General features: G+C 32.0%; 9 protein-coding genes, 1 long non-coding RNA gene and 1 other non-coding gene across 16 annotated transcripts; 3 read left to right on the forward strand and 8 right to left on the reverse strand.

The window, feature by feature from the left end:
• The first annotated feature begins 12384 nt into the window (after positions 1 to 12384).
• Positions 12385 to 17778, forward strand: LOC146949538 (late embryogenesis abundant protein D-34-like). Its single transcript, XM_085745531.1, has 4 exons — positions 12385 to 12758; positions 13788 to 13789; positions 17224 to 17442; positions 17548 to 17778. Exons 1-4 carry the CDS (start codon positions 12443 to 12445, stop codon positions 17644 to 17646), a joined length of 636 nt encoding a protein of 211 aa, XP_085601657.1. The 5' UTR covers positions 12385 to 12442; the 3' UTR covers positions 17647 to 17778.
• A 3871-nt stretch (positions 17779 to 21649) lies between these two features.
• On the reverse strand, positions 21650 to 25422 carry LOC146949539 (uncharacterized). 3 transcript variants are annotated; one of them, XR_015027311.1, is made up of 4 exons: positions 24894 to 25422; positions 23812 to 24142; positions 22493 to 22572; positions 21650 to 21897 (listed from the first exon to the last, which is right to left on the reverse strand). It is a non-coding gene; the product is annotated as an uncharacterized LOC146949539 (long non-coding RNA). The 3 variants fall into 3 exon arrangements; XR_015027309.1 differs by lacking the exon at positions 22493 to 22572 and having other exon boundaries at positions 24894 to 25418; XR_015027310.1 differs by lacking the exon at positions 22493 to 22572 and having other exon boundaries at positions 24034 to 24142; positions 24894 to 25413.
• A 6560-nt stretch (positions 25423 to 31982) lies between these two features.
• LOC146949540 (uncharacterized) lies at positions 31983 to 34739 on the reverse strand. Its single transcript, XM_085741523.1, has 5 exons — positions 34481 to 34739; positions 34012 to 34266; positions 32681 to 32839; positions 32255 to 32421; positions 31983 to 32146 (listed from the first exon to the last, which is right to left on the reverse strand). Exons 1-5 carry the CDS (start codon positions 34737 to 34739, stop codon positions 32000 to 32002), a joined length of 987 nt encoding a protein of 328 aa, XP_085597649.1. The 3' UTR covers positions 31983 to 31999.
• A 6047-nt stretch (positions 34740 to 40786) lies between these two features.
• LOC146949541 (uncharacterized) lies at positions 40787 to 42953 on the reverse strand. The gene is made up of 5 exons (XM_085741522.1): positions 42683 to 42953; positions 41929 to 42188; positions 41468 to 41632; positions 41169 to 41336; positions 40787 to 41051 (listed from the first exon to the last, which is right to left on the reverse strand). Exons 1-5 carry the CDS (start codon positions 42951 to 42953, stop codon positions 40905 to 40907), a joined length of 1011 nt encoding a protein of 336 aa, XP_085597648.1. The 3' UTR covers positions 40787 to 40904.
• A 3319-nt stretch (positions 42954 to 46272) lies between these two features.
• On the reverse strand, positions 46273 to 48254 carry LOC146949542 (uncharacterized). Its single transcript, XM_085741524.1, has 5 exons — positions 47984 to 48254; positions 47391 to 47650; positions 46923 to 47090; positions 46605 to 46772; positions 46273 to 46489 (listed from the first exon to the last, which is right to left on the reverse strand). The coding sequence occupies exons 1-5, from the start codon at positions 48252 to 48254 to the stop codon at positions 46343 to 46345; spliced, it is 1014 nt and encodes a 337-aa protein (XP_085597650.1). The 3' UTR covers positions 46273 to 46342.
• Positions 48255 to 54409: 6155 nt separating this feature from the next.
• On the forward strand, positions 54410 to 60397 carry LOC146949543 (cytochrome C oxidase assembly factor). The gene is made up of 3 exons (XM_085745532.1): positions 54410 to 54617; positions 54711 to 54815; positions 60083 to 60397. The coding sequence occupies exons 1-3, from the start codon at positions 54549 to 54551 to the stop codon at positions 60122 to 60124; spliced, it is 216 nt and encodes a 71-aa protein (XP_085601658.1). The 5' UTR covers positions 54410 to 54548; the 3' UTR covers positions 60125 to 60397.
• A 3117-nt stretch (positions 60398 to 63514) lies between these two features.
• TRNAN-GUU (transfer RNA asparagine (anticodon GUU)) lies at positions 63515 to 63588 on the reverse strand. Its single transcript has one exon. It is a non-coding gene; the product is annotated as a tRNA-Asn (tRNA).
• A 2318-nt stretch (positions 63589 to 65906) lies between these two features.
• On the reverse strand, positions 65907 to 70802 carry LOC146949545 (uncharacterized). Of its 4 annotated transcripts, XM_085745533.1 has the most exons (9): positions 70711 to 70802; positions 70493 to 70600; positions 69830 to 69895; positions 68100 to 68705; positions 67962 to 68009; positions 67706 to 67783; positions 66383 to 66997; positions 66245 to 66292; positions 65907 to 66154 (listed from the first exon to the last, which is right to left on the reverse strand). In XM_085745533.1, the coding sequence occupies exons 1-9, from the start codon at positions 70735 to 70737 to the stop codon at positions 66122 to 66124; spliced, it is 1629 nt and encodes a 542-aa protein (XP_085601659.1). In that variant the 5' UTR covers positions 70738 to 70802; the 3' UTR covers positions 65907 to 66121. The 4 variants fall into 4 exon arrangements, with proteins under 4 accessions (XP_085601659.1, XP_085601660.1, XP_085601661.1 ...); XM_085745534.1 differs by lacking the exon at positions 69830 to 69895; XM_085745535.1 differs by lacking the exon at positions 67706 to 67783.
• A 250-nt stretch (positions 70803 to 71052) lies between these two features.
• On the forward strand, positions 71053 to 77608 carry HEME1 (Uroporphyrinogen decarboxylase). The gene is made up of 6 exons (XM_085745537.1): positions 71053 to 71186; positions 71274 to 71410; positions 74048 to 74430; positions 74518 to 74802; positions 76186 to 76421; positions 77161 to 77608. Exons 1-6 carry the CDS (start codon positions 71158 to 71160, stop codon positions 77315 to 77317), a joined length of 1227 nt encoding a protein of 408 aa, XP_085601663.1. The 5' UTR covers positions 71053 to 71157; the 3' UTR covers positions 77318 to 77608.
• Positions 77609 to 78191: 583 nt separating this feature from the next.
• On the reverse strand, positions 78192 to 80848 carry LOC146949547 (GEM-like protein 2). Its single transcript, XM_085745538.1, has 4 exons — positions 80527 to 80848; positions 80327 to 80434; positions 79532 to 79809; positions 78192 to 78748 (listed from the first exon to the last, which is right to left on the reverse strand). The coding sequence occupies exons 1-4, from the start codon at positions 80813 to 80815 to the stop codon at positions 78515 to 78517; spliced, it is 909 nt and encodes a 302-aa protein (XP_085601664.1). The 5' UTR covers positions 80816 to 80848; the 3' UTR covers positions 78192 to 78514.
• Positions 80849 to 89781: 8933 nt separating this feature from the next.
• LOC146949548 (protein LIGHT-DEPENDENT SHORT HYPOCOTYLS 7-like) lies at positions 89782 to 92485 on the reverse strand. Its single transcript, XM_085745539.1, has 2 exons — positions 91832 to 92485; positions 89782 to 90069 (listed from the first exon to the last, which is right to left on the reverse strand). Exon 1 carries the CDS (start codon positions 92390 to 92392, stop codon positions 91853 to 91855), a length of 540 nt encoding a protein of 179 aa, XP_085601665.1. The 5' UTR covers positions 92393 to 92485; the 3' UTR covers positions 89782 to 90069; positions 91832 to 91852.
• Between the last annotated feature and the right edge of the window lie 29061 nt (positions 92486 to 121546).

Below are 121546 nucleotides of genomic sequence, written 5' to 3' on the forward strand. Positions count from 1 at the left end.
AGAAACTTAAAGCTTCAAAGGTTGTTCAAAGGATTAAATCTCGTCTAAGCATTGCAGAAGACCAAAAGAGTGAAGCAACAACTATTTTGAAAGGATTTAAAGGCATTGGATGCTTGTTCTTTGGAAAACGTTGACAAAGGACAATTGTACGAAGTGTACAACCACTACCTCCTACTCTATTTTTGTCTCTGCTACAGAACAAGAATAACAGCTATGCCTGCAACGATGTTCCTTCATACTTGGAATGGATTTGAAATTGATCCTTCATAGGACAATAACCATATCAGGCAAAAGATCATTGATGATTGATCAAAGCTTCAAACGACTCTTTTTTGATGTGCTGGCTATTCACGTCTCTTTCACACCTCTATATAAAGGAGTGAAGACTTAGAGAATGGTAAGGACTCAACGACAATTTACTAGTGCCAAAACTCTGCTGAAATTGTTCTGGATTCAAAGTTCACTTAGAATTTCTTTTTCAAAGTTCATATCTTAGAAATTCTAGAGTCTTAAGAGTCTGTATCTGATTTGTATTGTGAACACCACTGATTGTATATCAAGTGTTCAACCTCAAACATTTTTCTTTGTAATTCTGTTTGATTAGAAGTCTCTGGCAGTTGTGCTTGAGCATTAGAAGTCTCTTGATCGTGTTCAGGAGCATAGGAAGTTTGTTGCAGTTGTGCTTGAGCAATTTGAAGTCTCTTGCTAAGTTTAGCAGTGAGCAGTTGTAATCAGATATTACATTTTAGTGAACTCTCCTTGGAAGTGCAAGGGGGACAGGACTACTTCTAGTTTGTGGAAGAAACCTGTATAATTGCTTTGTGTCTTTCTTCTTTCTCTCTCTATTTTTATCCGCTGCAAGTTAGTCCTGAACATCACTTCAGAAGTAGAGCTCTATCTGCTTATGATCAGTGTTTTCAGCTTAGGAGAAAACGAAGAAAAAGCTAACACAATTCAACCCCCCTTCTTGTGTTTTTCTCACCTTCATAATAGAGACTCATTGCTTCACCCACATTAATAGCACATATAATTGGAATAAGAATAATTTTAGCAGATACACATCCCTATTTACATCCTATTTAGTTGTTCCCAAAAAGAAGCATCAACATTGCATTTTAGCCAACCACGTTGTGGACGCTTCCACCAAACTGTGCACATACCTAGATGCGTTCGTTTCCCATGAATATTAGCAGAACTCGAGCAAGTAGTATCAGACGAAAGTGTGGCATTTGAAGTCGTGGCATCTGTGTTGTGACTCACTGAACAATTGATATTTATTGTCACCGGGGAAACATTCACTAAATTCCAGAAAGAACAATATGAAATTTTAAGTATCAATTCAACTTTATCCTTATCTATGGGAATTTATATGTATATCAATTCAATTTTGGTTTGTACTGAATATTCTGAGTAATGAGTAGGTCCGTCGGAGAACTTTAGCAGCTCATGATGCAAGCTCTCACGTGATGCAATATGGAGATATAAAAATGAATAAAGATTGTCTCCTTACATACTTTGATGCACATCACGCTAATTGCATCAATGTCAATAATACTTATTCTATATCAATTAAATTTGCTCATTTAATCTCCATTGTACTTCTTGTTATAACACTGGAATATAATTTGAGGATTTTATAAAACTTATTTAGAATTATATGAGAGATGATGTAACTATAGAAAACTTTTTGGTGTTCTTAGAGTCAATAAAACTGACGTGACAAAAGGTAGTGATAAGGTGGTGCTTAAGAGTGGATCAAATGTTATTGTTTTCATTTACTACATAAACCATGGTTTTAAAGACACTATTGATTAGTAACACATTAAATTATTGTTTTTTCGAGATTTATTGTTCATTAGATTTACATACTTTTTAATTTTAAACACAATACACTTATTAATATATATATATGCACAGACAAGTGTGAGCAAACAAGCACTCTCGCACCTTACTTTAATAATACACTGCCACACTTTTTTTTCTCGAAGGAATACATGAATTATATATATATATATATATATATATATATATATATATATATATATATATATATATATATATATATATTTAAAGAGTTGCTTCCAAATGATTTAAACATCTTCATAACCACAACTTCAAATGAAAGTGAGAGTAGTTTTGCATATTATTGTGTACATGAGTATCATACTTATTTGAGAGATATGTACATCATTTCATGGATGAAAGATAGGTATGATTTAATGATTTGTTAAATAATCATCAATAGGGTATTCAAAATCATCGACTTTCATATTTTGTGGTTGTTTATGGAACAGTGAGAAACATAATTTGACTCAAGAAACCTTAAAATAGCAATATGAAACTGTAAGTATCAATTCAAATGTTTCCTTATTTATGTGTACTTATTTGTATATCAATTCAATTTTGATTTGTACTAAATATTTTGAGCAATGTACAGGTCCGCCGGATAACTTTAGCAGCTGATAATGCAAACTCTCATGTGATGCAATATGGAGATCTAAGTATGGATAAAGATTGTATCCATATCTACTTTAGTGCACATCACGCTACTTGCAGCAATGACAACAATACTTATTGTATATCAATAAAATTTCCTTATTTAATATCCGTTGTACTTTTTGTTATAGCATTGTATATAATTTGAACCAAGTGTTCGAATTGGTGTTCTACACTTATTCAGATATGTTTGGATAGTTGACAATTTTGAATTTTCTTTAATTTGCTGTCTTATTACAAACACTTGTTGAAGGTTATTTTGAAAAGGGATTGATGTTTAGTCTTGATCAAATGATATTATTTTAATTTACTACACAAACCATGGTTTTTAAAGACACTATTGATTAGTAACACATTAAATTGTTCTTTTTACAAGATTTTTTGTTCATTAGATTTACATACTCTTTAATTCTAAACACATTAGACTTATTAATATATATGCACCGACCAGTGCGAGCGAGCGCTCACACACCTTATTTTAATAATACACCGCCTCACTTTTTTTACGGAATAAATGAACTATATATATAAAAGGCTAGTTCCAAATGATATAAACATCTTAATAACCACAACTTCAAGTGCAAGTGAGATTAATTTTTCATATTATTATGTACATGAGTATCATACTTGTTTGGGAGATATGTACAACATTTTATGGATGAAAGATATAGGTATGGTTTAATGATTTTTTAAATAATCACCAATAGGGTATTCAAAATCATTGGCTTTCTTATATTGTAGTTGTTTATGGAACAAAAGAAACATAAATTGACTCAAGAAACTTTAAAAGGACAATATGAAACTGTAAGTATCAATTCAACTTTTTCCTTATTTATGGGTACTTAAATGTATATCAATTCAATTTTGATTTGTAAGAAATATTTTGAGCAATGTACAGGTCCGTCGGAGAACTTTAACAGCTGATAATGCAAGCTCTCACGTGGTGCAATATGGATATTTAAGTATGGATAAAGATTGTCTCCATACCTACTTTAGTGCACATCACGCTACTTGCAGCAATGACAACAATACTTATTGTATATCAATAAAATTTGCTTATTTAATATCCCTTATACTTTTTGTTATAGCATTGTATATAATTGAAACCAAGTGTTCGATTTAGTGTTCTAGACTTGTTCAGATATGTTTGGTTAGTTGACAATTTCAATTTTCTTTAATCTATTGTTTTGTTACAAAAACTAGTTGAAGGTTATTTTGAAAAGGGATTTATATTGAGTCTTGATTAAATGATATTGTTTTTAATTACTACACAAACCATGGTTTCAAAGACATTATTGATCAGTAACACATTAAGTTGTTATATTTTCAAGATTTATTGTTTATTAGATTTACATACTTTTTAATTCTAAACACAATAGACTTATTAATATACATGCACAGAAAAGTGCGAGCCAGCGCTCACGCACCATATTTTAATAATACACTGCCTCACTTTTTTTGACGGAATAAACGAACTATATATATATATATATATATATATATATATATATATATATATAGAGGATGTATACTATGAGAATGACATGTTTATATGAGAATGGTGGGAATAATTATGAACCTTTAGATCAAAAATAAATGGATCAGATTAAAAACATCATTTTAAACAACACATGTGTGTCTCCTTAGCATATCAATTTTCATAAACCAGTCACTGCTTTTCTTCTCCAACCTACCTGTTTCCACCGCCATTAATTTCACTTCCGCCTTCACCACGTTAACATAGGCAGTGAGATCCCATGGATTCTATTGACAGCAAACAAGAAACAGAGCTTATCTTTCTTAAGTAGTAGTTGGTTGTGGGTTCCTTTTTCAATACAAAATTGAACAATTTTGTCAAAATCATCTAAATCTAGAATTTCGATTTCATAAAATACATACAACTCAGAAGTTTAAGGTCACAAAACAATAACCTTAATGGTGGATTTGCTCAAACCAGTCGTGAATTAGTCGTGGTTAATTTCAAAAAAGATTGTCAAGTTTTAATAATTTCTAGATCTAGATTCAAAAATGAATAAACTGAGTGGAATTTTGTTTTCTTTAATTTGGATTGAGTTTTGGGTTTGATTTTATTTCCTGGTAGAAAAAGTTGCAGAAAATTGAGAGTTAAATTTTGGAGAAGATGAAGCGCTTGCTTAATGGGTATGGTGGATAGAATAGGTGAAGGCCCATGGTTGTTTAAATAAGATCTTTTAATCTCAATCATTTAATTTTGATATAAAGGTTCATAGTTATTCTCACCATTCTCATATAAACATGTCATTCTCATAGTATACATCCTCTATATATATATATATATATATATATATATATATATATATATATATATATATGGGGGCTGCTAGCTTACATCCACCTAAAAACACTAGGGTGCAAGTTCGCAAGATGCATCCACTTATAATTTACTAAAACACCCTTTTGTATATATTCTAATTAATTTTAAATAGAAGGGCAATTTTGTAACTAGCTTAAAAAAGATCCTTAAAAAAGAAACAAAAAAGACAATGACATGCTCAAGGTACAAAACATGTAAAAAGTTTTTAATGGGAATATTGAATGGAAAATCCAAACATATCACATCAAGTTTTCAAAAGCACCGTACAACATTTCTCGGATGGTTTTGGGCGCTTGACTCATTCTTTGCGCAATGACATGAAGATGTGGAAATATTGAATCCTGAATTTATTAAAAGCACGAAATAGATGGGCCCATCGTACTAATTGATAAAAAAAATTAAACGGAAATGATGGAAATTCCAACAGAAATAATAAAAATAGATTAAAAAAATTAAACAATTAAAAATTCCAACAACTTTTTGTTTGGGAAGGTGTTGTGTATTTATCTACTAAGTGGAATCTCTCTCAAGTTCTATGGAATGGAAAACCATTCATGGGCCATCAGCATCAACATATTTCCTTTATATTCATCGATTTTGAATTCTTTGGTATCAATTGCTCAACAAAAGACATCGCCAAACAACCTTGATCCTTTCCTATATTCTTCCTCTATATATCTCTATATTCTTCAGCCCAAAATTCATCTAACTTCTCTCTTCAACATTTTCATTTTGTAACAAAAAAAGATATCACCGCCATGACTACCCATAATATATTATTTGTCTTCATATCCCCATATAATTTGAGGATTTTATAAAACTTATTTAGAATTATATAAGAGATGATGTAACTATAGAAAACTTTTTGGTGTTCTTAGAGTCAATAAAACTGACGTGACAAAAGGTAGTGATAAGGTGGTGCTTAAGAGTGGATTAATTGTTATTGTTTTCATTTACCACATAAACCATGATTTTAAAGACACTATTGATTAGTTACACATTAAGTTATTCTTTTTTCGAGATTTATTGTTCATTAGATTTACATACCTTTTAATTCTAAACAAAATACGCTTATTAATATATATATGCACAGACAAGTGCGAGCGAGCGAGCACTCATGCACCATAAATTATTTTAATAATACACTGCCTCATTTATTTTTTACGGAATAAATGAACCATATATATATATTTAAAAGGGCTACTTCCAAATGATATAAAAATCTTAATAACTACAACTACAAGTGCAAGTGAGAGTAGTTTTGCATATTATTGTGTACATGAGTATCATACTTGTTTGGATGATATGTACAATATTTCGTGGATGAAAGATAAGTATGGTTTAATGATTTGTTAAATAATCATCAACAGGGTATTCAAAATCATTGGCTTTCTTATTTTGTGGTTGTTTATGAAACAGTGAGAAACATAATTTGACTCAAGAAACTTTAAAAGAGCAATATGAAACTGGAAGTATCAATTCAACCTTTTCCTTATTTATGAGTACTTAAATGGATATCAATTCAATTTTGATTTGTACTAAATATTTTTAGCAATGTACAAGTCCGCCGGAGAACTTTAGCAGCTGATAATGCAAGCTCTCACGTGATGCAATATGGAGATCTTAGTATGGATAAAGATTGTCTCCATACCTACTTTAGTGCACATCACGCTACTTGCAGCAATGACAACAATACATATTGTATATAAATAAAATTTGCTTATTTAATATCCCTTGTACTTTTTATTATAGCATTGTATATAATTTGAACAAAGTGTTCGAATTGGTGTACTACACTTGTTCAGATATGTTTGGTTAGTTGACAATTTCAATTTTCTTTAATCTACTGTTTTGTTACAAACACTTGTTGAAGGTTATTTTGAAAAAGGATTGATACTGAGTCTTGATCAAATGATATTGTTTTTAATTACTACACAAACCATGGTTTCAAAGACACTGTTGATCAGTAACACATTAAGTTGTTCTATTTTCAAGATTTATTGTTTATTAGATTTACATACTTTTTAATTCTAAACATAATAGACTTTTTAATATATATGCACAGAAAAGTGTGAGCGAGCCAGCGAGCGCTCACACACCTTATTTTAACAATACACTACCTCACTTTTTTTTGACGGAATAAACGAACTATATATATATATATATATATATATATATATATATATATGTATGTATATATTTAACGGGCTACTTCCGAAAGATATAAACATATTCATAACCACAACTTCAAGTGCTAGTGAGAAACATAATTTGACTCAAGAAACTTTAAAAAGGCAATATGAAACTGTAAGTATCAATTCAACTTTTTCCTTATTTATGGGTACTTATATGTATATCAATTCAATTTTGATTTGTACGAAATGTTTTGAGCAATGTACAAGTCCGCCGAAGAACTTTAAAAGCTGATAATGCAAGCTCTCACGTGATGCAATATGGAGATATGAGTATGGATTAAGATTGTCTCCATACCTACTTTAGTGCACATCACATTACTTGTAGCAATGACAACAATACTTGTTGTATATGAATAAAATTTGCTTATTTAATATCTGTTGTACTTCTTGTTATAACATTGTATATAATCTGAACCAATTGTTGGAATTGTTGTTCTACACTTGTTCAGATATGTTTGGATAGTTGACAATTTCAATTTTCTTTAATCTATTGTTTTGTTACATACACTTGTTGAAGGTTATTTTAAAAAGGGATTGGTGTTGAGTCTTGATCTTCTATTTGATTCTACACTTGTTTGATATCTAACTGTTTTTATTTTCGCTCATATATTTTGATAAGGGTTTTGAGTTTAGTGCACATTGTTGAATTGTGAGAATGGGAATAAAGATCATCCAAGTACATGTTTGAATGATTTTAGTTTAAATGTATTTTGGGATCTTTAGATTTTACAGTTGATTAGTGGATTCAGGGTATGTGTATTTGCAATTGATTTATAATGCCTATGGTTACTAGTACATTGATTTACATGAGAAAAAAATGTGAGTCTATATTTTTTAGGAATGTTTGAATTTGTTGTCTCCTTGGTTCTCAGTTGATACTTTTAGATAAGAAAATAGGAGATATGAAATGGATTTCAAGGTGGATCTTAGATATGGTTTAGTAGTACTAGTACTAGTATTTGGTTGCTGGGATTCAAGATTTGATTTATTGGATTTCAATTTATTTCAGTTGTTAAAAGAGCACAGACAAGTGCGAGCGAGCGCTCTCGCTCCTTATTTTAATAATACATTGTCAGATTTTTTTTGACGGAATACGCGGACTATAGATATATTTAAAGGGCTGCTTCCAAATGATATAAACATATTCATAACCACAACTTCAAATGCAAGTGAGAGTAGTTTTGCATATTATTGTGTACATGAGTAACATAGTTGTTTGGGAGATATATACAACATTTCATGGATGGAAGAGATGTATGATTTAATGATTTGTTAAATAATCATCAATAGGGTACTAAAAATCATTGGCTTTCTTATTTTGTGGTTGTTTATGGAACAGTGATAAACAAGATATGATTCAAGAAACTTTGATAGAATAATATGAAATTGTAACTATCATTTCAACTTTATCCTTATTTATGGGTACTTATGTGTATATCAATTCAACTTTAGTTTGTACTAAATATTAGGAGTAATGTACAGGTCTGCCAAAGAATTTTAGCAGCTCATGATGCAATATGGAGAGATAAATATGAATAAAGATTATCTTTTTACATACTTTGGTGCACATCACGCTAATTACACCAATGACAACAATTCAACAAGACTTGTTAGAAAAAAAAAGGCTCATTTAATCTCCCTTATACTGCTTGTTATGGAGATTTTCTATATTTGTTGATTCAAGAAAACATATAATGTGTTTGGTCATTGATTATTATAAAAAAAAAAAACTTCAAATGAATGCACAATTTGCTAGTTAATTTGATTTTTGAATTTGTCTTTCACTACTTAGATTCGTCTTCAAACCTTTATAGCAACATTGTATCACATATTTAAAGACTAAACTAATTACTGTTTTTTTTTTATTTTATATTTCACACTTTAAACACAAATATATTCCACAATTAACAACCGAATTGTAACAGTCCAAGTTTAAATTAACTAATGATGCAGTAAGAGTTAATTAATGGTAAGGTGATTTACTAAAAAGTCCTTGTATAATATGTTCTAGCGCACTTGTTTTAATATGTTCTGTCAGATGTTTTAACGTTTGCAATTTTCCGTTTAATGTTCCAACATCGCGTAATAAACAAAAATATAAACAAGAAAATAAATGACAGGAAAGTAAAGAACACAAAGAGTTTGTTGACCTAGTTCGATGACAAACACACCTACTCTGAGGGCTACCAAGCCAGGAAGGAAATCCACTAGTATAGTCCTTATTCAAAAGCTCTCAGCAAACTCCTCGTTTACACTTTATGACCTATGACCTACCCGTATAGACTTCAACCTAGGAACTCCTAGATCTGAGATCCCATCTCACTATCCTAATGGTCAGTCACAGCCCTGTGACCTGTCAGACCTAAACCAAATACAAAGATGAAGTTACCTTCAAACACAAACAACTAACATCTTGTTTCACAACTTCGGTGTAGTACACAAGAGTATTAAACTCACACAAACAGTCCTAAACAAGTATCACAGACGATACAAGAAAGGCACACAATAAAGATTCTAAACTTGCATCAACATGATACAAGAGTAGAATACATGTAGACTCAAAACCCTAAAAATCTAAACCTTTTAGTATGACGGCTTGAATGAGAAATTAGGTCTTGAAGTCTTGTTTATATACTAAAGCAGATTGGGCTAAATACTTAGTTGGGCTTCAGAACAAAGCAGATCGGTTCAGCTAATCTGCAAAACAGAAATCAGAAACAAATATGGAAAGTTCTAAAATGTCGGAACATTTATAGGATCATTCCAACCAATAACTAATATTTCCTAAAATATAAAATCTACTTTAGAAATATTCCACAACTGATTTTGTATAGATATGCGCGTTGCTTGGACAATAAGTTAAGGAAATATTGTTTCCTTAAACAATAAAGGGCGCATGTACAAATAGGCATGAACCTAGGCACACTGAACCGTGCCAGGATGTTGGAACATTGTATCCAACATCTTACAGAGATGCCTAAACACATGTTGGAACATTGGTTCCAACTTACATAGACAAGGATATTTGTTTTAGCAACAATGCAGCCAACACAAATACCCAACATATCTTTTCCAAAGGAAAATCAAATGCAAAGTGCATTCAATTTGTTCTCTTTTTCATTTTTTCCTACAATCCACTACCAATGAAAATTATTTTTACATCTTCCTATAAAACTTATTTCAAAGATAACACAAAATACTATGTTACAAACTACTATGTTTTAGTTTTCTTAATAAGTGTGATTTTTTTTTTGCTTATAATATGGGACGGAGGGAGTATGTATATTTTACAAATTGTCCCATAAAATGCTGAATTTATGATCTACATTTGAAATGTATTCACAGATGGTAATATGATTTTAATGGACTTAGTTTTACTTTGGATATTATCAATGACAATAATTCATATTTAGGATTTTTTTCATGTTATAATAATTAAAAATTTAATATTAGAATCCACAGTGGTCGGTGACGCAGGATATCGAGACATCGTGTTCAATCAAGTCTCTCCTTCCCCTCCTTCTAAAATGTGTTTATCTCTCTGTCTCTTGATATTCTTTCTCTCTCTTGATCATCTTTCCTTAATTTTTTCTTTAAAATATATCAAGATAGACACAAATTGAGGAAGAAGAGAGAAAAATAGAGTGAATAAAAGGAGAGGATCCGGATCAAAAATTTCACCATTAAACACCACTGCGGAGAACATGGTACCCTAGATATGAGAGGTAGGGGGATGGTAAGATTGTACCTATATAAGGTACCTAGATATGAGAAGTAGGGGAATGGAAAGATTGACCTATATAAGGTGTAAATATTCTCATTTTTATTTTTAATGAATATTGACAATGACAATTGATTAAATATAACAATTTTTTTTTTAGTTCCACCTGAATTGAGTCTTCAACCTTGAATCCATCGGACTTGTAAACTGATTTTTGTTTTTTTTTTTCGTATTCTCTAACTTAGTCTTCGAAAAAACTTATTTTAGAGTTTGGTCAATCAAATTTCACATTTTTTTATAAGAGAAAATTTAGATTTGAGAAGGTACATTTTGTATTGTCAGAAGTTTTAATTCATGGTGTGAAGTTAGTTATTAAAGTTTGTTAGAAATTTAGTTATAAGAGATAACTTGTTTCTCAAGTTACTCTCATAATAAGTAGGCTTAATTACACTTTTGGTCCTTGCATTTTGACCAACTTACAAAAATAGTCCTGCCTCTTTCAAACCGAACAAAATCGTCCCTAAACTAACATGTTTTTTGCAGTTTTAGTCCTACCTCCTATTTTCAACTCCAGAAACGTAGATAAATGACAATTTTAGATCTACCCCCTATGTTCAACCATGAAATAAACAAGGAATAAAGCATGTGGGTACAAGGAATCCACTTTACATATAGTTTAGCTCTCATATGCGGTTGTATTAGATATTTTTTCAAAATAATATATAAGTTTAATTTCTCCATTAAGCTATCTCTAATCTCTTCTCTCTTCTGCTCTATATTCTCTCTCAAAATTCATAAATCAATTCTTTTGTTTCAACATGTATAAGATCAGGAAAAACTTCCAATTTCACAATTTGATGCAGAATTTACATATAATCTAACAATTATACAATTCCGTACTAAACCAAACGTCACAACTGATATAAGTAGAAGGTCTAACCATATATACCAATCACAATTGATAAATATCACTCTTTTTGCTTGCATTCAATGTTGAAGGAAAATATTTGATAAATAATATTTTTCACATCCATAAAAGTTGAGTATATTATTTTTAAAAAACAGTTATAGTGTAGATTTACGTGACAATATGATGAGTTTTTATTGAATTACGATACAAAATTATTTTACCAGGCGTCTCAACTGAACTCATTTTTAAATTTATGTCTTATAGGACAATGCATTATTATATGCAGGGGCTAGGGTTCGAACCCCGGACACCCCACTTATTCACCTTATAAGGTGAATTCTAACCAATAGACAACCTGACAAAAAAAAAAAAAATACGCCTAGGTCCTATTTTTTTTGTTCTTTTTGATACTATGCTATACTATATTGTATCAACGAATCACTCTTTTTCTCAATGCATATGCCATATCAAGAAACATCTTGATACTTGATTGAGAACTTGCCATGTATTCTCCACCTGTCGCTATTTAAACATGCGGTTGTTGTCCAACAAATTCAGCTACATGAGTGTCCTTAACTCTTGCAATGCAATGAATATAACTTTCACCGTATCAATGTCACGAACCTTCTTAATTTATTCTCCACTTGTACTTCACTACTATATATAAATAATAATCACTTCACTCCTAACAAAGCAAATTCACAAAACCAAAAAACAAACAGAAAATCACTTATTTTTTTAAGAGCAGTTTTAGTAAGAATATCATCATGAGTCAGGAACAACCAAGGAGACCCGACCAAGAACCAATAAAATATGGTGATGTATTCAATGTGTCTGGTGATTTATCATCACAACCCATTGCACCAAGAGATGCTGCTACCATGCAATCTGCAGAATATAGAACATTTGGCCAGACTAGAAAAGATGGACCTGCTTCTCTCATGACTTCTGCTGCCCAAAAAAATGAAGATGCTGGTTTCATCAAACATAACACTTCTACAAACATTGCAAGAAATGAAGGTGTTAATGTTTCAGAAACTTATGATGCTGGCAAACGTGTCATCACTAAGAGCATCCACAATGGTAGTTCCCTAACAAGGACTCCTTAAATGGACCCCACGTGACACATCACTTATTTATAATTTTTTAATAAAAGTACCTATTAAAGACTCAATGACTCCAATGGCAATACACTAATAAGGACTCCAATGAAAAGTATTTAAATATGTCCCACTATCTTTACATATTAGACAAAAATAATTTATCTATTACTCATTTTTACAAGTGGGACCAAGTAGTACACATTTTATTACTTCTTTATGCAAGTGGGACCAAGTAGTACATATTTTATTACTTCTTTATGCAAGTGGGACCAAGTAGTACACATTTTATTACTTTTTTAAACGTGGGACCCGTTAGTTACCCAGGAGAGAGAGAGTCCTTATATAGTTGCCCGTTCCTTAACGGGGACTCAATTTTTCTTCCTCCAATGGAGGGTCCTTAACGGGGAGTGGTCCTTGTTAAGTAAGGACCCCCCATTGGAGATGCTCTAAGACTCTTGGTGGACAGGCAATTTTTTTTGACTTTCTTATATACAAAATGTTTGTTTTATATAATTAATATAAATAGTTAATAATGGTTATGTGAAGATGACTCGGTTGATAGAGACATTACGGTATGTCGAAGATAAATTAGATTTTGGACTCTCATTTATTCATTTTAAGAGCACTTATTCTTTTTTTTTGAAAGAGCAGTTATTCATTTTAAGAGGTGAAATTTCAGTTATAAGAGTATTTTTTTAGTTAATTAGTATTTTTTTAGTTAATTATGACTTGGGTTTGAGAGTCTAATACTTTTTTTTTTTGACAAAGAGAGTCTAATACTCTCAAGGTCTTAGATTAGAATCATTCTGATAGCAATTTATGTGAATAATTTCGTATTAATGCTTTAATGGTCTTCAGATCTAAAAAATAATCCCTCCGATTTTATATATAAGAAAAGATTTTTTTTTAGGTACATTGAATAATTAATGTATCTCGTTCACAATGAAGACTTAACTTAATACATTAATTATTAAACGTATCTAAAAAAAGAATCTTTTCTTATATATAGGAGTATATAACTATAGTTAATTTTTTTTTTGGTACAAAACTATAGTTAATACTATAGTTAATTATTCTTTTGAAAAAAATAATTATTATTGTCACTATATTTTGAAACAATTATTATTATTATCACATAAGAAAGTACAAATATATAAGCACAAAGACAAATTCTAAAAAATTTGGGATATATATACTTGTAAGAAGCGAAATGAAGGTTCGTGGAATTAAGCAAATTATGTGTTGGAAGCTTTTTATCCATTAGATTTTATAAAATTGTTTGACTAACTGCCTTATAAAAAATATATAGGAATGGCAACACCGTTTTTTCCGGCCAAATACTATTTTAATTGGTTATACTGTGTTTCACGAGCCATTCGTAATAATTGGTTATACTGTGTTTCACGAGCCATTCGTAATAAAGTTCTCGCTTGATGCTTATCGAAAAATACATTTAAGCTTATTGAAAAGGAAAAAAAAAGTCTCTCTTATTTTATTTTATTTAAATCAGTTAAAAGAATTTATTGCATGTATATTGGTGAGAACTACGTTACCCTCTCTTGTTTAAGGGGTAATTTACCCTCTCATGATATCAACCAATCAAAATGTAATATGCATAGACAACATTAAATGTCAAATAAATAAATCAATTTTTTCTAAAAATAAAAAAGTTAATCTTAATCATAAGGTAACTTTTAATACTTTTAATTTTTATTTAGAGTAAATTACACTCCCCTCCACTCTTATGTTAAAATATACACTTCCCTCCCTTTAAAAATAAAATCTACACTCCTCTCCCTATAAGATGCTTGAATTACAACCATCTCCCTTAATAATTAAATATGTACTACACTTTAATCTATTTTAACATAAATAAATATTTTTATGATATATACTAATTTTGAACCACCATTTAAGAAAAATAAATTCATTTCTTTATAATTTAAATATCAATGGTAATTAAACTTAAATATTTTGCTATTAAGTTTATAATTTATAGTATAAAACTAATTTTTAAATAACCATATTTTACTGTATTTAGTAATTATTGTAATTTTATTTTTTGGTTGTTTCATATTTTATAATAGGGTTTAAAACTATATGTTAATGTAATTGTGAATAAAAAATAGCAAAAAATATGTATTCAAATTTTGATTATGTTAAAATAGACCCCCAGTACTTTTTTATTTTATTTAAGTGTGTTAGATTATTATTTTTTTTTGCTAGATTATTAAAAAAATATATTGAGGAAGTAAAGTGTAGATTTTAACATAAGAAGAGAGAGAAATGTAATTCAAGCTTCTCTTAAGGGAGGGGAATGAAATGTTTTCTAATATGTTTGGAATAAGGGGAGAGAGGAATGTATATTTTAACATAAGAGGGGAGGGGAGTGTAATTCAAGAATCTTTGAGGGGAGAAGAGTGTAATTTACTCTTTTATTAATTATATTAAGGTGTTCAATCTTAATTAATTTACACTACAAGACTTATAACAAATAAAATTTTTACATCAAATTTCTTTCATCTGGATGTCCTTAAATTCATCACTTACATTCATAAAATTTCTTCCATTCCACAACCCCGAACGTGAGAACAAAAACATCTCCTTCATTCAAATTTCTTCTTTATTCTTCCCCTATTGATCAATTCTTGTTTCTTTTCCATTATCTTCCTATTTTGATTGTTCAATTTTGTCATTCCAAACTGCTGCAGTTTCAAATTATAGTGAGAATTGTCGTTGTTTCTAGAACCGTGTCAGGTATCGTGACTTTTTTATTTAAGCAGCCAACCTAATAAAATCTGCTAACACGCATAGACCTGCCTATCAGCCAAAGCCTTTAAGCCCAAACAAAAGAACAAAAGCCTCATGACATAACCATTTCAGCAGCAACCGAAAAAGATGCTAGCAAACTCCCAAAACATCACAGCGGCAACACCTGCTAGCAATCCTTAAAGTATAACAGATGACTTACTCAATTGTTATAATTAACTACCTCACAACCAAGAAAAATCAAATCAAAAAGAAAAATCAACTCACCATACCTGACATGGTTCTGGAAATAACGGTAATTCTCACGATATTTGGAATCAAACGAACGACGACGATTCTCACGAAAATTGAAAAATGCGGCAGTTTAGAACAAAATTGAACAATCAAAATGGGAAGAAGAAATTTTATGAATGTAATCGATAAATTTAAGGAAATTCAGATGAAAGAAATTTGATGTGAAATTTTAATTGTTCTAAGCCAGTCTTGTAGTGTAAATTAATTAAGATTGAACACCTAAATATAATTAAGGCAAGATTACATTAGGGGTCCTTTATCTTATTTTTTTGTAACAATTTGGTCATTTATCTTTATTTTTCCCGTTTAGGTCCTTTATCTCTCTTAAAAGCACATATACATCTTTTTTTCTCATTTTTTATTAAAAAATACATAATTTTATTTTTAAAAATATATTCATTAAAAATGAAAAAAAAACCAGAAATATGATGAAGATGTTCGTCATCTTCATCTTCTTCCTTTGAATCTTCATCATCTTCTTTAAATAAAAAAAATTCTACTAAAATATATCTCCAAATATCGTGAATTAATGTTATATTCACCTCAAATCTTCTTTTAAACACAAAAATCAAAACCTTAATTTCACAAATGTTGCAAGGAGGATAGTGGAGGCTTAGTCACTGACGGAAGGGTTAGGCTTTACAAAAGTTAAGATTGTTCTGGAAACAACAAAATTGATGTGCAAAGCTGCTCTCAATTTTGAGGTTATTTTTATGCCGGGTTTGAATATTGAGTTAGAAAATAATAATAATATACGGTGTGACAATTTATATAACTAATTTTTTTTTTGTGATGAAACTAAATCTCTTTTCTATAGGGTTTTGATTTTTGTGTTTAAAAGAAGATTTGAGGTGAACATAACATTAATTCATGATATTTGGAGATATATTTGTGTATAATTTTTTCTGATTCAATGAAGATGATGAAGATTCAAAGAAAGAAGATGGAGATGATGTACATCTTCATCATATTTCTGGATTTTTTTTTCATTTTTCATAAAAATATATTTTAAAAAATAAAATTATGTATTTTTTTTAATAAAAAAATGAGAAAAAGGATGTATATGTGCTTTTATGAGAGATAAAAGACCTAAACGGAAAAAAATAAAGATAAAAGACCAAAGTGTTACAAATAAATAAGATAAAGGACCTATAATGTAATCTTGTCTATAATTAAATAAAAATTAAAAGTATTAAAAGTTGCCTAAAATTGATTTTTTTTATAGAAAAAAAAAATTACTCATTTATTGACATTTAATGTTGCCAATGTATATTACATTTTGATTGGTTGATATCATGAGAGAGTAAATACCCTCTAAACAAGAGAGGGTAATCTAGAAAAAACCATGTATATTATATGTGTACTTTAATTTACTAATGGAGCAGGTCCTAGGGAAGTTTGTGGAAGATGCAGATAGGGCAAAAGGGAATATGGCGGGCGATGAATTGGAAGATGAAGGTGATCCTAAACCTGCCTCAGCTCAAGCTCCTAAAGTGGGAGTAACAGAAGACATTGATTTTATCAGTAACCAACGTGGTGGTGCTATGAATCCTCGGTTTGCTGGGAACCAAAATGAGAATGCTTGGTCCAATGATTCAATGGTACGTAACATAGCATATACTATGTTGTACATGTTTATTGTTAGCATGCATGTTTGAAACGTCACGTTGGATATTTTTTAAAGTGCAACTTTTGTGAAATCATAGGTGTATAGTGAAAACCCTGAAGTTATAAATAGTATACCTGGTGGCATGGGAGCATCCATGGCAACTGCGACTGCAGATCGAGTTAAGAAAAACAAGTGAATGAAGTGCACTTTGAAGTTTGAGTTCCAATGTTACATTTTGTTTTTCAGCAGTTTTTTATTTTACCTTTTTTTGGCTGTGTATTATGACTTAAAGTTGATCGTATAATTCTAGCCTTAGATATTTCAATAATTTTTTTCGGTGGCTGCAAATATTTTGAACTAATTTTAAGTATTTCTCCAAATTTTCAATAACAACATGTTTTATCTTGGTTTTCGGGTGTCAAACATTGATTACGTTTGAACCTTTTTAACCGGTGATATCTCATTTTTTCTTGGGAAGGGAAAAAATAAGCAAAACCCTTGAGAATCGAGGTCCGGGAGTTGTTTTCGCTACGGGAAGGTGTTAGACACCCATAACGACTATAGTATCCTATAGGAACCGCCTTTACTTTCTACGCGTGCGCTTTATTTTTAAATGCTATTTTGAAAGATGATATTTGCACCTAAGGGTTTACTAAGTCAAGAATTGGAGGGAGAAGAAAGTGTTTGAATTTTTATTTTATTTGAATTGAAGGAATATTGTCCTTGCCTACGTACCCTTTTAAGGGATCAAATCCACCGTAGTTCTCTTCCAAAAATGTTTTTGTTTTTGTTGGTTGATTTTAAGTTTGAAAATGGGGTTTTGAAGAATGAGAGAGAGAGGCCTCAAGGGCATAAGATTGTGAAAAGAAGTGAGGTGGAATTAGTTATATTGTAAAAGAAAGTCAAAGTGTGATTAAAATTCATTAAAGTTTTTTTTTAAGAAAATAAAAGGGAAATCAATGGGATTTTGATCCCAAGGTTTATTTAGAAAATGATTTGAGTGATATTGTTCATATTTGTTTGAAAAATGATTTTTTTCTAAGTGTAAATCCTAGGCATTATTCATCTAAACATTCAATCCTAAACATACATCTAAACATGCATAACCTAAGCATACATCTAAAGATATCTATGTGATGTGTGTGCATGTGTCGGTGCTTGTGTCGGTGTACATCATTAGAGTCCATTGTCCATATTACATCCTTGGCCTAGATACATTCTATGGTCTTGCAAGAATTTAAAAGCATAAGGAAGAAAAATACAAAATTCCTAAGTCTTTACATTCTAAGCCTTGGTAAAAATTAATGTGCAAGAAATTAAAGTGCAAGAAATAAGAGATGAAAATATGATGTGAGATGCTTATGAAACAATGAACAAAGGGTTAGTAATAATAGGCATTGAATAGTAGAAAAAAGTGGCAAGAAAATAAAGCATATCAACATGGTAAAAAACAACAAAAAGTAGCAAAAATGCACTTAATAAAACACCAAAATTCCAAGGCAAATGCAAGACCTATAACTCTCACATTTTGACACTTTTCAAGGATTTTTTTAGGTTCAGCCCCAATGTGAGTGTTACAAGGAAATTATGTGCCAAGGAATCATAGTATACTACTAAGCCAATTTTGCACTAAATCACACATTAACATAACAAGTAACTTGCTAACTAAGCAACCAATTATCACATATCCAAAAACAGCACCACATACTTCAATTTAAACACTAAACAAGGTCTCCAAAATACTCAACAATTAACCACTATTATAAGCAAAAGAATTGGAAACAAACCCTACACCAAAAGTCCTTCAAAATTGCACCAAAACAACACAAATCACAAGCTACTATTCATGCATTTTTCTATCCATTTTCAGCATACAAAATTCACATAAAACAAATCTAAATCATCAACACAATTGCAATAAGGACTCACTAAAATTTTACAAGTTTTTAACAAGGTTTTTCAACAAAAATTAAAAAGAAGAGAAGTAAGTAAGGCAACATAATCTTCTAACATTTCTCTGATCAAAATTTACATGCAATATGTCAAGATTGATCAAAGAAATACAAGAAAGTTAATAGCAATTTTTTCAGAATTTTTGATAAAGCTTTGAAGCATGCAGGGGTGTAAAAAGTGAAAGCAGTGTGTAAAATAGCAATGAAACTGCAAGAAAACGAAAAAAGCAACCAGAGGCCCAAGCCCAGAGTCTGAGTTGGATCTAGATAATCCAACTGCTTTACAGCCGTCAGATTGATCCAGTTCCTCTCAAACCCCAGATCCAAGGGTTAAGGGCGCATAGGGAACATGGGAAGCAGTGCACGCGCGTGCATGTGATCAAGAACAGATATATAAAGGAAAACATGAAAGAGGAAGTTCATAGCACACACACACGCCTCTCTCTACAAACCTAAAGAGAGAGAGTCTGCAATTAACTTCATCTTCTCCGATGATCCTTAAGAACGCCGGCGTGGTGGCTGCCGGCCCAACAGGGCGGCGCCGCCGCGTCGGAGATCCTAAACACCACCTTTTTCGAAAACGACCACACCTTTGAACGTCTTTTTTCACGTAGATTGTAGATCTGGCCTCGAAATTTCGAAATGAAATGCACAAGCAAAACAAATATTCACGCAGAGCTTTTGGAAATACACAACGAAGTAAGAATCGGAAGGAAAAACTACCTCTTGCCGTTCAAACCTTGTACTGTGAGCTTGCGATTAGGAAGATTACGACAACACTTTGTTCTATGCTCGAATCAGTTGTCTTCTCCCTTTTGTTCGATCTGGTACGAACTTGAGGATGTTGTTCGTCACGATTCCTGATCTGGATTGTTGCGATCCTTCTTGATGTTGTTCGTTACGATTCTTGATCTGTGTGATTGAAATGGATTCGTGATAGTTAAAACAGTTGTGATGATGTTGTGATTGATGATGATGATTCAGTCACGGAAGTTGAATGAATATTCAAGTGTGTTCTTGAATATTCTTGAGACTTTTGTGATTTTGGTGGTGTTTGATCGAAAAAGTGTAGAGAGAGAGAGAGAGTAGTGAAATCTGTTTCTGGTGATGTGTAACAGAATGAATGGTGTTTTGACTTTGACTGATGACTGGGCTTTTATAGGTGATGTGTATGATGACTGGACCAATGAGAAAATGCCATGTGGACTGGACTTGTAACTAATTTTGACCAGCTTTGACCTGCAAAAAAATAACAAACTAAAAGAACCAAAATGCAAATAACAAAACTTTAAGGGCTAAAATGCAATTAGTAACAATTTTTAGGACTAAAATGAAAATAAAAAATAAAATTGAATTAAAATTGGTAATATGGAAAATAACGTAAAGTGAAATGATTAAAAATGACAAAACAGACTAAAACGAACCAATTACTTAAATGAGGTACTTTAAAGTAACCTCTCTCTGCCAAAATTTCGTGTGAAATGACCAAAATGCCCTTGGGGACCAAAACGACTCAAAATGACTCAGATGCAATTTTAAAATGGATTTTATCATGAAATTAAAGCAAGATTTTATTTAAACCAATTGAAAAGACTCAGAGACAATTTTTAGAATTTAAACAGAGTTTTAACACATGAAAAGACTAAAATGCCCCTAGGGGCTAAACTGACTCAAAATGACTTCAAATGCAATTTTTGAAATGGATTTTGACATGGAATTGAAATAAGGATTTATTCAAACCAGTTGAAAAGACTCAAACAATTTTTCAAAGATTGAAAGAAATTTTAACATAGGAAATGACTAAAATACCCTTTTTCATGAATTTTGCAAATAACATTGAAATAAGATGCAGAGGAAGGTGCAATTGATCAGAGACATATCAAATGACTTGAAATGCAAGAAAAGAAGGATTGAGCTAGTATTTTTAGGTCCAAAATTAGGGTATAACACAACATAGTTTATGACAAGTACAATTTATAAGTTATATGAAAATAATTTAGGTAAAATTTTTTAAATAACAACATAGTTTATGACAAGTACAATTTATAAGTTATATGAAAATAATTTAGGTTTAGTTTATTGTATTTTATTTTTTTTTTCTTATTGAAATATATAACTTCTATGTAATTGTTTAACTAGATCGTCTACCCGTGCTGCCGCACGGGTCATATATAGTAGAAAAGGTAACTTGAAGAAGTATAAAATACCGTAGATTTTATTTGAGAAAACAACACAAATGCGAGTTTGAAAAAGTACGTCGACTACGCCACGATATTGGATACACAGCTTTTACATAATATATACATTAAGGAAATACAATAACTCAATACTGCCTTTCACAATGAAGCATAATATAATGCATTAACAATGTCAATACTGTCACTATATAGTGTCATTTGCAGAGCTATATTTGGTAGGATGTTTTAAACCATGTCTTGCCATGTCTTGGTCTTGGAGCAATTGTTTGAAAATATTCAGGAGCGAAAGAGGCAAACCTGGAAAAAATAGATGTTATGAGTGGAAGAAGAAAACAGCAACCGCCCTAGGTGAAAACAAATTAAAGAAAACGAAAACACTACCAACAATGAATTGAATTGAAGAAAATGAAAGGTGGAAAAAATTTATCACTAAATGCCTCCTAAGTTAAATAGTCTTTGGGATAGATATCAACATTAGCATAAACACCCTCCTGACGGTGCACCGGTAGCTGGCGCACACTACGCTAAGCCGATATGCTCCAGAAATTCTGCATTATGCAGAAAAATCTGCTAAAAAAACTATCCAATGCCTCAATAGTATATGTCTTTTGCTACACCAATACCCAATATGCTGGAGAAAAAAAAACTTAAAATACCTTAAACATTTCGCACACACAACTTAGCAAAACAGCTGCGTACGAATTTACATTAGGCCGCAATTCGGACAGTAGTAAAACAGAACAGCAATAACATTATACTTAATAAAAACAGAACAACAATTAATCACCCAGAACAACAATTAATCACCCTAAAGATATAAGCAATTAAAATGGATGGTTGTTACAAAGAACTATCAACTTACTTTCATCCGTTACTATTAGTGCTAACTTACATTAATTTCATTGACAACAACCACTACATAGTCCTCCAAACTATCCACCATGGGGATAAATTAATCCTCCAAAGCATGTACTATAAAAATAAAATCTATCATGGGAATAAGTTACTCAAGAATTGAGAAAAAATTAAAATTTTAAATACATTGTGAACTTTGAAGATTATTATGACCTCTACCATTGTTAGACATCTTTAAACACAAAATTAACTAACACAAAGATTTCGTTTATGATGAAGAGTTAGCAAGAATTGTGATCAAGAGAGTGGCAGTAGGATGCTCTATATAGAGCCTATTTTAGAAACTTAAGACATGATGGGGTTGATATTCTAGGTGAGTAGCCAATCATTATACAATCTAACTAAGAAGCACCATTTCAATAATTTGAGAAAATCAAGTAACAAACATTCAGATCAATCAATGGACCAAACAATCATGCATGATACAAAACTTCATATAATCATATCAATTTGTAGAATTTAAAGAAAGTGTGAGGGAAAATGAACAAAAACGGACAGATCTATGAATATAATTTTTAGTGTGTGATCTACTATCTGGTGTCAGTGCTTCCATTCCATACCATCAACCAATTAAAAGTATAATTCAAAATAAGGTCATTTCAATCACATGGAGGAATTTCGTAGTTATAAACAACATGTTTTTAGTTTTCCCCGTAATTGTGGCAATATATTGCATTTCTTGAAAAATACTTCTCTACAATAGATAATCCAACCGGACTGGAAGTTGATTCCGAGAATGCTACAAAATAAATAGTTTGTAATTGTAAATTGAAGTAGAAATTTAAATTCCATACAAATCAAACACAATGACAACAACAAAAATCTACCTAAATTTGATCAAAAGAAACAAATCTTTCCATTGGATATTAAATACCAAAACAAAACCAGAGAATTAGTGAACCAAAACAGATAAGGCAACATTAGTCACTTGTGGATTCATCAATTATCTTCAGTTACATATAGAGAAAGCAAGTTTCATATAACAAACTGCATTACTATAGTTGGTTGTGTGTGTATATATGAAAATTCAAGGCTTCAAGCAATTTACAAAAACTGCATTTGGTTGTGGTGCACCTTCAGTCTTCTCATCTAAAACTACATTTATATTAAATCCTTAAAAATATAATACAACTATTAAATCTAATTAAACGTAATAAGTTGCTTGATTGTTTAAATCACTAATTTCAGATGATCTTGAACCCGTGTTAGCAGCAAATGAAAACTATAGCACAATTTTCCTAAACCTATTGAAGTTCATGCCTTTAAATGATCAGAAAATGGTCTCTATTTGCTTACTGAGTTTGTGGAAATCAATGAATGAATGTTGCTGGAATAATATTCTAGAGGATGTTTCACATGTCATCTATTCGGCCACATCGGTTTTGCAAGATTGTATTTGGGCAAACTTTAGGAATGCACAACATAATTCTACATACCAGAATTCTGCACAACAAAATTATGCAAACCAGAATTTAGTAAATCGCATGAACAATGCAGAAGAGTCTCAATGGCACATACCTGGTCTAGGCTATTTAAAATTTTACATAGACTGTTCTTTTTTCCAGCGGCAGCAGATGATTGGTTGTGCATCAGTGTTACGCGACCATCACAACAGTTTTAGTATGTCCTAAACAACATGGATTTCTAGTTACTGAACATACTAATTCTTTCAATGCTAGCATTATTAAAAAAGAACAAAAATATAATGAAAGATCAAATAGAAAGAAAGCACGCACACATCATTAACATGAAAACCAATGGCATGTGTTTGATATTTCACCCTGAGTTCATTTACATATTTGTCGAGATCAGTGAACAGATTTGGATCCAATGGAGTTGCGTATTAAAAAAATCGCATGATATGAATTGAATTAAATTAAAAATAAATACTTTTCAACAATCATTATATATGAATTGAATTAAAAATTAATTAACTAATCTTAATCACAACATTCTGAGATACATACAGTTAAGAGATTGTATAGTTATAATAAAAAAAAACAATAGACTATGATATGAACATCAAATAAGATTGGACAGCATTGCTTTTCAACTACATACCCAAACCAAATCAATCAACATTGCACTGAAACTGTGTTGGAAACTAAACAATACATATAATTGACTACAGCAAGGTTTGAAAAATCAGAACCTTCAATTTGAAAATCCTTAAAATCAAATTAAACAAATCTCTTGTTTCAACCCCAATTCTGTTACGATTCAGAATTGAATCTATGAACCCGCAAAAGATTAATCATAAATGAATCAAGCAACACAATGGTGAAAGAAGATCGTGGATGGCATAAATGATTCCAAAAACAGAACCCAATAAGAGAATTAGAGAGAAATGAAACCCCAAATGCTTGAAACATGCTTACCTGTTACCTCCAGGAGAGAGAGAGAGAGAGAGAGCGAGACCCTAAACGGCGGTGACCATCGCCGAAGTGTTGACGGCCAATGAAAACCCAAAAGGGTTTCAATCCCTGGTTTTCACATGAATTCTCTTTTGGATATGTTCACCATCAACTTATGATCCTTGTGGTGGATTGCGGTAAGGTGGCCAGAAGTGGAGGCTATGAGGATGAAGAAGAGATGAGCGGTGGCTGAGAGAGGAGAAGAGCGGCGGCTGAGAGAGATTGAGAGAGGAGCAACCATGAAGAGGAAATGAGAAAACATGAAGTAGAAGAAGTTTTAGATAAATGAAGAAGTTTTAGAGAAAACGTGGGAGAGAGATAACGTGTGAGGATTTTTTGGGGAATGGATTTCCTCCTGTGGAAATTTCTCCAGTCTTCTGCAGTGACACAATCTGCACCATTAATTGTCTTCTCTCTCTTATTTTCAACATTGAAAATTCCCACATACATTAATTTTTAGTGGACAGGATTTCACTGGACTCTCATGTGACTGGAGAGGATCCAAACCCGATTTTTTGAGTGTAGTATATGCATCTACTTGACCCTGATTGGTTATTGATATGTTAGATATAGAAAACAGGCTAAAATTTAATGTGGCTGGGAAGTTCAATAGTTAGAGTAAACCAATGTGAAGGCTACCGAGGTTAATTTGAATCCGAGAATTTTCAAATGTTGGAGCCAAAAGTGCAGAATTAGGGTTTTCAAATTAGGTTAACATTGTTTGCTAGGATTAGATATAAAGGATTATTTGTTTTGTTCCTGCATTCTATAACAGAAGAGTGTGTGAATTGAAAATTTCTTAGAATATCCACGTATCAGAGATTTCCTACAATACTAGTGTTTATGTAGTGGATCATGTAAGACTCTTGGGTGTTCTCCAAGGGGTATCTAGTAATGTCAACAAGAGAAGATGCAATCATGACCACCACACACGTGTGAGCACCACTGGCCGCGACTCGACTCGGGCTTAGGTTATATGGTGTATTAATTTGTAGGATAGTGTTAACTTGTGCTCTTAAGGCACATGTTTAGAAATCTACAAGAAGAAATTTTTTCTAAAATTTTGTATTCATTTTATTAAAAAGCTAAAGATTATAAAATGTACTGCACAAATTTCAATAAACTATTTCAATATTTGACTCATTAACTTATGCCTTAAGGGCACAAGTTATATCCCTAATTTGTAGCACAAATTTCAATAAACTATTTCAATATTTGACTCATTAACTTGTGCCTTAAGGGCACAAGTTATATCCCTAATTTGTATCGGAACTTGATTTTAGTACATGCTATCAACATGTCAACTTTTTGCATGCGTCACATGCATTTTGCAATCACACCACTCTTTAATAAGACTAGATCGGAGTCATCCATTTTGTAACTGATCTTGGATCATCGCCTATAAAAAGAGTGTCTAAACTCACTTTCTAGACACACAAAAACTCAACAATTGTTTCGGAGTCTTCTCTTTTATCTCTCTTCTGATAGACGCATTTAAGAGCCATTTATTCCTTTTTATTTTGTCCTTTGGAAAAAGGTTAGTCAGCTAACTTGTCCATTCGGAAGTTAGTGGCCTCTTGCTATATTTGAGTGGTCATAGTGCCATATAGAGGGTGTATTTTTAGAACGAATTCTAAAGTGCAATAGAACTTCGATGTTGTTGTAGTTGAATTGATTTATATTTGGGACATCGTGGTTGATAGTCTGCTTGCACAAATTTTGGCAGTTCCACAAAGTATCTTAAAGTAGTTTTCTTCCACTTTTTAAATTAAAGTAAGGTTTAGTAAGGTTGTTTTTACCAGGGATACATATGTTTTTAGCCACTATAAATAAAAAAAAGTTTTATTTTGTACCAAAAAAAAAAAAAAAGTTTTATTTTTAGACCCTCTAAATTCTTCATTCGAACGTTGTTCCATCTATATTTAATGTTACAGATCTTACTTTTTTGTTTTCTTTTTACAAAAGTTCTCATATTTCTCATATTTCAAATGATTTTTTATGACATATCATTGATAAGATTTTAAAAGATCACTGGTTTAATAATTTTACTATTTAATCTTTAATCTATATTAATTTATCTATAACTTTAAATTAAAGATTAAAATTAATTTGGTAAAAAAAAAAGATTAAAATTATAAGTTGGTGTTTTTTTTTTTTTTTGGATAAAAAGTTGGTGTATTTAGATAACTAGAAAGTTGATTTTCTCGGCAACAATTCGAAGAGTGATTAAGAAAGTGTGGTTGATGTGATTCTAATATGCTCTCCTTTTGACAAGAAACATTAAGTTATTATAGAATAAGAGAACCATACTATTTTTGGTTCAAAGTTTTTATTTTCATAGGTCATTATATATCTGTCTTGTTTTGGCCATATGTAGAGTTGCCGATGTCCGATTGAAGCAATCTTTAATTTGTTGGAAAGCTTAGAAATTTTTGTGCATTTCATATTTTGGACTCAAGATCAAAATTGGCATCTTTTGCTGTGAAAAACGGGATTGAAGTTTCAGACGTGATTCAAATAAAGAGCTGAAAAAAAAGGAAGGACAAGCATTCAATCCAACACTTAATGATGACTATAAGAAGGCGAAATTGAGGGGTTTGACCGAAGCCTATAACTAAAATAAAATCATCCAATTAAAAGTCCATTTAAAGTGTAGTCTTCCTTGCCTTAATCAGCCACCAAAACATTACTGCAATTATGAGGTGCATTTCCTTTCATTTTCTAAAGAGTTTTAGAATCAAGAAAGAAACTACGTTTCTTGTGGCGATCCTCTACCAAGCTAAACATCTTCTTGGATAGGGAATTTGTTTGGTTACCATTTTATGCCTATTTCCATCACTCTTTAACCTTTTCTGTTCTAAGAGCTTTGTCTACTTTTTGGTTCTGGATTGAACCATGCTTTGATCTTATCAACAAACCACGTTTATTATGGCGATCCTCTACCAAGCTGATCAACTTCCTTGGATTGAGAAATTGTATTAGCTACCATGTATGTCTATTTCCACCGTTCTTCACTTTTTTAATATCATATTTTATCCAACATTCATAAAAATACAAAATTAAATCTCCCTTTGATCCTTATCAAGTGGTATCAGCAGTGGCGGATCTTGAAATTTTTGGTTGGGGGTGCCAAATATTTGTGAAATATATATCAAACAGTTTTAAAAACTTTGAAAAATTATCAACAGGTGCAGTGGTTCATTTGTTTGATGAATAGAACTTAGGGTATGGTGGTTCAAGTCCAGACCAGAAGAGAACAAATTTTTTTTATTAATAAAACATTATTAATGCACTAGAAATATAAAAAAAAAGTGGGTAAGGGGGATCGAACTCACGTCCACAAAAAAAAGTGGGTAAGGGGGATGGAACTCACGTCCACAATCTGAAAGGCATGTTGTCTATCCACCGCGCCAAGCACACATTGTGTTAAATTACATGCCTAATATAGTACTTATAGGAAAATTGGGGGGTGCAGTGGGTATGGTGGTTCAAGTACAGATGAGAACAAATTTTTTTTTTAATAAAACATTATTAATACACTAGAAATATAAAAAAAAAAAAAAAGTGGGTAAGGGGGATCTAGAAATATAAAAAGGTAAGGGGGATCTAGAAATATAAAAAAAAAGTGGGTAGGGGGATCGAACTCACGTCCACAATCTGAAAGGCATGTTGTCTATCCACCGCAAAACATTATTAATACACTAGAACATTATTAATACACTAGAAATATAAAAAAAAAGTGGGTAAGGGGGATCGAACTCACGTCCACAATCTGAAAGGCATGTTGTCTATCCACCGCGCCAAGCACACATTATGTGAAATTACATGCCTAATATAGTACTTATAGGAAAATTGGGGGGTGCAGTGACATCTGTGGGTCTCTGAAGAGATCCGTTACTGGGTATCAGAGCACGGTTTCGTTTGAGACAATTTTTTGTTTCAATTTTGAAATCTTGTTTATTTTTCATGTTATCTTCGCAATTCCTTCGAATCATTTTCTTTTTGAAGTATTAGAAAAAAAATTGAAAAAAAAAGAAAGAAGAGTGTCTCAAGAAATACAAAGTGGAGAGCTTCTCATGGTAAGGAAATGTTGGAAAATCAAGTCATGGAGGAAGATACAAGTCAAAGAGAAAACCTTTTCCAAACAAGATGTCTAGTACAAGGAAAGGTATGTGCTTTAATTATTGATGGAGGGAGTTGTGATGGAGGGAGTTGTACTAATTTTTCTAGCACACGTTTAGTTTCTAAACTTCACTTGAAGACTAAACCACATCCTAAACCTTACAATTTTCAATGGTTTAGCGAAAGTGTAGAAATGCTTGTTGACAAACAAGTAGAGGTTTGTTTTTCAAGGAAAATATGAGGATGTTGTTTTATGTGATGCAATACCAATTAAGGTTAGTCACTTGTTGTTAGGGAGACCTTGACAATTTGATAGAAAGACTAGTCATGATGGATATTCAAATAAATATTCTTTTGTTCATCGTGGCAAAAAGATTATTATTGCATCATTGAGTCCTAGTGAGGTGAGAGAAGATCAAAAGAAAATGAGAGAAAAATATGAGCAAGAAAGAAAAGAAATAGAAAAAACAGAAAGAAATAGAAAGAAAAGAAGCGGAAGAAGAAAAGAAAAATGAAAAGCAAGGGAAAAATAGTTTGAAGTCATGGCATACTACAACACTAGTACCTTCTTCTAAGTTGGTTTGTGTTTTCAAATGTTGAGATTCTTCTAATATTGTTCTATTGTCTAACATTCTTTTAAGAGAACAAAGTGAATGAAGAAATTTTTTCTCAACAAGTGGATGAAATTTATGAACTTTGAAATGATGATTATGTCCATGAATCACAAAGGGACGAAATTCCAACTAATTCTTCCAATAAAAATGAAGGGCGATTTAAAGTTGAATTCTCTAATTTGGAAGTTACTTGGTATGGATTCTATAGATTTATTTTTGACCCTGAAGGTATTCAAACTATAAATTCGAGGTCGAATTCTCTTGAAGAGGGAGAGAATGATGAGATCCTAAGGTTCTCTCCTTTGACAAGAATAATAAATTCAATATGGAATAAAAGAATGGAATTGATTTTGGTTAAAAGTGTTATTTTCGCATGTCATGATATGTCTGTCTTGTTTTCGCTATATCTTGAGTAATGGATGTCATATTGAGGTGATCCTTGAGTCGTTGGAAAGCTTACAAAATTATCTTCATTTCATATGTCTGACTCAAAAGCAAATGCTGCCTGATTCTTAGCGTAAAACAGGCTGGAATGGAGGACATGATTAAAATAAAGAGTTGAAGCAACAGAGGTGCAAAGCAAGTTACATAAGGAAATTATGGGAATGGTTCTCCACACATCAAATAGCATTGAAGTGATATTATTCAGATTTGTAAAGGATGAATTTAAAGTTTAATCAACAAGAAAGTCAACTACAATTGTCCCTCATTCAAGCCTAGCATCCTACAATTATTTTTATTCATTTTCTTACCTTTCTTTTTAGCCTAGGCATTATTGTAGAATTATAGGATGAATTATTATGATCCTTCTATTTCCATTTCTTGTAAATTCAGTGTGACATTCACCTTTATAAGGAAGTCACAATCCATGAATGAAGAGATGTAGAATTTTGATAAAAAAAAATACACTTTATGTGTTGTGAGTGCTTTGATCTTATCAAGAAACCACGTTTCTTGTGGCGATCCTCTACCAAGTTGATCATCTTCCTTAGATTGGGAAATTGTATTAGCTACCATTTCTGTCTATTTCCACCGTTCTTCACTTTTTTAATATCATATTTTATCCAACATTCACAAAAATACAAAATTAAAAGTTATATCTCCTTTTGATCCTTATCAGTGGTGGAGATTGTCAATTTGCATTCGTTGTAATGTTATATAGTATAAATCTAGGGTCATTTGCAAAAAACTCCTACTAGATCGAGTTGCAGGTCAAAAAGTGCTACTCGGGGGGCTTTGTTGGAATAGCAAATTAGGGCAGTAGAGCTTGGATGGGTACACTATCCCTAGCCAAATTCGTTTTGAAGATTGTAATGATCTCTATTTCATCTATTGAATTCACCTATATCACTATATAAAAAAATATTTTTATTCTTTTTTATGGTAAAGAGGACTATAGTCACTCAAAAAATGAAGGTTAAAATAACTAATTTTGAAGTATATGAAACACTGAATTAAATAGACATAATTCTTTTTAGAACTAGGTCAAACAAAAATTGCACAGTTTTCAAACAAGAAAAGCATAGGACTTAACATTTTTGTTTACTCTATTTGATTTAGACACTAAACATAGGACTAGACAAAACATGTAGCAAGAGATCAATCAAAAATAAGATTGTTTTATCTCTCACTAAACCATGAGACAACTTATTATCCGAGGTATAAACTATCAAAAACTACTAGAATACCTTTTTTTTGGATACAAAAATACCCCTTTTATTGTTAACATGATTTCTTTTTTACGGTTCTATCTCTCTCAAATACAGTTATGTCTTGTTATAGTGCTTCATCATGTCCCGTGCTGTTTTGTAAATCAAACACATCCTATATCACTAAGCTAGTATTACTATGAGAATGAATCATCTCATATCACTTGAGAGTTCATTCTCCATCATTCATTGAAAAGAAGAGAGAAATTGAATTTATAAAAAAAGTTTAAAGATAGAGATCATAAAACATAAAAATTAAGAGAATCCATTCTTCAAATATAACATGATAAATACTTGTGCTTAAACAGAACCACGCATTCAATACTTCATAAAAATAAGATTCAATCATGTAAAACTCAATGACAACAATGAGATAAGCTTCAAGTTAACCCATCGATATCAAAATAATTAATGAAAAAAAGTACTGGTATAATTATCTGAAGTAAATACATCCAACGTAACAAAATAAATTCAAGCTGATAGATACTAGTTCCAGTGAGATACCAACAAGTGCATTATACAAATATCATAGCTAAGTATGAATTATGTGTCCAAAATCAAATTATTCAAGAAGTACTATGCAGAACGAAAAAGATCTTCATATCCATTGAGAATTCATAGATTTCTATGCATCATTCTTCGTAGAAGTCAAAGCTTCTAATTTACAAATAGGACATTTATTTTTTATTACCAACCAATTTTTGACGCACTCCGCATGATATTCATGCTTACATCGAAGGATTCCAATCTTTTCCTGGTCTTCAAATTCAGTCTATCCAATTAATAAGAAACAAATAATAAGTATATTGAATTAAGATCGAAAAAAAGCCTTTGAAATATATGTACGAAATTAGAGAAAATAGTGAGTGAAATGACATACTTGACATATTGTGCAAACAATAATTTCTTGGTCGTTATAAGGTAACTCCTCCAAATTAGTACCATTAGGGCATGGGGTGTAGACTCTTGTCTCTAGTTGATCCATAATTCTTTCCTCAGGTAAACCAGTACTTACTCTACCGATCCTCTCACCCAATGCAATAAATTAACTCCTGTAATCAATGATTTCAAGTGTAAATATTTTTCAATTTTTTGTGTAACCTTCAAACTCCATGGTCCTATATTTCACACATGTATATCTACATTGATAGGAAAAAATATAATTTGATATATATATATATATATATATATATATATATATATATATATATGTGTGTGTGTGTGTGTGTGTGTGTGTGCGTGTGTGCGCGCGCGCGCGCGCGCGCTCGCGCGCACGTATATATGTGTATGTATGTATGTATGTTGACCTCATAAGACATGTTGTTCGTGTCCAGGCGCATTTCTTGATGTTGATCGAGCAGAATTTTCACTTCATCATAATCTAAATCAATAATGTTAAGAAGATTTTGCATTTGATCATTTAAAGCAACACCGTCAAGACGATTTTGCACTTCCTCATTTAGGGTGTGTTTGGTTTAGAAGAGAAGTTGTGAAGAGAGAAATAGGTAAGAGAGAAGTTGTGAAGAGAGAAAAAGGTGAGAAATAGAGTAGATTTAATGAGTTGTTTGGTATAAGAGAAAGAAGAGAGAAATTGAAGAGAAAGAGATGCTACTTTTTTTTAAAAGACAAAAATAACCTTGAATTAAAACTAAAATATAATTTATTGGTTCTATATAATTAATTTTTTTAAGGATATAATCAAATTATTATTAACTGATGTAATTATTATTAACTGATGTAAAAATATACTTTAATTCAATCTTTGACAAAATTAGTTTATTTAATTTAACAATCTAATTTAAAGTGTATTATATATTTTCGAAACACAAATTTGAGCACCGCTATTCCCTCAAAAAAAAAAATTGAGCACCGCTATGGCTTGTTGTTGGTCCAGCCTCATTTATTTTATTTTTTTTATAATACACACGCCAAGTTTTCTTTTTCCTGTATTTGTTGGAAAAAAAAATGGGTTTGGCATTTTCATCCAAAAATTCATTAAAAAGAATTAAAATTGCATAAGTATGATGAATTTGTAGTGGCATAGGTGTAAACTTACCATCTCCACGTCACTCCTCTCCATTTCTTCCCTTAATTGAAGAGAAGCAAAAAGGTGGTAGGGCCCACCTATTTTTATTCCCTCTTCACAAACTCTTTCCTATCCAAACAAGAGAAGTTTGTTACTTCTCTTCTATTTCTCTCTTCAGTAACTCTCTCTTCTTTAACTCTCTCCAACCAAACAGAGTGTTAAAGCAACAACGTCCTATACAAATGAAGTTCAATTGATTAGGAAATCTATGTGTTATCTTAATATATACTCCTAATCAATAAGCACATGCAGATACATTTATTGATTTTTCTTTATCCTTAAAAAACAAAATAAATATATGTTTATAAAAAAAAATTAGAAATGAACGCAATTTAATTGAATCATTTTTTTTAATAAATTTAATTGAATCATTTGAACTATCTAGAATTCTAAATTCTTGAAAATTTCTCAATTACCTCATCCAAACACACTCTTAAAGAAAAAAAAAAAATGTAAAGAGACGTTATAATTTGTGAGAGGTAATTGGTAAAAAGAAGTAGTTTTTCTATCTCTAATTTTAAATATTAATTTTATTATTTTCAAGTAGTGAGAAAATACTACATCGATTTGTGCAGATTCAAAGGGATGAACACTTTGATGTCTGAGAGTCCTCTCTGGCATCACTCCACGAGATTGCAAAATATGAAGGCCTGGTTGTAGAGGAATTGCACCACCACGTGGAGGATTTGGTTGAACTCCATGCATAGGAAGTGTTGGACGCTGATTATCATGGTGTTGTTGATTAACAGGAGGATGAGGAAACCTTAAGCCATTCCTATTTGCAGTTGTATCATTTGTATTGGATGCTGGAGAATTATAGTGAGACAATCAAACAAACTTTACTAAAATAATAGATTCAAAGAAATATTTCTAATCTTAGGCACACAAATCTTTTCATAACTTTATTTACTTTGAGAAAGTTTTTTTTTTCATGTTGTCATAAATATGTATATTTGTCAAATAAATGAGAAGATATATATCAAAGAGAAGAACATCAAAATAAAAAAATAAAATAATTACCTTGTATATGAGGCGTTGGCCAAAAGTGTTGCACCAAATTATTTTCAGGAACTAAATGGTTATTACCGTTATTCACCATAATTGATTGGCCGGACCTGCTCCATGAATTACCAAGTTGTCCTACTTGATCCAGCAAATGAATTTGAGATAACAATGTTGCATTATCCCTTATAGCAATCCCATTAGAAGAACTTGCCAATGTATTAGGAGATTGGCGATTTCCTCTAATCCTTTTGGGTGGACCTCTACCATCATCCATGGAGTCTATGCTTCTTCTGAATTGAGATAATTATGCTCAGTTAATAATTTGAATATTATCATATTTGCATTTTTTTTTTTGCAGCAAAAACACTAATAATTTACTCATAACTAATAAAAAATTTAAAAAATAGTTTCTAAGGAAATAAAATCAAATTGTTAATCTACTTGGTGATTTAGTTCATAACAAATAATATTTTTATAAATCGAATTTAGAAAAACTTCTCTAATAGATGCAATTGAAACATAAATAGTTAATATCATTCAATAAATTTTGCATATATTAAAAAACACTTAAAAAACTAAATATCATAAAGTTTATTTTGATTCAACCGTTCAAATCTTGGTAATAACTTTTAGTTCCTAAAATGATACTCCCTTCTATCTTTATTCTAAAAAATAATATACATCAATTGATTAATTGATACATCTATGGTCTATAATATATCAATTGTTCAATGAATCTAAAAAGTAAATTATTTCTCATAAAAAAAGACTGGAGGAAAGTATTTCATTACCAAGATCATAAGACTAATTAGGCTTGATATGCATTTCAAGATTTTGCAACATAATACTAAGTTTTTATCGAATAAATGACTCAAATCTGACAATACTTAAGAAAAATTCAAAATTCTACACATGCATAAAAATAATAATTGACCCCCAAAGGACTTAGAAGTCCTATCTCAAGATTTTGTTGTATGGATTTTAAAGGGATTTTTATCATGGTGTTTTTTCTGTTGAATTTAACGTTTTTAAACAACCATATTCAATTTTTTTTAAAGTAAATGAGGCACAAATGGATCTACAACACCCTAAGTAGATTAAAATAAATATAAAAAAGAGTACAAAAGACTAACTATTATTTTTTTCTTTGACTAACTATTATAGTCAAAGAAAAAAATTGAGTCTTTTGAGGACTGAAACAAAATAAAAAGTGAATAGTTGATATAATAGATCTGGATGAGACAACCACAAATAAAATAAAATAATACAAAAAAGCAAGAAGGGTAAAGAAAACCACAAATCTCAATTCACAATTATGTCAACACTAACTATAAAATTGTCAAATCTAGTAGAAAGGGGGAAGGGGATATACTCGTATACTAATATTCGAAGTGAGAGACAAAACTACATGATACTCACAATGGTGGTAGTGACACGATGATGAATCTTTTGATGACTGAGACAAAATAAAAAGTGAATAGTTGATATAACAGATCTGGGGATGAGATGATTTCAAATCAGTTCTCTGATCATCCAAAAGATACTTGCGGGAATCGAAAATCTACTAAAAATATGGTGGTTGCGGCTGTCTTAAGGAGAGCAATGAGACATCTTAATTTTATTTTTCATATAAAATAGGGTTTTGCCAAAATGGTTGTGCATATCACATGATAAGAAATAGGTCTATAGTTAATTTATTATTTATTTTAATTATTTTTAATATATTAAATACATAGGTCTAATTGTCAAATAAAAATACAATGTACCATCTTATTAAAAAACTAAAATAAATCGATGCTCTACAAAATTTATGCCATATATTTTCATATGTATTAGTCTTGGTCAAATCTATTCTTTTTATTAATGATATATGATATAAAAATAAATAAATAAGGGTGCACATCACATTTCTATTTATTATAAAATATTTTAAAATTAATTATTTACTTTTTCCATTTCTATTTAATTTTAAATTTTGTAAAAAACAATTATTCTTATTTACTTGTTATTTTAAAGTCCAATGCAACATGAACTATTATTTTGTCAATAATCTCATCCATTTATTTCAAAGAGTCAAAAGTATAGAATAAAAGAATAAATAATTAGAGTAATACATAAAAAGATAATTAAAAAAGAGAGATTACATTTTTTAATGAAAAAGTTAATATGTTCATAAGTGCATACATGAGTGAGATATGAAAACAAAAGCGATTCCAAAGTATGGCTCTACTAGGTTTTTTATGGAGTTCACTGCGAAATCTCATAAACCTCCGGATTATGAACCTAATCAACAAAAAATATCCTTCCGTGACAAACTCATGGGAGCCCAAGCGCCTCTCCCGAGGTTAGAAAAAACTAACTTAATGGAGAAGGATCTATTCAAGATAGAACTACAAGACGGTGATCATTTGAAGCCGAGATGTTTCTTGGATGAAAAATATTGTAGAGGAGCTGCAAAAACCTCTTCAAGATGTTGTTATCATAAAGTTACTTGATAAGAAAATTGGTTACAACACAATGATGAATAGACTATATGTTATGTGGAAGCCTACTGGAGGAATTAAAATTGTGGATGTCGGGCAATGACTTCTTCATTGGAAAGTTCGATATAAGACAAGACCGTGAGAAAGTGATTGGTGAAGGTCCTTGAATGATCTTTGATCATTATTTGGTAGTTCCTGCATGGACACCTGACTTCGATCCAAAAAAGGTCAGTATTGATCGCACTTTGATTTGGGTTCGTATTCTCAGATTAGGCATGGAGTATTATGATGAAAGTGTGTTTCTTGCATTATGAGCAACTATAAAATCCTATGACGGTATACTTTCTTACGATTGATGCATCTCGAGGAAGATTTGCTCGCATATGCATAGAGATTGATCTCAATCTGCATGTTATGGGTCAAATTTTGTTTTGTTTCGAGTACGAAAGATTACACCTCCTGTGTAAAAAGTGTGGGCATTATAGTCATGTTGAGAGAAACTGTACGATGAAGGCACAAGAAAATCCAACCCCGGGGACACATGGTGATGTGGTCGCGCCTACAGGTTCTAATAAGAATAATCAGCTTTCCATGTACGATATCTCAACTACGTTGGCCCCAGTAACAAACAAAAATTATATGCAAACCATATATGCGTGTGTGTGTGTGTGTGTGTGTGTGTGTGTGTACTACGCACCACCCCTTGTCCTACTGGGGTTGTCTAAACACTAGTATCATTGGCGGCTCTACTTTGGGGCTATGTTTTTTGGTCAGTGGTCTAGTGTGCTGGTTCCACAACACATTGGTGTTGCTCGACCACCATTCATGTCAGTTTATGAGAACGGAGTTATGTGATCGGAGGTGCTCCAAGTCTTTGGTTTTCTAAACCCGCAAGGGTAGTCTCACTCCAGATCCGGTGGCACAAGTGAGTTTATGTGAACGGAGTTATTTATGTTCTCAATTCGCTTCTTTGTGTCTTCGCCGTCTTGATTTTTGGTGGATGCTTCTCTGGGCTTTGGTTTCCTGATTCTTCTTCACATCTGTTGAGATCTACAAGTCTCAAAGTTTCAAATTTTGTGTCTGACGCTCTGGAGGTTTAGATTGTTTATGGTTGTGTTAGGCACGAAAGGGTTGTAATGTTGTTGTGTTTTGTCACATGGGATATTGGTTCTTGACCCGAAACCTCGTTGTCATACACCATTTCTCATAAGATAAGATGGGTTGATTTTATCTTGCTTGTCTCTGGTTTGTGTTAGTTTGTTCAATGCTTGTAGACTCTTACACATCAATTTCTTTTGCAATCCGATTTCGGGTCCCGGATTGCGCTTGCTCGATTGCGCTTATGATGTTTATTTCTCTGAGTTGCATTTGGGTTCATCATTGGATTTACGTCCAGTTTTTCTTTTTATATACCACTCTTTGTTAATCTTTGTTGTATCGCCATGTTAAGGTTTTTGTGGTTGTTGTTTCAGGTTTATCTCCCCCTAGCTTTTTATACTTTCTCTTTTATTTAATATATTTTCCTTGCTTAAGAATTATATATATATATATATATATATATATATATATATATATGGGGGCTGTTAACTTGCACCCACCTAAAAACACTAAGGTGCAAGTTAACAAGCTGCATCTACTAGTTATTTACCAAAACACCCATGTTTTTCTATTATAAACAAATATTATTTATGCTATTTACAAAAATGTCATTTTAATTAAAATAAAGTTTAATAGAGACAAAAGGGTGTTTTAGTAAAGTACAAGTAGGTGCAAGTTAACAAGCTGCACCTACTAGTTATTTACCAAAACACCCATGTTTTTCTATTATAAACAAATATTATTTATGCTATTTACAAAAATGTCCTTTTAATTAAAATAAAGTTTAATAGAGACAAAAGGGTGTTTTAGTAAAGTACAAGTAGGTGCAAGTTAACAAGCTGCACCTACTAGTTATTTACCAAAACACCCATGTTTTTCTATTATAAACAAATATTATTTATGCTATTTACAAAAATGTCCTTTTAATTAAAATAAAGTTTAATAGAGACAAACGGGTGTTTTAGTAAAGTACAAGTAGGTGCAGCTTGTTAACTTGCACCTTAGTGTTTTTAGGTGGGTGCAAGTTAACAGCCCCCTATATGTGTGTGTGTGTGTGTGAAGAAAATACAATAGAAGATGGGACCGAACCGAACCCACGTCAATTGCAAAAAAAGGGAAAGGAAAAACAAAAATGAAAAAAATAGAATAAAATCGGCTTATGCGTAATACATAAGTTATACAAGTTAATTATATTAATTTGGAATGAGAAGAAGGAGCACCCTTTGAACAGGTTTTATAGGTTGAATTTGCTCCTTTCGCCATTTTCTTCTTCAAATTATAAGACACAAATGGTGTAAATGATACCTCCTTTTCACTATCACTACATGTTGCCTTAAGTTGTGAAACCTGTCAAATTACCGCAATATCATCTAACACCACTTTGCTTAAAATTGGATGGGGTTTCACTTCAATGTGTGTTTCTAGAACCTCGCCATTATGAATAATCTATTTGCATTGCCAACCAAAGGTTGGGAATTCTCTAACCCAGCAGGAGTAGGAATGCTATCATGACATGGTGTATTAGTTGGAATGTGATATGCACATTCTTCCTCTATAGTAACCTAGCATTTTGTTCCTCCTCTACATGGGGAACAACCAACAAAGGAGTACCGTTGGGCATGGCATCGGTTTTGGAATCATCTTCACGGGGGAGTATGAAATTGATCATCAACCGTGTGCAAATCTTCATCGGCGTCTTCTGCATGAGCTTCGTTGTCATGCACATCAACAAAAGCTATATTGGTCGTATCTTCCATTTCCATATCATTATTGTATTCTGGACTTGCATCATTTTAATTTTAATTGGAAGGTATAATCTTATCCATCTTATCAATAGAAGTTGATTTTCCACCTGACGAGACTTGTTGATAGAGTCTAAAATCCCTAATTGATGTTTAAATGACAATAAACCTTATGAAATAAAGTCTTAAGTTTTATGAACGACGATCTACTAATCTTACATTTTTATTTAAAGGATATGAGTCAAAGAAGTAAACAAGCTAGAAGCCATTTACATCAACAAGCATGTTGATTAAGTTTTTTTCTTTTACAATATAAAACAAGCATGAAGATTAAGTTATTAAAGTTATTAGAAGAACATGTTGGTTCATTTTATATTTGTTTGACTATATTAACTTAAGATATATATCTTATAATTTCTAAATTTTTCTTATAAGTTGTGCACTTAAAACTTTATTTTTTCTCTTGCTTAATCATACTTTTAAGTTTGGTCTCCGCCAAACTTAATTACTTCCTTTGTCTTTGTTTGTACTGTTTTGTAAATTAAACACACCCTATATCACTAAGCTAGTATTACTGCGAGAATATATCCTCTAATGTGATCACATGACAGTTCTTTGAAATCATCATCATTCACATAAAAGAAGAGAAAGGGAGACTTTATAAAAAACCGAGTTTTAAAGATGGAGATCATAAAACATAAGGAGGAAAATTGAGAGAATTCATTCCCATATTCCTACACGAAACAAATATAAATCATAAATTCACAATATAGCATGATAAATTCTCGTGCTTAAACAGATCCACGCATTTAATACTTCATGAAGATAAAATTCAATCACGTAAAACACAATGACAACATTGAGATAAGCTTCAAGCTAATCCATGGATATCAAAATAATAAATGAAAAAAAGTATTGGTATAATTATTTGAAGTAAATATATTGAACATAACAAAATAAATTCAAGTCGATAGATACTAAATCTAGTGAGATACCAACAAGTGCATTATACAAATATCATAGTTAAATATGAATTATGTGTCCAAAATCAAATTATTGAAGAAGTACTATGCAGAATGAAAACGGTCTTCATATCCATAGAGAATTCATAGATTTCTATGCATCATTCTTCGCAGAAGTCAAAGCTTCTGATTTACAAATAGGACATTCATTTTTTATTACCAACCAATTTTGTATGCACTCGGCATGATATTCATGCTTGCATTGAAGGATTCCAATCTTCTCCTCAGCTTCAAATTCAGTCTATCCAATTAATAACAAAAAAAAAAAATAAGTATATCGAATGAAGAACTGCCAAAAAAAAAAAAACTTTGAAATATATGTACAAAATTAGAGAAAATAGTGAATGAAATGACATACTTGACATATTGTGCAAGAATCACTTTCTTGGTCGTTAGAAGGTAACTCCTCCAAATTAATACCATTTGGGTATGGTGTGTAAATTTTTGTCTCCAACTGTGTTGTAATTGCTTCCTTTGACAAACCAATTCTTACAGTACCGATCCTCTCACCCAATGCGATGAACTCCTGTAATTAACAATTTCAACTGTTAATATTTTTAACTTTGTGTGTAACCTTCAAAATTCATTGTCCTATATTTTGCACATGTACATCTATGTTGATAGAAAAAAAAATATACTTTGAATATATATATTAACCTCATAGGACATGTCGTCGATTTCCAACCGCATTCCTAGATGTGGATCAATCAAATTTTCTTCTTCTTGATCTAAATAAATCCCATCAAGTAAATTTTGCACTTCATCGTTGAAAGCAATATCATCAAGCAAATTTTCCATTTCCTCATTTAAAGAAATATCTTCCTATACAAATGAAGTTCAATTGATTAAGAAATCTTTGTGTTCTTCTAAAATAATTAATTAGCACACGCAAATACAGTTATTTTATTTTCTGTCCTTTTAAAAAAACAAAATAATTACTCTCCTCGATTCTATTTATAAGAGATATTTTGGTCAATAAAATTTTATGTATCTGATCGAAATTTCGTATTAGGTACATCAATTTTTGTTGATTCAAACATCTCTTATAAATAGGACTGGATGTAGTGTATGTTAGTGAAAACTTTTAGGAGAAAAAAGATGTAGTGAGGAAATATTACATCATCTTGTGCGGATCCAAATGGATGAACGCTTTGATGTCTGAGAGTGTTCTCAGACATCACACCATGAGATTGCAAAATATGAAGGCCTGGTTGTAGAGGGATAATAGCACCGCGTGGAGGATTTGGTTGAACTCCGTGCATAGGAAGTGTTGGACGATGATTAACATTGTGTTGTTGATTAACAAGGGGACGATGATGATGAAACCTTAAGACATTCTCATTGCCACTCTCTAATGAACTTTCATTTGTATTGGATGCTGGAGAAATATGATAGTTAAACAATCAAACAAACTTAACTCAATCAATACAATATATTCAAATAAATATTTCTAACCTTAAGCACATCAGACACGGAAAAAACATGTATGCATTAATGCAATCTTAGATGTTCAAATCCAATGATATTTAAACAAATAGATATTTTCATAAATTAATTTACTTCGAGAAAGATTTTTTTTTCTTCATGTTGTCACAAATATGTATATTTGTATTTTCTAGAACTTTTTACATGTTATCAATTCATTGACTTATATTTGTATTTTCTAGAACTTTTTACATGTTATCAATTCATTGACTTATAAGTCCTCGTGAACTTAGCTCAGTTGGTATGGACAATGCATAAAATATGCAAGGTCTGGGTTCAAACCCCGGCCACCACAAAAAAAAAAAAATCATTGACTTATAAAATATCAAATTAGTGAGAATATATATCAAAGAGAAAAGCATCAAAATAAGAAAATAATATTGTTACCTTCTATATGAAGCGTTGGCTGAATGTGTTGCACCGAATTGTTTCCATATATTAAATGGTTATTATCGTTATTCACCATAATAGACTGACCTGACCTACTCCATGAATTACCAAGTTGTCCTACTTGATTGAGCAAATGAATTTGAGATGGCAATGTTGCATTACCCCTCATAGCAACCTCGTTAGGGGGAGAAATAGAAGAACTTGCCAATCTATTAGGAGATTGGGGGTATCCTCTAATCCTTTTGGGTGGACCTCTACCATCATCCATTGAGTATATGCTTCTTCTGAAATGAGATAAACTTTGCAAACACTTAAAAAAACTAAATATCATAAACTTTATTTTGATTCAACTGTTCAAATCTCGCTAATAACTTTTAGTTCTTAAAATGATACTCGCTTTAGTCTTTATTATAAAACATAATTCAATTTTTAGGTCCGTTGACTAAGTAATATATATGGTCTACAATATACATCACATGTTCAATGAATCTAAAAAGTAAATTGTTTCTTATAAAAAGGACTCGAGGAAGTATTACATTGCCAAGATCATAAGACTTGTTAGGCTTGATATACATTTCAAGCTTTTGCAACATAATACTAAGTTTTATCGAATAAATGACCCAAATCTGACATTACTTGAGAAAATTCAAAATTTTCTTCCTCTGTTATAATGAGCAATTATTTGATCTACACATGCATAATAATAATAATAATCGACCACCAAAAGACTTGGCAGTCATGGCTCAAGGTTTGGTTGTGTGGATTTTAAAGGGATTTTTATCATGGTGTTTTTTTCCGTTGAATTTGACGTTTTTAAACAAAAATATTCAAAATTCAATTTATTCACAATTTTTTTAAGCAAATGTGACGCAGATGGATCTACAAAATCATAAGTAGATTGAAATAAAAATAAAAAATAAAAAAAGTACAAAAGACTAGGGGGGACATAAAGTCTGACCCAGTCAAAGCAAAAAAAAAAAAAAAAAATCCCAAAAGGGTGATACAAAACAGCAAGAAGGGTAAAGAAAACCACAAATCTCAATTCACAAATGTCAACCCTAACTATAAAATTGTCAAATCTAGTAGAAAGGGAGAAGGGGATATACTCATATACTGATATTCGAAGTGAGAGACAGTACTACATGATACTCACAGTGGTGTTGGCAACACGATGATGAGTCTTTTGGTGACTGGAGAAAATAAAAAGTGAATAATTGATATAGCAGATTTGGATGAGATGATTTCAAATCTATTCTCCGATCAGCCAAAAGATTCTTGTGGGGAACGAAAAACCAATAAAAATATGGTGGCCGCGGCTGTCTTAAGGAGATCAATGAGATAGCTTCATTTTGTTTTTGTTTTTGTTTTTGTTTTTGTTTTTATATAAAATAGGGTTTTGCCAAAATGTTTGTGCAAATCACATGATAAAGAAGTGGTCTATAATTAATTATGATTTATTTTTGAAATATTAAATACAAAGGTCTAATTATTAAATAAAAATACAATGTACAATAACATTAAAAAAGAAAAATAAATTGATGCTCTACAAAATTTATGACATATATTTTCATATTATCAGTCTTGGTCAACTCTAATTTTTATTAATGATATATGATATAAATATAAATAAATAAATAAATTAGGGTGCACATCACATTTTAATTTATTATAAAATATTTAAAATTATTTATTTAATTTCTCCATTCCTTTTTAATTTTCACTTTTCTAAAAAACAATTGTTCTTATTTACTTGTTATTTTAAAGTCCAGTGCAACATGAACTATTATTTTGTCAATAATTTCATCCATTTATTTGAAAGATTCAAACGTGTAAAATAAAAGAATAAATAGTTTCGGTAATATAGAAAAAAGATAATTAAAATAGAGAGATTACATTTTTCTAGGAATAAGTTAACATGTTCTTAACATAAGTGAGATAGGGTCATTTACTTATTCTTAAGAATACTTGATTTTCATACTTCATATACTTTTTAATTTAAAATATATACTTTATCATTATAAGACAAATCACTAATATTGATTTTCATGCATTTCATTATTATCAATTCACTACTAATCAAAAAAAAAAAATCTAGCTTTTGCGTATAATACATAAGTTCTACAAGTTAATAATATTCATTTGGAATGTGAAAAAGGAGCACCCTTAGAGCGGGTGTTATAGGTTGAATTTGCATCTTTCACCATTTTCTTCTTCTGATTACGAGACACAAATAGTGTGAATGGTACCTCTTTTCACTTTCACCACATGCTGCCTTAAGTTGTGAAACCTGTCAAATTACTGCAATATTATCTAGGAAAATGCTATTTTGTACGGATGTATTGGGTAAGAATTTTCACGGACGCGTGAAAACATCATATTTACATGCGTTGTAGTTCTTTTCAGAAAAACAAAACTAAATTAAATATAGAGTAAAGCTACAGACAACTTCAATCACTCACTCGTGAACTTGTTTTGTGTTTTTTTTTCCTACTTCCTTCTTATGATCGATTGTTCAACATCAGAATTACACAACTCATCCAACAAGTCCAGCATCTCCATCAATCTTATTCCAGATTTTTTTTTCTCAAATTGACATTTTTGTTCTCTTACTTACATCAACCATGGTTGGTGAGATTCACCTTTCTCTCACTAGAAATTGTCACTTCTCTCCAACTTCCCGACCGCCGCAAGCACCGGTTATGCGATCAATTTGGGTTTCAATAAATTTTCTCAGTTCTGCAACAAATATGCAGAGACATGAGTTCGGTTTCTGGGATTGTGTTTTCTTCTTCAATAAAGCTGTCTTAGCTTCATTGTTTTTGTATGCAAACTTTTCTTCTTCCTACATACCCATTTCTTGCTTTTCAACCACATGCACGACCTCTTCAACCATGTGTTTCTTGTTGGTTGTTGGTGTTGCCGTGTTGGAGAACTGGTCAAGAAGGAGAAGAATGACCTCATTTGTAGATTTTGATATACCTGTTTAAAATTTTATTTTTTTCTCGCGTAATCATACTTTTAAGTTTGCCCCCGAAAATTAATTACTTCCTTTGTCTTTGTTTGTACTGTTTTGCAAATTAAACACACCCTATATCACTAAGCTAGTAATACTACAAGAATAGATCCTCTCATGTGATCATATGACAATTCTTTGAAATCACCATCATTCACTTAAAAGAAGAGAAAAGGAGACTTTATAAAAAACCGAGTTTTAAAGATGGAGATCATAAAGCATAAGGAGGAAAATTGAGAGAATTCATTCCCATATTCCTACACGAAACAAATATTATATAAATCATAAATTCACAATATAGCATGATAAATTCTTGTGCTTAAACAGAACCACGCATTTAATACTTCATGAAGATAAAATTCAATCACGTAAAACACAATGAGAACATTGAGATAAGCTTCAAGTTAACCCATGGATATCAAAATAATAAATGAAAAAAAGTACTAGTATAATTATTTGAAGTAAATACATCGAACATAACAAAATAAATTCAAGTCGATAGATACTAGTTCTAGTGAGATACCAACAAGTACATTATACAAATATCATAGCTAAATATGAATTATGTGTCCAAAATCAAATTATTAAAGAAGTACTATGCATAATGAAAAAGGTCTTCATATCCATACCGAATTCATAGATTTCTATGCATCATTCTTCGAAGAAGTTAAAGCTTCTGATTTACAAATAGGACATTCATTTTTTATTACCAACCAATTTTGTATGCACTCAACATGATATTCATGCTTGCATTGAAGGATTCCAATCTTCTCCTCAGCTTCAAATTCAGTCTATCCAATTAATAACAAAAAAAAAATTAAGTATATCGAATGAAGAACTGCCAAAAAAAAAAAACTTTGAAATATATGTACAAAATTATAGAAAATAGTGAATGAAACGACATACTTGACATATTGTGCAAGAATCACTTTCTTGGTCGTTAGAAGGCAACTCCTCCAAATTAATACCATTTGGGTATGGTGTGTAAATTTTTGTCTCCAACTGTGTTGTAATTGCTTCCTTTGACAAACCAATTCTTACAGTACCGATCCTCTCACCCAATGCGATGAACTCCTGTAATTAACAATTTCAACTGTTAATATTTCTAACTTTGTGTTCCCTCAAAAAAAAAATATTTTTAACTTTGTGTGTAACCTTCAAAATTCATTGTCCTATATTTTGCACATGTACATCTACAAATATACTTGGAATATATATACTAACCTCATAGGACATGTCATCAATTTCCAAGCGCATTCCTAGATGTGGATCAATCAGATTTTCTTCTTCTTCTTCATCTAAATAAATCCCATCAAGTAAATTTTGCACTTCATCGTTGAAAGCAATATCATCAAGCAAATTTTCCATTTCCTCATTTAAAGAAATATCTTCCTATACAAATGAAGTTCAATTGATTAAGAAATCTTTGTGTTCTTCTAAAATAATTAATTAGCACGCAAATACAGTTATTTTATTTTCTTTGTCCTTTGAAAAAACAAAATAAATACTCTCCTCAATTCTATTTATAAGAGATATTTTGGTCAATAAAATAAAATTTTATGCATCTGATCGAAATTTTGTATTCGGTACATCAATTTTTGTTGATTCAAACATCTCTTATAAATAGGACTGAATGTAGTATAAGTTAATGAAAACTTTTAGGAGAAAAAAGAAGTAGTGAGGAAATATTACATCATCTTGTGAGGATCCAAAGGGATGAACACTTTGATGTCCGAGAGTGTTCTCAGACATCACACCACGAGATTCCAAAATATGAAGGCCTGGTTGTAGAGGGATTGTATCACCGCGTGGAGGATTTGGTTGAACTCCATGCATAGGAAGTGTTGGACGATGATTAACATTGTGTTGTTGATTAACAAGGGGACGTTGATGATGAAACCTTAAGACATTCCCATTGCCACTCTCTAATGAACTTTCATTTGTATTGGATGCTGGAGAATGATAGTTAAACAATCAAACAAACTTAACTCAATCAACACAATATATTCAAATAAATATTTCTAACCTTAAGCACATCAGACATGGAAAAAACATGTATGCATTAATGCAATCTTAGATGTTCAAATCCAATGATATTTAAACAAATAGATCTTTTCATAAATTAATTTACTTCGAGAAAGATTTTTTTTTCATGTTGTCACAAATATGTATATTTGTATTTCCTAAAACTTTTTACATGTTATCGATTCATGGACTTATAAAATATCAAATTAATTTGAAGATATATCAATGAGAAAAGCATCAAAATAAGAAAATAATGTTACCTTCTATATGAAGCAATGGCTGAATGTGTTGCACCGAATTGTTTCCATATATCAAATGGTTATTATTGTTATTCACCATAATAGACTGACCTGACCTACTCCATGAATTACCAAGTTGTCCTACTTGATTGAGCAAATGAATTTGAGATGGCAATGTTGCATTACCCCTCATAGCAACCTCGTTAGGGGGAGAAATAGAAGAACTTGCCAATCTATTAGGAGATTGGGGGTTTCCTCTAATCCTTTTGGGTGGACCTCTACCATCATCCATTGAGTATATGCTTCTTCTGAAGTGAGATAAATTTTGCAAACACTTAAAAAAACTAAATATCATAAACTTTATTTTGATTCAACTGTTCAAATCTCGCTAATAACTTTTAGTTCTTAAAATGATACTCCCTCCAGTCTTTATTATAAAACATAATTCAATTTTTAGGTTCGTTGACTAAGTAATATATATGGTCTACAATATACATCACATGTTCAATGAATCTAAAAAGTAAATCATTTCTTATAAAAAGGACACGAGGAAGTATTTCATTGCCAAGATCATAAGACTTGTTAGGCTTGATATACATTTCAAGATTTTGCAACATAATACTAAGTTTTATCGAATAAATGACCCAAATCTGACATTACTTGAGAAAATTCAAAAAAAATTTCCTCTGTTATAATGAGCAATTATTTGATCTACACATGCATAATAATAATAATAATAATCGACCCCCGAAAGACTTGGCAGTCGTGGCTCAAGGTTTGGTTGTGTGGATTTTAAAGGTACCGTTGAATTTGACGTTTTTAAACAAACATATTCAATATTCAATTTATTCACAATTTTTTTAAGCAAATGTGACGCAAATAGATCTACAAAATCATAAGTAGATTGAAATAAAAAACAAAAAGTACAAAAGACTAGGGGGACATAAAGTCTGACCCAGTCAAAGCAAAAAAAAAAAAAAAATCCCAAAAGGGTGATACAAAACAGCAAGAAGGGTAAAGAAAACCACAAATCTCAATTCACAAATGTCAACCCTAGCTATAAAATTATCAAATCTAGTAGAAAGGGAGAAGGGGATATACTCATATACTGATATTCGAAGTGAGAGACAATACTACATGATACTCACAGTGGTGTTGGCAACACGATGATGAGTTTTTTGGTGACTGGAGAAAATAAAAAGTGAATAATTGATATAGCAGATTTGGATGAGATGATTTCAAATCTGTTCTCCGATCATCCAAAAGATTCTTGTGGGGAACGAAAAACCAATAAAAATATGGTGGCCGCGGCTGTCTTAAGGAGAGCAATGAGATAGCTTCATTTTGGTTTTGTTTTTGTTTTTATATAAAATAAAATAGGGTTTTGCCAAAATGTTTGTGCAAATCACATGATAAAGAAGTGGTCTATAATTAATTATAATTTATTTTTGAAATATTAAATACAAAGGTCTAATTATTAAATAAAAATACAATGTACAATAACATTAAAAAAGGAAAATAAATTGATGCTCTACAAAATTTATGACATATATTTTCATATATATCAATCTTGGTCAACTCTATTTTTTATTAATGATATATGCTATAAAAATAAATAAATAAATAAATTAGGGTGCACATCACATTTTAATTTATTATAAAATATTTAAAATTATTTATTTAATTTCTCCATTCCTTTTTAATGTTCACTTTTATGAAAAACAATTGTTCTTATTTACTTGTTATTTTAAAGTCCAATGCAACATGAACTATTATTTTGTCAATAATCTCATCCATTTATTTGAAAGATTCAAACATGTAAAATAAAAGAATAAATAGTTACGGTAATATAGAAAAAAGATAATTAAAATAGAGAGATTCCATTTTTCTAGGAATAAGTTAACATGTTCTTAACATAAGTGAGATAGGGTCATTTACTTATTCTTAAAATATAATTTAATAATTAAAAATTTACGAATACCTATTTTTAACGAATATTTTTAAGAATAGTTGATTTTCATACTTCAATTATACTTTTTAATTTAAAATATATACTTTATCATTATAAGACAAATCACTAATATTGATTTTCATGCATTTCATTATTATCAATTCACTACTAATCAAAAAAAAAAAATCTAGCTTTTGCGTATAATACATAAGTTCTACAAGTTAATAATATTCATTTGGAATGTGAAAAAGGAGCACCCTTAGAGCGGGTGTTATAGGTTGAATTTGCATCTTTCACCATTTTCTTCTTCTGATTACGAGACACAAATAGTGTGAATGGTACCTCTTTTCACTTTCACCACATGCTGCCTTAACTTGTGAAACCTATCAAATTACTGCAATATTATCTAACCCCAGTTTTCATAAAATTGGATAGGGTTTCACTTAAATGGGTGTTTCTAGAACCTCACCATCATGAGTACTCTATCTGCATTTCCAACCAAAGGTTGGAAATTCTCTAGCCCGGCAGGAGTCGGAATGCTATCATCGCATGGTGTATTAGTTGGAATGTCATTTGCACATTCTTCTTCCAGTAACCTCGCATTTTGTTCCTCATCCACATGAAGAACAACCAACAAAGGAGTACCATTAGGCATGGCGTTAGTCTCGGAATCATCTTCACGAGGAGTATGAACTTGATCATCAACTGTGTTCAAATCTTCATCAACAATGTCATCAGCACGAGGAGTATCTTCCATTCACATATCATTATCGTGCTCCGACCTTTGATCATTTGAATTTTGATTGGAAGGTATAACCTTGTCCATTATATCAATATAAACTGATTTTCCACGTGATGAGATTTGTTGAGATAAAGTCTAAAATCACTAATTGATGTTTTAATGACAACAAACCTTTTGAAGTAAAATCTTAAGTTTTATGAATGGTGATCTTCTAATGTTTGCACTTGATTTTTTACTTAAAGGATAAGAATCAAAGAAGTGGACAAGCTAGAAGCAACTTACATCAACAAGGGCATTATACCTACTCAACAATGAAAGAATCAAAGTAGCATCAACGAGTGCATTCTATCTACTCATCAAGTGCATTATATCTACATTAGTATCACAAGCTTCATGAAGATACTAAAACACTATTGTTTTAATCAATAGAGAATTAATTGAAGGTTCAAGCAAGAAGATAAATTTCATGATTAATGGAGTCTTCCTCATTATCACAAGGTCATTAACAAGTATTTAAAGTTCATCAAAGAAGATGCGGTTCATATTTGCAGATTCATGAAAGAATAACTTGCATAACAAGCTATACAAGACAATGCTTTAAGTTTATGTGACAACTCACATTGAGTTTCTGCGACACATGATTTGAGGATTTACTGCCATAATTAATTCTAAAAGGAATGATGCATAAATCTTATGAGGATATTCAAAACCTACTCAAAATGTCATCCTACTAAATCTTCTCAAAGTTATTCAATGAACATGATACATTGTATGAATACACCAAGAGAAATTTTAGAAAATAGTGCAACAACAAAGGATTTTGAGGTCGTTTTACTAACAAAGGAACTAGGGCAAATACCATTATGAACAAGTTCATTGCACTCAAAAGTATTCATATCAATTCAATAAAATTACAAAAATCAACTATGAAGAATAAATCACTTCATGATTTATTTACTAAGTAATTTATTGATGAAAATGTTTGGATAACGATCAAGAACATTTTCATGATCCCAAGCACAAAAAAAAGTTATAACATGATCAAAGAAGTTGCAACACTTTTAACGATTTGTTTTGGATTAAAGGGAATTAAACAAATTACTTTTGAAGCTAAGAAGAGTAGCAGACCTTCTTTTCTTGATCTCACATCACTATACAACTTAACAATGGCTTTTTCTTCACGGGAAGGGGCAGAAGAGGACGAGTAGTAGACTTCGTTCTCTTCTTCAAAACATGGGACATCTTGGTCCTATCATATATCTTGAAGGCAAACAAATTGATGTTAGATCAAAATTGGTTAAAAGAAAAAGCCCTTAAAGTTTTGATGATAACAAAGCAATATACAACGCATGATTAAGAACAATTAGGATTTTCTAAATGTGTGTTTAAGTGTGCAAAAAATTCAAAGTACATGTGAAGTATTGTCCCCGTAACAAGTCAAAGCTCTTGAGATGAAGTCAAAGCCCTGGACTAAGTTAAAGCTCTGGACATGAAGTCAAATCTCTGAGTTTATGCTTCACACTCTACGCTAAGTGTTTGAAAGCTCTGGACCTTGATAAGCTATGTGTCATAGATAAAGGCAAAACTCTGCACTAAGATTAAAGTCAATGTTGTTGTGTAATCCTTTGTGGTGAGATCCTTTGTACCAAGCATTTTACTCAAGTAATCATCATTGATGTATGCAACAACTATTATCTCAAAGAAGGAAAGTTTATTTTGCCTTAGGTAAGGGAATAAAACTCCTTAATTATCATCATTGATGAAATTGAATGACTGAAGCGCTCACCTCAAATTTTCAAGATATCTCAACATTCATTCAAAGATAAAGATTTTTTCAACGACAATCATCTAATTCATCTCTATATAAAGGACAAAGTTTGATTGAAGAAGGTTACGACACTGAAGCCTATTCATGTACATACATACAAAGTCTAACATGTTCATATATACTATTGTAATTATATACATACTAGTTTATAGTATATATCTTGTCTATAAAATGCCAAAAGAAGCATTTGTAAGGAATACAATTTAAGTGCATTGTACTTCATATCTGTTTACTACTCCTAGAGTTTGTGTAAACACTAGCTTTTTGTAAATAACTTGTTATATATCTCTGGATTAATGTTAGGAAGTCCTCTAAGTTAAGGCAAGGAAATTTAGGACAAGGTTATCTATAGTGTTGTTGTTGTTGTTGTAATCAAGATTTGATTATAGTGAAAAAAATAATTTGGAAATGCAAAGGGACCGGAAGTAATCTTAAGTTGTGGGGTGAACTAGGATAAACTTTTTGTTTCGTTTCTTTCCCTTATCTCTTTACTTTCCGCTGCTATCTGTGTTTTTAAAGAGTTACAAAAATCGACAATCACAATTAAAACCCCCATTTCTTGTGTTTTTCTCACCTTTATTTGATATAATGACAAATCTATACAAAAATTAGCACCTTTAAACTAAGTTATGATTTTAGAAATCGAAACGATGATGAATACATTTCATATTCTATATGGTGAAGGGCACCAGAAAACCATAAAAAATTTCAATCAAACCACAAAGATTTAAGAAAATGTGTACTAACTTCTTGTGCAATTGTACAAATGGTCTCTAGTTCGAAAAATTCTATCAAATTTTGTTGAAAATTGACACAATAAGGAGAGATTTATATCTGGTGGCGGGATTGCGAGGTTTTAGGTTAATTTTTGAGAAATTGAAGGGGGATAAGAAATTGACTAGTTTATTGGCTAAATTATCATGGTTTATTTTATTTTATTTTATTTTATTTTGCATCATCACCTTCATATTCTCGTAGAATTTTATTTTTTGGTATAAATGTTCTCTTAAAGCTTGTCCAATAAAATTACATTCTTTGTATATTCTTACAAAATTAGATTTCATGCCTTCATCATCGACAATTTTATTTTGTATTTTAAGATATTATGTTATTTTTTAATGTATTATTTTATTGTTTGAGGAATTTGATAAATACACACAAATTTGGCCATATCATCATATTTAATGCTACATCATATTTAAAAATGCTACATCAAATATATACTTAAAGCACCAAAACATTTAATTTTTCAATAGAGATTAGAGACACTACTATCATGGGTGTTATACAGTAAAGGAATTCTGTTTGTATATTGGGTTAAATTGCTTCAATGAAAAAATAAACCTTAGTATGATAGTTTATGTAATATCTCTATCAACTGAGTTATATTCACGTGACGAATCTAAAACTATTGTCATCAATTAAAATTTTATTTGGATTTGCCACATCAACAACAACAACATATTCACATAACACAAACAAAAAAAAATTCAGAAACTGGATAACGATGAACATGTTTTATGACTTCAAGAATCAATTAGAAATAAAAATAATTAAAGAACTAGTTTTATACAATTAAATAACTTTTACTTATAATTAGATATTTATAAATTTTTGTTTCTCTTGATGGAGACCTTTACAACACATTGCAAACCTAACATGTTTAAAAGATTAGTTTATGTAGTTACACATAAATGATATCCGATTCTCAACAAACAAAAAATCTTCAAAAATTTTTGTTTCTCTAAATCAATCTGGAGCTTAATTATAAATTATTTAAAATTTAGAGACTTACCTAAAAACCTTTTGGTGCAAGAACTTAATACAAAAACTATGGGAATTGTAATTAATTTTTTTTAGTTTAAACAACTATTTAATTGTCTTTGTAATTAGAAAGATTTTTAGACCGGGTTCAAAAACCGGGTCGGAAACGCCATTGAATAAACTGCTTTATTAAAACCATCTGGGTTTTTCCAGAAACCCTTCAAAGTGCAACCTTTTCTTAACATTAACATTCAAAAAATTTGATTTTCACGTTTAAGAGAGGTGAAGGTGAAGAAGAACAATGTCCAAGTCTTGCAAAGGATTAGCCATGGAATTAGTTAAGTGTCTCAGTGAATCTGATTGTGTTAAGGTTCGTTTTTTTATTAGTGTGAATTTATGTAATTTTTAATTTTGATTTTTGTGATGTTAATTGAGTGATGTTTATGTTTATGATTATGAATAGGTTGATAATAGATCATACAAGGAGTGTGCTGGAGAGAAGACTCCTTCAATTTCAGCTGAGTGTGTTGGTCTTAGGGAAACCTATTTCAATTGCAAAAGAGGACAGGCAAGTTTTTATTATTTCTTGGATTTATCATGTTACATTTGTTAGTTATTGTATTTCAGTTAGGTTAGTTAGCTGTGTTAATTATGAAGCACAGAGCCCTAAACCTTAAACACCGGACACGATACTGATACCGACACTGACACGTTGATATTGATGATAGTTTGAAAGATTATATAATTGAATGTAATAAGATGTGTGTTGGATGGTGACATGTGTCGGACACTGAGCTTGCCTTCAATCGGAAGTGTTGGTGATAGATAGGTTGTTAACCTCTTAAGTGGGTTAGTTAGTTTGTTAGTTTGAGTAGGTTAGTTAGTTTTTTATTGTTTGTTGAAGATGTTAAGAAACACAAAATTCATGTCATAAGTAAAATAAGCTTGAGAGCTTGATAGAGAGGAAAATTTCTTCGGATTCATATTGATCAAGGAAAGATGGTAAACGAGTACGTGTGATGCTCTATATAGAGAGCTGATAGAGAACAACAAACTAACTACCAATCAACAAATTAATTATCTACTGACCAGTTTTATAAATAATCACAGAGTCACGGCACCATACTCAGATATGGCGCCGCCACATGTGGGCTTTTAGCTCTCATCCATTGTCCGCCATCCGGCATCGGCACCACTGTTCAATACGAAAATTTTAGTTTTTCCAAACATCACCCTACCAGTCTTCCTAACAGCTGCTATATGAGCCTTCACATGGGGTCCGATACAGAAACTGTAGTTTGTTCTGTGAGAGTTAGAGAAGAAAGCGAGAAACTATAAAAATTTATGGCCGATGGGAACAATTTCGTTTAACCTGCAATTCCACGGTTCGATGGTCACTAGACCAGTAGGCAATGCATATGGAGAATCACCTCCTATTAAAGGAGTATTTGAACATGGTAGAAACTAGGATTCCGTCTCTTTCAGCCGTAGCAACTTTAGAACCGGTCAGGATTTGTCGAAGAGAGCAAGTTTAAAGATTTGAAGGTGAAAATCCAGATATTCCAAGCTATAGATAGAAGAATCATGGAGACAATTACTGTTACTAATGTGTTTTACTTACATCCCCGAGTTGCAAAATAATCTCTTTAATGTTGGTCAGCTTCAGCAGGAGGGACTGAGTGTTGTGTTTCAGCAAGATATGTGTAAGGTTTATCTATCATTCCGAAAGAGGCCTTCTTATGTCTAGCAATATGTCTGCTAATAGATTTTGTGCCATTATTGCACCTGTGATTCTCCCTTTCTGTTGGCAAATGAGTAAACAACCATTTTGGTCACTGAATGTGTGAGACACTATCACTACTATATAGTATCAAAATTACAAAACATACCCAAATGTGCCTTTTGTTAGTTATTTTGTCCTCGGCTGTGTCTTTAGTTAGTTTAATGCTCAAATATGTTTTTCTTTGGTCAATTTAGTCCATAAAATTTACTAATAAATGAGACACTTGGAGACTTATTTGTAATATAGATACATTTAGGGACTATAGTGACATCACCTCACACATTCACAGGTGCCAAAATGGTTTTTACCCGTTTGTAAATAATGGGTGTGGACAGCACTCAATTGTGACACGACAGATATGGCCATTTCAGCATCAAATGCTTGAGAACTTAAGCACATAAAGAGATGGTCTGAGGATTATCGGTGCTCAAGGATTACCCTGTTATTTGCACTGGTTGGGTGGTTGGAAAGCAGCACAGTGAAGCTATTCCAAAGAAGAGTTCTTGGAGAGTTTCTCAAAGACTTGATCTTGTTCATTCTGACATTTGCGGACCCATCAAACCTGAATCAAATAGAAAATAGGAGGTATTTCATCACCTTTTCTGATGACTTTAGTAGAGAAACATGGGTTTCCTTCATGCCAGAAAAATCTTCTGCCTTTGATATTTTTAAGAAGTTCAAGATTGTGATTAAAAGGAGTCTGGAAATTCCGTATGCTTCCTAAGAACAGACGGGTGGAGAGTTCACTTTCTCAGAATTTGATGAACTTTGCAGAACTAATGGTCTTAAAAGACACCTCACCACCACATATATAGTTCATAGTAGAATGAAGTAGCAAAAAGGAAAGTTCATAGTAGAATGAAGTAGCAAAAAGGAAAAGTAGAATTGCAATGATTATGGTTAGAAAGTATGTAAGAGAAACCTTGGAGTTCTATGATTTGGTTTGGAAAAGATTAACATGGTGAGCGTGCTATAGTCCCAAGACAAATTATCAAGAGATGATGTAAGAGAAACCTTGGAGTTCTATAAAAAAGGAGTAAAGGGATGAGTTTTATAGCATACTTGGATAGTGATTACTGTGGGTGTGGATGATAGAAAGAAGACATGGGGATATGTCTTTATGCTTGGGTCATGATCCATTTCATGGTCTTCAAAGAAGCAGCCAGTGTCCAGTGGTAACTTTATCAATCACAAAGGCTAAATTCATAGTTACAGCATCTTGTGCTTGTCAAGGGGTTTGGATTAGAAGAATCTTGGATACGAATAAAGGAATCCACCACTATTTTTCCATGATAACAATTCCACCACCATTGTTCATTGGATACGAACAAAGGAATCCACCACCATTGTCCAGTAACCCAGTCATGCACGGCAGGAGATAACATATAGATGTGAGATTCTTCTATTTCCTTTGCAATTTCGGTAAAGAAAGAATCATTGAACTGGTTCGCTGCAGCTCACAGGAGCACAGTTAAACATCATGACTAAGCCTTTAAAGTTTGAGTCCTCCTCTATTCTTAGAAACTAACTAGGTATCTTCAGGATGTGTAATAAAACTGATTGAAAAAAGCAATTCAGTTTAAGGGAGGATAGGTTAGTTGTTGTATTTCAATTAGCTTAGTTACTTTTTAACCCCCTAAGTGGGTTAGTTAGCTTGTTTGTTATTTTGAGTTGGTTAGTTAGTTTTTAGTTCTGTTTGTTGAAGCTAATCGACTATTGTATATACTTGTCTACATAATTGAAAGAAATGAAGAAAGTTTAGTTTTTCCAAATTTCACTCTATTACCAGTCTTAACATATCTTGTATGTGAGGTATAATTTATAATGCAAGGTTGCCAATATTTTCTATTTGGGATATTCATTTTCTATATAGTTGTTCTACTGCTAGCATTTAGTATAAGGCATGCACGTTACTAGTCGAAGAAGACAAGTTTAGATTGAATAAATGATTGGCCCTCTTTTGGGTGCTATTATCATATTTTATATAGTTCTTTTTCCTTTTTCTCGGGCTGAGGAAATGCATCTTTGCAATGTGATGGAGTTCAGCCAAATACTCTGGTTATTTGTAAACTATAAAGGGCAACCCGGTGCACTAAAGCTCCCGCATACGCAGGGTCCGGGAAGGGGTCCCACCATTATTGGTGTATTGTACGCAGTCTTACCCTGTTTTTTACACAAGAGGCTGTTTCCAGGACTTGAACCCGTGACCTTTCAGTCACATGACAACAACTTTACCAGTTGCGCCAAGGTTAGTATAAAAAAAATAATGCTTGAAGAGATGTTGGTAACTGATATATGGCAAGTGTGGAATTGAAAAGTTGGGATGGGAAAGCCAATCCATGAGCTTGTTAGGAAATTATTCAGAGTGATAGGATGAACAGTTATTTGAGTCTGCAAGGAACAGTTAATGAAGAAGAAATAGCATTGAACTTTGGGAAATGAGATAGTGGAGTAATTGTTTATGATTTGTTTGAAGTTGCTTCTAGCTTTAGGTTTCAAAGTACAAGGAGACAATGGTATCAATTTAAGGTCAAAAGGTTGATACTTGATAGAGTTCAGCCAAATACTCTGGTTATTTGTAAACTATAAAGGGCAACCCGGTGCACTAAAGCTCCCGCATACGCAGGGTCCGGGAAGGGGTCCCACCATTATTGGTGTATTGTACGCAGTCTTACCCTGTTTTTTACACAAGAGGCTGTTTCCAGGACTTGAACCCGTGACCTTTCAGTCACATGACAACAACTTTACCAGTTGCGCCAAGGTTAGTATAAAAAAAATAATGCTTAAAGAGATGTTGGTAACTGATATATGGCAAGTGTGGAATTGAAAAGTTGGGATGGGAAAGCCAATCCATGAGCTTGTTAGGAAATTATTCAGAGTGATAGGATGAACAGTTATTTGAGTCTGCAAGGAACAGTTAATGAAGAAGAAATAGCATTGAACTTTGGGAAATGAGATAGTGGAGTAATTGTTTATGATTTGTTTGAAGTTGCTTCTAGCTTTAGGTTTCAAAGTACAAGGAGACAATGGTATCAATTTAGGGTCAGAAGGTTGATACTTGATAGTTTTTTTCTCTTAACTGATTCTTCTATTCAACATTATGCTCCATTAAAAAAATGTTTTTAGCAATGTGACTAAATAAATGTGGAAATGGTTTGATGGCCATGGTTCTAATATCTGTCTATGTGATATTGGCCTAGTTTGGATTAGGTTTTAGCTTATTGGTTCCGAAAGTCTTTAGGTGTTTATGAAGAAGTTAAACAAGAGAGCTTCTAAAAATTTGAGATACTAAGCTAATTTCAATTGATACAAGAACCTATTGTTTAAAAAAAAAATTTGATAGATATTGTAAGTTATTGAAAATCTTTTCCTTGACTGCATGGAAGATCTTGAAGTGTTTAAAACACGTCCTTTATGATCTTACCTGAAGATTTTAAATCGGTAAGTAAGCTTGTTATCGCACTGATAATGATTTTACTCGGTTAGCAAACTAACTAACAACCAACTAGGTGTTGTTGTGATTCAGGGTTGAATTAAACTAGGTTAACAATAAGAAGGATGTATCTGTTAGTACTAGTGTTGCTGATATGCAACTTTAGTTCATCTTGTTTTTACTAATAATTACTAACAATATTAATAGTGGATGTTTTAAAAAAAGTCCATCTTGTTTTATTAAGGTCTTTAATGCCCTGTATTATAGAGTTTACAATATATCATATTAACTGAAATAGATTTGTACATACACTGATACACCATTTCAGTGTTTCACCATTCACATGTTCAAATATTGGCATGATAGTGGTTATTAGTAGTCAGGGTTCGATCCCTATACTGTCTGCTTTAATACTCTTTCAATGTCCTTTAGTTCATCAACCGAACTACTTACTCGAGACTTCAAATAGTATTGTTAGTAGGGCAAAGAGAATCAGTTGTAAACATGTGTATATTTGGTGAAAAAATTGAATGAATTTATGTTAGTTATAATGTGTAAGCTTTAGTTCAGTATGATATTGATATTAAACAGCTAATGTTATTTTTTCACTCTTTTTCAGATTGACATGAGAGCTAGGATTCGTGGAAACAAAGGGTATTAATGATGCCATACATACACCGGAAAACTGTGGTATTGTGCTGTCCAGTTTTGGTACTTTCATTAGTTTATTCAAGATGAATTCAACTCAAAGTGAAAGATTTGAATCAATCAGAGAAATGGGAGGCTCTGTAATAATTGTTTGAGATCATGGCAGTGTAAAATTTTTATGCACATGAAAGAGGAATTTTGATATGTTAAGGAGAACATTCATATAGAAAATTTTCCCAAGGGTTAGATGAATATATTATAATAATCAAGTCATACTTTCAATTTATTTCATAATTCATCATCGAAAATGCTATGAAGTACAATATGATTTCCATGACTCCGGAATGCTATCTCGAGATAAAGAGAATGGGACATTGGGTTGTTGTGACTTACTATGAGGTAAAAATGATGTCGTTTTCACTATAACCACTAGAATACATGTGTATGTCGTTTGATGTTGTTGAATATATTAAGGTACAGTAATATAGAATAAAATTATATTATTTAGAAATTTGTTATAAAATACTTTTAGAGTATAGATGAAATTATTGAAATGAAATTTACTCTTTTGCACTTTTGTGAAACTTGTTATAAAATACTTTTAGAGTATAGATGAAATTATTGAAGTGAAGTTTACTCTTTGCACTTTTGTGAAACACCGTTTATCAACAAATTCGTTGTATATACTAAATATTTCAATCACTTTTTTTTTGTATGTAACTAGGTTAGGTTTTAGAAAATATCTGATTTTATGCATCAGTGAGGAATTTATGCATCTTAGAAAATATTTCATTACAAATTATGGTACTTTGTTTTCCCTAAAAAAAACAGTATGGTACTTTGTTTGTTTAAGGAAGAAATTTTTTATGAATATATAGTTTTTTTTTTTTTGAAATATTTTATGAATATATAGTTTTTTTTTTGACAAGAAATATATAGTTGTTGACCGCTAAATATTACAATGAGTATTCCTTCAAAGAAAAAAAAATTACAATCACTATTATATTATGTATGTCTCTTCTTTGATTTTCAAATAAAAGCTTTTCATTTTATTCACAACATTTGTCTCGTCTATGGTTATTACAATAATAAGAATTATTATTTATAATATTATTATATGACTTTATTCACACTTTTAATTAACTGACAATGAAGGGCAACCTTTTAAGCAATTTTGATCGGTGATAAACATTTGTTTCATGTACGGTCAATGCAATAAATTATAATTGAGCAACAAAAATTTTAGAAAGTCGAAAAGCAAAACTAAAAATATAACCTAAACTTATATAAAACACTCCTTGTTTTGAAGGGAAAACCCATTATTATCGTTGCAACTATTTCAATAGCTTGCAAGTCTACATATAATGCACAAGGACAAAAAATTGACCTCTTAATGATACATTTTAACCGAGACAATAGTGTTTTTTGAATAAGGGTAAAAATAGAATTTAAAGTTATAATTTATTCTGTTCCATTCATGTTTTAAATAATGGAATGAAAATATTTGATAAAATACCTAAACAATGGAATGAAATTTGTATTCCATTTCGCTCCGTTTAGTTCCATTCCGCTCTGTTTTGTTATGCTCCATCAATCCAAACAGAGTCTAAGAAATGAAATAGTTGATTGAATATTATGAAAAATAAGTTCTACAAGGGAAAATAAATATTATAAAATTGAACTTCATTTGAGTTGCTGAAATTGGGCAGAACACATTCTTACAAAGTCGATTTATAAGGTGAGACAAGTATCTCATCTTTATATATGTTTATCAAAAGTCTATCTATCCAATGTAGGACTTGAGTTTTTTCCAATACACTCTCATGTCCAACGCTATTTGGCTAGATGCGTGTATATAAATTATTGGTGAGAAGTAGATCTTTTATCCAAAGTCTTATCTATTCAATGTAAAACTTAGGTTTTTCTCAAATAGATGCCATTACATAGTCTGACATGATTGCCTTAATCTGATGTGTATCTTAACTCGAACGTCAAATGTTATTATACGAGAAAAAAGAACATGAAAAGAAGATTTGACCAACTAATTCTTCAAGTAGAAAGCAAGAAAAAAAGTGTAACTTCCCAACTAGTAATTCACTTATTCAATCATTATCCGCAAAGAGTTGTTTTATTAGCTTTATTAAATTGAGTTATTATATTTTTCGTAAGTTAAATTCAGCTGGTGGAGACATTGCATAATGAATGCAAGAGTTGAAGTTTGAACTATAAACACCACACGTATTCATTTATTAGGTAAAATTTATAATCACTAGACTAGTTGATAAAAAAAAAATTGAGTTACTATTTTAAAATTTATTACTTTATACTGTTTTTTTTTTATAAGGATTGTTACTTTATACTTTATCACAACATAAATATGAGTGTGTATTCCTGCGTTCCATTACATGAGCTTCACAAGTCATATAATGATGCTTGGCCTTGGATAGCATACTTATTTTTCTTATGAACATGAATATCATACTTATAATTACGCTAGAAAATAACAAGTTCATGACCACACATTTATTCCGTGATCCTTAACTATAAAATAACTTAAAACCCAAATGTTATATTAATTAGAGTATTTCGTGGAGAGAATGTTACATAAGTTTTTTCTTTAATGTTACCATAAGTATTAGTTTTTTTGTCCCTATAAGCTTAGCTCATTTGGTAAGGGATAATGCATTTTGTATGCAGGGGACGGGGTTCGAACCCCGGACACCCCACTTATTCACCTTTAAGGTGAATTTCTCTAGCCGCTAGGTCTCTAGCCGCTAGGCTACTTGACCAAAAAAAAAAGTATTAGTTTTTTTCTCTAGCCGCTAGGCTACTTGACCAAAAAAAAAGTATTAGTTTTTTTTTTATGTAATAATAGTAAGAAGGTGAATTTCTCTAGCCGCTAGGCTACTCTAGCGGCTAGGCTACTTGACCAAAAAAAAAGTATTAGTTTTTTTTTATGTAATAATAAGTATTTTTATGAAAATGATTTGTAAATATATATGATATATAAATGCTAGATGTGAGAGTAGATTAGCACATAATCTATATTTTTTTCAAAAAAAAAGAAAGAAATTGATTAAAAATCGCTTGAAGGAGGGGTTGAACCTCCGAATCTATATTTTTTTCAAAAAAAAGAAAGAAATTGATTAGGCTACTCTAGCGGCTAGGCTACTTGACCAAAAAAAAAGTATTAGTTTTTTTTTTTATGTAATAATAAGTATTTTTATGAAAATGATTTGTAAATATATATGATATATAAATGCTAGATGTGAGAGTAGATTAGCACATAATCTATATTTTTTTCAAAAAAAAGAAAGAAATTGATTAAAAATCGCTTGAAGGAGGGGTTGAACCTCCGAATCTATATTTTTTTTCAAAAAAAAGAAAGAAATTGATTAAAAATCGCTTGAAGGAGGGGTTGAACCTCCGACCTTGTGGTTAACAGCCACACGCTCTAACCAACTGAGCTATTCCAACAAACATTAAAATATAATCCAACCTAACTTGTTTGGTGAACTGGTATAGTCTATGCTTCTATTTTTTATTTTATTTTTATATAAATATGCTTAAAATGGTTAAAACTCAAAAGCTTGTTTGTCATTAAAGCAGCATAATTGTTAAAAGATGCCACAATTACAAATAAAATATTGAGACTGATAGCCCTCCACATATATAGATATTAATTATTTTATCAAAAACATAAAATATATTACTATTATGCTTATAAAAGATTCAATTTGTTCATGACCATATCTATTGCTTTAGGTGATGGAATTTCAATGAGTGCAAAATACTAAAAAACATTAGAAGTTTGGAATTTGTCGTAGAGGCGGTAAATAGCATTGAAGATATTATTGATGAATTTTTAATGAAAATCTCTAAGCAAACTAATGTCCTCCTCCCTTCTGCTCTTTGTGGTGGTGATCTCAACCTACAATTGTGGAATAAACCTTTTTTCTACAGAGGTTATCCAATAACAATTTACCCAAGAGCGACGAATTTATTGAAAAAACGAGTCCATGTTCCATTTGTCATGAAGCCGACATTTGTTTTATGTGAATTGGCCAAAATTGTTTTGTTCTCTATTTAGGAGAGCGCACCAAACAAAATGTAACAATTTCTAAATTGTAGATAGCCTCACGTTGCCTATGTCTTCGAAGCTTAGTGAAAACATTGTTGATAGGAGTTGCTGGTACTCGTATCAACTTCCCAAACACAACAAGAGGTCAACTTGAAACAACGTAGTCATCAAACATTTAAAGCTACACCACTGTCTCTACCATACTCACCACTAGGTCCAAGGTGTCTATCCTGGCCACCACCCAGCCTCCTTTCTTCTTCAGATTTTGGTGGACCACTTTCAGAAATTGCCTCGCCGTTTGTCCTCAAAACTGCATAGATCAATAGGCTCGAGGGGACCAAACCTACAAAGGCATATGCAGCTAAAAAAATAGCACCATTTAGGTGTCGGTGATGTTGTGCTTGGTGTCCTACCAGCACAGTGAAAGAGTATGCCTTATGAAAGCACAATGTAACACCATATGCCAGCCCAAAAGAAAGTGCCATTAGGAGAAACCGCTTCGAGCCGGTCATGTGCCAAATGGAAAAACGACTGGTGAAAAATGTAATCAGCAGGCATATTAACCAAAGAACACCAGGTAAAAACATCCAAAATGCCGTTTTAATTGGAACATATACTCTCTCGAAGTGATTCCCGAACGGATCACCCAATGACGATATGAGTGTAAACATATACACAAATATTAATTATTTTATCAAAAAAAAATAAAATATGTTACTATGTTATTTATAAAAAAAAAATCAATTTGTTCATGTTATCTATTGATTTGGGGGTGAATGAATTTCAATGAGTGCAAAATGTTAAAAAAAATAATTTAAGTTTGGAATTTATTGTAAAGGCAGACAAACTGTGAATAACAATGAAAATATCATTGATGAATTTTTAATGAAAATCTATAAGCAAATTATTCACTAATGTCCTTCTTCCGTTCTTGTGGTAGCGAGCTCAATCTACAATTTGAAAATTATATCTTATAAAATTACTATTGTTGAATGCAAAGTCAAAATCTAACTCCGCAGACAGTGAGTGAGTAAGAAATGAGAATCTGAAGCTGGTTTTGTGGATTTGGGCTTTGTGAATTGTGATTCCGGAGTTCTTTCATGATAGGATTTGCTATTACACCCCAACTGTTTTACTTAGTGGAATCTGTACTACATAATGATTCATTTACTAAATATAAATACAACCGTTTCCCATGTGAAAATTCAATTGTTTTCTCATTAAAAATGAAAACTCCCTCTCCCTCTCCCTCTCCCCCTCTCTCTCCCTCTCTCTCTCTCTAAATGATGTGTCTAATTGATTGATAGTGTAAAGTTGTCTTACAATGACAGTCTATTTTAATTAATCTCATTTATCAATACTCTACATTTAATTTGATATCAAAGTTTGATGTCAAAATAACACAAACTCTATAGAAATTTTTCATAGTAAAACATTGTTAAGTATTTTTTTACCGTAACCATAGTTAGTAATCTCACCGTGTCGCATTCCCAACGGTTAAGTATCACTTTCATAGTTATTCTTATACCAGACACAAAATAATACTCCCTCCGGCCCTTATTATAAGAAACAATTGACTTTTTTGGTTCATTGTGTAAGTGATGTATCTAGTCCATATTTACAATAAGATGCATTAATTATTCTATGAACTTAAAAAGTCAACTTTTTCTTATAATAAGGACCGGAGGGAGTAGTAAAAAGGAACATGGGGAAATGAGAATAACCACTTGCAATTTTAAGCATCGTATTTTGAGATTCATGGAGTTTGGGATGCAACTATTTACAAAATTATCTCTTAGTAGTTAGTGCAAGGGAAATTTTCCTAAGACTGCAAACAAGCTCCTCCCCAATATTGTGAAGAACAGCATGGGTCTCCCTACAAACCATATTTAATCCATTCATTTTGGCTTCACTTTCATTAAGAACATCCTAATTGTCATCAACAGGATTAGCAAGTTCACCCTGCAAAAACACAGCAGTATATATTTTAAGTAACTATAATCGAAAACCAAATTACATCTGACATACAATTATCGCACTTATGATACTTACATTTCGATCATCAACATCATTCACAGCCGCAGGTTTCTCGGGTTCAGCCTGTGAAAATCAACGCAACATAATTAGCAATAATAAGGTATTTATAATCTTGAAATAGAAATTATAGATATATCAATTATGATTATTCACCAAAAGCTTCCTTGAAGCTGCTGAGGAATCCAAATCCTTCAACACAATAGTTGGTAACTGTTTAATGTCCCAACCAACAATTTTACAGACGACTTGTGCATAAGCCCTGTGAGCTCGCTTCCTTTTTGTCCTTAGTACAGCAGTTGAATGCTGAATCAGTGCAACACAATCCTTAAACCTCTTCCACATTTTCTTCTTAACACCACCACAAACCAAACAATAAAAATCTCCTTTTTTACTATTGTTCTCGTAGTATTCCCTCAAGCCAACATCTTCAGCAAACACTTTCTCAAAGAACTTATACTGTTCAGATTCTTCATCACAATTTTCTCCAAACTCATCTTCACCTTCATCCTCATCCTCATCTTCATCTTCAATAACATCCTCATCACTGTCAGAACCAACTTCGGGAGCTAAGAACTTTTGGCAAGCATCTATTGCATTGTGCTGCAAATGCAAAACTGACATAATCGCTTCCTCGTTCCCCACAAGAGAATAAGGGTAAGAACATGGTTTGGTGTTGAAGGCCGGCCATCCTGAAGTTGTTGAAGATAATCCACCATCAGGACTTTTGCAAACCCATTCAGCATCAGAAACCACAGATTCATGAGTTACCTACATTGATATTTCATTAGTAATCAGAAGTAAAACATCAAAGAGAATCATGGGATATAAGGGTGACATTGTGGTTAGGACGGAGAGTTAAAGAGTGAAGTGATAAGGTGGTCGAGGGTTTGATCCCCAGTTCCCCATTCCTGACATAACACTAAGTTACTAACAAAGTAACAATACTAACATTTTCTGTTTGAAAAAAAAAAAAAAAAATGAGAACCGAGACTTCTAAGCTAGCATACAAGCACCAACAATACATACTACTATTCCTCGGCAATTCCAATTTGCTAAAAAATTGGAGTGCAGCTCACAAATAACAGCTGCCAATAATAGCCATGAATGAAGAGATAACACTTCAATTCAATTGACACTAGCAGGATAACAATCGAGTTCCGTGCATCTCGTAACTATTTCTTTAATAGCAGAAAAATAATTTTAGAATTAACCAGAAAATGAAGGATCTTACATTTTACCTAGACTAGACTACCATACAATACAGATAATTCAGTCTATAAATACAGTAATCAGCTGACAAGAAAAGCATCAAGGCGGTAGCATTATCACAATGACTATATTATCCAACCAAGAAACATGCACATATAATAAAAATTTAAATTGACAAGGAAACCAGAGAAAATAATAAGAGATTAAGAGTACATATATGATTGTATTCAGCGTTTATAATTTTAGATAGACCATAAATTGTTTTACCTCAACTAACTTTCCTCCATTTTCTGAACTCAAATCCAATGCTTTTTCAGCTGGAATCTCACCTTCCTTCAAAGAATTCTGCATGCACAACAATCAATAGAAAACTTTTAACATTAAAATTTTCAAACCATGCCAAATTAGTTTTTTCCCCTCAAAAGGGTGCATAGAACTTCATACACAAAAAATAATTAAAATAAATGAACCTCAGTAATAGTGTGATGAAGCCCTTTTACAGTATCTCACTTATGATACTTACATTTCGGTCATCAACATCACTCACAGCAGCAGGTTTTCCGGGTTCAACCTGCAAAAATCAATACAATCTAATAAGCAAAAATGAGGTATTTATAAACTTGAAATATATATTATAGATATATTAATTATGATTGTTCACCAAAAGCTCCCTCGAAGCTGTTGAGGAGGAATTCAAATCCTTCAACACAATAGCTGGTAACTGATTAATGTCCCAACCAACAACTTTACAGACGACTTGTGCATAAGCCCTGTGAGCTCGCATCCTTTTCGTCCTTAGTACAGTAGTGGAATGCTGAATCAGTGCAACACAATCCTTAAACCTCTTCCACATTTTCTTCTTAACACCACCACAAACCAAACAATAAAAATCTCCTTCTTTACTATTGTTCTCGTAATATTTCCTCAAGCCAGCATCTTCAGCGAACACTTTCTCAAAGAATCTATACTCTTTAGATTCTTCATCATAATTTTCTACCAACTCATCTTCACTTTCATCCTCATCCTCCTCTTCATCTTCATCTTCAATAACATCATCATCGCTGTCAGAACCAACATCGGGAGCTAAGAACTTTTGGCAAGCTTCTATTGCGTTGTGCTGTAGGTGCAAAACTGCCATAATTGCTTCCTCATCCCCCACAAGAGAATAAGGGTAAGAACATGGTTTATTGTTCCACCCTGAAGATAATCCACCATCTGGACTTTTGCAAACCCATTTAGCATCAGAAACCGCAGATTCATTGGTTACCTACATTAAAATTCCATTAAAAAACAGAATTCAGAAGTGAATCATCTCTGAGAATCAGGGGACATAAGGGTGGCTTCGTGGTTGGGACAGGGGAGTTAGGAAGTGGAGTGATAAGGTGATTGAGCATTTGATCCCTACTAACAATACTAACATTTACCTTTTTACTCGTTCCAAAAAAATATGTGAAAATAGTGATTTCTCAGCTAGCACACACTCTAAAAACACTGTATTCCTCGCGTACCAATAATAGTCATGAATGAGACAGAAACTGGCATCTATGATTTGGAAAATCAAGGGATAAACACAGAATTTATTTCCAACCTCTGGAAAACGATTCACAAAACAAAGGAAGTTGTAATACAAATTACAGACACAAACGCACAATCTTGATTCTTGACAGAAATAAAATATAAAAACAGTGACAGCAATTGCCCACCAAGATTTTCAAGAGCTTGATCTCTCCAAATCAATATCCGATCCCAAATAATTACTATTTTGTAAACTGCCTAACTTCTCTATTTATTTAAATAGCATACTAACTTCTAATAACCGACTCACACACTTTTGGGTCTTTTATCATAATGCTTACTTATAAGAGACCTAACAGAATAAAAGGGATACAACATCAATTAAATTGACACTAGCAGGATAACAATCCGGTTCTGTATATCTGGAAACTATAGTATTTCTTTACAAGCATAAAAATAATTTCAGATGTAACCAGAAAATGAAATGTCTTACATTTTACCTAGATTATCAATTAGACACACAGATAATTTACTCTTAAAATTCAGTAATCAGCTGAAAAGAAAAGCATCAAGGGAGTGGCATTCTCTGTAGCACCGACACTTTTGATGGTAGGCGTGTTTGGTGTATACGTGTTGGTGTCCAACACCGACATCAAAACATGTGATTACGTCCAATTAATCCATTTTTCAAATTTTTACCGGTGTCACAGTGTCTGTGTCATGTCTGGTCTCCGTGTCAGTGCTTCATAGGTACCAATATAGTGATAAAAAAGACTATACAACATTTATGTTTGTAAAGAGCAAAATGAGAAGTAAAGAGTACATATATGTTTGTATTCAACATTTGATTATGAGAGAGAGACCAAATTGTTTTACCTCAATTAATTCTCCTCCATTTCCTGAACTCAGACCCAATGTTTTTCCATCTTGAATCTCACCATCCTTCAAACAATTTTGCAGACACAACAATCAATAGAAAACTTTAGAGCTCAATTGTTACAGATTATTCAAGATAAAAATCACTTTTCTAACTAAAAAAAGCATTTTTAGTATATTTTTTAATTGGGTTTCTTTGAGCTTTTGTAATCAACCATTATCTATTAAAATGACTATTAAAATGAGTTGTTATTTTTAGTATCTTATGCACAAAATCTCATTTTAATAAACTAATTTTCACTATTATAATCTATGAAGCACAAACACCAACACCAGACACAACACTGACACATGGACACCTATAATAATTTACAAAAATGAGTTAATTGAATGTAATCACATGTGTCAGTGTCGTTCAGACATGCTTTTAACCAGAAGTGTAGGTGCTACAAGATTATAACCAAACTCAAATCAGTTTCTTTCTGCTTCAAACAAAATTTTCCAAAAAATAAAGACCTCAGTTATTTATCTCATAATCACTTTTATTGTAGGGCCTTAAACATTAGAAATTTATAACCATGCAAAAATATATGAACCCATTTAAACCCATAAAAGGGTAAAGTGAAGCTGTTATATAAAAAGTAAAAAAAATGAAAAATGAACCTTAGTAACAGTTTGTTGAAGCTCTTCTGCATGATCCTGAAGCTCAACTGGAACTGAATCATTGTTGTTGGGTTTAAGGGTAAAATCATTTCCAGCATCAGCATTGTTCTATAAAGTTGAAATCATACAAAACAAATTAATTATGTAATAATGATGAAAAAATGAAGTGAATGAAGTTTGATTAAAGTTAAAAGAAGCATGCATTATTAATTTCTTACCTCAGATGATGATTCAGTAATCTTCATCTTCAGAGAGAGAGAGAGTTTGAATTGGTGAGGAAGGTGTTAGGTTAGTCAAATACTGAGTGAGTGAGAAATGAGAAAGTGAAGCTGGTTTTGTGGATTTGGGCTTTGTTATTCTGGTTCAAAATACCCGATTCGTGATTTCTTTCATAATAATAGGATTTGGTATTACACCCCCCTATTTTGCTTGTACGTTTTCATTCCCTTTTTACCACGTGGCAATATGTGGAACGTGAGATTGTTTAGACGGGTGAGAAAGTGTGAAAGGTAGTCTTCCTTTCCCGCAAAAAACAATAGAGAATCCACTAAGATGAAGATATGGGTAATTTTGGGTAATGGCTATTGGTAGCAGTTTAGAGGAAAAGAAGAAGAAGGAGTAAGGTCAACACTCTTAGGTATTTTCTCTCATCACTCCAATTCCTCATGGAAACCATCCCTACTTCCATCAACAGGTTTTCCTTCTCTCTCTCTCTCTCTCTCTCTCTCTCTGAAATTAATTGAATTGAGATTCTCACTCATGAATTTGTTCTATTATACAGTGGTTTAGGATGGAAATCATCTTCCTTGTTTCAACAATCCAATTGCTTCAACCTTCTTTCTTCTCCTTTCAAACCAAAACCCTCTCTCACTCTCACCAAGTTTACTCTCACTTGCTCTGCCGCCTCATCTTCTAATGGTACTTCCATTCTCTCAGTTTTTTTTTTTTTGTTTTTTCTGTTAATTGTTCCCAATTTCACTTGGGCTTATTTTTTTTTTTTTTCAAGCTGAAATGTAGTTGCTGTATCCATGTCATGATAACATTTTTTTAGCTCTTCATATGCATTGTTTGTTTTAGACTTGCAATGAGACATAACAGTAGAATTCAGTAAGAGTACCCTAGCTACGATACGAGGGGCCACTCTTGGATTACAATTGTAGGAAGACCTGAGCCTAATCATGTATAAGAGCTTTTTTCTCACCCCATCACTATCAACTAATAATTTGGGGAGAATTTTCATATGGGTCATGGGTAGATTGGCATGTTCTTGTCTCCTTTGCCTAGAGTTTTTCAAACGTAGGAGATGAAGTTTATGAGCAGCTGCATATATTTTGGGATATCTGTAAGTGGAGGTCCATCATTTATTGGTCTGTCAGAAGTGTATATAGTGATTTGGAATGTTGAATATTTGCATATGCAATATGCATTTCCAGATTTACATATGTAGTATCATACAAAAATTATACTCTGACATGGGATGTTATAGATCATTATCGCATGAGTGTATCTTCTGACGTGTTTTATGCATAGTGGCACATGAGTGAAGTAGTCTGTTATATACAGATTTAAATACAATAGTCTGTTATATACTGTTTTGTCAGCATGTTAAGAACTTTCTAAGAGCATGGTTTTAAATTGCGGTCGCGGTTATATTGCGAACCTTCATACTATGGCAAAATACGGGAAAATGCAACCGACTCAATCGAAATTTAAAACCATGCTTGTTGCTTAAGGTTTTGAAGATTGAAGATTCAGAGGTGAAACTTGAGTTTGTAGGAAGTGATTGAGTTGGTTTTAGTTGTTGAAATTTGGAACAAAAAATAATTTATTAGTGGCAATTTTTTGGGGAAAAAGGTGAACTTTTTGGTTATTTTGCTATGTTATTGGATAACTATGTGGTAAGAATCAAAAGGGGTTATTTTGTGTGGAAGTGTTGAAAAGATTTAGATATTGTGGAATACTTGAGGAAGGAACAAGGTGAAATCTTGTTGCTAAGAAAAGAGACCAATTATTGAACCTTTTTTGAAGGTTGATTATCACTTTTTTAGGTTATAATGAAGGCTCCTTCTAATGGTTACTTGCCTAATTCTGGTGAAGGTGTGTTTTCTTAAGGTTTACTTGAAGTTTCATTGCGTTCTCTCTTTTGTTCTAGCTAGTATTTCCTGTTTCATTCATCTCTTAACACTGCTTTGGTGATTCTGAGAATGATATCTTTCAAGGAAAATGAATATGCTTTTATCTTGTTGAATTGATTTTACTAACATTGTAGATCCAATAAATATGAGTAAGGGGTTGTTCTTCTATATATTATGATAAAGGGCATTTTTTCCCTCATCTTTTTGTCACTTTTTACTCTTTAATGGTTTCAGAAAAGTTGTAGTTTTGAAGGTCAAATCTAAATGTACTCTGTGTAAATGTGTAACAGATTTATGGAAATCAAATGCAAGAAAAAAGACATTTTATACTTTTACATTGTTTTAAAACAAAGGATTTTTTACCTTAATTTAATCACCTTCTCACCTTTGTGTCACAAATGATTAACTTAATTTTTCTATTTAAATCAAGGTCAGATGAATGACGAGACCAATTTGCAGTTTTTGGCTTAATTTTTTACCATAATTTAATCAGCTTCTCACCTTTGTGTCACAAATGATTAACTTAATTTTTGGCTAAATTGCATTTTTGGTCCCTTAACTATTTAGGTAACCTTGGCGCAACTGGTAAAGTTGTTGTCATGTGACCGAAAGGTCACGGGTTCAAGTCCTGGAAACAGCCTCTTGTGTAAAAACAAGGTAAGGCTGCGTACAATACACCAAATGGTGGGACCCCTTTCCGGACCCTGCGTATGCGGGAGCTTTAGTGCACCGGGTTGCCCTTTTTTTTTAACTATTTAGGTAGTATCGCTTTAGTCCCTTAATTAAAATTTAATTTATTTTGGTCCCTTAACTTCCCTCTGTTACACATTTTGGTCATTTCCGTTAGTTTTAATTCAAAAACGTTAGGTTTTCTTCATTTTCTTATGGAATTTTTCTGGTATTCTTGTTGTTGAAGGTTGATGGAGATGATATGAATATGAAAAAGAGGAGAAGAAGATGAAGAAAACCTAATATTTTTGAATTAAAACTAACGGAAAGGACTAAAATGTGTAACGGAGAGAAGTTAAGTGACCAAAATAAATCGAATTTTAATTAAGGGACCAAAGCGATACTACCTAAATAGTTAAGGGACCAAAAATGCAATTTAGCCTTAATTTTTCTACAAACTCGGATTTAAATACAATAGTCTGTTATATACTGTTTTGTCAGCATGTTAAGAACACCTAAGATCATGGTTTTAAATTGCGGTCGCAGATATGTATTCGTGCATTTGCAACTTCTTCGAACGTGACTTATGTCGCATAAACAGTATCATTGAAAATAATGTTACGAACATTTCTCACCCTTCATTATCCTTCCATTTCTGTCTCATATGCAGACGTGACCCTGCTGAGATACAGGCAAGGGAAATTGACTTGAATTCATTGTTTTTTATTTTTTTCATTTTAATTACTATCAGATCCTCTTTTGGTTAAGGCTGCGAGAGGAGATCCTGTTAGTCGTCCTCCGGCATGGATGATGCGCCAAGCAGGAAGGTACATGGCTATTTACAGAAAGTTAGCTGAGAAACATCCATCCTTCCGAGAGAGGTCAGAGACGACTGATCTCATTGTAGAAATTTCTTTGCAGCCTTGGAAAGCTTTTAGGCCTGATGGAGTAATTATTTTCTCTGACATCCTTACACCTCTACCTGCGTTCGGGATCGACTTTGACATAGAAGATGTGAGGGGACCTGTTATACAGTCACCGATACGCTCTGAGGAGGGATTAAAGGTTTTACACCCGATTGACTTCGACAAGCTTAGATTTGTAGGAGAATCACTTAAGATCCTGCGGCAAGAGGTAAAATTCGGTTGCAACATGTTGTCACTTTTTATATCATGGCTATCTTTCTAAGCATGTTTCCCTCACTACTTATTGTTTATTTAGGTTGGTGGTGATGCCGCTGTTTTAGGTTTTGTGGGAGCACCTTGGACATTGGCAACGTATATAGTGGAAGGGGGTACAACGCGCACATATACAACCATTAAGAGCATGTGCCATACAACACCACACATACTAAGGACTCTGCTTTCTCATTTGTCAAAGGCAATAGCAGATTACATCGTTTTCCAAGTGGAATCTGGGGCTCACTGCATACAAATATTTGACTCATGGGGTGGACAACTGCCACCTCATATGTGGGAACTCTGGTCAAAACCTTATATCAAAGAGGTAAACTAAGGGAAAATTCCCTTTTCTTTCTTCCCTGATAAAATTGTTTTAGGTTTTTAAAGTTTTCATTATTCTAATTATAACCAATCTCTTTTGTCGAAGAAAGGGAATAGCATGTAGCTTTCTGAGCTCTGTATAGTTAGGTTGATGTCAAATTAATTAGTATATACGTTTCCAAGTCTCTATGATTCCTCTTGGTTGGTTGGTTGGTTGGCTTCGTAAATAATGTGACTGGTAAAAGCTTGTAATTTGCAATTTTTTGCAGCAAATGGAAAATACTTGTTATGTGTAAGCCTTGACTGTTTAGGGGTGGGCATGGTTCGGTTTTGAAGAAAACCGAACCGAATTGTTGAAATGGTCCGGGAAAACCGAACCGAATCGTTTAAGGTTTGGAACGAACCGAACTGAACCAAAGTTATGGTTTGGTTAACCATTTTCTTACCTATGAACCGAACCGAACTGAACCAACACTGCTTTTCTGCAGGCAAATGACGAAAACTGATGTCTTGTAAGAAGTCTACTTCTTGAACAAACACTTAAAAATATTGATATCACTGTGATGTAGTGATACTGAACTTTGTTCATGTTGCTTGGTTTAAATTGAAGAAATCTTCCATTTCAGGCTAAAAACGAATACAGACATGTCTCGTGTTCAAATAGAAAACAAAAGAAATTGGGAACGCCAAATACTGATTGCTCTTTCTTGTATTTGTTTCTCAGTAGATTGCTTTAACTTTTGACCAATATAATATGTGTGAATTTGCTTTTTCCATACAGTAATATTTTCTGAGTTGGATATGACTTTCCTAGCTAAACTGCATACTGATTCTCAACAATGATAATACATTTTGGAAATTTGGGAATTGAATTAAATGCACCATTTTTCTGACCATCCTGCTCTAGTTGACATGCCGTATCATCCTTTTAATTTAGTACATGGTAACTTATAGGTTCAATCTCAATCCTGATATGGTTTCACACTTTGTAAGTTGTGACGGTTCGGTTCGGTTCTTAACAATAATCGAGTTTAATAACGGTTCGGTTCAGTTAGTGAACTGTCTTTAAAATAACGGTTCGGTTCGATAACCAATGTAATGGTTCAATTAATTTTGGTTCGGTTCGGTTTTTGGTTATTTTTGCCAACCCCTAACTATTATGTTAACTCATGCGATATTAAGCGTGCTTGTGACTTCAGGGAAGATAATTTAAATTAGAAGTCAGAAGCTACATCTTTATATTGTTCATATTTCATTGAGATAATTATTGCTATTAGTATCTTTTCTTGTTTAAAAAATTATAATAAATAGCAAATTCTAGGTTGACTTCTGTTGTGCCAATTTATTCGTTTTCTCATTTGTAATATTACATTTTCTGAACTTCCAGATTGTAGATTTGGTCAAGAAAAAGTGCCCAGACACACCACTTGTTCTTTATATCAATGGAAATGGTGGCCTTCTCGAGCGTATGATAGACACTGGAGTTGATGTAATTGGACTCGACTGGACAGTGGATATGGCTGATGGGAGAAGAAGATTAGGTAGTGGGATTGGTGTGCAAGGAAACGTGGACCCTGCTTCTTTATTCTCTCCTCTTACTGCCCTAACAGAAGAAATTCAGAGGTTGGTGTCATAACTGCCATTAACTTTATCATTTGTGTCGTCATTCTATGGTTATTGCCATATATGTTCTAGGGGAGACTACACCACTTGAGTTGTCAATCGCAGGTCATGGAAAATAGCGGTTTGTTCAAATTCCACTATGCTATAGCGCTGTTATACTATAGCCACTATTTAAACACAATTTGTACTAAATAACAAATCAGAAATCAATAACATTTTTTTCTAATACCGCTATAGTGTATACCGCTACGCCATAGCCACTATATGACAAGTGACTCTCCTTGATGATTCCACATAATGAGAATCTGATGTTTCATCACGTGGTGATAAATGCATTACCAGGATCTTCCTAGCGAATGTTTATGATCCAGTGTCTAAGATTTCTGTAGGTTAAACCTCCCTAGTATTTGCTTAGCTGACTGAAGAACTGAAAATAGTGACACGAAGGGCATCGAACAAATAGTGATAGATGTTTCTTAAGGAATTGTTACTATGTTAGTAATCTTTTAATTTCAATATTATGAATTGGGTTTAATCAGTCAGACTTGGGTACCTTTGCCAGAAAAGCCATAGTTTTGTATGACATGGTGACAAGCTGATATCACTTACTGTTATTATGTTACTAGTCTTTTTGTCCAAATGAGAACACTCATTGTCACGAATAAGATTGGATATATGAATTTTGCTGATGAATTATCAATTATCTTGATTACTTTATATGATTACCTGTCACTTTCAGGGTTGTGAGGTCTGCAGGACCTAGACAACACATCCTTAATCTTGGGCATGGTGTTCTTGTTGGCACACCGGAAGAAGCTGTAGCGCATTTCTTTGACGTCGCGAGGAGCTTGAAGTTTGACACACTCTCTCAAAATAACACTGCAAATGTAGCTTAAAGACAAATGCATTTGTTTTGCCACCTGTTGTACTTACTTTGCCTGGTAGTTCAAGCCATTTCTGGAAGAGTTCAGGTTTTGTTCTTCTTGATTCTTATGCAGCTATGTGATAATGATCAGTGTCTGACGATTTGTACATTGCTATGTCGGCGAATAGATGAGGATAGTCTACATTTTTCTGTATTTTGTAATTGTGCATGATAAATTAATTAGAGGATTCCTTCCATTTGTTTGAGTATAATAAAAAAATTGTTATTTAATTTGTTAATAGCTTTGACTTGTTCTGATGAAGTTGGTACTCTAGATTCAGTGTAGTTTGGTTTTGTTTTGTTTTGATTATAAAGTTTAGTTTCATTGGGTTTTGGGGATTCTGATAGAACCCGAGGATTGAATAGGTCCTTTATTGGGCTCAATGCATGGGAATCCCACGACACGGGTGAATTAAGCATATGAAACAAAATTGCTTAGATGGAGGGAATTGGTTAAACTTGCTGGGTCTGCAGTTTGTTAGGACAGGCAGCATAAATAGTTGGGAGGAGAAGTGAGGGGTAGGAAATTAGTTGTTATTTTTTATTAGGCTGAGAAACCGTTTTCTCTAAGGAGCTCGCCTCTGGGATTACGGGGACTAATCTTCTGTAATAGTTTATCAGTTCTCTCTGAATTCTGGTTCCTATCAGATTCACTTGGTTTATAGAGATATAAATTATCCGTCAACCTCAACATCTGCAACTTGATTTGAACTCTCGTCTTTGTGGAATATGAGTCACATTCTTCCTAATTAGATCAACCTCCGTTGGTTGATTTTCTTTTCTATTCACTTACCCACTTCAACCCAAAAAAAGTGAAATATAATCAATTTGTGTGACTTATTGCATTGTTAATAGATGAGATTTCATAATCCCACACTTTATTTCACAACTATATTGAACAAAGGAAATACAGTGAACTTGTTTATAAAATAAACCTTTGATTTTATTATAGAAAAAAACTAAACTAACAAACTGAAGGTGCGACTAACTAATGAGTCAACTGTTTATGGTTACCATAGAAAACCAAAATGCATTTTTTGTAAAGTAAAATAGTATAGTACATTCCTTTTATTTCTTTATTCAATTTATGTATCTTTTGGGGATAACTATGTAAGGGTACATTGAAGGGTGTGTCCATGCACACAGTAAAGTGTTCCATGTGATTTTTTCAGACCACATGCTTTTTCACAACTAACAGGTGACCATTAACATTTCCACTGGAATGGTTACCATATTGGTGTAGAACCTCATTCAGAGTTTTGAGAGCCCTGTCATATGACACAAACCCCATAAACAAGAACTCATAACCATCCACTGTGAAAATCTCGATGTATTTTTCTTTTGAGTTAAATCTATTTGTTGTAGGAGTAACTGTCCCCAGCTGACCCAGCTGTATTACCACCTACAAGTAATGTTAGACATAAATTAACACTTGATAGATACCATAAAGTCACTTCAAATTTTGACAAGATGCGAAGTTGGAAAATCTACAAGTACTATGGCAGTTGTCTTACACATGATTTAAGAAGTACCAAGCAAGCATAACTTTTGTTTTTATTTCTTATTATCACTAAATGAATAGAAATAAACTGATACTTCGTATGAAACATCGACTGACACAGACACCAATATTAAATTAAGAAAATAGAAGTGATTGAATGTAACTATATGTATTAGTGTTGTGTCGGACACAATTAAGTTCGGACATCAATAACCTTCAATCCAAAATATTTGTGCTGCATAGTTTTTTAATTAAAAAAAAAGTTTATGTGAGTTGAGTACCTGTTGACTCCCTAGACAGGTCTCAAGATGTAAAGAGTACTCAATAGCATTTACAAATTACTCACCAAGGAAAATCTTTACATTGACAATGGAATTTGAACTTGTCTATGTAAGGTATGAATCAAATGCTTTTCAAATGGACCAAGTTTGGTTGCTAGTAAATGATACCTTTGTAAACAGATGTGAAAATAGATAAATATAATAATTTCTAATACCATACAAGTGTTAAGCCCCTTGATTATTAGCCCTTATCTATCTAAAATTTCAAGTCATATTATAAATTTTCAATCTTTCATTCCCTCTGATTTAGTTACTGTAACATATTATTGTAAAAACAAAAATTCCAATCACCAAATGTGTGAGATGCATGAAATTACACCTAGGCAATGAGACAAGGAAGTACCTTATAGTACAAACATTGATGCTGCAAGGAGAATGGGTGATGACACATTGGATAGTCACTGCAAAATGCCAACCTTTTAGTTGTTATATAAAGTGTTCCAATTACAGGTCCTGAAGCAGTTGTTGATATGTAACAAACATATTGCTTCAATAGTTTCTCTCCTGGAAACACTCCAAATGTCTGCTGAAATAGCTTCTCAGACCCTCCATTTGCAATCACTTTTGTTCCTTGAACTAATCTAGCCATTGCAGCATCAGCTGGACTAGAACTCATTCTCACTGTACACATTGAAAATGGGTTCCACAGTGGATGAATCACTAATAACTCATAAGGGTCTGACTATTATAATTTTTTCTTAGAGACCCACTTTTTGTATTGTTACAGCTTACATCTTTCTGAAAAAAATGAATATCTCAGAAAAAATCTATAAACTAATTCAACTGAAGAGTTTGTTTTAGTAGCTTCTCTTAAAAGTAATTTTCTATAGATTGATTTTTAGTATGGAAGACAAACACAAAATAGCTTCTTTTATTATTAAAAATCTCTAAACAAATAATCTCTAAATTATTGAATGTCAAAATCATTTTTTTTTTAATTTGCAACAAACTGCTCCTAAAATATATTGTATCCAATTCATCAATTACTGTTTAGTAGATGAATTAAATGGATATAGCAATTGATGAATTGGATGAATATGGATCAATGGATTCTATTGCACCCTAATGAATATAAAGTTTAGTAAGAATTTAAAGATACACAGACTTGCTGTAAAAGGAAAGATAGAGTAAAACTCACCATGATTCCAAATACTGTCAACCATGTTCTCAGCATGTCTAGTTGCTTCTCCAACCTTCCTACTACAATTATTTAGTGCACCACTTACTTTATCCATTGGATTAGGACCTAAAATCATAACAACATGGTTATCAACATCACTGAAAAAGATAAAAACTTTAGTTACTTGCAGAAATCACAATCTCATAGAAATCACTCACGGTTGGCAGCTGCAGAAGAAGGGTTAGCAGGAGAAAGCTGAACATAAGGGTTGTTGATATTGTTGTGCATGCCTGTACTAGTAATTGTTCCTTCAGTAACAGGAATTTCTCTGTGATTGTAGTTCATTCTTCTCTTGTTTAGTAGCAGAAACAAGAGAGAGATTAATGTTAAGGGAAGATTAAATGTGGAAGAATAGAAACTTATCTTAGGATGGAGGGGAGAATAGTTGGAAAAATATGTAGGGACACATAATAATGTGATGATATGAATGTTAATGGGGAATATCATATCACATCACATTACCTTTGAATATATTCGGTTACCGACATTACTTATAAACAACAATATTTTTGTAGTAAACTTTATTTTGACTTGGTTACAATAGTAAACTTGAAATGTCTATACGTGTGAAGCCATTGGAGGTGGCAAAATCCCTAATTGGAGGGTTTCTAAACAAAAAAGTAGATGTCAAGTATTAGCTCAATTCATCATATTTATTTATCAAGTTGTGTTAGATTTTTACTGAAGAGATAAGTTCGAATTAGATGTCTATAATGTATGAAAATGATTTCCTCAAATAGTGTGAAAGATGAAAGGAATTTATGTGAAAGCTTGTGTTTGACTTTAAAATTGTTGAACCTATATCAAATCTTAAAAGAGTTTCTAAAAATAGAAAATATCAATGAGCATATTTGAAGTGGTATGTGAGTGGTTTCTTGTTTAGGAATTGAGATTAAAGTCAAGTACTACTAGAATTGTTAATGGCGAATATATTCAAAGATAAAGGCCGAAAGAGAGAATGATGATTCTGCTGAATAGGATACCAAAAAGAATATTATCATGGATGCAATTTATGATAAGGTACAAGGATATATTAGACTGGATTTAAGTGTTTACGTAGTATGTTTGATTTTGTGATTCGACCGTGTGATGTTTATATAATTGCAGATTTCCTGCTGTAACAGCAGAAGGCTGTAAGGCGTGTGAGCCGTCCGATCAAAGATAAGTGGCTGAGATCAAACTGTGTGAAAACTACCAGAACAAATCTGAACCGTTGGATCAATGTTAATATTGCATGATGTAATGGCCATGCTATGTATTAAATTCATCAAATTAGTTTAGTGCAAAATAAAATCCGTTTCTAATGGCTTAATGAAGAATAAATCAACAAAAGAACTGGATTTGTCTCTAAACTATTTTGCGATGTAAATTTCGCGTTTTAGAGACGGACTTTGTTCGTCTATAATTTCGATTTTTCGAGTAATGTAGCAAGATTATCTCCTTGGCATTCTCAACACTCTCACTGTCCTACATATTGTTTGCTTCACTCACATATGGTGACCAATTTACACCCGTCTACAAACACTTCCCCACTTGAATGGGAATTCATGGCCACCGGAAAATAGAAGCAGGTTACGTAATCGACGAACGGTCCTACAAATGGGAATTCATGGCCACCGGAAAATAGAAGCAGGTTACGTAATCGACGAACGGTCCTACAAAGTGTAATGTTGCATGGCTAGAGGATGAATATGCCAAAGAGGAACACACTAAATGAGCGAAAATGTGAAAGATTTTTGCGAGAAGACTAAAGACACTTTTGTTTACTATTTGAAAAATAATAGCATCATCTAGGCGAAGATATGTTTACGAATTTATTGTAAAAAGACAATGCATTCTTTAGCACATGCTTTAACGCATTTTCTTCTAATCATATAGATCTCATAAATTTTATGAAATCACGCTCTTTAGCATCAAATAATTGATATATCTGATTTAAAATTATTCTTTAAAAAACATAAAATTATTCTTTAAAAAACAAATAGTTTGCTTCCACTTTCCATGAATTAGAGTTGGTAGGCCAACATTAATATTTTGTTATATTAGTAAGGATTGGGTAACACTAATTCAACATTGTATGCTAAAAACCAATTTTGTAGTAGTGGCCCCATACCCTAGCTTCATCTCTAGCTTTTTACACTCGGGTACTAGTATCAAATTTTCAATCTCTCTTTGTTTACCTTTTCTCTTCCACAAGACAGAATATCAATTGCCATTATTAGGACAAATTTTCAGAGCTTACTAAATAGGAGGATAGATCAACTCCTAGTGATGATAACGAAGCATTTGTTTTTATTTTAAATAAAAGAACTTATTATATGCACTGTTGCAACAAAGGGAACTACAATGTATTTTCTTAAAAGGATCAAGGATAAAAGAGCTAATATTAACTAAAACATCTCAGGTCATTTAGTTTGCGACAGTTTGCGAAATCTGGAAAGAAAGAAATAACAGGCATTTTAACGACAAAATTTGCTTAATATGTCAGGTGGTCGATAGGATTAAGTCTCTCGCATTTAGGTGGTTGAAGGTGAAATTTCCTACTCTTCCCCTTAACTACCATGATTGGTGGCTTAGTCCGTTCACCTTGTTAGGCATAGGCTGATAGTTATTTCTTTTTTGTTTGTTTTTGTACAGTTTCCTCTTGTAAATATTGTTTCGACATTGTTTGTCTTTCCTATGTACACCTTATGCTAGGAAAGACTTTTTGAGTTGGTAATATATTCCATTTTAGCCTCTTAAAAAAAATATTAACTAAAACATCACAATATATCAGTCCTTTATTTGTCAAAAAATATACCAGTCCTTTTTGTGCTTCTTTTCTCTTTTCGGAACAAATTTCTTTGAATCGTAATATGAAAAAAAACTTACTTGAGTACAACCCAAATCAAAAATATTTGATCACACAAATAAAAGATTAAAAGTAAAAACTATGTTAAATAATATTAGTACTAAATTATTTCAATTTTATTTTTTCTATTTATATGTCTGTCAAACATTTTTTATTTGAAACCGTGCCAATTAAATATGAGTTTCTCTATCATGTACAAACTTGCATGGATTAAGAAGTCAAAGATAGTAAATTTTTCTTGAAACTTACTCCCTCCGGTCACTATTATAAGCAAAAATTGATTTTTTAGGTTCATTCCATAAATGATGTATGTGGTCTATATATAAACTACATACATTATTTATTGAATGAATCTAAAAAGTAAACTTTTGCTTATATTAGTAACCGGAGGGAGTATGTACTTTGTACTAAATACTCTCTTTGTCCCTTATTATAAGCATCTTTGACTAACTTCACACATATTAAGACAAGTTGGTAGTATAGTTAATGTGTCTAGTTTGTGTGTCAATTTTACTAAATTGTTCTTTGTTTGTACGTATATTTAATTTAACTTTTATTATTCCAATGCAAATTAGTGGTATTAATTAGTAGACATGGCGGCGGGGCGGGGGCGGGTTTTAACACACCCAACCCCGCTCCCACCTCCGCCCCCAAACCCGGCGGGGATAGAAAGTTTACCCCTAGACCTGCCCCAACGGGGACGAGTTTCCCGGCCCAGCCCCCACCCCACCCTCAAAAACTGTAGGAAAAAAAAATCACACTAAGCAAGCAAATTAGTTCCTATTGACAACAAATTATTAATTCAACTATGACAACACGCGTCCAACTTAAAACACTAACGACAAATAAACATGGAATATTCAGGAACGATAATTTAGCTGACGAAACTAAACAAATTAATATAAACAAATCGATAGCAAAGAAAGCCAAATTGTTTAACAACACTTTATGGTACAGAATTTGAAAAACATAACCTACACATGGAATATTGATTGAACAGAAGATGAAAACGAAACAATAATAATTAAAAATGCTAAAGAATAAAAAAATAATGAGAAAGATGAGGGAAAATAAGGTAATAAGGTAAATTCGCGTAACGGGTGCGGGGCGGGTGGGAGTATCCCCTGACCCCGCATTAAAACTTCGGGTTTGCCCTGCACCTGGACCCAGTTTGGCTTTTCCCCGTTAAAATCGGGGCGGGGGCGAGTGGAACCCGACGTGTGCGGGTTGTGTTGCCATGTCGATTAATTAGAGGTATGTTTAGAAAAATAATAATAAATGTACTTAGTACTTTGTATAGGGACTTGTATTTAGCGACTAGACTTTTTTCAAAGTGGACTTATAATTAGGGACCGAGAGAGTACATAATTTTGTAATAAATAATTGTTGTTTTCAATAGAAACTTATCATTCGTAGCAGTCTTAACCTATGCAATATTTCATACTAGAATAGACAAACCCATTAAAACTCTCTTAGGTAAGACAAAAAGTTGAGTTTATGACTTATAACTTATAAGCTCGCATGATTTAAATACACTCGTTTGGTAACTGTTAATTTTACATGAGCTTATAACTAATTTTTATGAGTTTATAGCGGTTTGTGATAAGAAGCAGCTTATAACTTTTCACTTTTTACCTTAATATTAACCCTACAATCTTAATTGAAAAAAATAATAATTAAATGCACACATTTGCTTATTACACAAATGAAATTGGCAACATCAAAATTCCTGTTTTTTTAAAACCGAATAGTAGGTCGAACTGTTGTGACCTTTGGTTCAACCGGTCCAATTGATTGAACCGCTATAGAATCTTTAAATTACAAGGGGTGATCTCCAAACTTTTTTCTTTTTTTACAGGAGGCAAACCATATTTTGCCTATATGGCAGGGGGTAAAAGTATATTAAACCCTATTATCGAAGACTAAAATTACTATTAAAATTTTCAAGGGACTAAACTTGAAATTTGTGATTATGTAAGGACTAAAAACATACTTAACCCAAAATACAATATAACTTGTTCTTATTTATTAAGTGTAATTTTTGGCTGATACTTGTTGTATAATTTATTCTCTCCAAAAATAAAATAAAGCAAGCATTATAAACATTTTTTGCCTTTTATTTTATATAAAAATTGTGTTGTTTTTTAAGGGGCTTATCTTTAATATGAGAGTTACACCTCCAATTTTATAGAAACGATCGTGTTAACAAACAACTCAAATTCAACTCATTTGGTTCATGACCCAAACTCAATAATTTATTTAATTATCGATTCGTGTTTTAAACTATATTCGAGTTGGTTTAGTTCTTTACCGACCCATACCAACCTAAGTGGGTAACGTCTGAATATGAGTTGCAACTGTTCTCCCGATTAAAGCACCCAAAATTTCCGCTTCAAGAAGAACCCAAAATGAGGCCAACAAATCCCTTTGTTTGATGCCTTTTAAACATTGATCTCTTAGGTTGGACTTCAATTTATGACATTGACATATTCCCTTTAAAAACACATGCACACATCCACGATTTCAAACTTTTCACTGAAACGAAACCTATCTAACATGTAATCTAAGACAGTAACTTTTTCTTCTTTCAATTAGGAACCACTTTTAATATAACCAGGAACATTTGACTGTAACAAATATATTAGACCTTAATAATTTCAACCACCTACAATTAATTTGAGACCTGATTAGAGAAAATACAAATATTTCATGCCACCCCATAACTTACTCAATTACTATTAGGGATATGTTTTAATTTAAGAAGGATTGTGCCTATGCCTAGCTAGTAGCTACTAGCTCCACCATTTAAGCTACATGATATATGACATTATCTTCAATTAGAAAAGTATACAACTATAAATAACCCTACACATTTAGAATATGTATTTAATTCTTCATGGCTAGATTCGTTTATATAGGATACTATGTATATGTTTTTTAGGCAATACTTTAACTTACTCCCTTTATAGTCAAATGAAAGTCGAGCACATATAGGATTCTAAAATGACAAATCTCATCTCATAATGTACAATCATGAATTTGTTGTGATGTGCCTAATTTAGAGATTGAAAAACTTCAATCAATATAACTTAAAAAATATTGTGGTAGTTTTAGAGGTTAATCTTCAAAAGTATAACTAAATCAGTGGTGTAGTAGCCAAGGTTTTAGATTATAGTCTTGTAGATTGAAAAAATTTAGTTGGGAGAAGACTCGTTAAAGGTGGTTAGATAGACTATCCGATGGATATTAATATTAATCATCAACAAAGCCGACAAATAAAAAAATGGTGTGACGACCATTTTGAAATTTTTGGCATCTAAATTGATAACTAAATACCAAATTTTTGGTCAATAGATAATACCAATAGTCTCTCTAGAGAATCTCTCATCCATCGAACGTGATATAGGTTAGACTACTACACGGTGTGCTATAATGTTCCGTCCATAAGTCCACAACAACACATTTTTGAGGTATTGTCCACTTTGGACTTTGTGCGAGTCCTCACGATTGTCCTTTGTAAAAGACGCTTTGTTGGATTGAAGAGAATGAATGTTGTTTATAGACTATTTGTAACCACAATTTCCAAGAAATATGAATTTTTTTTGTGTGTATCGTAAAAGAATCCCTTTAGTTGAAGCTAAGAGACTAAAGAGTTTGTCAACCCTCAAGTGCGGCATACACTCAATTTTTTTTTTTTTTTGAGCAACATCAAATCGATCTTTATAACTGAGGGAATGGCAAGTTAAGTAATTAAACAACAAATGGAGGAATTAAATCAAAGATATTGAAGTGGACACAGGAAAGGTATCAGATGATTTCTAGGTTTGCAATATGCATGCACATCATTTTACAGTAAACATCACTAGTGATATATATAGTGAAAAAGATTGTAGTCCGTTTGATTTAGATCACTATTAAAAAAATTAGTAAGATGAACACTTTGATATCATGTAGTTTTGTTGGATATAATCCTTATTTTAGTTATTTAATGTCATGTCATCATTTTATATTTAATTATTTTACCGTAAATTTATTTTTTGAACTAATTTTGTCACATAAATTTGGATTATATCTACAAAACTAAATTAATAGAAATTTTGTCATGCCCTACAAAATATAAATTTTGTCTTAAAAATATAAGATGTTACTTTTGTGATAAAATAATAATTACATAACTTTTTTATGAAACTTACTTGTAATAATAATTACATAACTTTTTTATGAAACTTACTTGTTTTATATGCTTAACCATTGTCCTTGGGAGCATTAGTTAGCATTCTCCTAAATTTATTAGGGCACTTAAAGTTAATAGTGAAAAACATATATTAGTGTCCGACTAGAATCATTTTTCTTTTGTCGTAAAAGCTCCAAATACAATGCTTCTACTAGAATCAACTTTGGATAACAAAATTATTTGACTAATCAAACAACATAAAAGCATCAAATCACGTTTTTTACTCCAGTGGTACATTGAACCAATTCTATCGTGTACCCAAACGTATAATAAATAAATAGTAACCAAAAAAAAAAAAAACGTATAATAAATTGAATGACAAAATTGGAAACAAATTTCACATTTTTCTTTTGTAAAATTTTTCTACTAATTAAAATTTTCAGAATTGATTAATACTTCTCAATCCAAAAAAGGATAATTGTGTTTTTTTTCTTTGTGGCCGGGATTCGAACCCCGGACCTTGCATATATTATGCATTGTCTATATCAACTGGACTAAGCTCACGAGAACAAGATTTTTTCTTTTGTAAAATTTTTCTACTAATTAAAATTTTCAGAATTGATTAATACTTCTCAATCCAAAAAAGGATAATTGTGTTTTTTTTCTTTGTGGCCGGGATTCGAACCCCGGACCTTGCATATATTATGCATTGTCTATATCAACTGAACTAAGCTCACGAGAACAAGATGGATAATTGTGTTTTTTTTTCTTTGTGGCCGGGATTCGAACCCCGGACCTTGCATATATTATGCATTGTCTATATCAACTGAACTAAGCTCACGAGAACAAGATTTTTTCTTTTGTAAAATTTTTCAACTAATTAAAATTTTCAGAATTGATTAATACTTCTCAATCCAAAAAAGGATAATTGTGTTTTTTTTCTTTGTGGCCGGGATTCGAACCCCGGACCTTGCATATATTATGCATTGTCTATATCAATTGAACTAAGCTCACGAGAACAAGATAATTGTGCTTTTTTTTTTGGTAGTGGTCGGGATTTGAACCCCTGACCTTGCATATTTTATGCATTGTCCAAACCAACTGAGCTAAGTTCACGAGAACAGATAATTGTGCTTTCTAATATTACTGCTTACGCTTCTCAATTTTTATTATTATGATATTGTACCAAATAAGTGATTTAGTTAACTGTTTCATATATTCTAATGTATAGTTTTGATCGTTAATACATTTGATCGTTAATACATTTAAATATATATTAACAAAGATTTTTTTTGGTAGTGGTCGGGATTTGAACCCCTGACCTTGCATATTTTATGCATTGTCCAAACCAACTGAGCTAAGTTCACGAGAACAGATAATTGTGCTTTCTAATATTACTGCTTACGCTTCTCAATTTTTATTATTATGATATTGTACCAAATAAGTGATTTAGTTAACTGTTTCATATATTCTAATGTATAGTTTTGATCGTTAATACATTTAAATATATATTAACAAAGATTACAAAAAATTGATATTTTGAAAATGTTAATCGAGACAAACCGTAAACAATTTATATGATCCACTTGTCTTTATATATTAGTAGAAAAATATATTGAAAATATGTTATGAAAATAGTGCACATAGTGTAACTATGTCATTTATTTTAGGACGATGGAGTATAAGGTTTATATATCAAACATGTTATTCTCTCTAGTCTTATTATTGAAAAAAATAATATCAAACTCCTAATTTTTTTTTTGAAAGACAAACTCCTAAAAAAAGTTGTTAGTATCCTTCAGTTTTTTTAATACAATAACCGAAAAATTAATTGCACTCTACAAACAACATTTATTTGGATTTTTCTTAGGAACTTTATTTGGACAACTCAATAACTTTACTCAATAGATATTTTTTAAATTTGCCACTAAAAATATTTTTAAATCTTAGCATTTTTTTTAAGGAAGCATTAAATTGAAAGTTGATATCATATAAGTTATCTTTAAAAGCTTTTAAATAAATCTAAAATCATTTCATTACACCATTGAGGTGTATAAAAATTAATGTTGTAAAATAAAAATATTTAAGAAGTTTATTGATGCACCTCAATAATCTAAAAAATGATATTACATTTATTTAAAATTTATATTCCCTAAAAAAAATTATATAGTCGACCATAAACTTTCAATCCAACAATCAATTTTAAAAAAAATGCATATTAGTGTAAATGACATAGTTAGACTATGTGCATTAGTTAGACTAGTGAAAATAGTGAAAATACTTTGAAGATTTAAGGGAAATGATAGATACAGTGACAATACGATTTCATTGTAATTTTGGCAACCTCACCTTAATTCAAACATGCATTATATATGATACCCCATCAAATTATAAGCAATTAATTCATAATAAGGGTGAATTGATATAGTACAGGGACTAGCCCAATATTGTAAACTCAATTCTTCCTCAACTTCATTCTAAAATTCTCATTCGAACATATAACAAAATACATCCCATGACTCATAAAGACCATATGAAATGGGTTAAAACTTTACCCAAGAATATATTTGCTGGACAATCCATAACAAACAACCAGCATTCCATGTCTTTACCTGAAGTAGTTATCCAATGCTTAGCAACAAATTTAGATTCAGGACTTTGAAATACTTTAGAAACCTGAGATCAATAACAAAGGATAATCCAAAATTAAACAAATGTGCATTACAAAAATAATATATATGTACTTAGAACATGGTTCTAACTTTTGCAATTAATTTCAAAACTTTACATTATATTGTTGATATAAATTGATAAAAAATTGAATTATTGCAAAGCAAAATAAGTGTAATAGATAATTACATCATATCCAAGCACATGGTGAGTATAGGTGGTAGTACAATACAAATTAATGATCATAGTCAAAAGTAAAGCTTAGAAACTATCGTTTGCAATTAATTTCAACACTTTTCATTTTATTGTTGGTATGAATATTGATTGTGAAAATGCAAGAACATACATAGTAATAGTATGGTCAGATATGCCTTGCAGTGTTAGGTGGTTGGAAAGACTGTGTTTCATGTACGGAGTCTCAGATATATACACCAACAACAAAAAGGACATTCATCTTATATGGAAACAATGGGATATAAAAAATATTGGTTAGAATAAGACAATATTTTAAGAAAACAAGAGATTTTGGATTCTAGAAGATGACACCGGCTTATAAGATTCATGGAAGAGAATCTAAAATTTCACTCATCCATAGATTTTGAAGATGCTATAAATATGAATCTCTTAGAAAATTGTTAAAAAATCCATATAAGTTAATTAATTTGATATATAATATTTTTTAGTCAATGTTACTATAATTAATTACTACTGTAAAAAACTTATATTTATTGCAAATTGGTAACAACAAATTTAAATTTCTAGCAGGTTATGAGATCCAGCATAGGACTATATTAGATCCCCAATATTTTGAGTGCCCTTTTGGCCATACAATGTCCCCAAGAAAATCTACTTATGAATAATTTAAAATGCTTAAATTTTATATCATTGTAGAAACATTGTTAATGGAAGACACATTAACATAGTCCGATTATGCTAAAAGAAGTAAGTTTTTTATTTTTTAACAAAAGAAAACAAGTAAGATTGTGTGGAAAAGCCAACTTGTAAATATATAAGCAAAATATAATATATCATATAATCTGAAAATAAATAATTAGAAAATGTAGGAAACATGGTAATATTGTCATCTTGCATTTGGAATCGACAAAAATAAAACTAATGAAAGATCATATTACCTCCAGTACTGTATATTCATTGTAAGAACAGAAGAAAATGAAACGATACAAGGTAAATAATACTCCAACATTTATAACAAGTATAACTATACATAAATACAATTTAGGGTTTTGAAGTCTATAGATTAGGGTTTGATATGAAATCAAATGTAGATGCAGTTAGAGAAATTTATGTAAATACAACAATATTTTATGGTTTAAAATTAGGTGTACTGTGTCTTGATGAGATTGATGATTTTTCACTTGTTGCAGAAAATTCAACCAGTAAACACTCAACTATACAAAGTATATAATTATTAAAAAATTCAAAAAAACTATACAAAGTATATAGATATATTTTCCACAAACTAGTTTGTTAATTAATTGCCTAAAAAATTGTTCAATTATGTCCTTTCTATTTAGATAATGACAATGTTAATTATTCAAGAAATGATTCCTTTCTTTTCCATATCAACTTTTGAAAAGAAAAAAAAGAAGCAAAATATGACCGATTGTACTCTTATATATATTAATGAAATTCATTTTTCTGTTAAAAAAACTAAGTTAGATCGAGTATCCCTTAATTATACTCTTCTTAATATATGTTATGCATATATAAAAAAAAAAAAAAAAAAAAAGAGAAGAGAAAAACTTACCATATATGGTAATGATAAACTTTACTGCATAGGCAAATTTGAGGTATCTCCGTTATGTTTAATTGCAACCCTCTTCTTCTTTTTCTTCTTGTAAGGAATTCCTCTAGCCTTAGCTTGAGAATCTCTCACCTCACGAAGATAGATTCTTATGGAACCACTAGCAAAAGGATTAGTTTCAGGTAATCCACCATTTTCTTCATAAGCAGCTCTTAATCTTCCAATAAGTGCATCAAGGCTTCCCCAAGCTTGTTTTAGAGGACAAGTACATGGTCCGGGTGGTTCGGTTTGTCCGAAAAACAAACAACCTTGTAAGTGCACTTTTGTTTTTCCAAATTGATCCAAGTACCTTAGGAATTCAAGAACATGGTTTGAATTACAATTTGAAAGTGCAACTGGTGGTCTTTGATTCCTTAAGTATTGTCCAAAAGTGTTCCAATCTCTTCTCTTTTGTGACTCATATCTACTAAGTGGAATTTGTTGTTGATGCTGCTGATTTTGATCACCATCACCTATTGAAGATCTTGATGATCCTTCTACTATGTCTTTTCCTTTGTTGGACATATCTTCTTTAAGATTATTTCATTTAGTATTTCTTTATTATGAAAGGGAAGGTTTTTTTGGTTTGGTGGAGAGTGAGAAGAAGGGAGAGAAGACAATAGAATAGAAGTGGAAGAAATATATTTAAAACTAAAAATGAAAAAATAATTTAGGGTATCACATCAAAGGGCTAATGAGGGGACAATGTATGGGACCAATGAAAGTGCTTTAGCCTTTCTTTTTCTTCATTGCCTACATTATTTTCTTGCTTTAATGGTACAATTAGTATTAATCATACTTTATTTTTTCCACATTTTTAAAATTTTATTTTATCATTGTGCTTCCATCATCAAAGCAATTATTAATGGGTAATTTAGAGTAATTAGCACTATACGGTTATTGCCCTTGTAACTATTTAATAACAGTCTAGCTTTGTCTATTGTTTAGGGGCTTGTTTGTCACGTATTAGCAAATTTTGTGATTAAAAGGTAAACTTAATGGTTTCCGTGACCTATCCTATAATTTATATTCACATGGTAGATAGTATATGGTGTCACATCTCTTTCATATGATGGTCACGAATCACACAACTTTTCAAATTAGATTACCTTATATGAAATATCACTTACAAATGGAAATTAATTAAGCTAGCTGATCATTCAAGAGTTTGTAGCAAATGGATTTAACAAGTATTTCAAGCTATTGATTTCAAGTCGAATTTTAGATTCAATAATATAATAGGGACACCGTTGGTAAAACTTTCATACAATGTTTATGTAAAATTATTTAATAACAGCACATCACAACCAACCATATGTGTGAATTAACATTAAATTATGATAAAAGTCGCATGCTTATATGATTTGACGGTTACAATGGATTGACAACTTAAACTTTTTACATTAACGGTGTATATGAATTAAATTCATTAAAAAAATACCGAAAATAATGTTTCTTTTTTATTTATTTTTCGCCTTGAGGATTCTTAACAAGGATAAACTTAAATGGTTCTTTAACTAACCCATACATAGTATTGGAAAATAAAAATAAATTTCAGTTCAAGTGGAAGAATAGTCGTTATTGCTTGCATAATTGTTCAAAGTATCTTAATCTGAAAAATCCCACGCACACACGCGTGAGACTCATATTGTAGTACTTTTTATGCTTAATTATGTAGTACACAATATCTATAAATTGCATTTTTTTACTAGTTGTGGTTATGTGATTTTTTTATCAAGTTAACTTAAGTCTTGTTCAAATTATCCATATGCTTCACTTTGATTAAAGACAGGTTATAATTATATTCCTCACAATTTCATCTAATTGTATAGTTCTGTTTTGATTCTGTTGAGTTATGACTCAAATTTTGTGTTTCTGGTGGAGCTGAAACCGTGACACGATTTTACAACCGTGATTCAATTTTTTAGGTAGAACTTAGAGGAAGTTTATGGAAGCCATCGTGACACAATTTTGGGATAAGCGTGCAATACAGAGTTGTGTACGATCTTAATCGTGGCGCGATTGAGGCAAATCATGACACAGTTTTGGATAGATCTAAACAGTACATAAGCACTCTTTGACCCATTTGTTGGGCAAGCTTGGTGAATCTCATGGAAACCAAAGGAGGAAACTTTTAGGGTTTTAGATACTAAAGGTTGAAGGTCTTTGGGTGAGGTTCAAAGCTTTAATATGTGAATCTTGGAGAACCAAAAGAGGGGGCTATTGGGAGAGGGTTGGTGCCTTTTGGGGAGAGATTCATGGGGCTTGGAAAAACATCAGAGAGTCTTTGTGAGCAACTTGGGTGAGTGAAATCATTAAGTCTCTTGTTCATGGGAGAGATTGGAAAAAGAGTAGAAATTAAGTTTGTTCTCGGAGAGCTTGTTGAAACTAATTTCTTATAACCCTATTGTATCTTTTTGTAAAGAACTCAATGATAGTTGATTGAAGAGATCAATCTCTCTCCTATAGTAGGTCATTGTTGGACCGAATTGGATAAACATTTATTGGTGTTGTTATCTTTCTCTACTCTCTTTATCTTGTTTATTCTTTGGTTCGATTGTGGTTTTGCTTTACACTTGGTTGCTAGATAAGATCTAGATTGTTGTTGTTGTTTGTGGCTATTTTGGTTATCGGTTACCATTGATACTTGCTCCACAAATCTAAATTTCATTGATGTGAGATTTAGAGCTACCATTCACAGCAGATTCATATATGCAAATTGTAGTCACGATTTTTAATGTACAAAAGGTATATTGATTTTTCTTATAAGCTAGAAATAGTACAATATTGTGTTTAGAAAAAAAAGGAAGGTCGCTCACAAAAAAAAAATTCTTTTGGGTTAACATTTTGGTTTTAAGGAAAAGAGGTTCGGGCAATTTGAAGTTCGACTGAAAGATAAATAATGTTTGATCAATAATTGTTCCGTCAGAAAAATGTCACTCACAATTTAATTAAGGGTTTGTCTAATATTAGACCTCCTAAGATGGTCTATTTTATAGTAAAAAGGTAAATTTCTAATGATAAAAAAATGGAAAGAAATGTCATATTTTATTAAAATTTCTAATGATCCATCTTTAAACCCTTTTTAAGAGGTCTATATTAGAAAAATCCTTGAATGAATGGCGTGCTATCCTGTTGGATTTTATTCATAGGCAGTAACATCAAGAGCCTCATTTGTTTTGTTTTTTCTTTAATCTTTTTTGTTGTTAGGTAGAGTACCCATTGCACACAATTTTTTTTTACTGGTAGAAAATGAGCTAAGAACCAAAATCTAGAAATACAAGGAATTTGAGTACCCACATCATAATCTTATATTTATATATACTCTTTCTATTTCATGAAGTTCTTGCAATAAACCAATACTAATACCTGATCTTAATAAAGTCAAATAGCAATTGATCATCAGTTGAACAATGACACCACTCAAAACAAAATTATCATGCATCTTCCTCTAGCTCCACGCAAAAGAGTGTATTGATTAATTAATCAAGTTCATGTATATATTATATTCGATTAAAATATACTATCTTGAAACTGACTTAATCTTTTAATCTATTTTATTTTAATGAAAATATACTATCTTGAAACTGACTTAATCTTTTAATCTATTTTATTTTAATGAAAGACACAGATGTATTATGTTTAATTCTATTCTAAAAAATTATCCACTGTATATTTTAAAATATATTCTGTTCTTTCTAAAACTGTATATTTAAATTTTAATCAGCTAATAATTATACATATTTATTTTTTAATTTTTTAAATTTGAAAATACCCAAACTTGAAATATTTGCTAAGTAAATTTTTTTATATTTTAAAAATTTAATTTTTTTTTCATATATTTTGAAAATTTTAATTTTTTTTTTAAGAAGAAATGAAAATTTATCTTATATGTATTGTTTCATTTGAGACGTGAATTTTAATTCCTCATGTGCCCTAGTGATCACATGAAGAGCATCAATGATCCGTACAAAATGCAAGATTTCAGTTTACCAAACCCTACATCTAAAATATTCTCTCCAAAAATCAAAACCACAGCTAAATATTACTCCACGATCTCAAATTATTTGATTTTGACTCTTGAATCAGAAAGGATCGATGTGGACATGCATAATAAAAACTTACATAGCAGCCCCAAAAGTAATTTTCACCAAATATATATTATATATAATAAACTAGCCAGTAATTATTAATTAAAAACACTGTGAAAGTGAAGAATCGTAATGCCCACTAACATATGGTGGAGACTAATCCAATAACCTATAGTTAACTGCACTAATATTATTTCATCTAGCATTACCAAATTGTCCTTGCATGTGTCTTAAGTTTATTTTTTTTGCTAGCTCCTTTACCTTGGAATTATATTGGTACATGATTTGTCACACTTCACTGACACTATCACCCAAAATTGCCAATTCACCAATCTAACAAACAAAATTTCATAATAGTAAATAATATCCATAATATAGAGGTGTGGTGTGGTGCTACATTTTGTTGTTTCCCTCAGGTTTCCGGCATCTTTCCTTCAATTTGGACTTTACATAGAAACGTGTAAACCAACCGTAGCACTTGGGAAATACACTTTTACAACCTGTTTCCATAATTCTAGCAAGAAGTCAAATTGTTCAATGTCTCATGTAGTACACAGTCCTTTCCTGCGATCAGGAACCTTCATATATAAGTATAATAATTTTTTAATATATAAAAGAGAAATATAAAGGGTATTAAAATCCAACTACACAAGCATGACACATTCCACTAAACTACACAATTTTTTTTTAATAAAAATGATAATTTCTCTACACAATTTTTTTTTAATAAAAATGATAATTTCTTTTAACAACAAAAGAGAATTATATATAATCCAATCAAAAAATGAAAGGAGAAAGAGGGGTAGTACCACGAATACTCCAACCCAAAATAAAAGAAAAACAAAAGGACCCAATGAATACAAGGAAAGGATTGATGTACAGTTCGTTAAACAAAGATTCCCTTGGCTCTATTTGAGAAGGGATTTGGATCATCTTATTCCCTCTCTTAAATCTCTATATTTTTTTTTTTTTAATACGGTGACAATTTTAAGATCCAATATGAGCGAGTGTTATAAGTAATTAGTAGGTAGTTAATTAGGCTTAAGTTGAATATGAATAAGTGGTCCATTATGATTAAATAATAAGAGGTTTATTATGGTTGAATACTTGAATGTTCTCTTTATTTATATATTAAGGGAAATTTTTAGGAGTTCTTGGGTACGACGGAGTAAGTTTTTTAGAGACATAGTAGGATTTATCTCTAAATTGTGTTGAGTTTTGCCCTAAGTTCCACTATTATTGTTACTGTAAATAAAGCACCATATTTTTCTTAATTATATTCAGTTTCTTCATCTTGCTTCTGTTGTTTAATTATAGGATCTCTTGGTTCCTATCAAATTCTCTTAATCTATCTCTCTCTCTCTCTTCGTTAAAAAGTAAAAATAAAATCAAGAGAGAGGGGTATGTTAGAGAGAGATAAAGAGTTAGGAAATGGAAGGGAATGATCTAATTTGGTTAAGAAGACGTAACTGTGATGTGTTCAACTAGGCATGGCAACAAAACCCATACTCGTGGTTACCCGCCCGAACCAAACCCAATTTGACGGGTTTTCCCCGTTTTAACTGGGTTTGGGTATGGGTTTGGGTTTTCCCTGATTTCAAAACACGGGTATGGGATGGGTAACGGGTATATACGTACCCACTCAGAACCCATACCTAAACCCGTCCCGAATGCAGAAAATTATTTTATGTTGATATGCCATATTATTTTGTTTGATAATTGTCGTGTTATAAAAACTACCATTGATATTTAAAGGAGCAACTAAATCAATCAGTCTAACAAATGTTAAAGTGAACATATTGTTGGATAATGCATTACAACATTTCTCTGGGGATTGCAAAAAAACTTCTATTTTTTATTAAAAAAATTTATTCAATGCGGGAACAGGGATGGGGCGGGGATACTCAAACCTATCGGGGACGGGGATGAGGTTTAATTTCTCATCCCTGTTGGGTATGTGTATGGTAACGGGTAAGTATATGAGAATTGAGTATGAGGACGGGGAATGTAAAACTCGTACCCACCCCGCCCATTGCCATGCTTGTGTTCAACTGGTTCCACACATTAGGTATGAATCTCATATAAGTTTGTCTCACTTAGACGATCGCCTGACGGGGTGTTAGTATGTGTTTCACTTTGGTGGAGTGTTATCTCGCTGCTTGGAGTTGATCCAAATTCTACCCCATATTGATTCTCATAGGCTGTGGTTACAAAGTGACAAGTAATGGCTTAACTACCTCTTTTGTAATGACCCCTGGGTGGGCCGGTTTCTTTGAGTATCTAATTCTAGAGACTTTTGACAATGTGGATCATTAATCGGTAAAAAGGGTTATTGTGATGGGGATGTCAAGGTCTAGGACCTTACATGCTAGGAGATGTTTGTTTGTTTGTTTGTTTGTTTGTTTGTTTGTTTGTTTAGGAGCATGCATTATTGGATAATTCAGTCACGATGTTCAATGGGATCACTCTCCCTCATGCTGAGGATTTCTGGTTGTGGAAACACAAAAAAAATTATTCGACAGAAGTTTAGAGCTTGGTTAGGGTTATGGACAGTTGAGCTCCTTCGAAGGTGGGTTCTTACTCGTCAATATTCTTGTGGATACTAATGGTACTTCATGTGTTTTATCATGGTTTTTACAGTGGAGTCAAATTGTCATTTATTTGTTACATGTGAATGTGATTTGAAGATGTGGTGTATAACTTTTAGGTTAGGGTGAATTTTAGTGTTACCTCCGGATGTTGTTAGTTTGTTTGCTAGTTCTTAGGCTCTTGGAGGTAGGGGTAGGGATAGGCTATAAGATTGATTTCAGTTTGGTATTTGATTGTGTGTGGTTCATTTGGAAGTTTAGGAATGACGCTGTTTTTTGGGAAGACCACTATTATTGATCAATTGGTAACTATGACTAATTTCTCTTGTGGAAATTGTTTTTTGGTAGGATCCCTGGGCATCCCTTAACAAACTAAGAGTGGATGATAAAACATGTTATGTTGAGGGGGATAGTGGTCTATGGAGGAATCCTAGCCAAGTCAGTTCGTGTTTTGGGCGAGGGTTGGTTGTTTATGGTTTTCCCTCTTAAGTTTGTACTTCATTCAAGTCTACGTACTTGAGTTGATATTGGGGAGTGTTTATGGTCTTTGCGTCTCCTACTACTTTTATTTTCTCTAGTGGTTATTTTTTGCTTCATTTCTCTTTATTTTATTTTATTGCGAATTTGTTGTTATTTTTGAGTGATGACAATCCATCATACCGTGTTTTTAAGATCCTTTAGGAGTCATTTTACAGCCCTTTGAGTCATTTTTAGGTTTGTTTTTGTAGAGTTTAGAAAGAAGCGAGTAAATTAGCATTGTACTTAAAATATGCAAAGAAAGCCTTAAACCCGGCTAATATTCACCCATACTAGAAAACTTCGTAGTCGTGATATGCTTTTTAAAAGAGAAGTTAAGTTGTCTTTTCGGGTATACGATCACATAAATTACGGTGAAGAGAAATGGGGAAAAGAGGAAAAGAACACGATTGAGGTGTGTTGATCTCTACATGACCTCTATCCGGCATTTTAATCACATATGGAGTTGTAGGTCTCAGAATGGAGCGGGACCAATGGTATGTGACACTTAACATCCATATCTACAATTTTTATGAAGACACTAAAGTACAAATCAACTTACAAAAGGGTGAAAAATGCAATTATTGCGAGGTTGTGAAAAGTTGTGCGATGCACAGGATTAAAGGCCCAAAATATGTAAACTACTGCCTTGTGAGTGATATGTATGCTACACTATGTGATGTGCACGTCCATTTCTTGAAAAATTGGAATTTGTGAATTCAATTAAAAAGGCATGACCAGAACTGAGTTAGGGGTGGAAAAATACTAAGAAAAGGGCAATAACCTTGTTTTCCATGCGATAAAGGCTAGGGAAACACCTTGGAAACAAGATTCCATCAACCTCTTTATCATATATTCATGTGTAATTTCTTAATCTTGATGTCATGTCTCTTTTGATTATAACTATCTAGATTTCTTTGATTAAGTCATATAGATGAACGTCTTACTGCCATTCAGTCTAGATTTCTTTTGATAAACCATTCAGTCTGGTTTAGCACTTCTTTATGCAATTTAGTTCTTAGTACTATCTAGTTATTACTTATTTTAAATGTTTTATATATGCGTTTATGAATGTTCATAAATCGATTTATGTGTTGGATCGCTACTAACCATAACTTTTGATCTATAATAGGTTTAGATATATTCTATCACTACTTCCGTGACATTTGTTTTAACCTACAATATATATTTTTTTTTTTTGTAGTGGCCGGAGTTTGAACCCCGAACCTTGCATATATTTTGTTTTAACCTACGATATAATCAAATTTTCGATGGGGCTAGTTTTCCTTTTAAAAAACTAAAAATAATAAATAACATGTGGAAAATTTTGTATGTTGTGTTAATATGATTTCATTTAACTTTTCCTTTGGTAGGAAACAACGCTTGAAATGTGTAAGGGAGGCAACAATTCAACTCTTCCATGTATAACTCATATTCATCAAGACTAGAATCATCATCGGACATGTTATGCATCACAAATTAATTTTTCTCTTTCTTTTTGAAGAGTTTAGTTTTATTCTAATTATTTTCTTCTCTTAATTGTTCAATTTTTCAAACCTTCTACCACAATTGTGCTAAATTAATTGAATGTTGATTGACTAACTTCTTTCTAATGTAGAACTCCAATGCACTAGTAGATATTTTAACCACCTCCACGTATAGGACAAGAGTAAATCACTTAGCTTTATCATCCAATTGAGATTATCTAACTGTTAAGCACCTGTTCTATAATTTGATTCACATTCATATGCACTTAGTTAATAACAAAACTTTGGGTTATTAAATACAGTCTTGGATTTTTCACATCCAAATTACTAGTGTTGTGCATTCGTTAAAAAATCACACTAATAAAATATTTGATGTGTGGAGCAAATTAATCAAGCAACCAAAACAATGTGGGTGACAATTATAAACACAAAAGATAGAAAACAGGGAGAGAAAGAGAGAGAAAACAAACAAAATTTGTTTACCTAGTTCGGTCCAATACTGACCTAGTTTAGGGGAGAGAGCAGCTCTTCGTTCCACTATAATGATGAGTAACTTTACAAGGAGATATCAAAAAGGGTTTACAAGAATTAGTATTCAAACCTAATTCTACCCAAAGTCCCAAATCTCTTCCAGTGACCAAGAGACTCAATCCTACTAGTGTTTTGTCCAAGGTGAATCAAAACAATCCCAACCCTAGTTTGTTGTTTGTTTCTAAACCCTGTTTTTCTACTCTCTACCTCTCTCACTTTTCATCTGATACAAAGTTTATATTTATAGTAAAAGCATCCCTAAAAAAGTGGAACAAATCTCATGCTGAAAATACGTTTATGTTTTTTCTGCATAAACAAAAATCGGACGCTGATTTTCTCATTTCAGGCGCCGATTTTTTACGAGACAGAAGCCTCAAAACAACACCCAAAATCGGCCGCCAATTTTGGCAGTTTCAGAAACGCAAATTTTGAGTCATACTACAACATTCTCCACCTTGACTCTAAATTTATGATGATGCCAATTTAACCATCAATCACTTTGTTGCTCTCTCCATGCTTCATCTTCCCTTGCTTCCAATTACACCATGTAGCTCTACAAGCTTCCACCCTTTGCCTCTTTAACCCTCGGAATGCCTTCCGCCATCTTGAAGATCCTTGCATCCAACTACACTAGGAATTTTAGGTAGTTCCACAAGTATAAACCAAACCTCTTCAAATTCTGGAGTGATCAAATTTGTCCTCCTGAAGATTCACTTTCATCGAATTACCTTTGGTCTTTTCCGATAATCCCACAAGTCATGCTATACATTCTTCAAACCGCGAAATGCCTTTCGTCCTCTTGAAGAATTCCCTTGCTCACAACTAGAGCATAACACCCAAGGTTTCCATAGTCGTACCATTCCGGTGTCATCAACTCCACCACAAGTTGAGCTTTCTCTACCTCAACTTCCAAATGCGTATACACACTATGTCTTTCACCTTGAAACTCCACCTCAAAGGTTGATCACGAGTATTCTTACCTCCGCCTCTCCAGACTTACCATAAGTATTCTTTCCCACCGCCTCTCCAGGCTTATGTTGATTGTTTAACGTCTCTCCAAACAACCACCGCTCTACAAGGCATCATTCCCAACGTGAGAAACATCATCTTCTTCATCTCCCCAAAGAGACACCACCAACGCACCCGCATCCCGATAAACCTCGAAGACAATTTGTGCAGAGTTACCATTGTTCTCATGGACAATCCTTCTTGAAGTGGCCCATCTTGTGAAAGTTAAAGCACTTAAACTTTAACTTGTTACCACTCTTTCCCTGATTACCTCTACCTCCACAATTCCCTCTTGAAACACTTAGGTCTTCACCGTTTTCATCAACTCTCAAGTCCTTCGACTTGGTTAACTCCTTGATTCTCAAAGTCTCTTGAACTTCTTCCAAGGTAACAAGGCCTTCTTTACAATAGAGCATTGTATCCTTGAAAGATTCAAATGATATCAGTAGTGCAACACAAGCACTATTAGTATTTTGCATCAATGTGTAATATTTTCAACCATTTATAAGGTAAACATATCATGATTATATCATCAATTTGATGTATAAGGCTTGATATATAGTCTTGTGACAATCCTACAAAACTGGGTTGTCCTTGTCTAGTCATTTGTTAAAACAAAAGATTTGTCTCATTGTCCCTTGCCTCGATGAAGTTGTCACAGTGACCTTAGTCATATTTATCCCATTATTACTGGTATTATTTCTAATTGTAGGTTGACCATATGAAAGGTTAGTTACATGATTAATATAAGGGGTAATAGTCATTTTGGTCCTTGAATGTGAATGTGTAATAAGTAGTCACAATAGTATCTCAATGTGTCGAAATTTCAAAATAGTCTCTAATTGTGCACCATGTTGGTCAAAATAGTCATTTACATTAAAAAAATTCGTTAATATTGTCATATTATTTCATTAATATTGTCATATTAGTCCCTCAATATACTTGTTTATTGTCATATCAGTCCCTATAATTACGTACTTAATGTCCCTATGTGAAAAGAGTTAATGTGGACATTGAAGGACTATTTCTACATTTAAGATTATTTTGTCTAACGAAGTGCACAATTAATGACTATTTTATAATTCTAATACATTGAAGAACTATCATGATTACTCGTTACAGATTCAGGGACTGAAATAACAACTACCTCTTAGTATAATTTGGGGGCTTTCTAAAAAAAGGCTATGTTAAATGGTGACCTAGTAATTGATGTTGAAGCAATATTTTTTGGCAAAACTTTACCTAAAAGTTATATTTCCTGTATTTTGTTGAACTGTGAATCCTTGTGGCATATCAATACTTCCTCCGGCTCACAATATTAGTCGTTTAAGGTTTATGCACGATTATTAACAAAAAGGATTAATTGTGTTGATTTCATTGGTAAATTTTGTAGCATTTACTAAAACACCCTTATTAATTATAGTTAGTGGAGTAGTTAAGTTGGATGAAATTCAATAAATAAGGTATAATAGTAGAAACAAATAATAAATGATGCATTGATATTGCAAAGTGACAATTATTTTAAGGAAAAAAATGATAAAGAGACAATAATTGTGAGACGGATGGAGTAGATGCCATCAAATCACACGTAGAAATGCTAGCAACACTCTCTTTAGCACTCACTCTTTTATTGGATAAAATCAATGTAGGACCTACATTTTGGAAATGGAACCCACATAAAGTGGTGGGACATACATTGATTTCACCCAATAAAAGAGTGAGTGCTAAAGATAATGTTTAAAAGAGAGTGTTGCTAGCATTCCTCATCACAGGTATGTACACATTTATATTCTGAACATGTCTACCCAAATTTTCATTGTTTCAGCGTCAAAAAAAAAATAAAAAATTCATTGTTTCCGGTGGAAGTAACCGCTTTGGCAGTCGCATCTATAACCTCAACAACCGTTGTTAAATTTTTGGGAACGAAGAACTGGTATTTACAGTGCTATATTTTATTTTACTAAGGATATTATTTGAATTACGATCGACACCGTTCCTTAATTAGAGATAAAATGACATCTCTTAAGTATGGAATTTAGATGATTTTAAATGTACAAGTTACTCAAAAAAGTCCGTCGAGTGTGCCAATTTGTTGTATTTACCTTTATTATTTGAATAGGAATCTATCAACAACAGCAAATAAAATGTATTGTGTGTGATCTTAAGCGCATTTTTGGTGGTATATAGGGTTCATATCTTGTATATATTATGCACTATCCTTACCAACTAACTGAGTTAAGCTCACGAGGACAAATCTTAAGCGCATTTAATGAATAGGAAAAAGTTTGGATATTTTTAAAGCTTATAGATTGAGAAATGATATATGTACAACTATTTTGTGACAACCTTTTGACAACTTTCTCTCTCATACTCATATGTTGTTTTTATCCTCTCTCTTCCTTTTTCTCTCTTCATTGTTTTTGACCAATTAGAAGAGAGAAAAACATGGTTGTCAACAAAGTTGTCATTAAATAAATGTACCTATATCATTGCTCAGATTGAGAAATGATATATAAGTAGTTTTAATGCATAAAATCAAGTGATTTAAGTTTAACACATTTTTGCAAGAAAAAAAAAATCATGAAATTGAGATTGTAAAAGGTGTGAAAATGGACTGAAAGACGTACGTTGTAGAAAATAAAATGACAAAATCTTAAAGTGCAAGAATTGTAAATGATTTTGAAAACTAAATTGCAATGAAATTAAAGTGCATAAATGTAAAGGAAACCATATAAATTGTACGAAAAATTGAAGAAAAATATCACTCACACGAAAGTGGAGTTTGAATTGTGACAACTTAAAAATTATAGTTGATTGTAAATATTTAAGAAGAGGTTCAGATTTGTCAAAAAAAAAAAAAAGAGGTTCAGATTTGTGAATTTGAAGTATATATCAAAATGAATTTGATACAGGAAGAGTAAGAATGTAAGTGTATGCCTCGATCTGATCTATCAAATAAAGAGATTAGGGATACAATAGATAACACAAGCAAGTTATTATACGTTGGAACGAAATGTGTTTAACATTGCCGCCTTAAGTTTTGATGATAACAATGTATTGAAAAGTCAATTGGATATGTTAATATTTGTTCAAGTGTATAGGACCATAGACTAAAATTTATAAGCCTTAAAACAAAGTATTGGTTCTGAAAGAACAAAAGAGAGCAATGGAATTTACAAAGGAAGCTTATGTTGCAAGTCTGAGTCTGAAGACCTCCAGGGTCTTAAGATTCATCAAAAGCTGACTGCTAGAGTCTGACGTCATCACGAGTCTAAAGTTCATCAAAGTCTAAAGTCAAGAAGCTGAAGTTAGTTAAAGTTGGTTATTTGAAGACACATGATTGCAGAAGGAATAAAAGTCTGGAGCAACGGCTATTTCAGAGGAATTAGAAGGCATTGAATGCTTATCCATTGAAGAGCGCAGGAAAGGACATAGTACAATTGTACAATCACTACTCCACTATTCCACTACCACGTCTGCACATAGTACTACTACAGTTGTGTCTACGCTGGCTATTTCTCTAAACAAGGAATGAATTTCAAGTTATTCCCTCCTAGGACATTAACCAAATCAAGCAACATATCATTGGTGATTTGATTAAGCTTCAGTAACGACTCTTTGATGCGCTGGCAACCTCTCAACGTCTATTTCACACATCTATATAAACGAGTGAAGACTTGAAGATAATAAGAGACTCAACAACGTTGTTAAAGTGTCAAATCTCTGCTGAAATTGTTGTGCATCATAAACTTAGAATTTCTTATAAACTTTCATATCTTAGAAATTCTAGAGTCTTAAGAGTCTGATTTTGATTTGTATTGAGAACACCACTGATTGTATATCAAGTGTTCAAACCAAACATCTTTCTGTGTAATTTTGTTTGTTTAGAAGTCCTTGCTTTTGTGCTTGAGCATAGGAAATCTCTTGCTTTTGTGCTTGAGTATTTGGAAGTCTCTTGCTTGTGTGCTTGAGCATTTGTAATCAGATTATGATTTTAGTGAACTCTCCTTAGAAGTGCAAGGGGGACAAGACTACTTCCGGATTGTGGTAGGAACCTGCATAATTGTTTTGTGTCTTTCTTTTCTCTCTCTCTCTCTCTCCCTCTCTCTCTCTCTCTCTCTCTCTCTCTCTCTCTCTCTATATATATATATATATATATATATATCTTTACATTATTCGCTGCATTAGACTCTGAACATTGCTCTAGAATTTGAACTATATCAGACTCTGGACCTATAGTATGCGAGATTATCCAATATGGTGCTTGAGATACCATCTGCATAACCTTACAAGTTTTGCGCAACCCCTTCAGACTTTTGCAAGCACACAATACATCTTTAATGCCTGAAAGAGGATTCGCGACGTCTTAACAACTAATTAAAAGAGTTGTTTGTATTCTTGATATGATGATAGTGATCAATTTTATCTCACAATGACCTTTCTTGTCTCACAATGTTCAATGTGATCTGATTATATTAGTGGATCTGAAATTCAAATATACTTTGTATGATATTGCAAGGATATGTGTAGACTTGAGTGTTTTGCAATTATTTATATCACTGATTTCCAACTTTGAAGATGAATGTGATTTTTTTCTTTCAAGGAAACTGATCTTTTTATGTTCTGATCTAATGTATGAATTTTTTTCACAAAATGATTTTGGTGAGATGTGTGAGATGATTTCTCATTTAAATTATGATTCCTTTTATAGAGAATATCTTAGTGAGCAAGCAAACAACTACTCGTTTGAAAAAACTAGTCATTATGATTTCATGGGATTCATGTTTCTACAGAACACTCAAAGAAACTCGAGAGAAAACAAAACATATTAGAATCATTATGATTTCATGGTTCAAATGAGTTTGTAGGGGTGTTCATGGATTGGGTTAACCCAAAAAACCTGGTCAAAGCCACCCAAAAAACAAAAAAAAAAATGGGTTGGGTTGGGTAATTGGGTGGGTATGGTTTATAAAGATGGAAAACCATAAAAATAAATGGGTTTCGTGTAAAACCAGACCCAAACCCAAAAAACTCACTTATCCAATAATGTTAATATTTTTTATCATTATTTTCATAGAGTAGAAGAAAGTTATATTTCCAAAACATACACATTGTACCCTATATATTGAAATTCAAAACATACTAAAGTTACAAATTAATATGTTGCACTTTTTGGTTATTTTGATACTAATGCAATTTTATGTCATACAACTTTAATTTGTTGCAAGTATTTTATGAGAGTTTATTATTTGATATTCTATGATGCATAAAATTATAGTAAAATAAGTTAAACATTTTTTTTAAGAAAATTAAAAAGTAGAGTACTATTTTAAAACAAAATTACGAGGACTTGTCATTTAGTCATTTAATATTAAAAAAATAGAAAAATAAGTTGGGTAACCCATTACCCAATCCAACCCAACCCAAAAATTAGTGGGTTTGCCCAAACCCACCCACGAAAACCCTTACTTGTTATCACTAAAACATCAACTTATGTTGATTTTGTGATTTTCCTCGACAAAAGTAAAAGTAAATTTTGACAAGAAAAGTAATTACATATTTAATCAAATGCAGAAAATTAACAATCATTTAGGGTTAAATTTGATTTCTAAAACACATTAAGTAACCCTTATTACAATGTCTTCGATCCTTATTTATAGAAAAAAAAATCCTATATACTAGCGGCACATGTTTGCGACGCCTATCCCTTTAACAACTTTTGAAACATATCAAATATTGGAGCAACCCTCACATCAACAAATTCATTAAGATAGATTGAGTTGGCAACGACCACCCAATAGTGTTGTAAAGTTTAATGTTGATGCTTCATTTTCGAGGTATCACAATAGAGTGGATGTTAAAATGTGTGTAAGAGATGAATTTGACATATTTATGGGAGCTAAAACTATATGGTTGCCACCGATTATGTCAGTTAATATAGGAGAAGCTTTAGGATTACTAATAACAAATGGCTAAGAGACTTAGAGTTTAAGAAAGTTATTTTCTGCTTAGATTCACAAGTAATAGTAGACTCATTCAACAGTCTACGTGAGCTTAACTCAGTTGGTAAGGACAATGCATTAATATATGCAAGGTCCGGGGTTTAAACCCCGGCAACCACAAAAAAAAAAAAAAGACTCATTCAACACACGTGTTCAAGATGACACAAAGATTGGTTCCATCTTAGTTAAGTGTGGAGTTAATTTATCTGATATTTTTAACAACTCTTATGTCGAGTTTTCTATGAGAGAGAATAATATGGTTATTCATAATCTTCCAAAGATGGCCATAGGTAACGTCTATTCTCATATATATTTTGACATATCTGATTATAGTAGTAGGTGGATATTTGTGTCCAAATGCACACTTGAACTTTCAAGTTTTTAATTGGTCTAAGTTAGCAAATATATATACACAACTTTTATAGTTGTTTAATTCAAACATTAACTAAGATAAAACTTGATTGATGTTGTACGACGCTACTCTCATTGTCTTTGTTTAGCATAGAACAAAATAGCTCATTATGCCAATAATTGAGAGAAAAATGATTACATCTCTCAACTTATCGTCCTTTTTTGCTATTTGATTAATCTGTAGGTGAAATCCCACAAAATATTTTCGAATATGAACAAAGAGATACCAACATCATGATCCAATAGACTCTCAATCACTGCTTAAATTATTCTATTAAGATGGTGAAAGCTTTAATTACACGGCTATTCATATGAAGTGGGTAATATTCCATGTTTACCCGTATCACCCATATCTAAGAGAGATTTTGGAATCGGTTAAAACAATAATAAATGCACTAAAGTTTGGTTTAACAAAATAATTGAGATTTGCAAACTAGGACAATCATCATCTTTAGCATACAATGGCATAGACAAACTTAAATGGCTTCCAACAAGTAAATGTGCCAATGTTTTATTCCTTTATTTTATTAACATTATCAACTTTTTTTTTATTTTCGTACTTTTTGCTTTCTTACAATGATGCAAGATCACGTATCAACATCAGTGTCTTTTTTTTCTCTTCAATATTTGGCCCATTATGAATCATTTAATTAACCTTTGATGGAGAAAGGACTTACTTTTCCTTTGTATTTTATCCTAAATTAATTATTTATTTACATATGATCAACTCATTAGTGCTTAGATGAAATACTACAAATCTTCTCTTAAGGATTAACTAATAATTTTGAGTATGCATTCAACTATACGAAAAATGCAATACTATTAAAAGTTTTGAGGAGCACTTTATCACTCTGTTCTATCCCGGTCGAAAAACTAATCTCTTATTTTGAATGATAAATAAGTATCATTTATAAAAACAAGAACCTAAAAGAAAAGAATAGAGGTAATTTATTTATTTACGTTTTCATCTTCGTTGAAATAAATTGTTACATTGATTTAATTTATATATACCGTGAGTGTAAAAAGTTGCGCTGCCAATAAAACAAATTTGTTTAAATCATTATAAATATTTGACTTTAATTATAATTGATTTTAAAGTTCCACGTACGATTGATTGTGATTTATTTTTAATGTACAACTTTAATAGTGTATAAAAATTAAACTCTTGTTTCAAAATAATTTTTTCCTTGTACCTGTGTGAAAACTGTCTCCAATGAATTATTATGAATGCTTTAATTTTAGAGTACAAATTAGTACAACTATTTATGCCACTATAATTGATCATATCGATGAAATGTCCTGAAAGGGATGACAATTCTTTGACCATTCTTTTTATCCTCAAAGTAAATAAATAGAAAAAAATTAAGGGAGGAATGGTTTACCTCGTGTTAAAAGGATGCCTGTGTTAAAACACCATATATATCAATTATATATATCAATGACCAATTATATGGTCTATCACAATTGGTCGAACTCTGCTAACTTTTTAAATGGTGTCATGCCATGTGATTTGGTTAAGAGTAAAGTGATTAGGAGTTTGAAAGTTTAATTCACATTCCAAACGAAAATATTTAGGAAAATGTTAAGGGAAAAATTAAATAAATCAAAAGTAGAAATATAATTTTGAAAATTATGTATTTTTTTATTTTGAAACTGAAGATTCTTTTTTAAGTATATTTTTAACTTTTTAACTTATGCCTTAAAATAATCTAACATTTATCATTTTAAAAAATAAGAACAAACTCTCACTAATTAATTGTCTTGATGATCTATTGAGAAAAATAGAATTGTGTGTATGGCTTTCCTTATCACTTAATTGATTAGCAATCAGTTAATTATCTTGTTTGTTTGAACTATGAACTCTAAATAAATTCAACCATGTATTTAGACCAAAAAATAAATAAATTAATGAGTTTTGAGGGAATTCATATTCTTCTATTTGTGTGTGCCGATCTTCTTTCTTTTCGTTGAACTCCGTGATGGAGTTGATTTTTTTTTGTCATTGAACTAAGTGTATCTATCAGGTGGCATTTAGGATGGGTCCATAGAATACTTTCCCACCATGGTTCAATGGTATTTAGCGATTGGATCAACTGAAGTACATTGTTTTATCATAGACTCACTTATACTCTATTTTTCTTCACACTATCTTCTACCTCCATTCTCTCTCCTCCATACCCATTCATTAGGGATGGCAATTGGACCCAAGCCCATTGGGTACCTGCAAAAAATACCCACGATGGGCGGGTAAATACCCGCATTATTGGGTATGGGCCTGGGCACGGGTAATTACCCACAAATTTGAACGGGTATGGGTGCGGGTACGGGCACTCTAGTGCCCACCCCGCCCCATGCCCACACATTATATACACCATGCGAATAATTTTATTTATATTAAAGTTAGTTAATTAATCCTAAGTCTTTGATATTTTTTGTAATATGCACTTGTTTTTTATATTTTAGATGCTTTTTATTTGGCCAAATAATATGATGCGTAATATTTTATATGTTGATTTAGAAGATTTCATATCATATTTTAATTATGTTGTGATATTTTTTGGTATTTATTATCTTTTTGTTGTGAAAGTGCGGGTAATGGGTGCGGGTACGGGCACTTAGATACCCATAGGGTATGGGGACGGGCACCAAACTTGTTGCCCACGAGGGTATGGGCCCGGGTATGGGGATTTTTTTAAAACGTGGGTATGGGGATGGGCACTATGGTACCCTGCCCAATGGGTACCCATTGCCATCCCTACCATTCATCTATCACCACCACCAACATCAAACCCACTTTTCCAACTATCCGTCTTCCATTGTATGTGTTTCTTTATTGATTTAATTTTCTTAAAATAAAATAAAATAACGTGAAATTCTACCATCCAAAATTATAATCCCCAAAAAATAATAGTGTGAAAGAAGAAGCAAAGAGACAGGAAATGGGATTTTCAGATCCAGATTTGGGAGTTAGGAATTTTTATTTATGTTCTTCCAATCTAAAGAATCCTCAATTAATTGTAAATCAAATTTCTATTCTCCAACGCTTTTTCTAAAATTAACAGTAGTAGAATTTAGTTTACACTTCAATTTAATTCAGAGAGCAACGACGTTGGCTTGCGAAAATTCTCTATTGTTGTTCATAATATAACCGCTTGATTTGAAACATTTGGGCAAACTTAAATGACTCATATCAGTTCATTATTCACTAGACTTTTTCTCAAACATTAACATAAATAGCTTTTTCAAACGATGATTGTGTTTAGGGATATTAATATCCAACATTGGAAAGAAACTTTTGATTTTCTGTGTATCACTGTGAAAATCATTTGGTAGTTGTAGAGAAATCAAACACAACTGAAATGGAGATTGCTAAGGGTGGTGGTTGAGTGGGGACATGGAGGAGAGAGGGGATGCAGGTAGAAGATAGTGTGGAAAATAAAACTATCCAATGTGGTGAGTCTATGATAAAGCTATACTCTGTAGTTGATCTCATGGTTAAATACTAATTGGGCCATGGTGGGAAAGTATTCCATTGACCCACCCTAAATGTCACCTATCTACAACCATAAACAAATAGTAGAATGTTTAACATGGGGTCTAGACGGTGGCATTTAGGGTGGGTAAGGGAAAGAATTCCCCACTATGGAAACGTAAGTTTCAGCCATTAGATCAAATGAAGAACAAATTTTTATCATACACTCTCAACACTATATATTTTTTGTTACTGTCTTCCACCACCATCTCTCTCCTTCTTCCACACACAACCAGTTCACGAACACCCACCCTAGTCTGCACTTTACGTTCACCTAAATTTTTTTTTTTTTTTTTACTTATGCATTCACAAAAAAAAATTGTGATTCATGTTCTTAACTTTGATATTTTTCCTAATAATTCTTCCAAACCAAACCAATTCATGAAACCGAAAATCACAGGATAAGTTATTCATTATGTCTTCTCCATCATCTTCAAATCCCTTATTGGAATTAAAATGACAGTACTTGTGTTTCATTTCCATCATCTTCAACATTCAGAACATGCTATGATTTATGGACATCATAGTCATACCCAGATTTGATTATTATTATTATTATTATTATTTTATTTTTTTTTACCATTTTTACGCATAAACTATTAAAACCCTTAAAGCTTCAGCCACTTAAATAAATTTAGATTTCAATTTCATTAGTATTACAATCGACTGAAACACAATACCAAGATAAGAAGATTATAATAAAAATTGAATCAGTAAATCAAAGACAAAGTATAAAAAAAGGAAGCATAAGAACCATGGTTTAGATATGGGTACTGATGGTTAGGTTGTAATGAAGTTGAGCTTTTTCAGTAGTTGCTGGTGTGGTGGTTTGTAAGTGAGTGGGTGGAGGGCATGGTGGTGGAGAGAGAATAGTGGTGGAAAAGAGTGTAAGAAAATAATCTAGTGTTTAAAGAGTATCATAAGAGTGTGTTCTTAGTTTGATCTAATGGTTAAGTCTAACTTTCCTATGGTGGGAAACTATTCCCCCTACCCATCCTAAATGCCACCGTCTAGACAAGTTAAAAAGGGTGGCATTTAGAATGGGAAAGTCTAAGAATGGGAAAGCCTTAGACTTTCCCATGATGGCCAAGTGAGTCAAACACCATAGATATATTATTTTTATATTTCAACGGTGCAGATGCTTCACCTGTAACTTCTCAGTGACTTATTGCTAATAATTTTGAAAAAAAAAATGTGACCCCAAAGAAATCATAAATTAACATTATTTGTTATATCCCTATTTTATTTGTTATAAATTAACATTATTTGTTATATCTTTATTTTATTTGTTATATTGGGCTCTTTGTTGAAAATGTAACGAGGGCCACAATTATTTTTTGCAATTTGGAGTTAATTTATTTATTTTAATTGAAACTCATTGAATGAAACCCAGATTAAAGATTTTAAGTTGACAACATAGTGTGCTTTGTTCCTATCTTATTTTACTTTTTAATTAAAAATAAATATTTATCTCATGTGTTCTTGAAAGAAATCTTCATCTTCAACATTCTTTTTGTTCACGACTTGCTTTCCGTCTTCAACCTCCTTAAATAAACCCACAAAACCGAAAAGGACAAAGTAGCCTAGAAGAAGAGATGGAAGATCTTAGAACTTAGAACTTAGAGAAGAAAATTAGGAAACACTTGTTGTTGACTTGAATTGTATATCTGAACAAAATCTGTTGATGGGATTGTTGGAGGATACTAAATTATGAGATATTAAAACTTAATTTTGTTTGCTTGATGAAACAACTTTTTACAGAATGCTGAATTGAGAAGATGAGGACGTGTTGATTATTTTATAGAGAAAAGTAAAGATATGTTTTGCAAATTTTATCTATTAAAATATGTTTTCACATTAAAAAAGAAAAGCATTTAGAACAGGTAAAAACTGGCACGTGGATGTAAAAAGTGGAGTTGCCCATCATGGGAAACTCTAAGGCTTGTCCAGGCTAAACGTCACCGTTAAAAAGTAAGATTCCATCATATACACTAGAACAAGTAATTTTATATGTATTTGAATACCCGAACAAGGGAAATTTTTGTTTTTGAGTGAAAAAAATAGTGTATGTTTTTTATGAAAAAAGTTTCTGCAATACAATGAACTTGAACTTGAAGTTCATGGTTTTGAAAAAGTAGTAACCTGCAAAGAAATGTAAAATGCATAAAAAGTAAATCACTTGAAAAACCACTCTTCCTTTTTGTTGTGAATTTGTTGAGTCACACCAATACTTGATGCATAGAGCAAATCAAAGGCAACCAAGCAAAAGAAACGCAATAATAATCTTGAACAAAATTATACAATAATATGAAGAAAGAAGAAGAAGAATAAGAGGAAGAAAAACACACAATATTGTTTATCCATATCGGTCCAATAATCATCTACCATAGGGAAGAGAGTAACTTTACTCAAAGATTTCAAAAGGAATTACAAGAATCAATCTTCAAACATAATTCTATCATTTACCTAAATCTCTACCTGTGACCAAGAGATTTAATGCTTTAGTATTCTTCAAGGTGAATACAATGATGATTTTTCAAACCCTAAAGTTCTTACCAAGAGAAAGTCTAAGAATTCTCTCTTAACCATAATTTAAGTGTTCGCTGCAAAAGCCTTATTTTTCCACTCTCTAAAAAGTAGAAAAATCATATATTTATACACAGATTGTCCTACTGTACCTGGGCACGCCACAGCGCAAAGGATCAATACCAAACTCAGTCGTGGGCGTCAGATTCCACAAATGGGTGCAAATAGACAGTGCTGAACCGCAAAAAACTTTAATATTTTTCTTGATTTTTTTTCAGTCAATCATCACAAATTACCAACTTGACTTCAAATTAGTGGTGATGCCCATTTATCCATCCACTACTTAGTTGTTTTCTCCATTCCCTATCTACTCATCAATAAATTTGATCAAGTTTAAGCAAGGCTTGAATCTTGATCTCAATAATGATTTGGTGAACATATATTTTGAGTTTTGTTTTGATGCCACTTTCTCTACTATGATCTCCTTTGACTCAACCATGTCTCTAAAAAAGTGCAATCGCATATCGATGTGTTTTATCCTTTCATAATATACTTGATGGTTCGCCTAATTAATGGCACTCAGACTGTCACAATGTATCTTCACACACCCTTAACTGATCCCAAGCTCCACAATTATACCTTTCAACCATGCACTACAAGAATGTATGGAATTAACGTGGGATAAATTCCCATGCAAAAAGCAAAATAGCCCACACAAAGACAATTTTGCGGCGGAAATCATACCCACACAAAAAACGCCCTTGCAAACGTTGCGGTGGATTTCTGGCCGCCATAAAACCGCATACACCTTTTCGTGGGACACATGGCCGCCGCAAAATCCAACCTGCCATCCTGACACAAAGCTGCATTTGTGTGGGACTGCTGGCCGCCGCAAATGCCATGGAATTTGTATGGAAAAAAAAATCTGCCATAGATGCTACAAAAATTGTTTTAAAAAATGTATATGCATTTGTGTGGGACTTTTTAGGACGCAAAAGAATACATATATATTAAAAAATATAAATTTTTTATAATAAAATCAGATATATATATATATATATATATATATATATATATATATATATCTTATAATTAAGTGAATATTAATAAAAACAATTTTAAAAAGGCAAACATAAATATAATAATTCTTTCTTAAAAAATACTCCCTCCGGTCCTCTTTATAAGAGAAACTTGAGTCAACAAACATTAATGTATTTGGTTAAAAATTCAGTCTAGATTATAATAATTCCAACATAAAATATATATATATATATATATATATATATATATATATATATATATATATATATATATCTGTGTGTGTGTGTGTGTGTGTAATAATTAAATGTAAATGTCATCAAATAAAATAGTTATCAAATTATACTGAGTAGTAAAATTAGAAATTAAAATGTCATTAATAATTAATAGAAATTAGAATAATAAAACAATCGCCCCTAAAAATAAATATAAATATACAAGAAAATAATAATATGAGCTTTGGACAATTGCAGAGGCCTAACGTCCAATACAAATGCCAACGGGTAAAAAAAGAGGAAAATGTACTCTTAGACTTTGTTTGGAGTTTGGAGAGGAGGGTAAAAGAGGGATTTTTTGGGTGTGAAATAAAGAGGAAAATGGAGAAATCTTTTACATTTTTTTAAAGAGTATATTTTCTTTTAATTTTTTTTAAAGAGTACATTTTTTTTAGAAAGATAAATTATGGCTTACCCAACATTTGTGGCAGCCTGGATCCGCCATAAAGTCTTGTTTTTTTTTCTTTTCAGGCAGTTTTGCCGCAGATTTTTTCCGCCGCAAATTTCAAATTTGATATTTTTTCATCATGTATTTGCGTGGGCTTCCTTTCCACCGCAAAGTCAAAAATCCGCTTCAAATATTATTCACAATTAATTTAAACGAAAATACATTTACATGGGCCCTTTTCTACCACAAATGCATAGATTTTCGCCGCAAATTTACGTGGGAACTATATCCGCCGCAAATGGTTGTTGCTAAATCAATAAATTCTTGTAGTGATGTGGCTTCCTAGACGCCTTCAACCAGGGCTTTGTACTCCACTTGAGTTTTTGAAAGAGCTACTATTGATTGTTGATTTGCCTTTCAAATAACGGTTGTTCCAAACAACGTAAACTCAAAATCTAACAAAGATTTTCTAGTGCTATATTTCCTTCATAATCCGCATCTACATATCTCTCAAAATCATAATTACTTGGATGTGTTCTTGTTTATTTCAAATCACCCTTCAAAAAACCATTCAAGTGCCCCATAAACAGACTTACCACACTGATTGCATAGGCTAAGTTTGGTCTACTACAAACTATGCCATACAAGATGCTTCCATATTTTTTTTCTTTTCTTTGGATTAATAACATTGCATAATTGACAACTTTGTGTGGCGGCCTATAGGAGTACCAACGACCTTAGAATCTGACATCATGAAATGCTCCACCACTTTCCTAAACTAAACATGTCGAGATAAGAAGAATTCACATTTTCTTAGGTATCTCATGATATCCATACCAACTATTCTCTTTACATTGCTTAGATCCTTCATCTCAAATTCATCATTTGATCTCTCCTTGAGACTCTATATTTCTTGCTTTTTAGAACCTATCATAAGAATATCATCCACACATAAAGAAGAAGGTAAATGATGACGTTCTCACCCCTCTTCATCATGTATACACAACTATCATAGCCACTTCTCGCTAAACCATTCTTAAAAGGAAATGGTTAAACTGATGAAAACACTGCCTTGGACTTTGCTTCAACCCATACAAAGATTTATTCAACAAACATACTTTGGAATTGTCTTCAACAAAACCTTCGATTTATTGCATATAAATTATTTTCAATATCATACATGCTAAGAATGGTCATTAAGACCTTTATAGAATAATGTTTCATCACTAGTGAGAAGATCTCATTGTAATTAATTTCTTCCACCTAAGGGAACCCATTTCCTATAAGCATAACTTTATACATGTATTCTTTGACCCCTTGTATTCCATCTTTCTTCTTAAAAGATTTATTTGAAACCAACCACCATTTTCTTCTCCATAGAAAGCATATCCTCATTCATTGTCTACAACCATTCCATGTTTTCATTCATTTCCAATGCCTCATTGAAATTTTTTGGTTCTGAGTCTTGCGTTTCTCACTACAAGAAACATTACCTTTTGCCAGGGACTTTGACAAGGGTTTGAAACCCCTGGCAAATTTGCCAGGGAGAACTGCTGGCATACAACCCAGGGGTTTACCCGTCGGATATTGTAAAAAATCCGTCGTATATGTTTGGCGCCAGAATGAATTTTGAAAAGGAAAAGGAATCAGTGCTGTGTCAGGAAATAAGCGACGAAAAATGCCAAGGAATGGCCGTCGGATGTACAAAAAGTCAAGGAATCTCTGCTGATTTGCAGATGACTTGACAAGGGCCTGCAAAAAGCTGTCGGTGCAGGCATGCCAGGGACAAAACCCCTGGGATAATGCTGGATTCTGTGGCTTATTGCTGCCTATTCTGATGCTATTCTGAACCTAGTTGTGTGCCTACCATGCCAAGGCTTGCTCCTCGTTTTTTCCCTGGGTTTTTTCCCAATCTATATAAACCTGCACCGTGTTGTATTTCCCTACTTTGGCACTTAGAAATTTTTTAACATTTCAATTCTCATACACTCTACTCTTCAAGATCACTAAACTTCTCTAACTTTGGTAAAACTCTCTTAACTTATTGTTTATTTGTGTTTTGATTTTTTTACTACTTACTAACATAAATATTTCTTGCATCAGTGTTCAAGTATTGCCTCACTCTTAACTTATTGTTTATTTGTGTTTTGATTTTTTTACTACTTACTAACATAAATATTTCTTGCATCAGTGTTCAAGTATTGCCTCATCTTGTTGATTGTTTGTCTTGCTAAGCTTGCTCTCTGCTGGATTATTAAGGTGAAAGCACCACAGTATAAAATATTTGCAAGTCCCTGGTTTTTATAAATTTATTATTCTCTGTATAGTCAACAAGTTAATAAACATATGTTCCGATTCCACAAGTCCCTGGTGAAACATATGTTTCGATTTTATTTTCCACAAGTCCCTGGTTTTTATAAATCCTTTCACCATGTTTGGGACTTGTCGAGCCTCAAGCTTCAACAAGTTAATAAATTGTTATTCTCTGTATTTGCAAGATCTGAAATTTTTACAAAATAAAATCTGTTTGTTAAAATTTTAAAACCTTTAAAATAAAACAGTTTTTTAAAATCTGTTTTAATTTGTGTAATAAAATCCGCTTGTTAAAAATCTGCTTTTTTAAATTTTCTAATTTTAAAAACTGTTTTTAAAATAAAAAATAATTCATAAAAATAATATACTAAAAGGTTTATTGTTGGAAAACATTTTTTTTAAATAGTGTATTAAAAATCTGTATTTTTTTTTAAATTAAAAGTATGTTAAAATCTGTTATTTTTTTGAGAAAATAAAATCTTTTATTATATTTTATCAATTTATAAATATAAAAATATTTAATTAATTAATAAAAATTCGGTTTTATAAGTAAAACATTTTTTAAAAAAAAATAATATACCATTTGCCAGGGGTTAAACCCCTCGCAAGTCCCTGGTTTTTTGCTGATCTGATTTGACCTTCCATCAGTCAGTCAGTCAGAGAAGACTGCACAACAGAAAAAAGTGAGGGAATATGCCAGGAGTTATGACAGGGACAAAGCCAGGCCATATACCAGGAGTTGAGCCTCTCGTTTTTTTCCCAGGGGTGTAACCCCTGGCAAAATGTTTGCGACGAGCGCTTTTGTGAGTGCTTCCGCCCCTGGCAAATTCCCTCACAAACGTCCCTTTTCCTAGGGATTCTGTCCTTTTCTCAGGGATTTTGCCCCTGGCAAAAGGTAATGTTTCTTGTAGTGTCTTCATCTAAATTTGAAGCATAGCAAATAAGGTCAATATAACTTAATCTATTAGATGGAGTAATAACTCTCTTCTCACCATCTCTTGCTAGTTGATAGTCAGAAGCAGTTGTTGATTGACTACCACAGTACCGCTTGCATCAAGATCTAGGGTTTGGTCTTTTTCTTATTCTCTTTCATCATTAGTGGAAGGTTCCACCTCAAATTGAATTTTCTGCACCCTTGTTTATATGTTTGTATCCAGGTCTTTGCACTTCATCCCCATACGAGTATCATCAAAAGTAATATCCCTTCTTATAATAAATTTTGATCCTTCATGTTTCATCTTCCACAATTTGTAACTTTTGACACCTTCATGATTGCCAACGAAAACACATTTCACAGCTTTAGCATCAAGTTTGTCTTGTTTGACATGAGCAAAAGCTAGAGCTCTAAAAAATCTCAAATGGGAGTAGTCAGTTGACCTCCGACTCCAAACCTTCACATGTATCTTAAGATCTATCCCTGTTGATAGAAATATGTTGATCAAATATGAAACAACACTAAAAACTTCACCTTAGAAACTCTTGGGTAATTCAGCTCCCAAAAGCATACATCTCACATGCTCCAACAAAGTCATGTTCATTCGTTCAGCTAGACCATTATGTTGAGGTGTGTATGTCATGATTCTATGTCTTTTAATACCATTCTTCCTAATAAACTCGTTAAACTGTTATGAAACAAACTCTAGGTCGTTGTTAATTCTCAAAACTTTCAATTTAGTTCTTGTTTGATTTTCTATAAGAGTATGTCATTCTTTGAACTTTTCAAAGTTGTCACTTTTATGTTTTAAAATATGAACTCACACTGTTCTAGAAGAATCACCAGTAATGGTGAGAAAATATGAACCTCTCCGATGATTGGTAACTAAAGATGGACCCCAAAGATCTGAGTGAACATACTCAAAAAACTTATTAGAATTGTGCACACCCACCCCAAACCTAACCTTGTTTTTTTTGTTGTAGTAAGAAATTATCACACAATTCTAGGTTGTTCAATTTTCACTTCCTAACAAACCCTCTTTAGCTAACTCAACCATACATTTTTCATTAATAAGACTCAATCTTAAATGCCATAATTTAGTTATATTTGGAGTGCCTACACTAGCTATCAATGTATGATCAATAATAATGGAACTATCTATCTAAAATATATAAACCTTGTATTTTAGACCATTTAGATACAACTAATGCACCATGAGAAATTTGCATCACAACACGTTCAATTCCAGTACAATAGCATAGACTATCAAACATGCTTATAGACATGAAGTTTCTCTTAAGTTCAGGAATATACCTCAAATTCTTCAAATAAAAAAAATCACGACCATTAAATATTTTGAGATGGATAGTAACCATACCTTGAACCTTTCATGTCTTATTATTACCAAAGAGAACAACTCACCTTCTTTCATTTCTATGGTCTCAAAGTAATCCTTTCTTAGAAAAATGTGATATGAGTAGCTCGAGTCCATGACCCAGCTCCTTTCATGTTCCCAACTTCTAAGAGTTAGTGCTCCCACACTTTCATAACCTTTATCTTCGACTAAAGAAATCTGAATTGAAGAATTACCACTTCCCTCTCTCCGAGGACAATCCTTCTTGAAATAATATGGTTGTGACAAATAAAACACTTGGATTTTGATTTGTCAACACCCTTTGATTTGGACTTTGACCTAGATTTCTTGCCTTTGATATTACCCATATTCTCACTCATTCCCTTTGAAACATTCAAGCCCTTTCCACTGTCATCAGTCATCAACCTTCATATCTTTAAAATTGGTTAATTCTTTGGTTCTTAAATCTGCTTTGATTCCTTCTAGGTGACAATGCCTTATTTGCCATTTGAAATTTTTAAAGGACCTAGGTAAATCACATAATAGGAGTTGAGATTTGTCGTAATATTTTATGATCACATCAATGACTTGGTTAAACTATGTTAGTTTCTCCAATTATATATTTTTACTCCATCGTTAGGTAACTTCACATAGAAGTCAAAAGTAATTGTAAGAAGAAATCTTC

Source organism: Medicago sativa, chromosome 2 (genome assembly GCF_051527215.1).
Source record: "Medicago sativa cultivar Bolivia chromosome 2, Bolivia_mono, whole genome shotgun sequence".
NCBI lineage: Eukaryota > Viridiplantae > Streptophyta > Magnoliopsida > Fabales > Fabaceae > Medicago > Medicago sativa.

Coding starts and splice junctions, on each gene's coding strand:
- LOC146949545 (XM_085745533.1), bottom strand. CDS start 70,737: ATGAAGATTACTGAATCATCATCTGAG. Junction 70,601..70,710: donor TTACTGAATCATCATCTGAG/GTAAGAAATTAA, acceptor TCAACTTTATAG/AACAATGCTGATGCTGGAAA. Junction 66,998..67,705: donor ATGGAGGAAAGTTAGTTGAG/GTAAAACAATTT, acceptor ATATCAATGTAG/GTAACTCATGAATCTGTGGT.
- LOC146949548 (XM_085745539.1), bottom strand. CDS start 92,392: ATGTCCAACAAAGGAAAAGACATAGTAGAAGGATCATCAAGATCTTCA.
- HEME1 (XM_085745537.1), top strand. CDS start 71,158: ATGGAAACCATCCCTACTTCCATCAACAG. Junction 71,411..74,047: donor TGCCGCCTCATCTTCTAATG/GTACTTCCATTC, acceptor AATTACTATCAG/ATCCTCTTTTGGTTAAGGCT. Junction 74,803..76,185: donor CAAAACCTTATATCAAAGAG/GTAAACTAAGGG, acceptor CTGAACTTCCAG/ATTGTAGATTTGGTCAAGAA.
- LOC146949547 (XM_085745538.1), bottom strand. CDS start 80,815: ATGATATTCCCCATTAACATTCATATCATCACATTATTATGTGTCCCT. Junction 80,435..80,526: donor TTCTTCTGCAGCTGCCAACC/GTGAGTGATTTC, acceptor TTATGATTTTAG/GTCCTAATCCAATGGATAAA. Junction 79,810..80,326: donor TGACAGTATTTGGAATCATG/GTGAGTTTTACT, acceptor CAATGTGTACAG/TGAGAATGAGTTCTAGTCCA.
- LOC146949541 (XM_085741522.1), bottom strand. CDS start 42,953: ATGGATGATGGTAGAGGTCCACCCAAAAGGATTAGAGGATACCCCCAA. Junction 42,189..42,682: donor GCCAACGCTTCATATAGAAG/GTAACAATATTA, acceptor ATATTTCTCCAG/CATCCAATACAAATGAAAGT. Junction 41,337..41,467: donor TCGACGACATGTCCTATGAG/GTTAATATATAT, acceptor TGTTAATTACAG/GAGTTCATCGCATTGGGTGA.
- LOC146949543 (XM_085745532.1), top strand. CDS start 54,549: ATGTCCAAGTCTTGCAAAGGATTAGCCATGGAATTAGTTAAGTGTCTC. Junction 54,618..54,710: donor GTGAATCTGATTGTGTTAAG/GTTCGTTTTTTT, acceptor GATTATGAATAG/GTTGATAATAGATCATACAA. Junction 54,816..60,082: donor TCAATTGCAAAAGAGGACAG/GCAAGTTTTTAT, acceptor ACTCTTTTTCAG/ATTGACATGAGAGCTAGGAT.
- LOC146949538 (XM_085745531.1), top strand. CDS start 12,443: ATGAGTCAGGAACAACCAAGGAGACCCGACCAAGAACCAATAAAATAT. Junction 17,443..17,547: donor CTTGGTCCAATGATTCAATG/GTACGTAACATA, acceptor GTGAAATCATAG/GTGTATAGTGAAAACCCTGA.
- LOC146949540 (XM_085741523.1), bottom strand. CDS start 34,739: ATGGATGATGGTAGAGGTCCACCCAAAAGGATTAGAGGAAATCGCCAA. Junction 34,267..34,480: donor GCCAACGCCTCATATACAAG/GTAATTATTTTA, acceptor ATAATTCTCCAG/CATCCAATACAAATGATACA. Junction 32,147..32,254: donor TTGTTTGCACAATATGTCAA/GTATGTCATTTC, acceptor TTAATTGGATAG/ACTGAATTTGAAGACCAGGA.
- LOC146949542 (XM_085741524.1), bottom strand. CDS start 48,254: ATGGATGATGGTAGAGGTCCACCCAAAAGGATTAGAGGAAACCCCCAA. Junction 47,091..47,390: donor TTGGATCCTCACAAGATGAT/GTAATATTTCCT, acceptor TCATTTGTATAG/GAAGATATTTCTTTAAATGA. Junction 46,490..46,604: donor ATTCTTGCACAATATGTCAA/GTATGTCGTTTC, acceptor TTAATTGGATAG/ACTGAATTTGAAGCTGAGGA.